This window comes from Haliotis rubra, unplaced genomic scaffold (genome assembly GCF_003918875.1).
Source record: "Haliotis rubra isolate DU_JTF1 unplaced genomic scaffold, ASM391887v1 Scf95, whole genome shotgun sequence".
Taxonomy (NCBI): Eukaryota; Metazoa; Mollusca; class Gastropoda; order Lepetellida; family Haliotidae; genus Haliotis; species Haliotis rubra.
Window position 1 is genome coordinate 586,833 of NW_025767690.1, and position 144,179 is coordinate 731,011.

Consider the following 144,179-nt stretch of genomic DNA (forward strand, 5'->3'; position numbering starts at 1 on the left):
TCACTCACTCACTCAATATCCACCATTGATATCTTATCACTGTCAACTACAGGCTTCCCAATGAAGGCGTAAGACTATACTTCAAAACTTCGAGATCCTCATATTACGAAAGTTTATGTCCATACATTTTCACCAAAAATACAAGTTGAAGCGCAGTAACATTCTCTCATATTCTTCATCCTTAACTTCATCCAAACCGGGGCGGTGGGGTAGCCTAGTGGTTAAAGCGTTGGCTCGTCACGCCGAAAACCCGGGTTCGAATCCCCACATGGGTACAATGTGTGAAGCCCATTTCTGGTATCCCCCCGCCGTGATGTAGCTGGAATATTGCTAAAAGCGGCGTAAAACCAAACTCAGTCAGTCAGTCAGTCATCCAAACCACAAGAGGACAAGCGTCATGTCACAAGCAGTGTTAATCTGTCTCACAGTCCCTGAACCATATTATTTTCCCCACAGCTTAGCCCTCCCTGCAATGCTAAAACCCTCAATGAAGCTAGTCTAGATTTTTCCAGGTTCATCTATGGTCTCCCTGGGGTTCCTTCTCATTCAAAATGGGTTTATTTGTTACAATCAAAATTATATATACTCAGAGAGTAAGCGTTAGTCAAAAGCAGTGTGTAATGGGACACCTACCAAAGAGAGAGCGACCTCTGTCATTAGAGCTAAGAGTTCAATACCTCATGATGTTGACTTTTAGTTCCTGATTGAACTGGGGTAGTTTGACGTGGCTATTTATGTGACATACGAATGTTATTTTTGTATCAAATCTGGGTTGTATCCATCTCCTTGTTGCATCAGGAGGATGGTGGCCCCACGTTACCCACGTGTGAAAGACATTTCGTACAATACGCAGCATCCTGACTGTGAAATGGTAGAATTATGTTTTTGAAATGAGGTTCGGCGAAAAGAAGGTTAGGCTCTGTAGATAGGCATTGTTTCCCGATGAGTGCAGCTTACGTCGATAGTGTCTTTACATGGTGAGGGCAATTTGGAACCCTTAATCTGGTCATGAACAATTTTTAATAGATTTCCAAAGGAAAGAGTAATGTTTCAGAGTACATTTACTGAGCAGTATGTCTTTTTGCCACCTTGATCTGGCCATTCAAAGAATGTGTTGCTTTTGAAGGTCAAGTTGATTCATTTGCAGAAATAACAATGATACATATTATACAGAGACGATGTCATGACCGTGAAAGTTGTGGTGTGTGGTCTTGTGCATAGAGTTCAGGTCACAAATCAGCAACGTTAGGCGCGGAGAGTCCTTGGATGGGTGACTGTGTTTGGCAGCTTGACTTATGAAAGTTTCTAGCACGTCAGTCCTGCCCCACAACGAAGCACATGTGGAACATGTGGTCTCGGCCTAGGCAAGTGAGTTTTTTCGACATTGCCTCTGTTCACCCAGCAGAAAATGGGTCATGCAACTATTAACCTTCCGGGTTGTCCGGGGTAATGATAACCCTGTGCTATCAGCATGCTCTCGGTGTTGATTTAGAGCAATATAAATGGACTAACTGTTATTTGTTATTATTAAGAGTCATGGAAGAATTGCTCTTCAGAAGCACGCATGTCTAACGAGGCTTTAATCTGATCGATTGGTTATCGGAACTGGTGCACTTACAATCATTCAGACTGCATCGTCTTGATGACGTCATGTAGCAAGATAATTCATTGAGTGGAAATAAACCTACCTATCCATCCGTAAACCTTACATACCTTACATATGGGGCGCGTCCAGCTGGCTAAGGCGTCAGGCAAGTGATCCAGCGAGGTTGAGGTGTCAGGATCGAACCCACCTGTGACCGGGTGTAAAAGCCTTGGAGTCATCTTTGTGTGCAGACTCTTTCAGTGTTGTCACAACCCCTAGTGTACAGTACACAACCCTGTGCGCTTAAAAGAACCCACGAATCCGTTGGTATTTGACCATATGGTTCAATATATGAATATGAATACGTGCAAACACCTAGTTGCAGGTACAGCAGCGTGCAGTAAACTTGGACAAAGTACTCTGCTTATGTGTCCCAGTCCACCCAGCTGTTAATGGGTACCTCGTTAGGATGAGAAAGCCAAAATAACTCAGTTCTCCAGGGAGTTAAGATTGATAACACGTTGTGTCGTTGAGATTGACATCCAATGATCGAAGGAAAAATACCAGCGCCTTGAGCAAGCACTAGTTGCCTGGATATGTGCGCTATAGAAATATCGTATAATAATACCTTTTAATCTTGATAATGTCTATTTCGTAGATAACAATAATTTCTTGGGGATTTTTGACATCATTAGCATACCTTATTCTGTGCCATAAATACGCGATGGCAGCGCTATAGAAAAACTAAGCAATGTATATTTTTGAAGTAACACGTAGCCTTCTCACAGTACTCACAGCGTCGACAACCAATAACACAGAGAGAGAGAGAGAGAGAGAGAGAGAGAGAGAGAGAGACTGTAGCCTTCACAGAGCGTCGACAGACCAATAACACACAGAGAGAGAGAGAGAGAGAGAGAGAGAGCGAGAGAGAGAGAGACAGAGAGAGAGAGAGACAGAGAGAGAGAGAGAGAGAGAGAGAGGGGGGGAGAATTACGGTTTATTCGAGTGTGGACACGGATAACGGGTTTGAACTGACCGTCAATACCTAATCGAACAGCATTTCGGTTCATCAATTCACACATTGGCAATTCTCATACCTAAAGCTATTTTGCACAAAATGCCATTCGGTTAATTTGAAGAAGTTTCATGAATAGCCCACATCTCGATTCGTTCAATTCCTCAGACAGGTAGATTTTTCGTGGTTTCAGTTCTGTTCAGTTTTCTTACGGTTCTTTTCATTTTCATTTTCTAGCGGAATATTGGCAATGTCTGAATTTTCTACATGATCGAATTTTTTATATTCTTGGAGATGTCTTGATCAAGAGCACACTGAGGCACGCCTTTGGACCCAGGCGGTGCCAGTGTGACCGTCTCCGGTACATCCTCATTCTCTTTCGTAGTAATTTTATTTCTTTAAAAAAATTACACCGCAAGCATGAGATGTATTTAAAGGTTGAAAAATGAATTAGATTTACTTGCCTTCCAAACTACAGTTCACTTGCACCAAATCTTTTACGTCCGATGCCAGAATTGGCAAAGGCGCCATCTTTGTTTACAAATGCAATGTAATTCTTGCGGATGATAATCAGACTACCAATTGTCCAGAGAGAAACGTTTCCATCACAACATTCCTCCAGAGGTCGGGTGCTTCCGCAAAAGTGATTTCCGACTAACAAGATTTCGAGAATGAAATTTAATGGTCATATTGCAAGGCACATTCTGAGGAAAAGATGCTCTGTGAGAAACGTTATCAGCATTAGCTTACTGTTGTCTCGAGGTGAAAGATTCATTTGTTCCTGTGTATTATTCATTCTTTAGTCTTCATTTTGCGTTTGTGTCACATCGCGGATAACTGCAAGTATTTATTTACGTCTCTTCGACGTTGGCACAACGGTATTTGACTGTATTGAGTGAGTGAGTGAGTTTAGTTTTACGCCACACTCAGCTATATTCCAGCTATATTGCAGAGGTCTGTAAGTAATCGAGTCTGGACGGGTTAATCTAGCGATCTTAAGAATTTGTTCTTCTGTAGCCCATGCTTGTCGTTAAAGGCGACTAACGGGATCGGGTGGTCCGGCTGGCTGACTTGGTTGACACATGTCATCGTATCCAAGTTGCGTAGAGACCGCCTCCGTGGTGTAGTGGTTAGAGCGTCCGCCCGGAGAGCGGAAGGTCGCGGCTTCGATCCCCGACCGCGTCATACCAAAAGACGTTAAAATATGGTACTTGTTGGTCCCTGCCTGGCGCTCGGCATTAATGGGTACAACAAGGACTGGTCGGCTCGGAATCAGTATAATGTGTCTGAGTGGGGTATTCATGCTTAACTGCGGCATGGTATCTCAGTGGGCTAGCACTATAAAACCAGCTTAAGTCTGGGCTAGTACAAGCAGCCGCACATACACATACACACGCATGCACGTCTTCATATGAGCGAAATATTCTCAAGCACGACGTTAAACCCAATTTCACCTCACCTCACCCCAGTTGCGTAGATCGATGCTCATGATGTTGATCACTGGATTGTTTGGTCCAGACTCGATTATATACAGATCGCCCCTATATAGCTGGAATATTGCTGAGTGCGGCGTTAAACAACAAACACGCAATGATGCTGATTAAAGACAGACTTTAGACAGGCCATATGCGACAAAGGGTGATCTGGCGACAGCATTGTTTGATGCATTTGGTCTACTTTACACAACTGTAAAATAAAAACAATTGAAAATAGATCCCAGACATGAACAGTGACTATAACTGGTGGTTTATATGGCTATTTCAATAGTGACGATAGAGCGACACAAAATTATGGTATTGGCGCCTGTTAGCGGAGAATGAATGTTCAATAGAACTGAAACAAAAAATCAGTCCTTCAACAAAACAGTAGAACGCGACATTGATGTCTTTGTGGGGATCATGTGTTTCCACGGCACACCTGCAGAGGAAATGGACTCTTCAATCACTGATCGTGAAACTCGATATCAGAATTTTTCGTGAAGCGAGTTTATGGTTTTAGAACTACCGCCATTACGTGGGAAAAACGTTTGTTATTTCCCAAGGTATGATACACGCTCGGAAAGCAGATATTTCTTGTCCTTGGAAATAACACAGTATGGAATTTATAAGCAATTATTATGACTGGGAAAACAGAAGCCTTGAGTCATATGCGAATATAGAAAGTTTTGAGAACAGAAAAGTACTGCTTTGGAAAAAATATCTTGGTCTGGGTGTAGATGGAGAGTGAGTGAGAGAGCTTAGTTTTACGCCGCACTCAGCGGTATTCTATATGGCGGCAGTTTGTAAGTAATCGAGTCTGGACCAGACAATCCAGTGATCAACAGCAAGAGCATCGATCTACGCAATTGGTATACGATGACACGTGTTAACCAAGTCAGCCAGCCTGACCTGAAGATCGTTTGGTTAAGAGCCCAAATCGGGTTTCAATCGACTTGCAGAAATAACAATAAGGAATTGGTAGGTGTCATGAGTGGTTTTCGATAGGCCAATCATCATCCATGATCATGTTTACATTAAGTTTTCATCGACTGCATGCAATGGTATCGTAGCGATCGGCAAAACAGGTGGGTGGAGTGCACCGAAGTGTCCGGCCTTGTCATGATGTATTGTACTGTGAAGTCGGGGGTCATCTCAAATTTATATATATTTTATACAAATCTTAATCCTCGCAAAGGCACGAGGGCCTGTGGTTTAACCTACCCCCGTAACAAAAAGTAAACTGTGTCAATATTTTAATGATAGGTTGTTAAACAACGTTTTATTTTTAGGACATAAATACTGCACAAAACTCACAGAGTTGGTCTGGTGTTTTGTTTATGATCAGCGTTTCATTGAGTATTATGTGTATTTGTTTTCGAGTTAGATTGCAATTCATGGGTCCGCTTTTGAACTAAACAGACTGTCCTGTCACAACAGCTTCCGTCAACTCAGTGAATATTGTACAACGAAATGATTCTCAGCATGCACCCTTCAGACATCTAAGTGCATCTCAGCATGCACCATTCAGACATCTAAGTGCATCTCAGCATGCACCCTTCAGACATCTAAGTGCATCCCAGCATGCACCCTTCAGACATCTAAATGCATCTCAGCATGCACCCTTCAGACATCTAAGTGCATCTCAGCATGCACCATTCAGACATCTAAGTGCATCTCAGCATGCACCATTGAGACATCTAAGTGCATTTCAGCATGCACCCTTCAGACATCTAAGTGCATCTCAGCATGCACCATTCAGACATCTAAGTGCATCTCAGCATGCACCCTTCAGACATCTAAGTGCATCTCAGCATGCACCCTTCAGACATATATGTGCATCTCAGCATGCACCCTTCAGACATCTAAGTGCATCTCAGCATGCACCCTTCAGACATCTAAGTGCATCTCAACATGCACCCTTCAGACATTCACGAGAACCCTTCCAACTACAGAGGTTCTGCACGTTTCAGTAACTGATGAAAGCATTTGTAATAGAAACCTAAGTGGTGTCAGAAGTCAACGGGAAAGCCATTTAACTGAGTTAGTTTTAGTTGTTGTGATACTTGGTATTTGCCTGTGATAGTAATCGGTCTAGGAAAGACTGGATGTAGGTTTGGCATATGTTCAAGAATTTAAAAAGAAACATACTCCATGCATGCTACGCAATCATGTTAACCAAAATGATAAAGCACTTTGGGCAAAATTAATAAGAAACATACTCCATGCATGCTACGCAATCATGTTTACCCAAATGATAAAGCACTTTGAACAAAATTAATAAGAAACATACTCCATGCATGCTACGCATTCATGTTAACCCAAATGATAAAGCACTTTGAACAAAATTTATAAACATACTCCAAGCATGCTACGCATTCATGTTAACCCAAATGATAAAGCACTTTGCACAAAACTAATAAACATACTCCATGCATGCAACACATTCACGTTAACCCAAATGATAAAGCAATTGGAACAAATATTCAATGCCAGTATTGATATCAGCCTCAAAAGATGAATGCCCCTTATCTGGAATTGTCAAATATTAGATCAGTTATGGTGTTCTCGTAATCTCGTATATGTACATACCATGTGGGGTTCTTAATAGATGGTATTTTCATTTTTATACAAGATTCCAAATGATGGAGTTGTGCTTATAGTTCTGTTTTAGCAGAAACCACTTTGCATATTACTTTCGGTTCCTGTGTACCAGCCTCGTCGATTCCCTACCGGGCGTTCCGGGGTTTTCTTGTGTCGTGTACACTACGTATCATTACCATCTGATAGTAATTCATAAACACGTTTTTGATACAGTCGGGTTGACGTTCGTACAATGGATTATGCTTCCAGAAGATAATGATGGAAACGACCAGTGTCGCTGTCAGCTACAAACAAAGGTAGTTAGTGTTAAACGGTTAAGTTAAGTGGATCAGTGGGATTCCAGCCAGGCTTTTCAGTAAGAAAAACTGTCAAATCACGAAGGAGGAATATTTGCAAGATGATGAAGCTATCAGGTATTGTCAACGCGTATATGTCGACGGAGAACTAGCTCAGAATGATGACGAAATAATACGCTGATTTGAAACTTCTTCAGTTGGCTGCACAATTTATGATAAACAAAGACAGCAATGAGCCAAGTTTTCGGTTCAGACATAAATAAGGCTAGAGGAGTTCCAGCTCAACCGGCACATCCTGCTCGCAGTAGGATCACAGGACTGTCTGACAGTATAGATGAACCATATAAACGGCAACAATGAACAGACAATGCAGAGTCAAATTTTAAGTTTGACATATAAGTTGTCATGATAGATTTGTAAGATTACATTCCATAAGTTGTGAATTGTAGGATGTAGTTGAAACGTCTCAGCATTTATTCTAATACTGATTAAGGTTTTTTTAGCCATGGCAAACAGGCATAAGTTCCAATGAAAAGCTTTGTCACAAGTTAACCTTGAAACCTGGGGTGTTAAATACTTTAAAATCCATATAATATCCGCACAATTGTTTGAAAAGTTTGCAAATTGAGTTGTTGAGGTTTCAGGTGTGGGGGAAATTATCGCTTCTCAGATGTAAGATCGCCATTGACACACAAAGTCGCATTAATGGCTGGAATCTGAATATGGAAGGGCAAAACTTGAAGATCTCCCTATCGTAAAATGTGTTTGAAGCTTAATCAACTATTTTTAATATTTTATTGATATTTAAAACTACTAGATGGACAGCAGAACGGAGAATGTAGTTAGACTGAATCTGGGTTTTGAAACATCGGATTCTGTCAAGACTAAAGATGAGTGAGTGGGTGGGTTGCGTTTTACTACGCTTTTAGCAATATTCCAGCAGTAGCAAGGCGGGAGACACCAGAAATGGGCTTCACAGACTGTACCCATGTGGTGAATCGAACCCGGATCTTCAGCGTGACTAGCGAACGCTTGAACCACTGGGCTACCCCACCGCACCACGAGAAATGTAAGTTTGGTGGAGCTATACCAGCTCTTGGAAATGCTTCTCCTTACGGCATGTGCTTCTTCTATTTGATGACCTTTAGTGAGCCATTTTTGTTCAAGTTAACATAATCAACCCGTGTTTAAAAATTTAGAGAAAATTGAAACATAATCCGTATTTCGTAACTGTATGTAGAAAGATATATCAAAGCGAAGATTGGTAAGTGTAATCAGTTTTCTTTATAGGAAAACGTTTCGTAAATAGTATATATTTTTTAATCATACCAGACAACATTAATTACATTGAAAATAATATCACATTTGTCCTGCATTACAGTTTTAACACAGGTAAAAATCCAGGTTCAAACTAGTGAGTGAGCGAGTGAGTTTAGTTTTACGCCGCTTTTAGCAGAAATGGGCTTCACACATTGTAACCATGTGGGGAATGGATCCCGGGTGACGAGAGAACACGAGGCTATCCCACCCAAGAAACAACCCACGCCATCGAGTAATATTTCATCACATGAATATAGGCGTTTAGTTAATCAGAAAGCAGCTATCTCGAGCTTTGCGGCATGAGTTTCAAAATGGTGGCCTCAGCTCAAGACCAGGGACATTATCTTGACAAAGTCCTCTATTCAATTTTTGAAAAATGAACAGCCTCAAATATGTGTTCATAACTTGTTTCTATTGTCATAACAAATCACATGCTATGTCAGCCTATGATTAATATATAAAAAGCTAACACTTACAGAAATGGTATCCAAATGAATATTTGTCCTCTAAGCATCTACCCAATCAGAAAACCGAACATGCTGTACACCCATGGAATATTTTCATAAATCTATTAAACACCAAGGTTATTTGAAAATATTGGCATCCGATGAGCTTCTACAATTCTGTTTATTCATTTAGTTAGGTTACATGAATGATAAATACACTCTGCTATTAACATTCTCCACAGATCACATATAACCAGCAAGTGTTCAAACATGCGTATGAATGTTGCCTCAAAGTTTACATTTCTCTGTCCTCGCAGACATCCTAAGCTGTAGCGGGAAGAAACTCAAAGGTAAGTGCTGTTTCTCTTTATAAACACTTGACAATAACAGTTTACCCGTGAGTGCGTCAACCCAGGCGGATATTCACCACTAGCTGATAGTAGCATGTCAGTTGTACACAGCTACACGATCGAAATACGCCTGGAACCCTATCCACAAAGCATTCGTTACGTTACAGACAGACAGACAGACGGATTTATTTAAGAATAAAGCCATTGGCCAAAAATACATGTACATTTATTCACATGAAATAGATAAATTCTGATTTTTTGGTAATAAGGCGTGTAACTTTAGAAGAAAATAACACAAATTCTGCAAAGTAGTTTTTCCAGTTGATTGTAGCAGAGCTTTTAGTATGTTCATAGTTGGATTTCGTAAATAGAATGGTTTTTGATCTGTCTCCCTCAGTTCACTGTATGATGGGCACTTTAATAGCACATGGAGCTCGTCTTCGATGACATGAATGTTATTTTCCTTGCATCTCTTGCATAATCCTTCTTCCCTCGGGATATTGTTATGTTGGCCTAGTTCGGTTTTTTTAAGTTGGAACATCGGAATTTAGCTAATATTCTGCGTAGTTGAAGGGGCAGGTCAAGTATCAGATATGCTTCAACCTTTAGCATGGATTTGAAATGTCTGTAGTTTGAACACTTATTGCTTGAATATAAGGAGGAGTGCCAGTCTTGAGCTAAAGTATCGTTTAATCGTTCTTTAAAACTGATATGAAGATGTCAGTATTTCCTATTTCCTGCTGGATCCAGACCAGAATGTTAGCATTCGTAAGGTTGCGATCTGTCGTAAATCTACAGTTTGATACAGGCTTACGCATGTCACACTTTCGGCTCCAGATCCTTCTTTGTCTCGGCCGCTACTCTGTGGAACTCTCTACCCGAATCACTGAGGTTGATTCCATCTCTAGAATCTTTTAAATCCAGTCTTAAAACCCACCTTTTCAAGCACTATACCTAAAAGAATCCCCACACAGCTCGTACCATTGTGTAGAACTCAACTGCCTCTGTTTCCATCGTTTGAGGCAATGCGCTTTGAGCATACCTTCATGGCGTGGATATAGCGCAATATAAGTGCCATTAGTAGTAGTGGTAGTAATTTCCTGCTGGATCCAGACCAGAATGTCAGCATTCGTAACGTTACGACCTGTCGTAAGTCAACAGTTTGCTATAACCTTACGTATGTCATAGTGACATGCGTAAGCCTATGGTAAACTGTACAGTTACGACAGGTCGTAACGTTACGAATGCTTTGTAGATCGGTACCTTGATCTCTCACATACATCTACATAAACCATAAAATCACGATGTTTATCGTTCCAATCAAAATGGTTAAGGATGAGATCTAACCATGCTCTAAAATTGTAAACTTTCTTTCACACACACGTCTATGACCAACACGCATTCTGTAGTTAATTGTCCAGCTTTGTCAGTGGTGATGAATATTTCAAGTAAACCTAAGATTCATATCCTAATGTCAATCAATGCTATCCTACAGGTACTTGTCCCGTAGGGGTACCGGGTAATAAAATCGATCTTCAGCAACTTGTCGTAAGAGGCGTTGGTTTCATGTATGTTAGTTGTTTCGCCAAGTCCATCATATTATAAAGTGACTGTGCATCTCCATTGCGCTCGAAGAACGACAGCAGAGCTTCTGCATGCCCGAGATATTCGGCGTCTGTCCTGTCAGGATTACACCAGCATAAGTCCCCTTCACTTGCAGATTAGATGCTCAGGATGTCAATCACTGGATTGTCTCGGTGGTTTAGCTGGAATGTTGTTGAATATGGCGCTAAACAACCAACCGACCAACAACACCTGTCAAATCTAATGCCAACGATACCGCCATATTGTGATTATGAGTGCGTGCGTGACCATGATTGAATGAGTGAGTCACTGAAAGTTTTCGCACCTTTAAGTAATGTTTCAGTACTGTAACGAAAGACAGAACAATGCTGCACTTCCTACAACATCTTCGGAGACTTATCGTAGCACTGTAGTAAGCATGCCGACAGTATCGACCGGAGAATATTCTGCTTGTTCGAAATAGCATACCACAGTCTCCTCTGAATCACACAAAGCATTTGTTTCTCTATTGAAACTTTCAAACACGGGGAATCATGTTTAGTAACCTACTCAGACCAAATTCCGTTTCCTTAAATGTCACAGATTATTCGAAGTTTATCTCCCGTCAACTGTAAGAACCTTGTCGAACATGTTATAGCAATCATAATGGCACACCTTGGCTTATTTATTTCTCTTTATTTCTTCTCTCACCATAAACTCTCTCGCCATTTAATCAGGCGACTACACTGTTGTCGACAGTAACAACCGTCCTCACTTGTTCATATATGGTTTGGTTTGATTGTTGTTTAACGCCGTACTTAGCAATATTCCAGCTATATGGCGGCGGTCTGTAACTATTCGAGTCTGGACCAGACAATCCAATGATCAACAACATGAGCATCCATCTACACAATTGGGATACGATGACATGTGTCAACCAAGTCAGCGAGCCTGACCACCCGATCCCGTTAGTCGCTTCTTACGACAAGCATGGGTTGCTGAAGATCAATATTCTAACCCGGATCTTCACGGTTGTGTTGGAGCAAAAGCAGCCTCGTTGCAACTGGGATTCCATTTTTCAAAATCTTTATTGTATGAGGATATGAATTTGGTGAATGTCTTTCTTAGTGTGTTCAGTTGTTGTTTTGGTATTGGTAGATTTCCCAAACAGAATTGAAATAACTTAATTCCGTTCCAGTCTCCACACATAACCCTTAGCTGTACAGACAGATTGTTCAATCTAAAGAGAAGAAAGATACTATTACATTAAGCATTGCTTATAAAAATCAAACAATCTAGTACACGTGGCATATTAAATGATACGATATATAACGACAGTTTGCCAGCAAATGTCAGATATCTCGCAAACCTACGTACCGTTACTAGCAAATACATTTGATTCCTACAAAAGGAAATTGTTACAATAATCCATGTGTCGACTTTCAAATTTATCCCAGAATAAGCAAAAAAGTCAGTGCGAAACCAACACACAACAAAAGAGATGAGACAAAATATGATGTTTTGTATAGGTTTTCAAATCAATAAATTAACTTTACAGGAGACCGCCTCCGTGGTGTAGTGGTTAGAGCGTCCGCCCGGAGATCGGAGGGTCGCGGGTTCGATCCCCGACCGCGTCATACCAAAAGACGTTAAAATATGGCATTAATGGGTACAACAAGGACTGGTCGGTATAATGTGTCTGAGTGGGGTATTCATGCTTCACTGCGGCATGGTATCTCAGTGGGCTAGCACTATAAAACAAGCTTCAGTCTGGGCTAGTACAAGCAGCCGCACATACACATACACACGCATGCACGTCGTCATATGAGCGAAATATTCTCAAGCACGACGTTAAACCCAATTTCACCTCACCTCACCTCACCTCACTTTACAGGACTTGCCCCTAACACAGATATGCCACCCCACACGTTAAATTTCGGATTGTACTTTGGGCGCTGATACAAAGGTTTTTCAGTTTGTTTGGTCCAGAATTTCCAGTGTATTAGGAAACAGCCACACAGAACTTTCATCTGAGAAAATTACATTGTCCCAGTTAAAATTTCTATGCTGTAAACACCAGTTCAACCTTCTCTCCTTTTGTTCAGGTTTCATGATCTGTGATGGAATTCCTCGACTTTTCTGCCAACCCATTGTATGCAGCTCAGTTCTAATTGTCTCCTTACAGACAGCCACAGTTCCTCGATCAATCATATCCAGCCTTAAGTTTTCTAAACTCCTTCGTTTGTTTTTAGAAACAAGAACACCAAGCCACCTCCTGTCACCGAAAGTCAATTTTCTGGGCCTACCTGCGCCCCCCTGGTGCTCAATGCCATATCCATTTGCAATATTTTCAAAACACGATAAACAGTGGACAAAGGGATGCCTGTTCTACTTGAAATCACTTTAGCTGATCTGATGTCCTTGTTATAATACTCTAAAATCAACTTCCCCTTCTCTAAATCATCCATACTGAGGATCACTGAAAATGTCGTCTGCTGGCAAGTAAACGAAGGGGGATAACTCTTCACAAACTAATGAAAAAGGATTAACAGAGTTGTCTCTCTTGAATGAAACCAAGCACTTGATAGCTGGTCAAGGTTGTTTATACTAGAAATCCAATTAAACATATTCCTAAAATTCTCAATAATCTCTGGTCATACTATATGTTCCACTGGCTGTAGTCTGTCAACGACTTGTCTGTACTATGTCTGAGGGGCAAGTGGGGGTTAAAAAGCATGCAAGCTAAAAGGAACACTCAATCAGACACAAAGGAAGTGATGGGGTAGTGACTGACCCAAGCATAATAACCAAGTTAAAATCTGTAAGGTGTGGTTTTATATCAACATTAAAATCCTTCACACCCATATAGCAAACTAATATCAAATGCTGATACTAATACTACTGCGAATACTAATAACTAATAATAATACTTATAACTGATGCTTACATTGATACTAATGCTATACAGTGCACCCTGGTTATAATGCAGCCCTGGATATAATGCCATGCATTTGCCAGAACAGATTCCCAGCCCTTATTATAAACTGGCTATAATGCCAAACTGGCTATAATGCCATTTGCCAATGGTTTAAGGAACAAGTCATTTCCCCCCTGACTGCATGTAGTATACATACCTTAATTGGTAATTGACATGACTCAGATTAATTTACCAAACTTATCAATGCTTTAAATACTAACACTATGTACTACTAATATATAATATATTTAATATATACTAATAACTAAGATCTAATATTACTACTGACACTAATAGATATTACTAATATTACCACTAATTACAATGTATAGTTTATGGTTTTCTTGACACTCACGTAATATCTGTGACTGCCACATAAATGCAGTCAGTAATATTAATATTTATCTAGCAGAGGTAGTGGTCAAGCACCCACACAAGGCCTAGTGTGGATCTTCACACACCCAATGGACCTGGTCTCATGTGAGATGACAGAGGCATTCGCCCGTCCCCTTTAGAAGTCTTGAATCTTTCCAGAAATTTCCCACACCAATCTGGATAGGTCTTTTCTATTTTAGAACTTCATTCCTGACTGCAAAAGCATCTACCACCGATATCAACTTCCACGCTGCTATCCTCTGATGAATCTCAAGCAGCGCACATGTATTATAATTACAACACTTTTTACAGGGCATTACACTGTCAAAAACATTACATTACCCGGTCCAACAAATGCACGACCAGAGCCCCCTCTCAAAAGATAAACAATAATCCTCGATTTCTAGGGACAGACTTTCTTGATATTTACAAAACGTGCTTGGGGCAACTGGAATTGATCACGTTGTTCCGAAAAGCTCCAAAGATTATGCTTGCAGTCACAGAAAAGTACAAAGTGCAAGTTTCTCAAACCATTTGATTTCTCAACTCCGTGCACCGCTATACCCCAACCACTAATCTGGGCTAAACCTGGTCCGTATGACATTTAATAATGAGAATATCTATAGCGCGCCTTTTCCAGGCTAGATATCCTGCTCCAAGCGTACAATCTGATCATTATTACCCACGACAACCCAAGCTGCCTGTTAGGCGCTAGAAAGTTAATAGTCTTATGACATATTTCACCGGGTATCCATTTTCTGCTGGCTGAACAGAGGCAATAATCAACACATTCACTTGCCTAAGGTGAGCCCACGTGTATCACGTGTGCTCCGCTGTGAGGCAAGACTTAAAGAACAAATAAACTTTTGTTTTATTGTACTCTTTTAACCATTACATATGAAAGACGTGTGGTTAGTCTTAAGCGGAACACCAAATTCGTTCTTAAAAACTTGTGGTTAATTAATACCGAGCGATTAAAAGTTGCCAAAAAGTCGCCTGCTTCACTCTCGCCCGCCAACGAAATCACAGAGAGGTTACGTAACTCTGTCGCCAGAGCACTGCAGTGAACAGGAAGTGACGTCATGTGAGGAAGGATTTTTCAGTAAGCTGTTATATAAAATGTGTAACAAGCTCGTCATTTTGCTGATTTCTAGTCAAGCTGCCAAACACGGTCACCCATCCAAGAACTCTCCGCGCTATAGCGACGCTTAACTTCAACTGTTTGTGACCTGAGTTCTATTCACAGGACCACACACCACCAAACAGTTATCACTACGCGTGAAGGTCATAGTTATAGTATGTCAACAGTAGCTGAGTGAGGAAGCGGTATAAGAAAGGCTGTCATTGATAACATCTTTGTGACATTTAGGGACTTACATTTAGTCAAGAGTGGCCATCCGACTAGCCTCCTTGATGATTTGACCGCCTCCGTGGTGTAGTGGGTAGATTGTCCGCCCGCGTCATATCAAAAGATTTAAAATATGGTACTTGTTGGTCCCTGCCTGGCGCTCGGCATTAATGGGTACACCAAGGACTGGTCGGTTCGAGTCAGTATAATGTGTCTGAGTGGAGTATTCATGCGAACGCTTTACCCACTAGGCTACACCACCGCCCCATAGGCACAATTAAGCATGTCCTTTTCACAGAAGATCTTGCTCAGAAGTTGTCTTATTCCAGGCCGCAGTCACCTTTCTGAAACTTTTATGGTGGACTTGTTGACATTTCCAAATTTGACACATAAATTACCTAAATGACGTAAAATGCATTTACCTGTTTTGACTTTACAGTTGACCTGCCTCTGCATGTGTTTTTGACAAGCTCACGAATTCACGAACATCCGCTATCGCCACCAGTGAACAGTCGGATTCGTTCTGTAAAGTCCAAACCGAAACACGAGTCTCATTAACCTATTCTGACAATGACCTACTTTTCAGCCGATCTGAATTTTCTCGAGTGAAAGTGAAAATAGACATCACAAACAACTATGGTTACACTGAATTCCAATTACTTGTTTCATAAGAAAATGGTATTTACAAATGAATTTTAATTTAAAAATTTAATAACATCGTATTTCTATATATCATGGCGAGGTTTAGGCAGCATGACCTTAACTAAGACGTAACAGACTGCCCCTGTTTGATGAGGTCGTAAAATGATTCACAATTCATCTGGCTCACTGGTTACACCTGTTATGTGTTTCTTTTGCGCTTATTCAGTGTGGTTTTGTAATGCACAATGTGATTGATATAATATCAAGTCCGTACCAGACCGCCAAACTTTTCTAGCGACAGAACTTCGTTTTGAGATTTCCACGATATTCAGGTTTCTGCACGACATGTTTGCAAGGATTATAGTGTTGCAAGGAGCATAGTGTTGCAATATACAAGTGCTTAGATGTATAAAATAATACTGATCAATATTTATGTATCTAGTTAAATGAATTGGTCTAAAAAGTCTGGACTGGTTATTGTACAAAGTTGCGCAATAGGACGGAACCCAGTCAACAGGAGACGAGACTGTTGTGTAATCAATGTTTTGACTTGGTACTCTTACCCCAAACTTCGTGTGTCTGTTGATATGGTTTTCATGCGTGTATCCTTTCAACAAAAGGTTTGTTTAACTTGGCGATCCTTGTTTTGGAATTTCATATATTTGTATCAAATGACACGACGTGAATATATAACAATAGAAACACAAAATATCAGAACACATATCGTTACGAGACATGATCGATTAAAATTTGAAATGTGTATATTTGGAATAAAATATCAAACATTCAAACAGAATCAGAACACAAATAGTCACATGACAGAGCAGACTTCGTGATCGAATTCCAGTTATCGCAGCTTTCACCAATATTCCAGCGATATCACGGCGTTGGACACCAGAAACTGACTCCATTTGGGGAAGCGACAAAACCCCTTTCCATATCTAGAAGAAATCTCTTCTAAGAGCAGAGTCGATTGTACAACTGTGACAATATCATGAGCATATGTTTGTTTCAGTAGTATGTATTGCAGCTGTATGGTTTGAGCAGAGACACCTGCACATTGTAATTGTTCTTTTAAAAATCAGGGGCAGTTGTTTTTATAATGATTCTGAATCGAAGAGTCTTTGTCAACCTCTACTAAAATGGAAGCGGGCGTTTTGAAAAAGGCTTTTGCAACATTCCTTCTTTAAAGATGTAGGTCGTACATATTAAATTCTCCATACTACAGTTATTGCCTTTAAGGAAGTCTACAGCTCATTGTATGCATTTGATGAAATTATGACACTCAGACATATTTATAATGGAACAATACAGTTGCCTATACGCATAGATTTCTTCTAGGCATACAGTGATTACACTTAGATTACTTAGTCACAAGTAGTTCCACTGACTGGTCTGGGTCTGCTCGAATCAATACAAAACCCTACCGTAAGAAATGTTGATCATATATACTTGAAAAATACTGAGCTTTCAAATGTCATCAGTAAGAGGGAGAGACAGAAGAGAGAGAGGGAGAGAGAGAGAGACAGAGAGAGAGAGAGAGAGAGAAGGGGGTTAAATATTTACGTCCAGTCTTTTTCTTACATAATGACGCCAGTATTGTATCCCAAAGAAATCAACGGCAGCGAATTGTCCAAACATGTGTCGTAAAACAATGGAGATCAATTTGTTGGATAATCGATGATGCTCCTAAACAAGACATGCTGGACTTGAGCAACATTAGTTCCTCTACCGCTATCTTTGACAGAATGGGTTTTGCATAATTACAGTACGCCCAGTTCAGTTGGTTTGAATCATTTATTTGCATCAGATGGGAATGGTTGAATTGAGACACCGGCACTTTCCTCCTTCCACGAGTGACCAATTGCATAAAATCATTGTAGTGTGATTGATCGCAAATCAGAAGGGTCTCTCTTTTTATATTGATTTCACTCATAATAGCCACATTTCTCTGTATGTAAATTGGTGTGAATGGTGATTACATTGTGCATTGGAAGATAAGTAACTGAAATCTTTTCGTATGACCGCCTTCTATGATACACATGCAGCAACACCATTTAGTAAAAATCAGTTTTCTGCACCTAAGTGTCCATGGGCTGTTAGAAAAGGCACAATTTCACACATATTGGTGACAGTACCTTGGCCTATATGATAGATATTGGGCCATATGCACTCACTTTAGCTTCCTAATGATGCCATAAAAGACTTAATATCCATTACGACTTGCCTGACATCGATAATTAAAACTTCGAGGCGAACAGCTTCCAAACAGAAGAGAACACTTGCCATATATGGTATGTAAACAATTGATCCGTACATTGAAAACTGTCTCACGCGGTGTTGTTGGTGTCTGCCGAACTGGTTTCAATCAGTAGTTGCGCGTATGTTTTTGACTAGGACTGAGTTCTGTCACCAAAGGAGCTATAGGATATTCATAAAGAGCGCTCCAAGGGATATAACTCTATGGGGCTCGCTTGAAATCACGTTCGGAAGAGGTCGCGAGAGCTGATTAATGCAACGTTGTCATTAATTCGTTCGAACTTTTTAACTTAATATTGTAATCTAAATACGTAAATTCTTTTGAATAAATTATATGGTAGCTTATTGAGAGAAATGCATTTAATTTTAGAGAATAGTGGTGTGAAATAGTGCCGTTAACGCCGCACTCAGGAATATTCAAACTATATATATGTATCTTTAATTAAAGTGTCACGCCGAAAACCCGGGTTCAAATCCCCACATGGGTACAATGTGTGAAGCCCATTTCTGGTGCTCCCCGTCGTGATGTTGCTTGAATATTGCTATATATAATATAAGCGGCGTAAAACCAAACTCAGTCAGTCAGACAGTTTAATTAAAGTGGCCGATATCATGAGCATCGGCCTACGATACAGGATACGATGACATGTGTCAACTAATTCAGCAACCCTGTTCAATTCTCATCCTGTTGGTCGCCCATTATCACACTCAAGGATTGCTGAAGACCAACTCTAGCCAGGATCTTTCCGGGTCCGTCGCTGGTCGGTAACGAAATACAATAGAGGACTGCATATTTTGTAAAATTCGAACTAATAACGAATATGCCAATTCAAATGATTGTTCAGTGAAGTGTGTGTGCTCCAAGGGTGATCGTAATTATCCCTTTCTGAAGGAGTCACATCCAATGCCGAATCTGAACCCAGCTTGAAATAACACAGAAACCAATCTCGGTGAGAATAAGATGCAGTTTCTCAGCTGAGCGAGTTTGATGAGACAATCCAGGAGACGGGGAGGGTTGCTGCAGGGGGCAGACATCCGCTGAGAAAAATACTCCCAAAAAACAACTCCGGGAGTAATCACTTTGAATTCCTGTCAATGACTTGATTTTTTTTGCGTCGCTGGTCCAGAAGCATCCCTTTCGTTTTTTTCGGCACGGGAATACGCCATAGCCAATGACAGCTAGAAGTAAGTGAGCCATTGTTTTCCTTTTAGTGAGGTTAACAAACACGAATCCGGAGGGGGATATAGAGTTTTTATACCACACAATTATTGTAGGCGATCGGGAATAGAGTTATACCTATTACAACATTACAACAAGTCCATTTTGTTCAATTTTGTCCACACTACAAAGCTAAAGTTCTTCCGTCATTTCGTCTTTCATTTGCTAAAAAACCTATTCAAATAAGAGAAATAAATTTAAATTTACACAATGACGTCAGGTCACGATCTCATACGAGTTGGAAAATTGACAAAATTAATCATTGTGCCTATCTCTTCTCGAAGGCATATATATGTATTAATTTACTAATAGAGATTCTTCATGAAACTGGGGTGGTGGGGTAGCCTAGTGGTTAAATCATTCGCTAGCCACGCCGAAGCCCCGGGTTCGATTCCCCACTCGGGTACAATGTGTGAATCCCATTTCTGGTGTCCCCCGCCGTGATATTGCCAGAATATTGCTAAAAGCGGCGTAAAACTCACTCGCTAACTTCATGAAACTCGGTTTCAGTATCAAGTGCTGATCAAAGTCGATTTCGAAACCTGCCCTGTGTTTGTGAGTTTTATACACGTCTATACCTTCATAACGCTGCCCTCCCCTCCAAAGCCAAGTCGACACGACGTCTCACAAGGCTTTGGTATTTTTTTCTGTTTACCATCTCCCGCCATTATGTTTTTTTTATCTCCAGTTTCCTTATCTTAAATTTCCGCCGCTGTGGGCATGTAAGCCCTGATGTGATAAAACAGCTCTTACCATGCAGACTCATAAAAACAGTCTGAGCTTAATTCTTATGCATTTCCGTTTATTAAAAACATCTTTCCGAAGCAAAGGGACTGATCGACATCAGGAATTAATATTACGACACGAAGGAAAAGTATTTCAAAAAAAAAATATAACATAAATGTGCCATCCGACGCCCACAAGACCAACGTTTGAATTATAGGTATCATTTGGTCGCAAAATGTGTCGTAAAAATGGTCGCATCGTGACTCGCTCTGGAAAATATGAACACATTACTCCTATACTGTACACCCTCCACTGTCTTTCAGTCGAGTTCCGGATCAAGTTTAAACTCTTATGCCTTGTTTTCCGCTGTCTCACTGGAACTGCGCCTTCCTATCTATCCAACCTTCTAACCGTATACACGCCTTCCCGATCTCTTCGTTTACAGGATAAGAACTTGCTTGTTGTACCCAAAGTAAAGACAGTGCAGTATGGAAACAGGTCCTTTGTCTACGCAGGATCAATTGCCTGGAACAGTCTGCCACAGAGTCTCAGAGACTGTTCTGACTTTCATACTTTAAATCCAATCTGTTCAAGATAGCCTAACTGTAGCTCTTTGCCATACTTGCATTTTTATTTGTGCGCTTTGAGCATGCATAAGCATGGATATATGCGCGTTGGTTATATGCTATTTAATTTATTTTGCAGGGTCCCATTTTCACTTAAGGGTTCCGATTCACAAAGCACTCGTAACTTTACGTCGTAACTCTTCAGTTTACCATAGGCTTACGAATGACATTGAAAGCAATCATCACGTTACGACCTGTCGTAACTTTATAGTTTATCATGGGCTTACGAATGATATGCAAAGCAATCTTAATGTAACGACCTGTCAAAGGCTTATGAATGTCGTAGCGCTACGAACGTTTTGCGGATGGGGTACCCTGATCATTTAATAATGGAGTATTTCGGTACTATGTACACATATGACTTAGGTGTAAATATTACTATCGCTTTCATATATATATTGAACCACAAAAGAAACGTCGCTTTGCAAATGTAAAATTTTGTTCTTCCAAGGTGGTGTTTTTATTATGTTTGTACCGTTTTCTTAACTTGTTTTTGAATCCAAATTGAAAGTTATTACCAACGTCAGTGTGTTTTCTGATGAAAATGCACATCGACCAAACGCACCGAAAAAGGCAGACATGGTAAAAGGTTCCGTATGACATTCGTGAAAATGAAAATGCACGTGCATGTCGTGACAACCCTACCAATGAAAGCGGGTCCCAAGCTCGCCTGAAATCATTTTTTGTTTTGACACAACCACCATGCCACGTCTTACGAAAGATCAGAGGAACCAAGACGTGGGACGACTGCAAGCTGTCCAGACGGCACGGAGGGTAGCCAATCATTTTAATGTTCATGTTAGGACAGCAGGAGTGGTATCAGGTCACTAAGAGCATTCAAGACCCTCAACGCAGTGGGCGACCTTCAGTAACATCACAACGTCAAGAATGACAGGCTGTGCGCAACCATCTGCAGGATCTCTTCCCCAGAGCGACGGAAACAACACGCCAGACCATTTCTGACTCAAAACAGACCCATCAGTGCCGATACAGTGCGTCGACGTTTATGCGGAAGAGACCTCTGCTGTCACAGATCATATCGTAGTCCTGTCCTCACCGCTCATCACCGCCAAAACCGACCAAAATGGGCAACTCAGCATCGAAATTGAGGTTATCGACAATGGAGAACTGTGCTGTTATCTCATGAAAGCCAATATTGTGTTTCGACAGTCGATGGCAGAGTGAGAGTATGGCGAGGGCGTGGTGAAATGTTTTCCAATGAGCGTATTGTTGAAAGAGACTCGTAGGGTGGTCCAAGCATCATAGTGTGGGGTGCAATCGGTCTGAACAGTTAGTTGACACCGTGGTGTTCCAGAATCTTGGTCCAGGATGAAGAAATGACATGACAGCTGCTCGCTATATTGATTAAATCAAAAGACCCCACGTTGTACCACATTTTGGACGTTACAGAAATGACATCTTCCAGCAAGACAACTCTCGTGCCAACACTGCCAGAGCAACATTGCACTTCCTAAGACTACATGGCATCCAAACCCTACAATGGCCTGCACTCAGTCCGAATTTAAGTTCAGTAGAACACCTTTGGGACCAGATACAAAGAAGACTTAATGGCCTCCAAGGCCGACAACTGCGGCTGGACTCGATCAGGCATTTTGCAGAGTATGGATCCAAGTACCTATGTCCTTCATCGACCGGCTAACTCATTCCATGTACAGATGATGCAACGATTTCATGAATGCTCATAGCGGCCACAGACGATACTGACTTTGGGGTATCTTAATGGTACCATTGTTGGTGATTTGCATTTGTTTGTGTGAACTCTAAGTGTGATTCCCGAAAATATGTTAACCATAAATGTCAAGTTTGAACTCAGTCCTCCTATTTGATTGTTAATTAGAGTTAATTAGAGTGCGTGCTTTAAGAAACCCTATCAGTGCGACATTTCTTTTGTGGTTCAGTATATTTATAAATACATTAGTATTAGATAATTGTAAATGTTGTTCATTGGCACAGGTTTAGATGTTTTGACCTAGGTTTACATGTATCCTCAAATTCACACTCTCCAAAATGCTTGGCCATTGTTAAATTGATTGATGCCAAAACTGAAGAATTTTATGGATGTCAACTTATGTATTTGGGGAACACGGCGTTACTTAGTATGTTCTTACTAATTCATCATATGGCGGGTTTTGATATATTTTGTCGCGCGCTCTCTGTTGGCTGGACTCGTGAAGATCTGGGTTAGAATTGGTCTTCAGCCACCCATGCTTGTCGTAAGAGGCGACTAACGATCCCGTTGCATGGGTTGAAGACCAATTCTAACTCGGACATTCACAGGTGGGATGAGTAGAGGATGAAATAAGTAAATGTGGGGATGTTCAACGGGACCACTAGTTATAATTCGTTAGGAATCGGGGCGGTGGGGTAGCCTATTGGGTACCACATAGGTACAATGTGTGAAGCTCATTTCTGGTGTCCCTCGCCGTGATATAGCTGGAATATTGCTAAAAGCGGCGTAAAACTAAACTCACTCACTCACTCTTTAGGAATCGTTAGTAGTTAACGTAATGGTTACACACTTGCCATTGTCATACAGCTAGAATATTGCTTAGTGCGGCATAAATCAAGGCAAAACTTCAAATGTCATGGTTACGCAGCTCAGTACAAACTCGCTTGACACAGCCACAGATCAATTTTGATGCCGATACTACGCTCGTTCAAGTTCATCATAAGGAACCGGCTTTTTCTGTCCGTTTGCTATTTTTTACACATTGAGGATATGTTTCTACAATACCACTTATATCTCATATCTCATCGAGTAAAAACTACGTCACTCGTGAAAATATCGACCTTATCAAATTACGATAAAAGATAAATGCTTTTTGGGGAAAAGTACATTTTCTGTTCATTGTATCGTTGCTTTAGTTCAATGAAGCGTCCGAAAACAAGCAACTTAACTTGTGAGTTTAGTTTTACGCCTCTTTCAGCAGTATTCTAGCTATATGGCGGCGGTCTGTATATAATCGAGTCTAGAGCAGTTAATCCAGTGATCAACCGCATTAACATCGACCTCGCAATTGGAATACGATGACATGTGCCAACCAAGTCAGCGAGCCTGACCGCTTGATCCCGTTAGTCGCCTCTCATGGGTTGCTGAAGACCAAGTTACGCTGCGGACAAAGTGCACATCAACACAACTGGTTGATTTTCTTGATCCTCGCTAACTTCACTGGCAATGGGATCATTAATTTCTTTGAGTGGCATTTAGGGGATCATTAATATCGCTATCGGGCATGAGCCTGTTAACTTCTCAAATGCTACTAACTGTAAATGAAATTTCTGTTGACAGTGTAACTCCACAGATGATTATTACGCATCTTGTTCACTATTCAAGTGTAATGTGCCTCTAATATCAGACAGACCTATGCGTAAGATTAAGAATGGCCACATATAAGTCGGTTTGATTAAACTGACAATATGCTCCACAGTACCAATTTGCACAGTAGGTCACCTTTCAAACACTTTCTCCGGCCAAATATCAATATTACCATCACAGCAGAAGACTGGCAATTGCTATCGAGATATTATACCAGATTGGTTCATGATGTATTCAAATGCATCTAAATGCTAGACATACACAAAGGTGGATATCCGAATCCAGGTGCACTGGTCGGTCTTCAAATGTCGAGTGATATTAATCCGCAAATTAATTCCACCATGTTACGATGTATTGTGACATTTTGACAGTAATTGTCACTCTAGGACTGAATCTTATTCCTTTAGTTTTACTTCATTTTACGTGGCATGTATTGAATTAGGACATTAATGAGTATTCAGAAATATGTAGAAGATCACATGAAGATCAGCAGATCATATGAAGAGTGATACAAAATTGAACATCTCACTTTCAATGATCAGTCAGAATGAATGTACAATTTAGAAAGAGGTCAAATGTAACACATGTTATATTCTGAATAACACTTTCTCAGTAAAGGACAGATTCTAAAGTACTTTTGTTGGGTTGAGCCCCATTCGGCATCCGAACCCACTTTCAGAGTCAGGCACCTAATCGCCAGCAGATAAAGTCAGCTATCTAACCCACTCAGCCATCGCATCTTCCCGTGTGTGAATCACGAGTCAAAACATTGATAACACAACAGTCTCGTTTCCTGCTGACTGGGTTCCGTCCTATTGCGCACGTTAGTAAAATAACCAGTCCAAAATTTGAAACCAACTCATTCAACTGGATGTATACATATTAATCGGTTTTATTTGATACATCTAATCACTTGTATATTGCAACACTACGCTTCTTCTAATCCTTTGAAACGCGGTGTGCAGCGTGTTCTGTCGTACAGTGTGCTCTGACAAACGGAAATCTGGAAATCGTGGAAATCTCAAATCGAGGCTCGGCCGCTAGAAATGTTTGGCGGTCTGGTACGTACTTGATATTGTATCAATCACATTGTACGTTACACAAATACTCCGAATGAGCGCAAAGAACACATAACAGGTGTAACCACTGAGCCAGATGAAATGTGAATCATTTTACGACCTCATCAAATAGGGGCGGTGGGGTAGCCTAATGGTTAAAGCGTTGGCTCGTCACGCCGAAGACCCGGGTTCGATTCCCCACATGGGTACAATGTGTGAAGCCCATTTCTGGTGTCCCCCGCCGTGATGTTGCTGGAATATTGCTAAAAGCGGCGTAAAACCAAACTCAGTCAGTCAGTCAGTTAACCTCACCATAAAATACAGAAATACGAGTTTTCAAAGTTCAAAATTAAAATTCATTTGTAAATACCATTTTCTTATGAAACAAGGAATTGGAATTTGGTGTAACCATAGCTGTTTGTACTGTCTTTTTTCACTTTCACACTGAAAAGTAGGTCATTGTCTGACTTGGTTAATGTGACTCATGTTTCGGTTTGCCCAACAAAAGTACTAGAATCTGTAATTTACTGAGAATGTGTAACTCCAAATAGATCGTGTGTTACATCAGCCACAGTTTTTGAACAACTCCTGGTAAATTAAGCCTTATGGGTCCATTGACAGTGAACACTTCTGTGCTGCACGACGAAGGCCGCCTCCGTGGTGTAGTAGTTAGAGCGGAAGGTCGCGGGTATGATTCCCGGCCGCATCTTACTAAAAGACGTTAAAATATGGTACTTGTTGGTCCCTGCCTGGCGCTCGGGATTAATGGGTACAACGAGGACTGGTTGGCTCGGAGTCAGTATAATGTGTCTGAGTGGGGTATTCATGCTTAACTGCGGCATGGTATCTCAGTGGGCTAGCACTATAAAACCAGCTTAAGTCTGGGCTAGTACAAGGAGCCGCACATACAGACGCGTGCACGTTGTCATATGAGCGAAATATACTCAAGTACAACTGTACAACAAAGAAGATATTTATTTTCAATGTGAGTTTGAAAGGTATGCAAAGGTATACGGATAACAAGGTTTTTTTAGTCAAAGAAGTTGTTATCGACTGTGTTATCCGTTCTAGGAAGACATCATGGGAAGATCCGGGTTAGAACTGGTCTTCAGTAACCGATGCTTGTCGTTAAAGGCGACTAACAGGATCGGGTGGTCAGGCTCGCTGACTTGGTTGACACATGTCATCGTATCCCAATTACGTAGATCGATGTTCATGCTGTTGATCTCTGGATTGTCTGGTCCAGGCTCTATTATTTACAGACCGCCGCCATATAGCTGGAATATTGCTGAGCGCGACGTTAAACAACAAACCAGCCAAACCATTCCAAAAACAGCCCAACAATCAATGCATTGTGAAATATAATATTCATGATGTCTAAGGTCAGACGGTCGAGGTATACAGTTAACTAAATGAGTGAGTGAGTTTAGTTTTACGCCGCACTCAGCAATATTCCAGCTATATGGCGGCGGTCTGTAAATAATCGAGTATAATATACTATTCCAAAAAAGACACGCAGAAATCTGTTGCGAAAATGTTGTATTTTCAAACATGTATAACTCGTCCACAAATAGACTTTAGTACATGAGAAGAAGAAGGTAGTATCTATACAACCAAGTGGTTAAATGTAGATAACGGAGACGTTGAGCGCGATGGTGACGTGGTAGCATGGTCCCGACACCGGGTTTCCTGGCTCTCAGTCCAATCTCTCTCAACCTGTTCCGTACAGTTTGACCGGATATCCTCCGAAGTCCAGGCACCCTGGCTGCTGTGCTCTCACACGTGGCAGTACGATCACGCAAATGTAGTACCCGGATGTACCGATCTTGGGCTGAAGAGGTGACTCGAGGTCTGCCTGTACGTGGACGGTCATTTGTTATACCTGTTTGGTTGTAACGAGCTGCAAGCAGTGATATCGTGGTCAGACTTACATTAAGACGCTTGGCAACAGAAAATTGGCAATCACCAGCGTGCATTCTTTCAATGGCGATGTTCCGTGACTTGGCGTAGTGATGTGACCTTGAAACTTTCTCAAAACGGATTTTTATAGCCAGACAGTGCATTTCTTTGCTGCACAACTGCTGCGTTGTGGCGATGACTTTTTAATTCTTGTAAGTAATCTCATCAAAATCAACATTTTCAGGCAAAGTCGACTTTTCACTTGTGCAATTATGTAAAATCATGTTATCAGCGCTTTTGTTACATATTTTCATGATTGTTTGAACACAATAGGCAATTAACAGATTTTTAAAAATACAAAACGCCAGTGCGTTTCTTTTTGGGGATAGTATATTTTAACTCGGACCTTTACGGGTTCTGCAACTAAACATATGATCATGAGTCATAATAGTATAGAAATCAGTCCCTTTGTACCATGATTTCTTTAAGCAAATACCATAAACGCATATCACTATCAAAGACTCACCTTCAAATGAAGATACATATTTTCTTTCAGTAATGGTTAGATCAGTAAGCGAAATGAAAAGCGAATGCGAATTGGAATCAAGATATTCGGTTCTCGTCAGCTGTAACCCAAGACCTGCCCTTCAAGAAGATTTTGCAGTTTTTCTTTCTGAGATGTACGTTCAGTGAGTGAGTTTAGTTTTATGCCGCACTCAGCAATATTCCAGCTTTATGGCAGTCTGTAATTAATGCAGTCTGGATCAAACAATCCAGTGATCAACAGCATGAGCATCGGTCTACGCAATGTGGATACGATGACATGTCATGTGTCAGCGAGCCTGACCACCTGATCATCTGAGTCGCCTCTTACGACAAGCATGGGTTGCTGAAGATCAATTCTAACCCGGATCTTCACGGGTAGATGTACGTGCAGAACAACCAGACCAGTGTCTGTCTGAGGCAATCTGATCAATATATTCGGCGTTCATCACAATTATCATATCAACTGGCAAGCAATGTCTGCGAGCCATGCCATGCCTGACTGCTTGATCGTTTTAGCATTCTCTGACGTTGGGTTGTTTTCTTAACGCGGTGTGGCGGCGGTCTGTACATAATCGAGTCTGGACCAGACAATCCAGTGATCAACATCATGAGCATCGGTCTACGCAATTGGGATACGATGACACGTCATGTGTCAACCAAGTCAGCAAGCCTGACCACCGGAACCCGTTAACTCCTTTCACGATGGCATGGGTTACTGAGGACCAAGTTTAAGATCTGGGCTAAAATTTTCAACCTTATATCATGCAGTATTTCCGTTAACTCCTCTTACGATGGCATGGGTTACTGAGGACCAAGTTTAACCCGGATCTTCACGGGTCTCTCCTCTTACGACAGGCATGGGTTGTTGAAAACCATCACAACTCGGATCAGCTTCTCGGAGGTTGTAGCTCGCGACGTCGTTGTTCTACATTTCTATAAACTACGCTCTGGGAGTTGAAATTTTCAACCTTATATCATGCAGTATTTCAGATAAGAAATGTTATCAAGCGTTCCACAGCAAAATCAGAGAGTGAGAGTAATTGAACATATTGGCTTACTCCCACAAACTGTTTGAAAAATGCCAATACCGATAAGGCGTTCATCACGATGGCGGTGTCGTATTTCCAATCACAAACACTGTATGGAAGCAAGCATAAAGAGACTGCATTTTATGGTGGATACTAAAAATCACTAATGAGTCTGGTTAGATGACATTTTACAGAAGTCTCAGACTCAAGAATTACATGCAGAACCCACGTCTTCCGAATCTTATCATAACATTTGTACAGTCAAAAAAAAGTTTTGCCAAACTCGTCAGGATCTGCAAAAAAGTTAGTTTTCTGTGATCGACACAAAAAACAAAATTAATTTCCAAAATAATGAGAGGTTATTATATTTTTTTGTTTGACGCCGCTTTTAGTAATATTACAGCAAAATCAGGGCGGGGGAGACCAGAAATGGACTTCAAACATTGTGCCCATGATGGGAATCGAACCCGCCTAAATGACAAGGCTACCCACCACCCAAATTTAAAAAGGGTGAGTGAGTGAGTTTACTTTTACGCCGCACTCAGCAATATTCAAGCTATATGGCGGCGGTCTGTAAATAATCGAGTATGAACCAGACAATCCAGTGATCAACAACATGAGCATCGATCTACGCCATTGGGATACGATGACATGTGTCCACCAAGTCAGCGAGCCTCTTACGACAAGCATGGGTTATTGAAGATCAATATTCTAAACCGGACCTTCACGGGTCAATTAAAAAGGAGTTCCAGGGAGTTGGGAACCTGAGGAGATCTAGACTTGCATCATTTTGGGCTTTAGCATTGAGGACACGGCTGAGTGGAAGGGAAATAATGTGGTTCAGGGACTGTGAGACAGACAAGAACCAAGCCTTTACCTCGACACAACCGTAAGTTCACAACGGGGTTATTGGTCGTTATATTCATTCGTTCGTACACCTTTAACATGATCCCTTGTAATGGCGTCGGGCAAATATTTACCGACAGAATCATGTAACATAAACACACACGAGTAATCCGCCCTTGACTAAACACGTCAAATGGGTCATTTCACCTTATCATTGACGACGATGTTGTCCTATAGTGTTTTGGTGGCCGTAATCTTCTTTTCCTTAACTGCGCACCACACAGGTAGGTATTGTCAAACCAAATACACTGATTCAGTAATCTACAGAACAAACAGGTCTGAGTAATGTCCAAAATATTATTTGGAAAGACGTCGGCTTCAGATGCATGTCTTTTCTTCAGCAGTTTACCATATGTCGTTTACTTAGGCCTATCCCATGTATTCTGAGCAGGAGAGGCCACACCGGCATATAGGTCAGCGTCAGTAGCGACAGGGCCTGCCTTGTTATTCTTTCAGCTTCTACTACAACGTGGCGTTTACTGCTATGTAACCTCATCAGTCCGAACCCCTTCTATTCTGGACACTCTTTTTTCCAGAGATTAACTTCAGGCACAGTTATTTGTAACACTATGTACCTGATATTCGTTCCCCGGATTAGTGACCGATTAATAATTGGTCTAATTAAACTATGTTCTTCAACAAGGGGCGGTTGTTGGGATGCATGAATGTTGTCGTATCCCTATCGTGATGCTGGGAGGTGGGCTAGCCCAGTGGTTAAAGCGTTGGCTCATCACGCTGAAGACCCGGGTTCGATTCCCCACATTTGTACTATGTGTTAAGCCCATTCCTGGTGTCCCCCGCCGTGATATTGCTGGAATTTTGCTAAAAGTGGCGTAAACCATATTCACTCACTCACTCACTCACTGTCTTGATGCTCATGACGTCAACCACTGGGTTGTCCAGCCCCAATTATGTTCAGCCAACCGTAACAAGATCGCAATGGTGTTAATTGCGGCGTTAAACAACAAACAAATATCATTGTCCGGACATACTACTGGCGACTGACCAGGACCGGTGAACGATATTTCACTGAATACAAAACATTGATGACTGATAAGGCACTCAATATAGCCAAATGGTTAGTCCAAGATTAAATCTCAACTGCTTGGTAACATGATACTTGATCATTCCCATTGCAAAGGAATATAATACTGACCTTTTACGAACAAGAAAACGATATACATAAATGTAGTAACGTGTTCTTTGTTACTGAAACCTGGAATATTACATCGGGCATTGTTGGTAATCTAGATTTATGACTTAGGTTTTTTAAACTAAATATGGTTCCAATTCTAGCGAGACTCCAGATCAACGTTCCTTCTGTGAGTGAGTGAGTTTAGTTTTACGCCGCTTTGATCAATATTCCCGCAATATAACGGCGGGGGAAACCAGAAATGTGCTTCAGACATTGTACCCATTAAGGGAATCGAACCCGGGTCATCGGCGTGTTGTGTGAACGCTTTAACCACTAGGCTACCCCACCACCCTTCTGTGTGGGGTTTGACGCTTCATTGATACAACAAAAGCTGGCTGCAGTTGGATCCTTGTTTAACGCCATTCTCAGCAATATTCCAACTGTTTCACAGCATTATCTAAATAACTACGTGTGGCAGAAACAATCCGGTGATCGATACCACGAACACTATCCCACGGCACAGAAACAGCCATGTCAAGGAAAGTAGAACTCTCGATCCATCCGATAAAAGAAAACAAGTGATATTTCTGTTTTGCATATTCACCTTCGGTTACTTCTTTGATGGGCATTTTAGAAGTTGAAGTGATGAAGAATGATGATCACTTCTTTGACAGCGACATTATAATCTATGTCGAAACATCGCCTCTCTCAGAATAACGAAGTTGGTTTAAACATATTTGTTCATGGAAATATAAATGGACTGGCCAACAAGATCCGTGGAGTTTATTTGAAGGTCGCTCCCATAAGTCTTATTTTTCAGCAATCAAGATAAAAATAATGCATGAACATCGATTCGTTTGTTTGTTTGAAGAAAGAAGTTATAAAAATTATCATCATTCTTCATCTTTGGTTAGATTCAAATTTATTGTTTTCTTTGGATTTTAGCTCGAAAATAACAACGAATATTGGAATGAAATTTAATTATTTATTTCTTAATTTTCAGAGGGTCTGTCATCTGAAGAAACTACAACAGAGAAGGTGTATAGCTGTTTCTTATTCTAGTTTAATGTAAAACATACTAAAGTCACTGTGATAAATGTCTGATACTTGCATCAGTTGGTGCGTTCTTCCCACATTAAGCCGAAACACCGTGTTATGAATGGAACACTGTTAAAACTCACTCACTCACTCAAGCACTCACTCTCACATGTAAAGCATTATCAGTCGCCAAGCTAGAGCATTATCAGTCTCAGAGCTAGAGCATTATCAGTCTCCAAGCTAGAGCATTATCAGTCTCAAAGCCAGAACATTACCACTCTCCAACCTAGCGCATTATCAGTCTCCAAGCCTGAACATTATCAGTCTCCAAGGTAGAGCATTATCAGTATCTAAGCTGGAGCATTATTAGTCTCTAAGCTACAGCATTATCAATCTCCAAGCTAGAGCATTATCAGTCTCCAAGCTAGAGCATTATTAGTCTCTTAGCTAGAGCATTATCACTCTCCAAGCTAGAGCATTAACGGTCTCCAAGCTAGAGCATTAACAGTCTCCAAGCTAGTGCATTATCAGTCTCCAGCTAGAGCATTATCAGTCTTAAAGCTAGAGAATTATCACTCTCCAAGCTAGAGCATTATCAGTCTCCAAGCCAGAACATTACCACTCTCCAACCTAGCGCATTATCAGTCTCCAAGCTAGAGCATTATCAGTCTCAAAGCTGGAGAATAATCAGTCTGAAAGCTATAACATTATCAGTCTCCAAGCTAGAGCATTATCAGTCTCCAATCTAGAGCATTATCAGTCTCCAAGCTGGAGCATTATCACTCTCCAAACTGGAGCATTATCAGTCTCCATTAATTTTAAGACATCATGTAGATTCACTGATTCATTTAAATCGACATACAGGTTGCTGCCTACTCGGGTTTCCTGGGGTAATCATTAGTTTAGATTCTTACAATGATAGTGTAACATGGTCAGGACCTGCTTGCCCTTTCGGAACACTTCATGTCATCGTTGATTTTAATGATCTATTTACGTAACTTTCCCTATTTCGCCCAAAGGCAACTGTTTCGGTGGGCACTTGATTATTCTCTGACGTTAACATCTCATATTAAACTGCTATCACTGCAGAATTTTAATACCATCGATGGGGAGAAGAAAAAACAAAGTGACACAGGTCATATACGTTCGTCACTTGGCGAACAAACGAGACCTAAGCATTATAACCGGCGTGACATCGCAGGCCTTCGTGTCTTTGCGAGGTTTAAAGATTACACACATGCACGCACACACACACACACATACACACACACACATTCCCCCACCAAAAATAAATAAATAAATAGATAACTAACTAACTAACTAACTAACTAACTAACTAACTAACTGGCTAACTAACTAACTAACTAACTAACTAACTAACTAACTAACTAACTAACTAACTAACTAAATAAATAAATAAATAAATAAATAAATAAATAAATAAATAAATAAATAAATAAATAAATAAATAAATAAATAAATAAATCATCTGATCCTCACAAATTTAAAGTACTCAACTCTGCTTAACGAACAGCAATGTCACAAACCACTTTGCCATCATCGACCCAAACAGTCGGCTTCCTGCCATCCTATTATGTCTCGTCGTTTCATGTCTTCACGATATCGAAATATAAATGTCAACGTGTTCTTTATCCGAAAACACTAGCACGGGTTATCTTGCAGGATGTCCAGGATGGGAAATGCCCCCATCTCCCCTGCCCACTTCCTGGCAACTGCACCCACAAGGTGTGGAGTCATTTCTGGTACCACGGGAAACTGTGCAAGGGATGTCAGTACTGTGTCAACGTCACCAGCAGAAAGATGGGTCCGGATGAGGTGAGTTCCTCTTGAACGTCTGTACCCTTGTGGAGGTAACGTACCATGTCATTATTAAGAGTGAGTGAGTGAGTGAGTTTAGTTTGCACTCAGCAATATTCCAGCTATATTGTGGCGGTCTGTAAATAATCGAATCTGGACCAGACAGTCAACAACATGAGCATCGATCTACGCAATTGGGATACGATGACAACCAAGGCAACCGAGTCTGACCACCCGATCCCGTCAATCGCCTCTTACGACAAGCATGGGTTACTGAAGATCAATTTTAACCCGGATCTTCAAGGGTCCATTCCTAAGAAGGACCTTGGGCTATATTTCTTAACAGTTGTGGTACTCAAAACAAAAGTGTACATGCCGTGCTGTAGGTTCAAGGAGTGCGACTGACCCATGGGGTCATTCTCCATCGGCTTCTGTCCAATTCCACCCTGGTTAAAACGCAACTTTGAAAAAAACGCTTCAGGACAATAGGTTGATATCTGTTTCAGGCAAACGTTGCTCACTGTAAATAGATCAACATAGAGATCCAGATGATCTTTAGTATTGTATAGGAATTGTGAATCTAAACAAATAATCAAGTCCCTATATTACAGAACTTTACTTGCTTGTCTTAAACAATAACCCCACCCCTCACTGTCTCATCCTGAAATACAATAGCTGCTTCCTTATGGGAATTAATTTTGAATGCAATTTGACTGTTGAATTTGTAATGATTTGCATCTTTGTCTTTTACCGACGCCATATGCCAGCTTTATAATTGCGGCATGTCAGTCAATCTGTTCAATTGAAACCAATTCTTGACCTGGACAGGAGAACGCCTTTAGGTATGACATGGTTTATAAGTAAATGTAGCTAAATTTGAACAATGATGCCATGACATTAGGCCTTGGATTTATCACACTTTCCACACTGATAAACCAAAGGGATCAGGGTTAGACAAGGTCTCCAGAACATAACTGCTTGTCTTTATAAAGGACAACCCAGTTGGATCGGATTGCTCTTCTTTAATCACTTGTGTGCCTGGTCCAGACTAGGTTTATTTACTAAATGACTTCCTAGATTGAGGTGGGAAAAATGCGCTACAGAGGCGGCTGGTATTTAGGAAGAAATGCATGCCCACAACGTGGAAAATGTGCAGCCTCTATTCGATAACAATGCATACACTAGACGATTAACCACACAGACAGATATAAGTGGTCCAGTGATGCTTCTCAAAGGCTTCAACTGTACCTCTGAATGTATATGTATAACAGGATGTGAAGTGTCCGCGGCTTCCCTGTCCCCCCTCCACCTCGCACCAACTGTACCCGCACAGCTTGGAGCTTCTTCTGGTACAAGGGGAAGCTTTGCAAGGGGTGTCAGTACTGTGTCATCGATCAGGCGTCAGATTCCAGAGACACCTTGGCAGAGGTACATTTATGTTGCGTACGGCCTGACTCTAGTTGATATATATATGTATAGAGCGAGAGAGCTCAAGGTCGCTGGTCGAGTTAAAGGCTTTAAAATATGGCACTTGTTCCCTGCCTTGCGCTTGGCATTGATGGGTAAAACAAGGACTGGTCGACTCGGAGTCAGTATGATGTGTCTGAGTAGGGTACTTATGCTTCACTGCAGCATGGTATCTCGGTGAGCTAGCACTATAAAACCAGCTTAAGTCTGGGCTAGTACAAGCGCGGCCACACATACACACGCATGCACGTCGTCATATGAGCGAAATATTCTTAAGTACAACGTTAAACTCCATTACACTTCACAAATATTAAATACTGATTATTCATTAGTGGTATGAATCACATGACATTTACGATACCTTAACACAGATGGATAATGAACTCTACACACATGCTTGTCTATCTGTGCATCTCAAATATATAGGACGTGAAGTGTCCCCAATTAACTTGCCCACTGCCCGTCAACTGTTCCCGCAAAGGTTGGAGTTTCTTCTTGTACAAACCCGTGAAGGTCTGGGTTAGAATGAACCTTCAGTAACCCATTCTTGTCGTAAGAGGCGACTAACAGGATCGGGTGGTCAGGCTCGCTGGCTTGGTTGAAACATGTCAATGGTTCCCAATTGCGCAGATCGATGCTCATGCTGTTGATCACGGGATTGTCTGGTCCAGACCTTAGTAATTACAACTTATGAGCTGCAATATTGCTGAGGGCGGCGTTATACAACAAAGAAACACACTTGTTATAGGGATGATGTTTTTGTAATTCCAACATATTCCCTCTGTAAAAGTAGTGTTTAAAAATATTCCCATGGACCAGACAATCCCGTGATTCATATTTCGAGCATTGTTGAGTGCAATTGAAATACGGCGGCATGTGTACTTTTAAGTCCCCGATGCATTATTAGATTCAATGTTATTTTAGTGATAGTGTTCGATTATGTCAGCTGGTAATCAAACGGTATGTGCCGGCAATATTAGCAGATTTGATAAGCCTCTCTATATATCACAGGTAATCAACCTTGTGATGTGAGGGTCACTAAAGATTGAACTGATCTCGTAGCAAAGAAAAACACTACCAGTGAAGATCCGGGTTAGAATTGGTCTTCAGTAACCCATGCTCGTCGTAAGAAGCGACTAACGGGATCGGGTGGTCAGACTCACTGACTTGGTTTACACACGTCATCGTATCCCAATTGCGTAGATCGATGTTCATGGTGATGATCACTGGATTGTCTGGTCCAGACCTTAGTAATTACAACTTATGAGCTGCAATATTGCTGAGGGCGGCGTTATCCAACAAAGAAACACACTTGTTATAGGGATGATGTTTTTGTAATTCCAACATGATATATTTGTATATTTAGTCACTGACAGGTGCCTATGGTGACGTGCAAAAGGTACAATAAAACTATAAGCCCTTTGTTCTTTAAGGCCAATCCTCTTTGTGACAGGCTAAACGGGCAACCCAAGCACAATTTAAAGCTCATAATAGAATCTGAATAGGGCCATGCTTGTGCAAACGTGCGAAAATAACTAATATGTTAGTTCACATAGTTTAGTTAAGTTCCATGTTGCGAATACCGTGATAATCGAAATTTCAATGAATTCAGTATGGTTTTTTTGCATAAGAATATCGAAAAATATAATCCTCAACAGCATGTTCAACACCGTTTCATGTCCACACAATATCTAAACATAGAATATCAAAGTCTCTATTATCCAAATATACCATCTCTTGATCCTACAGGGTGTCCAGGATGTGAAATGTCCGCATCTTCCCTGCCCGTTTCCTGGCAACTGCACCCACAAGGTGTGGAGTCATTTCTGGTACCACGGGAAACTGTGCAAGGGATGTCAGTACTGTGTCAACGTCACCGGCACGGCATCAGACGATGCTGCCACTGATGTAAGTATTGTATTAGTGCGAACAGACACGCACTCGAACGCAAGTGGGCTGTATTAGTTAGGTATTCCTTTACGCAACGTAAAACCCCTTTTCATTTCATCTCAGTTGGGATGCCTGGTAGTTAAGGCGTTCGCTCGTCACGAAGACGACAAAGGTTTGATTCCCCACATGGGTACAATGTGTGATGCCCATTTCTGTGGTCCCCGCCGTAATATTGCTGGCATATTGCTAAAAGCAGCGTAAAACCCATCCTCGATAATCTCCAGGGTATACATTACGATCACTCTCCACTATACCCTGGATGCATCCTCGGCTTGGCCCGATGATTTTATTACCTCCCTTGGCTTGCTTTTTGTCCAATCAGGTGTCTACGCTGGGAAGTTGAGCGAACCAATCACAACTCACTTACGCTTCTTAAATTATCTAGCCGTTTAAACTTGTCAACATAATAATATATTGTTGCAGATGTACTCTGAAAGTGGTAGGAGGAGTTCTTTCATATATTTTTTGAAAGTTTCAGATCTGTCAGTTTGTCTGTATTATTTCCCAAAATATCTGAGTGGTACTGCGAACAAACCTTCGCGACTGCGACCGCTATCTTTGTTGCCACTGGCAAGCTCAGTTGTAACGGCGGCTTAGCTGACTGGCTACTGTGAGAATGCGGAACCAGCAAAGGGAGGTAATATAATTATCGGGCCAAGCCGTGGATGCATCCAGGGTATAGTGGAGAGTGATCGTTACGTATACCCTGGAGATTATCGAGGATGCGTAAAACCATACTTTCACTATCTCAGGTGTAAAAAAACATTTCAAACAATAATGAATCCTAACATGAATTTCTATGATCTTCAAATTTCCAAAGATTTAACCTTTAGTACGCTTTGATTGTAATATTTCTAAGATTTCGTTTTTCTCTCACACTGATAATAAGCCACACGCAATATGAATGTTTAAAAGGACTAACTAACTAAACATTTCGTTTACTCAGAAAATATCGCAGACCCACCGTCGGAAACAATTACTGTTACACCGTAAGCGATCAGATCAATTCCTTAAAAGGGAGGTTGGCTATCATTGACGAAATAATAACCCTCTGAGGCAGGATATCGTCATTCCAAGACATCAAAAATAGGGAACGGTTTGATGTGAAAATTGTTGTCAACCCTAAACTAGTCTGTTGACATCAAAGTCAAGCCAGAGGACAGGCAAACTCCATTAGGATGCCGGTGTTCCGGTTGCTGAAGCTAAAACTAAACTGAAATGTGAAAAATGGGTTTTGAGTCCATATCAAAACAAACAAAATTGTAAGAAACCTTATCTGTTTCTCTGGAATCTTTATTTCCCTGCCAGAGGCAGAGGGTTGGTGAAATTGGAATCGGGAATCCGTTTGTGTTTGTGTCCAAGTTCTGAAATTTCCCATGTATACATGCAGACAAAAACACACGGAGATACATGCACAGACAGACACACACAGCTGCATTCACTCACAGAAACGCAGATACACGTAGGTGCAGACGCGCAAAAACATGCACACACAGATGCAAACAGATGCATGGACACGCAAACATACACACACAGACACATGCATTCACAGACACGCAGATGCATGCATACACATACACATGCAGATACATGCACACACAAACACATGCACACACAGACAGAAACACATACAGACAGACATACAGATCCATACATACAGAGACACATGCACACACAAACACATGCACACACAAGCACATGCATTCACAGACACAGAAGCATGCACACACAGACACATGCATTCACAGACATACAGATGCATTGCATTCTAAGACATACAGATGCATGCACACATACATATGCATTCACAGACACGCAGATACATGCGGACATAGACACATGCAAATGCACGCACACACAGACACACGTAGATACACACAAACACATGCATTCACAGACATGCAGATGCATGCACAATGTAAGCATTTAAACGTTCAGCTAATTAATTTCAAAGAGCTTTACAAAGCAAAACTGCATAGTTAGATAAAACTAAGGTTGAAACAATACCACAGTAAATGCTGTAAAAACAACAGAACATACCAAACTAAACACAAAACCATTTTAATAACAGTGTTTAAAAACATGTCCGTTCTGTGGCTAAACTAGACGTTTCAATATTGCTGATGTGGTGGCCATGTTGAAATCAGGATAACAAATCGTCAACATCATTGGTGAAAATAATGATACGAAGTTTCAGTCGTCCGATGGTGTCTGAGGACATGATGTTTCAACCAGGAGGCAGTTAATGAGAATTTATGGTCAAAGGTTAAATAGTAATGGACATGAATATTTCTTCAATATAGCTGAACCACTTGACCAAATTGGGTTGTCAGTCATCATTGATGGGAATATTTGTGATGATTTTCAATCCCTTTGGTTCAGTGGTTTTGTAGATATTTTTACATCAGACGAAGGGTAAACATGCGTTGACAAGATGTCTCGCACAATGGAACGTCCCTGTAAATTTTGTCCAGTTTGATTCCCACGTTTTGTGAAACATACTCTGTTATCCATACAATAAAATGAACGAAAACTGACATTGCCTGGAAGAACGAGTTCAGTTTTGTCCTGTTATTTTTCATGGTGGAAAAATTATAGCAACAGTCCTTCCCCTCACTTTTGTCAAGAATGCACCCGGAAAAATATTTATTTTTCTTTTATGGAAGCTCAATATTTTCAGACGAGTCCAACTTGTCCGCACCTACCCTGCCCACCCCCTTTCCCGAACTGTGCCCGGTTTGAGTGGACTCACTTCAAGTATGAGGGCAAGGTGTGCCAAGGGTGTCAGGTGTGCGTCTATTGGAACATATCCAAGCCGGCTGTCAGGCAGGTAGGACATGGAATAACCGTGGGTACCATAAACAACTAAACCTCGTTAATCCGGGGGGCGGTGGGGTAGTCTAGTGGATAAAGCGTTCTCTCGTCACGCCGAAGTCGGGTTCGATTCCCCAAATGGGTACTGTGTGTGAAGCCCATTGCTGGTGTCGCCCCGCCGTGATATTGCTGGAAAATTGCTAAAAGCGGCTTAAAACCACTCTCTCACTCGTTAATCCGGACTGTATCAGTAGAAGTATCTAGCTATATCACGGCACGTCATCTTAATGTCCCGAGTGATGCCGGTCTCAGTTATTTACCACTGATCAAGAAACACTACCTGAATGAGCCTGGATTCACAACCACAATCACAGGTTCCTGCTGTGGTCAAGGGAGATAAATCTTTTATCAGGTAATCTTAAACAACAGGGCTGCCTGTGCTCACCAGCCTGAACGAGAGCGAAGTAACGTCGGATTTGGTATAAATACCTGGAGGAAAGCACCATGCTCTTACTTAGTAAGTGCGTTTAGTTTTACGCCGCACTCAGCAGTATTCCACCTATATGGCGGCGGTCTGTAAATAATCGAGTCTAGACCAAACAATCCAATGATCAACAGCATGAGTATCGATCAGCGCAATTGGGAACCGATGACATGTGTCAACCAAGTCAGCGAGCTTGACCACCCGATCCCTTTAGTCGCCTCTTACGACAACCATGGGTTGCTGTAGAACAATATTCTAACCCGGACCTTCACGGGTAGCACAACTTACTAAATATGCTTGTCGTAAGAGGCGACTGACGGGATCGGGTGGTCAGGCTCGCAGAATTGGTAGATGCATTTCATCGTATCGACATTCACTGGGCTATCTGGTCCAGGCGCATTACCCTACACACCGCCGTCATATAGTTGGAATCCTGCGGCGTTATACCACACTTACCTTCCCATATACACCAGCTGTTGAAAAGATTTATGTCCTGTTTTTCCTGTTCTCGTGACCAGAAACATATGTGTATAACGCAATGGTTTTAATGACTTTTTTTAACTGTTCAGTTATATTAGTAATGTCTGTTATTTCTCTGTTTACATCTTGAAACATGACCATCAAGCACATGTTGTTTGTTGTTTAATGCAACAATCTTCCAACCATATGCTCATAGCATGTGTCTAGTTCAGACTCGTCTGTGTACGTCCCTCTGGCATATAGGACATTAGTTCGGCTTCAGACAACAGACAAGCAGATGTTCTGTGATTGTGAGGATTGTGAAACATACGGCTACTTGAGTTGCCGTTAAATCGTAGTATCGTGGATGAGATGACCCAAACGAAACTTTTCGATTAACGATTTGCCAACTTTTGAAGATGATTACATTATTTAACTTTGGCAACTCTGTCAATTATGTGCTTTGGCCCCACTATGTAATCGATATAGTGATAAAACCGATCAGTGCGGAACCCAAAAATCGAACCTGTTGCTGTGGCGAGATAGTTACAACATGATGAGGTAGCCTAGTGGTTGATGTGTTCGCTCGTCTCGCAGAAATTCCTGTTTCATTCCCCAAAAAGCGTTACATTTATGGTATCATCCGCCGTGATATTGTTAAAAGTGTAGTAAATTTTTACTCACTCACTCACTCATTCACAGTATCGTGATATTTTATAAACAATATTTTCCAGGTAATATTCTGCTCGTGAAAATCCGGATAAGAATTGGTCTTTAGCAACCCATGATGCGACTAACGAATTCGGGTGGTCAGGCTCTCTGACTTGGCTGACATCGTATCCCAATTTTGTCACTGGATTGTCTGGTCCATTGATGAGTGCTGCGTTAAACAACAAGCAAACAAACAAACAAAACAATGTAATATTCATGAATGGTTTGACCATTTGTTCTGTCCTCAGGTCCAGCACCAGTGCCCCATGTTCAAGTGTCCAGCCCCCGGCCCGTGTGACACGCCCTACTCCATCCACGAAGTGACCATCCCCGGAGTACCACACAGATGCCCAGGATGCCCGTACTGTCCATCAGAGTCCAGTAAAGTCAGACGCTTAGTAAGTCCCCGGAACCACTCACAATCTTATAGTTTAAGGGGCGGTGAGGTAGCCTTGTGGTTAAAGGGTTCGCCCGTCACGTTGAAGACCCGGGTTCGATTCCCCACATGGGTACAATGTGTGAAGCCCAACTGTAGCATCCCTCGCCGTGATATATCTGGAATATTGCTAAAGGCATAGCCACTCACTCATTCACAGTTCTTCTAGACCCGCATTAGAATAATAACTGGTTTATAGCAACCTATGTCCTTCACGAGGTGACCAAACTGATCTGATCGTCAGCCTCAGTTATTTAATAGTTGATAGCTTTCAGATTCTCTCAACCGCCTCCATGGTGTAGTGGTTAGAACGTCTGCCCGGAGAGCGGAAGGTCGCGGGTTTCGATCCCCGTCATACCCAAAGATGTTAAAATATGGTACTCGTTGGTCCCTGCCTGACCATGTACAACATAGTCGGCTCAGAGTCAGTATAATGTGTCTGAGTGGGGTATTTTTGCTTCACTGCGGCATGGTATCTCAGTGAGCTAGCACTATAAAACCAGCTTAAGTCTGGGCTAGTACAAGTAGCCACGCATACACATACAGACGCATGCATGTCGTCATATGAGCGAAATATTCTTAAGTACGACCTTAAACCCCATTTCACCTCACCTCAGATTGTCTCTGACGACGGGGCGGCGGGGTAGCCTTGTGGTTAAAGCGTCCGCTCGTCACGCCGAGGACCCGGGTTCAATTCCCCACATAGGCACAATGTGTGAAGCCCATTTCCGCTGTCCCCCGCCATGATATTGCTGGAATGTTGCTAAAAGCGCCGTAAAACTATACTCACTCACTATCTCTGACGGCACGGTCGTTGGGCGCTGGCGATTTTATGACACTTCCCTTAGGCAACACTAAACATCAGTAATGAACTGGCAGTGTAGCATCGTTGGTATTGGAAACACAACCGCCGACATATTGCTAAACATTGGTGAATGAGGTGACATACCATTAAACAATAAGAGACCGTTTATGGCTAGGGTGATAATGACTTTAATAGGGGAAGGTTTCCATCATATTGTTCTGGGAAGGTAGAGGGTGTCATCAATTTTGTACACACGTTCTATGGGTGCATCTGTTTTGTACATGAATATACATGTATTCAAAACAATATGCGTAAACGTTATGGGGACAGGGGTGGGGATATTGTACATGGCATAAAGGGGTATCAGGTACTTTGTACATAAATCTTAGGGGTTCATTCACATTGTACATGCTTCTCCATAAAAGCCATCACCCCACCCCCACCCCGAGCCATAAATTAAACTGAAGAAAATTAAAGGTGTAGAATATTCCTTGGTCAGAGGCAAAGTTTGACATCGTCCTTCTAAGAGATTGTTTCTACAATAAGAAGGCGCCTTAAAAACAACCGGATGACGTTATTAGATATCTATAATGGAGGCTTGGGAATGTAGGGGTGGTGGATAATATGATATGCACAGGAGGGGAGGGTCGAACAGATGGCGATACTTAATCTTTTCCTGTTCTGTTTAACCAGCTTGCATCGTGCCCTGACGTGAGCTGTGTTGAACCTGGTCCGTGCAGCCTGCCCTTGAAGACGCAGACACTCCGGGTTGACGGTCGTAACTGTCCCGGGTGTGCTTACTGTCCGCAGTAGGGCTGGACTGAAATAAAGTGAATGAAGCATTAACAGTACTCGTATGTTTACCCAATTGTACACTGACACGTGGGACACGTGAGTGTTGTAGTGAGTGAGTGAGTGAGTGAGTGAGTGAGTGAGTGAGTGAGTGAGTGGGTGGGTGGGTGGGTGGGTGAGTTAGTGACTGAGTGAGTGAGTGAGTGAGTGAGTGGGTGGGCGGTTGGGTGAGTGAGTGAGTGAGCGAGTGAGTGAGTGAGTGGGTGGGTGGGTGGGTCAAATTTAACGTTGCATCGGAAATAACTCCGCCATAAAGCGACGTGAACACTTATGACAAGGACACCAAATGATTCCCTGTTTACGCAGCTCTGAGCAATGTTTAAGAACCTCTGGGTGTTTTGTTTAACACCGCACTCAGCAATGTTATGTGTATAATCCAGTCTGCGCCAGACAATCCAGTGACTAATATCATGAGCATCGACCTATGGAATACGATGAAATGTATCAACAAGTTAGTGAGCCTAACCACCTGGGTACCGTTATACAAAGCAATCTTATCACTACCATACCGTCACCCCATACCTTAATATACACTAAAGTTAGTCCTAGCGCTAAGGTTGTTTTGTACAACGGCACCCCTGATCCTGTTTGTCAGGTACTTTACTTAGTATGTACTGTAGAAGGTGCTTAGTATTATTTCACTTTACCAACAACCACAGGATATTCATTTGCGCCGTGAAGGAGTTCTGATGCCATCCTCGTGTGTTACGAACCATTTGTTACTCCATTACAGTCAGTGAGTGAGTTTGTTTTACGCCGCACTCAGCAATATTCTAGCTATATGGCGGTGGTCTGTAAATAATCGAGGCTGGACCAGACAATCCAGTGATCAACCACATGAGGATCGATCTACGCAACTGGGAACCGATTACATTTGTTACTATATAGATTACAAGAGTGTCTGTCGCCTGTCTTCCTAACTGACCATACTCACTCGTGAAAATTCAACCACACACACATATCTGTTTGTATATCATTATATCACTGTGCACTATACTTATAGTGTTTCATTACATCTACGCATCTGGAGTATCTCAGGCCTTTAGTTTTATCATTGAATTTACAAAATTTCTGCTACAAATTGTTCTATGGTGACAATAGAAATTGCTGATTAAATGACACATGTGCTCAGTGGTATGTGACACTAACCAAATGTCATCTCCTGGTCGTCATTTCAGTGTCAACATTTTAGGGGCTCTATTGAAAATATGTGAACTTAGCCTTCAGAATACTCTAGTTGTAAGTAATAATAAAATTATGTTGCTTATCCCAGTCTCTCATAATTCTATAAATAATGGCTGGAGTACATTTACTATTGTTATGTTATATAATGTGTACCCTTGGTGAATGTCTGCCTGTCCGTCCGTCCGTCTGTCTTCTGTCTGTCTTCTGTCTGCCTGCCTGTTTGTCTGCGACATGTTGCCAGTGCCAAACCATGCCTATGAATTGCATGTGAGGAGCATACTGAATGAATATTCAACATTTTGCAGTTCAGATTAGTAATACTTTGCTTTGTACAACATATGTCGCTTCTTGGAAAAACTTGATTTGTTTCCGATCTAGTAAGCTTTTCTTGTACGTAAACAACCCAGAAATACTCAGGAATGAAGAGAATATATCATGTTTTCTCCTACTTGACCCAGTGAACCCATAAACGTGAATATAACAAGGCGCGGTCTTAAGTAGGTTAAAGACGCTCGAAAAGAAATGTCCTTTAGCATAACACATGATGGAACATATCAGTGATCAAGACCACACTGTATCGTCATATGAGCGAAATATTCTCAAGCACGACGTTAAACCCAATTTCACCTCACCTCACCACACTGTAACAATGGAATCCAAAAGGGGACACCCTCTCTTATTCCTTTAGCAACAAAACTATATTTCGAAATGCGTCAATGGGACAACAGAGCGATTTGAAATATCGTATTATTTCGCGATAAGGTGCAAGTGTGAAGTGTGCATGTGCGCGTCCGTGTGTTGAGGGTGACAACCCTCTAGATGTCCCGACCGGGATTCCATAGATTGCTGATAGTTGACCGATCACTGAATTTGGATGGGCACGTGGATAATAATAGATTTTACGGCACATCAGCGTTACTACGCACTTCGAGTGATTTGTTTATTTTTAGTACACGACATCTAGGACGGGCTGACCCACGAGGCTGACGCACTTATCCCTTATCCCAAACTAGTTGTGACATGAACCTTGGAACGCGCACCTCCTATTATATAACCTGTTCAACCTGTTTATAGATTATGATATGATTTGCTTCCTGTTGATGGTAAACGTACGTATAGTAGGCTGTATCGATTTTCTGGATTGGTTAGTGATTAAATAATGATCTGAACACCAGTCATCTAAGTAGAAGAGTTCACCGGACAAACAGAGCATTGAATACCGGTTTTCACTGCATCAGTGTCAGAGGAAAGGCTGTTTGTGTTCTGAGGTATGTTTGTATGCTTACGTGTAATAACTGCAAACATGAACAAATATATACTCCAGGGAAAACGCACATGTATCGCCCATAAAGATCTGAGTGTTCTGCAACCCATGTTTGTCGTAAGAGGCGACTAACGGGATCAGGTGGTCAGGATCGCTGACTTGATTGACACGTATCATCGTATCCTGATTGCGTAGATCGATACTTATGATGTCAATCGCTATGTTGAGCCATACTTAAACAGCACATATATAGTAAATACTATCACACGAGCATATCCCCACTACAACATCACCACATGGGCACTATAACACAGAGGATCTATACTATAACACAGAGGATCTATACTATAACACAGAGGATCTATACTATAACACAGAGGATCTATACTATAACACAGAGGATCTATACTATAACACAGAGGATCTATACTATAACACAGAGGATCTATACTATAACACAGAGGATCTATACTATTACACAGAGGATCTATACCATAACACAGAGGATCTATACTATAACACAGAGGATCTATACTATAACACAGAGGATCTATACTATAACACAGAGGATCTATACTATAACACAGAGGATCTATACTATAACACAGAGGATCTATACTATAACACAGAGGATCTATACTATAACACAGAGGATCTATACTATAACACAGAGGATCTATACTATAAACACAGAGGATCTATACCATAACACAGAGGATCTATACTATAACACAGAGGATCTATACTATAACACAGAGGATCTATACTATAACACAGAGGATCTATACTATAACACAGAGGATCTATACTATAACACAGAGGATCTATACTATAACACAGAGGATCTATACTATAACACAGAGGATCTATACTATAACACAGAGGATCTATCCTATAACACAGAGGATCTATGCTATAACACAGAGGATCTATACTATAACACAGAGGATCTATACTATAACACAGAGGATCTATACCATAACACAGAGGATCTATACTATAACACAGAGGATCTATACCATAACACAGATGATCTATACTATAACACAGAGGATCTATACCATAACACAGAGGATCTATGCTATAACACAGAGGATCTATACTATAACACAGAGGATCTATACTATAACACAGAGGATCTATACTATAACACAGAGGATCTATACTATAACACAGAGGATCTATACTATAACACAGAGGATCTATACTATCACACAGAGAATCTATACTATAACACAGAGGATCTATACTATAACACAGAGGATCTGTACTATAACACAGAGGATCTATACTATAACACAGAGGATCTATACTATAACACAGAGGATCTATACTATAACACAGAGGATCTATACTATAACACAGAGGATCTATACTATAACACAGAGGATCTATACTATAACACAGAGGATCTATACCATAACACAGAGGATCTATACTATAACACAGAGGATCTATACTATAACACAGAGGATCTATACTATAACACAGAGGATCTATACTATAACACAGATGATCTATACCATAACACAGAGGATCTATACTATAACACAGAGGATCTATACTATAACACAGAGGATCTATACTATAACACAGAGGATCTATACCATAACACAGAGGATCTATACTATAGCACAGAGGATCTATACTATAACACAGAGGATCTATACTATAACACAGAGGATCTATACCATAACACAGAGGATCTATACTATAACACAGAGGATCTATACCATAACACAGAGGATCTATACTATAACACAGAGGATCTATACTATAACACAGAGGATCTATACCATAACACAGAGGATCTATACCATAACACAGAGGATCTATACTATAACACAGAGGATCTATACTATAACACAGAGGATCTATACCATAACACAGAGGATCTATACCATAACACCAGCTCATTCACATTTAAACATCACCATATCAAAATCAACACTTGATACCAGTGCATCCACACCACACCGCACCGCATCGCCAAACACCACACCCACACCACTCCACTCCACTCCACGCCACTCCACACACCACACCATCCACCACACCACCACACCACACCACACCACACACCACACCACACCCACACCACACCACAACACTACACCACACTGCACTGCACCGCACCGCACCACACGAATCCACACCACACCACCACCGCACCGCACCACATTACACCACTCCACTCCACTCCACAGCACACCACACCTCACCACACCACACCACACCACTCCACACCACCACACCACACCACACCACCACATCACACCACACCACACCGCACCGCACCGCACCAATCCACACACCACACCACAACACACCACCACACCACACCGCGACGCACCGCACCGCACCACTCCCACACCACACCACACCACACCACACCACACCACACCACACCACACCACACCACACCACACCACACCACACCACACCACTCCGCTCCACACACCACACCACACACCACGCCCCGTCCCGACCGCCACGCCCCGCCACGCCACAAACACCACACCACCACCATATCTCAACCACCATATCTCAACCACAACACCAACATATCCACATTACAATCACCAACATATTCACGCCACTATATAATCCCCTTAACACATTCCGAGTACCTCAGCTATGTCCGCTTTTAACCTTCGACAATACCGGTCCAAAACAACCGAAAATGTATGTCAACTCTTCTTATCAACATTAAGTTATTTGATAGTCCTCGGATATGACATACGACTGTCAGCTGACATCCCACTGCCCGTTATCAGTACGATGGTTTCCACGTTGTATCCTTCCCTGACTGAGTGACAGAACAAATACCGTTGCGCAATCGGAATCCTGAACACAAGGGCAGATCAACCTGTGCTTTGTACGGGATCCAGATAGGTATAGACAAAGTCCGGGTGTGTTGAGGCAGTTATCAGCTTACAACGTGACGCCCCTGACAATGACTTGCTATTACTGTGTGTGACTGGCTGTGAAGGTAGGTCAGGACATTTTGGCTCGATATACATCTCAATGGAAATCTAATGATTCAATATTTATATATCTTCAATCTGACCATTAACTTTTCTAATATCCTCAAAGAATAGGTTGTTATGTGTCTGTTAACTGATACATAAGCATGCTAATTAAGCATACGTAATTGTCGTTTATCACACTGTGAGATAAGAACTAAAGTACTGTCGGAAATAGAAAAAAACTTATATGTAGTTGATGTGTGCAAGTGTGAAATATCTGTTTAACTAAGTTCGGCCTAACTACAGTCTCAGTGGTAGGGACATAGGAAACGTAGAAAAAGGACTTTACTCAGGAGAGATTAGTGCGGTAATGAGCAAGGCGGGTTTTGTTCTAAGTCCAAAACGATTTATTTGGAACAGACCATGGCTTTATGCAAATTAGTGTGCGACGATATTGTATTACAAAGGACACTTTTTAAATGCCCAATTTGAAATTAGACGTAGCTTCATTATAAACGATATTTGGCGTAAAAAATAATAACTTTCATGCTGAAACTATTAAGGATGTAGCTACCATGGAGTCTCACTGTCACTATAAAAAGAAACAGATAGGAGGGTTCGTTTCAAAAGCAAAACCTGGACGGGTGTCGCAGACGATCGTTGGGGTCGGGCTAGGGGATAGAGATATCAGCTAAGATAAGAAAATCCTTTAGACAATTATACTGGGGAAGTACACGGCATGTCATAACAATTTACAATTAATATCCAGTCCTGTCGATCTTCGCGATCGGGTGGTCATGCCACCTATATATTTAATTTATTGACATTTAATACGATGCGTTTCTATGGTTATCAGGTATCATACTCTTTTACATATCTCAACATAAACTTCATGAAAGAAAGACACGTAAGATGTTAATCAATAGATGAAGTCAGTCAATACACTTAAAAAAGCACAAAATATCTTTGAGATGACCAATTGTGCTTGTAGGCAGCACGTGCATTTCATGCCAGGTGAGTCGACGGTCCGTCATCAGACCTGTCCGAGCGACCTAATTGCCATCTATAGTCTGATCTATTGTTTTCAGCAGCTATGCGTATTTTTTCTAAGTTTTGCCCGATTTTACGAGTAAACATGCATTTCTGGATATCCTATTACGCATCTCACTGAATGCCCAGTTAGGCCGAAGTGGGTTATTTCGACATATGCTATTTGCAGTTGTGTAAATTTTAGGGATACAGAGTAACAGCCTAAAAACAGTTTTTTTCTATTTCCGACAGTACTTTACCTATGTCACCATGACATACAGACAACCTATGTAATTGGGTGATTAGACAACATGCGTTATAGTGAGTGAGTTTAGTTTTACGCGCACTCAGCAATGTTTCAGAGATATGGCAGCGGTCTCGAAATAATCGAGTCTGGACCAGACAATCAAGTGATTAACCGCATGAGCATCTGTCTTTGCAATTGGGAACCGATGACATGTGTCAACCATGGCAGCGAGCGAGACCACCTGAACCCGTTAGTCGTCTCTTACGACTAGCATGGGTTACTGAAGGTCAACTCTAACCCGGATCATCACGGGTCGTGTTATAGCGAGATAAAGACAATATTCGTCATAGTGTGATATAAACAATATACGATCATAGTGGGATAAAGACAACATACGTCATACTGAGATGAAGAGATCATACGTCATAGTGAGATACAGACAACAGACGTCATAGTGAGATAAAGAAAACATACGCCACAGTGAGATGAGACAGCATATGTCATAGTGAGATGAGACAACATACGTCATAGTAAGATGAAGACAACATACGTCATAGTGAGATGAGGACAACATACGTCATAGTGAGATAAGGACAACATACGTCATAGTGAGATACAGACAACATACGCTATAGAGAGATAAAGAAAACATACGCCACAGTGAGATGAGACAGCATATGTCATAGTGAGATACAGACAACAGACGTCATAGTGAGATAAAGAAAACATACGCCACAGTGAGATGAGACAGCATATGTCATAGTGAGATGAGACAACATACGTTATAGTAAGATGAAGACAACATACGTCATAGTAAGATGAAGACAACATACGTTATAGTAAGATGAAGACAACATACGTCATAGTAAGATGAAGACAACATACGTCATAGTAAGATGAAGACAACATACGTCATAGTGAGATGAAGACAACATACGTCATAGTAAGATGAAGACAACATACGTCATAGTGAAATGAAGACAACATACGTTATAGTAAGATGAGACACTATACGTCATAGTGAGATGAAGACAACATACGTCATAGTAAGATGAGACACTATACGTCATAGTAAGATGAAGACAACATACGTTATAGTGAGATAAAGAAAACATACGCCACAGTGAGATGAGAGACAACATACGTCATAGTGACATGAGACAACATACGTTATAGTAAGATGAAGACAACATACGTCATAGTAAGATGAAGACAACATACGTCATAGTAAGATGAAGACAACATACGTCATAGTGAGATGAAGACAACATACGTCATAGTAAGATGAAGACAACATACGCCATAGTAAGATGAAGACAACATACGTCATAGTAAGATGAAGACAACATACGTCATAGTAAGATGAAGACAACATACGTCATAGTGAGATAAAGAAAACATACGCCACAGTGAGATGAGACAACATACGTCATAGTGAGATGAGACAACATACGCCATAGTAAGATGAAGACAACATACGTCATAGTGAGATGAGACAACATACGTCATAGTAAGATGAAGACAACATACGTCATAGTGAAATGAAGACAACATACGTCATAGTGAGATGAGACACTATACGTCATAGTAAGATGAAGACAACATACGTCATAGTAAGATGAGACACTATACGTCATAGTAAGATGAAGACAACAGACGTCATAGTGAGATAAAGAACAACATACGCCATAGTGAGATGAGACAACATATGTCATAGTGACATGAGACAACATACGTCATAGTAAGATGAAGACAACATACGTCATAGTTAGATGAGACAACATACGTTATAGTAAGATGATGAGACAACATACGTCATAGTGAGATGAAGACAACATACGTCATAGTGAGATGAGACAACATACATCATAGTGAGGATGAGACAACATACATCATAGTGAGATGAAGACAACATACGCCATAGAGAGATGAAGACAACATGGTTTATTGTGAGCTATCGACAACGTCATTGTGAGATTTCGACAACATATGTCCCATTGAGACAGACATAGCATGTCCACACGACTTTAAAGCAAAGTATGTCATAAGGCCCTACAGGTAACACATTCACATGCAGGATGGTGATGGTGTCTCCTCGCTCCATCTTTGCCGCAATAAATTCCTCCTGTAAGATGAGATTACATGAACTGCTGGACAAAAGAAAGTTTCCATTTGAACAAATCCATTCACCCAAAGTTTGCATTGAGTGGGTATATGTTCATGATATTAGTCACTGGTTTGCTATTTCCTGACACACATTTTCACACTGCTATATCATGTATCCGGAATACTTGTTGGAATTGGTCTCTACATGTAGCTTCCTTGTCCCAAGAGGCGATTAACAGAATCGTGTAGTCAGGCTCGATGACTTGGTTGATACATGTCATCATATCCCAGTTGTGTAGATTGATGCTCATAATCTTAACACTGGATTGTTGGGTTCAGGCTCGATTATATATGCACCGCATACGTATAGCTGGAATATTGCTGAGAGCGGCGTTAAACAACAACCAAACAAATCATATAGCTGGAGTGTTGTTCACTTTTCGCATAGAATATGAACATATCTTCATATTTAACCACTCCTTTTCCCTCATTCTCTTTCATTTATTGATCTATTTTCAGAATATACACACCTTCTACAGTAGCCATGGAAAATCCTTCCTTTGACATAGTACTCGATGTGACCGCGCCTAGATACAAACACGTTGTTTCTGTCGTTGAACGCCCCCTACACAGACATGCAAAGATGGGCAACCTATCAGCCCTGCAGAGGCTATTAGCTCAAGGTGCTGATGTCAATGAAACGGACGAACATGGCGATACAGCGCTCATGATTGCAGCAAGGAGTGGACACTGTGAAATATTGAAATGGCTAATGGACAAAGAGTCCATTAAAGTCTGTCATATCAATAACGAAGAAGAAGATGTGTTCCAGATTGCTGTTACAACTTCAGATCAAATCACTGTTTTAGAAACACTCCTCCATGCAACGAAGAACGTTTCAGCAGAGGACCAAACAAACCCAATGGTAAAAGCCATTGCATCTGCTTTAGCCAAAGCAGTTACCCTGGGTTTGATTGACAAAATTGAAATCATCTTAAAATCCAAACCAAGCTTAAATGTTTGCGACGAAGCTGGAAATACAATGCTCCACTATGCAGCAAAGGCAGACAAGGAAGAGGTCATAGTGAAGTTCGGTCAACATTTAGACATCAATGTGAAGAACAGGGAAGGTGATACTCCCCTTCATGTGGCTTGCAGGGATGGGCATCATGAATCAATTACCGCCTTGTTAAACGAGAGAGCAGATCCCCGTCTTCAGAACAGTGTAGGGGATTCAGTGTTGCATTGTTTCATAAGGGCAACAGCTGTCATCCAGGGACAGGACGAGAAATATGGGCAAGTGTTTGATATATTGGTTGACAAATGGACCAAATGGTACATGATGGGAACTACCCACCATGACCCTGAAGATCACAAGAGACAAGCAGTGTACAGTCTGATCAGGGAGACAAAAAATGAGAATCAAGAAAGTTCCATGTCTCTTGCGTTTGAGATGGGAGCTGTTGAAATAATTAAGAAGCTTCTATTCATCCAGGGAACGACTTATATGAGACATCCTTCGCAAGAACAGTATGACGTCACTGACATCACTCCCATAACTAAAGGATCAGATAAATCCAGAGGGTCATGTCTCGAGCTTCTACTCGAACACAACTCCCATGAAACCATTGCTCAGGTTCTTGACATTGAACCCATGAAGAAGATTGAGAAAGTTTACACTTCAACTACGACTTTTATTTATTTTATAATCATTTTCCTCCATACTGTGTACATGTCTGTGTTCAGTTATTCCAGCTCAGTCCTCATGGACAAGCTGAGGACGTCACCTAATGACCATTCCATGGACACAACTACCATCATCTTCTACAGTGTAACACCAATCGAGCCTGTATGCTTCATCTTAGTGTTGGTACATAGGTTCCATTGCTCAAAGCACCCTTGGTCTGGGTCCAGATTTCAAGCGCCGGGGACATTTATGCTTGAGTGTTTCTCCATAATACACCATGTCATATATTCTCTGTTGGTTACTGCAATGCTTTATCAATACTATACTCAGGAACTGTACAGTATGCGTAACACACTGTCCATAACATTGCTCATTGGATGGCTGACAACTCTCAGTTTCACTCAAGGACTTAAGCCTATCAGGTTCTTCTGGAGGATGATCCTACATATGATAATGGTGGATGTCTACAAGATCTTGTTCGTGTATGCCTTTGTGCTTCTGAGTTTCTCATTTGCCTTACATGTGCTTTTTCAGATCTCGACAGCAATCATTCAGATCTATCCAACCCCATTTCATACAATGTTCCTCGTGTTTAGACTTATGTTTGGAATGACTGAGCTTTTGATGACAACTTTGAGATCAACATAAAGAAAGCTGGTGGCTCCCTAGCTCTGCCAATCATCCTTTTCGTGACATATATCGTTCTTGCTTCTATCATCCTGCTGAACCTTCTCATTGCAATGATGAATACATCCTATTCGGACATTCTTACAAATCTGCAGCTTTCCCGAAGGATTGAAACCTTCAAACGTTCGATTCAACTTGAAAGAGCTGTCCCTTTTTTGACAAAGCTATTCAACAAAGCTCTTATCAGATGTGGCGAATTTGATAATCAGAAGAAACGGTTTGTAGAACAGCGAGACGGGCAATTGTGGTATTTGCAGGTTCCACGAAGAATAGTGAAGAAACCGAGGTTAACACATAAAGCCGACCTGACCCTTGAACAGATGCTGACACAGAGAATCGATGCCCTGGATGATGACTTTAAAGAACATTTACAACAGATACACAAAACTTTAGAGAACATTCAAAAGGAACTCGTTTCTAGACGAACGCATGAATGATGAGTTGTTAGTCGTTTACACCACAGGCAACAATAGTGAGCTTATCAAGGCAGAGTCGATAACACAGTCTGTATCAGGCAAGGTTCTGGCAACATGAGCATCCACTTAACCAGGGAGGCCACGACAGCTTGTGCAAGTTCTATCGATCGTTCGTCGGTAGACGATGGTCTTTGTTGGCAGTTTGGTGCAAGTGTCTTTAAAGTTCCATCATTTCGTGTCATCTGACCAAAAAATGTTCCTGAATGTAAATGTATTGACCTAAATAATTTAGCCATTTTGGAGTGCTTAAAAATTGATTTCTCTATTTCGACATTGGTTTGCATATATTTCTGTACTGAAAAGGACATGAAACATGTACAAAGGACATATGTAGATATTTAGAATTGTCATCATTTACGTGAAAAGTATGGTTTTCAAAGCAACTTTGGATATATATTTCTGCAACGCATAAGAGACATGGCGCAGTTATCTGTGAGATCAAGTTACGGCCATCAAGGACGCTGAAGTATGTGCACAAACGTGTATGCACTACCTCACATAAAGTGTCCTGAAGGTTTATTGTACCCAACCAAGGCTACTTTTGAAAACAACCCCAGTAAAATGTGATTAATACAGAAATCTACGAGGATACACGTTGTACCAATAGAACAACAGAAAACAGGCCAGGCTAGGCTCTGTGATACGAGAGAGTAGTTTGGTGAGAAAGCGCAAATCTGAAGGGTTGTTCTTCGGTTTTTCAACGTTCCTCTTGTTAATTTGGTTTGTCATACGGTGGTTAAAATCTGCATGTTTCAGTCACTGAAATGTGGGTAATAGGCTCTGATTTTATTTTTTATTGTTGTCTACTTTTCAAGTTAAATCATTAAAACCCATGAGAATAAAAATGCAACAATGTTTTAGATTATGTTTATAAGCATGAATACACTCTCAATCTCTAAAGTGGAAGCATATTTTGTATTTACTCGTTTTATGTTGCAGTATATTTTTTTCTTCTGGTGATTGTAAGTGGCAGCAAATTGATTAAAGCGCTAAGAAAATACCGGGTGGAGTAGCAGTGACGTAAACAGCGAGTAATTTAGAGTTAACGCCTTTAGTTGTGATATTTTACAGCTATAGATTCACCTGGAATCAGACTTTTCGAGACTTCCTATGAGACGGCAGTTTCAAGAAAGATGGTTGCAGATTTATTAGTGCAGGATAGGGCCTTCAGCGATTTCACTTCAACTTATCTGTTTGTCCAGTGCAGGCGGGATTTCAATTGGATACCTACTGCTCTCAACATTGTTTCATCTTTTTAAACAAGCATGGGCTGATGAATACCAAATTTAATCCGTATCTTCATGGGTTCACCCAACTTATGACCAAGGTTCAATAGCCGGTATTGCCTGTAACTTCTTATTTCTTAGTCCTTATAATGAACGGTCTACTTAAAGCCCACCTGTGTTGATGACTCATTAATTGTGTTGTTTATCGCGGGGATATGATTTGATATGTTGAATACTAGTACTTATGTTTTTCAACCGGTCAAGATATGTCGTGTATTTGAACTGGCAGGTCGTGACCATGTTCATTTTGAGAATTTATTCAGTGTTTCAATTGCCACATTGAGGCTTGTTTCAGAACTATCTAGATATAGATGTGTATCATCAGCATATTGTCCAAGTTTCTGTTCTATATCATTTAGTGTTATTGCCATTTATGTCAGGGTTTGACCTTATCTTAATGCCTCATATTTCAACTGCAAGGATCAATAAATAAGGTGAGACCGGATCTCCTTGTCTGCTTCCCCGTACCTGATGGAAAAAGGAAGATATGTTCCCATTTTGTATCACAGCTGCTGTATTATTACCAGTCAGAATTTGAATCCATTTGATAATATTGGGCCCAAATCCAAACGCTTTCATTACCTGTATTATAAATATTTTGGATTTAATATCAAAGGCCTTTTCAAAACCTATTAGTACTAATAGTCCGGGTTTATTTCATTTTCTGGTTTCAAAGACAATATCATAGAGAAGTCTTATATTTTCACTGATACATCTCCCAGGTATAACCTGTTTGATTCTCATGTACAACTGTATCTAATGTTGATTTAGTCCTGTTTGCTATGCATGTGCTATTATTTTGTAAAGGGAGTTTAGTAATGAAATAGGTCGCCAGTTTTTTAGACATTTTCCGTCTCTATTTGGTTTAGGCAAACAAGTAATAATTCCCCTGTTCATTGTAATAATTAATTCATTATTTGCAAAGGTTTCATTTATATATCTATAACCCCATGGGCCTAAATCTCTCCAAAAGAACTTGAAGAATTCAATGGGGTAGCCATCAATTCCTGGGCTTTTATCATTCTTCATGGAAAAAACAGCTTTATTAATTTCTCCTAAGCTTGGAATGTTAATAGTACTAAAATCTATATAATTTTCTTCCTCCTGTGGGTGCATCTCTCTATACAGATTACTGTAAAATGGTTTCAGTTCATCCAAAATACCACTACCATCTGTAATCAGATCGCCGTTATCTTTCATAACACTACTTATAAGGCTACTAACAAAACTCCTGTTTTCTAGGTGACAAAAATAGCTGGTCGGATTTTCACCTTCTTCATACCATTTGTTTATTTTTAGAAATTGAGTTCTTCTTACAGCTTCCTTATTAATTTGTTCTCCCAAAAAATTCTTAGTACCTAATTGGCCTATATATTTTTCACTTAGATTGTTAAAGTCGCTTCTTATATTTTGAACTAAAGCTTGTATTGTTTCTTCGTGATCTTTTCTGCTTTTTGTCTCTCTCTATGTTTTTAACGTAAGTGGAAAATGAAATTGTTTTACCTCTCGAATTAATTATGAAACTTTCAATTAATAAAGAGTCACATATTTTCAATTCCTGCATTCCATCTTTTATAGGGTTGTTTATTCGTCTTCATTGGCTATATGTTGTAAGGGGGAGGGGGTGGGGTAACCTACGAAAAGGATTGGGTGAGTTACTTGACACATGTCGTAGCTCCTATTTGCGTATTTGGATAGCGACGTACTGTAAATGACGCTCGAATCGGCTGTAACTCAAAACAATGCAGGAGCTTGCACCTAGCTGCGAAGGAATATGAACTTACATTTAGAGTACCACGTCGCTATCCAATATCCAAATATTTGTATGGTCGGTTGGTGTTTAACGCCGCACTCAGTAATCCAACTACATTACGGCGATCTTTATATGATACACTCTGGACATAGTGGAGCAGATAACTGTAACAATCGTTCACCAAAATTGGCACACATACTCCTGGGGGATTGCTCTTTTGATAAAACCCGTTAGCCACCTAAAAATTCAAGATGGCCATTGAATATAAAGAAATATTGCAGTTTGCAATAAAATTGCAGAGACCTGTCCGATTTGAACGATCTTGGTGTCAAATCATACATTTTTGACTATGTAGAATCCGAATTTTGAACCTTGGACTCATTCACTGGCTTCCCTGTACCATATATCGGTCCCAAAATCCTAATATTCAGCAAAATAAGAGGTTCACGATACGTCTGACTCTGCTAAAGTGCATGGTAATGCATATCGCAGTTGTGTTTGAGGTTTTGTATGTTTAGCATCTTTCTGTGCAAGGCTTCCAAACTGAACATGACACGAAGTGGGTGGGTGTGGGTGGGGTGCGGGGCGTTGAGAGACTTGCAGGGGAAGGTGTAGAGTAGTAGCTCAACAGAGCGGACGTCAACGCGGGTGTGCCAGCGCGGGAGAGCCGAACCAATGTACGGGTCTGTACATTGCTTTGCAAGTAGTTACCTGGATGGTGTACAGATCGCACGGGACTTAAATGACACTGGATGAACGATCGAGCTTGGTGTAGGTCATATATTTTTTAGCCCCGAGCCTCGTATCCTATACCATATTGTGCGTGATTGTGATCAAGGGGGCAAAAGGATAACCCCTCGGCCTTGATTCACTAAATACAGATAATTCTTATATTGTGATACCCGGATAACTATTCACCAAGATGGCAAATACAGATATAGGACCGTCTAAATTCCGGACTGACTGGAGCAAGTGTTGTCTTTGCCAGAAGAAGAATACCGAAGAACTCAAGTCACCACGTGTTCAACAACCACAAGAACATGACAGCTACACTATGATTGCGACTAACATTCCCTTCGTTCACGCAATTAATGAGATACCGACTGTTCAGGATCCAGCCAGACTTGATGAAACTTTTAGGAGGAACAATACGCAATATCACCAAAGTTGTCGCCTTGTGTTCAATAATACAAAACTTGAGAGAGACAGAAATGACACTGTAATGACTATGTCTGCTATATAATTCTACATTGTGAACAATATATGTACAACAGGAATCAGTTCTTTTCCACACTTTTAGATCTTTTTCATGTCATTGTGTCTGTACAAATGTTACTGCCAGAAGGTGAAATGCTGTCTCTCTTTTCTGGAGGTGAAATACCGGTTACTGAGCACGTAGATGAAATGTAATGCAGATGTATGATTGTCCTATTTTGTAAATACCTGTATTATTTGGTATTCTCACTCAAGAGTGCATTTAAGATCTTTCCTTGCCTTTTGCTCTGTACATGTGTGTACCCGCCTTGCGAAATAAAGATATTCATTCATTCATTCATTCATTCATTCATTCATTCATTCATTCATTCATTCATTCATTCATTCAAGACACACAAACATCAGTATCAACAAGAACTGGGATACACAGTCCACAATTTCGTTAAATCCCATTTACTGCGATACACATGCTCCCGGTTAATGTGTAAACGTAAGGCGATCCTTGTGCGGAATTTGATTTAGTATACATTTTTTGAAGGGAAACAATGAACATGATAATCATCTTCTATGAAGCCTCCAGCATTAGTACCAAAGCCTAATGCTGCCACTTTTGTAGCATAAAACAATTGTTACAGGGAATGTTCTCGTTGTTTCAATTGATTTTTCGTTACCTCGATTACTTTTTCGTTGCTTTTCTGTAAAACTTGAAATTTCGAGCATTTACTCGTTACTTCAAGTTTCTGTCAAAAACTTGAAATTTCGAGTATTTACTCTTTACTTCCAGTGTTTTCTCGTTACTTCAATTATACTTTCATTACTTCGGTTATTTTCTCGTGGCTTCGAATATTTTCTCGTTGTTTCTATTATTTTCTCGTTGCATCACATTTTTGTCACATTGTACCCATCGAACCCAGGTCTTCACGGTACCCAGCAACACTAGGCTACCTCACCACCCGGATCATGTCGATAGCTGCGTGGGGAAACGAGAAATGACGAGAAAAAGACTCAGCTCAGGTGAAGTATAGGCAATGATTTATCGCCAGAACTCACTGACCATTCCTACATTAGATATAAATTCAGATGCAAAATAATCAGTTATTCAAAATATTCGGCATGGCTTTGTATCACCGAAAAAAAGATATGAAGTTATTTTTACGGTACATTGCTGAAGTACTGATATTATAATGTAAAAAATAAGACGAAAACAATGGAACGATTTTGGCAGAACTGAGGAGTATGAAATTCGTTGCTACCATGTTGTCACGTCTACGAGAACAAATAGCGGAAGACAACTGCACACATCCACGCATTGAGAAATGGATATATTCATAATGGAGTCAAATATGTCAGTATTAGCTGCAATCTATCGGAACGTCAGGAAACAGCATACTGAAAGGGCGAGTGAATATGAAACCTTTGAATCAGAACGTAACCTACAGGAAATGGACGTACCCCATTATCTCAAATTGAAATCTTTTTAATAAAACAACAACAGTATTTCTGTGAAAGTATTTGTTCATGCCGAAAACCCCACATGGGTACAATGTGTGAAACCCATTTTTGGTGTACCCCACCGTGATATTGCTTGAATATTGCTAAAATGCGGCGTGAAACTAAACTCACTCTCTCATGCCGAAAAATATAATAGAAAAGATATTTTTGAAATGTGGAATTGGTTAATTCCGTTAAACCATAAAGCTGTACAAGTGTGGTAAAGGAATGAGTGAGTGAGTTGAGTTTTACGCCACATTTAGCAATATTCCAGCAATATCACGGCAGGGGATACCAGAAATGAGCAGTAGCAGTAGCAAGTCAATGTGGAAGTTGGTCCTGTGGCTTGTTCGTTAAAAACCATGCAGAGCCAGCCAATTGTTAAACCTAATGAAATCTTTTGTTTGGTAAACTGAATGATTAACAAGCTCCAAGTGACATTAAGTACAACCCGTGAAGAGCCGAGTTAGAATTGGTCTTCAGTAACCCTGCTTGTCATAAGAGGCGACTAACGGGATCGGGTGGTCAGGCTTCATGACTTGGTTGACACGTGCCATCGTTTCCCAATTGCGTTGATCGATGCTCATGCTGTTAATCTGGATTGTCTGGTCCAAACTCGATTATTTACAGGCCGCCGCCATATAGCTGCAATATTGGTTAAACAAACCAACCAACATTAAAATACACTATACCGTGCAGTGAATTCATGAACTCTTATAATTTGTAATTCGAGTTGACAGCAGCACCGTTTATGCATTTTGTATATAGTCTAGTATATGATGTGAATAAAATATTAAAACATTCCGGTCTTTTTTGTTTTGTTCTGAAACCAATGGTGTGAATATTATAACATGAAGGCTACTCCAAAACCTGGCACTTAGTCCAATAGGAATTGAAAGCAAGAATACAATAGTACATATTTCTTACTTAAATGCATACACGTATGTGACGTAAGTAAAGAATTGAACTATACCCTGAAACTCACGTGCTCTTACAACATTCAAGGCCTCAGTAAAGCTTTAGAAATGTGTCATGGCAGACACGTGTAAGAGTAAGTGAGCGATTCGGGCTACTTGGCTACACCACCGCTGCAGATATATGTCCAAGCAATATAGCCAAGCCAACGTACAGCAGTAGTAAACACTGAAAACATAAACAACACTTTGATAATGTATTGACCAAATCGTTAGTAGCGCTACGACATTCGTAAGCCTATGATAACCTATAGAGTAACGACAGGTCTTAACATTACGAACGCTTTGTGGATCGGCTCCCAGATACATAGTTGGTCCCTAAAATAAGTCTCTTGGATAATCAAATAGACGCCAAACGTATAAATAACAAGTGTGTTAAAATTTAAAGTCACATCGGCAGTATTTCAGTCATATCGTGACCCAAATAACTAACTAGTATTACAGACACTTTGACTTGACAAAGAAGATCTAAGTTTATCAACATTTTCTAAGCAGTAATTATACTCACAAATGTTATGAAAGTTACTAGGTCAAAATAGTAACTCTCAGCAAATAGTTACTTAATAATCCAGCCAATCACCGGAAGGTTGGTTATCTGAGGGGTTTTTTTTAAAGAGACGGAATGTAATAGACTCCAGTAGAAAGTTCAACTCAATGCCACCAGAGTAAATACAGAGTGCCAGCGCAGAGGAATGCCAAGTCTTGGAGATGGGAGGGATATTTTACAAAACTTCATTATGCATGCACAATTTAAGTTGTATCCATATATCTACAAAACGAAATTTCGGTCGTGCCTGTTTCATATTTTGGACAGTTTGAAATTCCGTCTGTGTGGAAGGTGCGTACAGCAGTTAGAATACACCGCACGTTTTATACCTAATTAATAGTCCCACTTCGACGTCCATTCCTCTTCCCAACCCCGTAAACACAGATATAAACAACACACAATTTGGCTTCTCTCAAGCCCACAATCACGTGAGCATAATGTATGCTGTAAAAACCTGTAACGTTAGGGTGTATACTTTCACATCTTTGTACTAAATATAACAAATAAAGAGCAGAGTGCATTGGTGGAATAGGCAACATAACAGGTAACCCGTAGGACTCTGCCCAATCTTAAAAACGTTTAAAACCCAAATTGTACTCTTGCACCGTGTTAGCCGACCTGGCCTCGTTTAACACCGAGATCTGTCACTTCGAACTTAAGGCTATCAGGCAGGGTCCTGATAACGCCATCATATAAAGTAAATAAGATATCTGAAACACAAATCTCGTGTTAAAGGCCATGAGCCAGACAATTTTTTGGTACAAATCTGAGGGACCAAACACTTTTATGTTTTTTGAAGTGGTTATGGTCTCTACATATCAAATATGTATGATGGCCATGACGGTTTGGTAGCTCAGACTCAGAACGAGGCTAAATCCAAGATGGCCGCCAAAAAACCCTAAATTTTCCCAAAATGTCAATTCCAAGCTTTAATCATGAGTAAAGTTCAGCAAATAGGTTGGAAATAAAAAAAGGGAGGAAAATCGGTGCTAACATGATTAAAAAGATTTAATTAATATCAAGTTGTCCTACTTGATACCTTTTAAATCATATTTTTTCCTGCTTTTGTAAGAGTCAAAATTGTAAGTTCAAAGAACGTTTTCAAAAACTTATTCTGAAATTATTCTGAAGACAGATCTTTAATTTCAAAGAGTGAGAGCACCTTCAAGTTCCTTATTTTGTGTAGTGATAGTCACTGTTCCGCATCATAAACATCAGATTCATCAGTGTCACTCTTCGGCATGTTATGGTCCATTGTTAAGGCACTGACAACTTGGCAGTTTACAGACTGTTGTGCACTTGCATGAAATGAACTCAAGAACAGCATCTGGAGCAAGAGGTCCTGTCATATAGCAAATCTTTATGTGACCATTTTCTTCCACCTATCCATGACCATCTGTTGCACCTGCAGTTGTATATTCAGCTTTTCCAGACATTTGCTGCATATTGAAGCTTGATAGTTTGCTCTCGGGACATACATAGATAGACAATCAAAGCAGGGTGGCAATTGTTCTTATTCAGTTGTCCCTTTTCCCACTTCAAATAAATGGTAGCACAATTGATTGACATCCCTTATGGAAGAACCCGAGGCATACAGGCGGATTGTGAAGGATTGAAGTGAGTCGATCAAACCTGGTAGCACAGTCCACTCATTCCCAAGTTGTTGGAAAGCCTCTTGATCTTGATATTCTTCGCTGTTGACAAGAAGTTTCAATGCATTGACCTTCCTTCTGCCTCCATAAGAACTGACACTATCACATACAGTGTATGCGTGTAGTCCAGGAACGGCCTTGCAAACTCTTTGAACAAACGTCATGCAACTTTCTTGATATAAATGAATCTTTGGCGATATTTTGTACCAGCTTTGATGTAAATATTGGTTGCAATGTCACTGTTCTTTGCTAAGGACAAGACAAAGACATCTGTGTCATCTGAGGAAATGGCAACTGATTTTGCAGGATCCCTAAGATGCATGTTTAGCATGCAACAGCATCTGTGTGTCTGTGTCTTCTTGCGTAGTTGACAAGGATTCAACTTCAGCTGCAGATTCAGAGGTTACTCTGTAGCCCTTCCTTCCACATGTCACACACACTATTCTGTCTTCAAGTTTGACCCTGGAATGAGGAAGCTGCCAGTCTTGAACAATGAAGTGGAATATTGAGCACACTCCAAACATGAAAGTGAATTTTGTAAATGTGACATTACACTGGAGGTGGGTATTTAGTAATTGTTCTACATGAAATAATTCATGTACTAAACTCTATTTGTGGATGAGTTATACATGTTTGAAAATACAACATTTTCGCAACAGATTTCTGGGTTAGGCGTTTCTTTTTTGGAATAGTATATATGTGTATGTACTACTCTGAAAAAGTGAAGGGACACGTGATTCTTCATATCAGGGACTAATATACCACATGTTGAGGTACAATATTGAGCAAACCTTATGGATAACAACGTTTATTTAGTGAGCGCGACTTTTCGATACACCTGTGTCCTTTACATTCCTGCTTGACAATCATACAAGAATCTCTATCGAAACATCGCACGCACAAAATAGAAAAAGTTGTTATCCGTGGAGTTTGTTCAATATTGTACGTCCTAATTTCTAAGAAGACACGTGTGGAGGTGCTTTAAAACAGGTCATCATGATCTGTTAAGACTGTATATTATTGAGGGAGGGTTGGACTGGATTTTGATCATTGGATTTTGTCATGCCCCTCAAAAAAGTTTGGTATTGAAAAATTCTCATTGCATACTCCTTGAATATTAGTAGTTGTTAAAGTTAACATATTATACATAAAACACATGACGGAAAACATGCCCAACAGCCACCAAATTACCTAGATTTCACATTTTATCAAATGACAAACGTTTAGACCAATGTAATGGACAATAGTTATTAAAATTGTCTTGGTGTCATCTCAGGCGTAAATCATAATCTCAAACTATTTATAAAGTAAAATATTTACAATGTAAAATACAACATGAACACCGTTCAACTGATTATATATAAAGAAATGAAAAAGTTACAAAAAATAGTAGAACTCTAAATTGGTCCCTCTCTGTCGGAAACATTTCAGTTAAGGCAAAGAAAGCTTTAATATCTATATACAAAATGCCTCTGTAGTCTTAAAGATTTGTCATATGATATCTACTTCAAAATATTCGACTGTAAGATACACTTATATTTTTATATGGGTCAGAATTATGGGACTTTCATACACAAAATTGCTTGGAAAGGATATTACTTTATGCATGTAAAAGATTCCTTGGTTTGCGAATGTCTACACCAAATACAATTGTCCTTGGAAAGATTGGTAGATACCCATGCGTACACACTTAAACGCTGTATTGCTTTCTGGTTAAAGCTCCTCTCCATGCCCTCTTCTCGCTACCCATCAAAAGCTTACAAAATGTTACCTAATTTAGATTTAAACGCAAGCACCGAGCGTTTAATTGGGCTTCACATGTGAAAACAGTTCTATTCAGATTTGGGCTTGGCTATGCGTGGATATGGCAGGGAGTTGGAAATAAACAGTATTTCTTAAATTTACTTACTAAGGAGAGGCAAATATTGCTTTATACAGGAGTGGCATGCAAAACTCCATAAAAGTCCCTGTACGTTTACATATTCCCTGTTTAAAGACATTTCCATGTGTGTGAATCATATGTACGCTGTCTCAGTAATAAGAACGTAAGAATAGCCTAATCACAGTTTCGTTCAGTTTATTATGATTTAAGGTGATATAAGGGAAACTTTCATAACAAACCTCCTGTGTGCAAATACTGTAAATTAAATGTCCTTGGAGACGAACACCATGTCCTGCTATGATAATTATAGTAGCATTAGAAGCAAATATATACCCAGTTATTTTACAAAACAACCATCAAAACTCATATTTGTCCAGCTATTATCAACTGCTAATCGTATATTAATTGAACATATTGCTTTGTTTATCAATCATGCGATTTTGAAGAGATATTCACTCTGCTGTTGAAGTTTGCATATATTTGTACTATGGGCCTGTGGCCATCAGTTCTGAATATAAGTTGATTGATGTGCAAAATGTGGAAATAATTGTGGCTCTATGAATCACAATTAGGTTTAGTAATATGCGTATGTACAGTTACATATGAGCAACACGATTGACCAATCTACATGCAGTAGAGAACGTGATGAAGGTTTGAATTCAGTGTTCCTGGGGGATAAGCTCAATATTTGTCTGGTGTATTCTGGCGGATCGAGAATGAGGTATGTATGTAGAATATCCAGTTGTCTTTTACGTTAATATTTAGAACCTTATAAAACAACTCTCAAAGTTTGTGATGTTTACGATTCTGGTGAGCTCCAATTGGTCCCCTCCATTTCAGCGCTTGGGTTGCAGAAATGTGGACTGGTGAACTTCTACAAACTACTTCAAGCACTGTCGTTTTAGAAACTTGCGTCATTTGTATTTTATTCATGTACATACATCTATAATATAATCATTTTATGTCTCCCGTAACTCTATTAAGAGTGGCTCATTACATAAACTCTGTCAAAAAAGAAACGCAACCCCTGTATTTTAGAGATTTTGATCTGAAGTTTTAGGACGACACGGCATTTTTATTATTTAAGACAGAAGTCTGAAATTTGGCAGAATAATAACCCAGATGGGCATGTTTAAAATTGTCATTTCAAAAGTCATCTCACAGACACCAGTTTGTCACCAGGGGGGCGTCTTTCTCAGTATCTCGTACGAGCACCACGCGCTGCAATCACTGCACGGCATCTCCTTGGACAAGAACGGATAAGACGCCGGATTCTTTCCTGGGAATGGCTCTCCACTCCTCCTGCAGTGCAACGGCGAGCTGTTGCAGCGTCTGTGGCGGCGGCTGACGTTGACGTACGCGTCGATCCAGAGTATCCCACAGGTGTTCAATAGGGTTGAGGTCTGGTGATTTAGAGGGTCATGGCAAGACATTGACGTTGGAATTCTGCAGAAAGTTCATTGTTGCACGTGCAGTATGAGGCCGGGCGTTGTCCCGTTGAAAAATCTGTGTCTGTTGGTCAATAATCGGGAGAAGGTGAAGCTCTAACACGTGGTTGATGTAACGTTGGGCTGTCAGGTTCCCTGGAACGATCACCAAGTCTGATTTCTGGTTGTATGAGATGGTTCCCCAAACCATGACGCTTTCTCCGCCAAATCTGTCCACCTGTCGGACGCAGATGGGCGCAAAACGTTTATGACGTCTCCTATACAGACGCTGTCTTCCGTCGTGACGTTGCAAAAGAAAACGTGATTCATCAGAAAACCAGATTCGCCTCCAGTTTTGTCAAGTCCGTATCCTTACGTTGTTGCACCACCTGAGTCGTCAGCGTCGATGTAGGGGGCGTAGTACAGGTCCAACAACTGGTCTACAGGCACGTAAACCCGCTTCTTTCAGACGGTTCCTAATCGTTTGAGCTGACACTCTCCTCAAACCTGGTATTTGTGTGGCACTCACGGTTGGTAGGGCATGCCGATTACGCAGGTGATGGACCCGGATGTACCGATCTTGAAGGGGGGTCGTGATTCTTGGCCTTCCAGTTCTCGGGCGATCGTTGGTCAAATTGAAGTTGTTGAAGCGGTTCCAAAGTCGGGATATCGTTGTTTTGTGAACATTTAGGTGCCGTGCAACAGTTCCAAAACTTTCTCCGGCTTGAACACGACCAATGGCGATATTTCGGTCGGCAGCACTCAATCGTGGCATTTTTTAACACAGCTTTTCGGCGACAAATGAATGAATATAATACGGAAGCACATGGGCTTTTATACACCCCTACATTAACTGCCATTTTCATGATTTGCATGTGTTTTTTTTTTTTGTGCGAAGTCACCATTAGGGTCATTTCATGCGTTGTGACGGAATAAGCAATAAAATACACTTATGCGTACAAATGCAGTTGTTTGGATGGTAATCTTCATTAATTACGTGTATCATTTCAATACATTCGAATAAAATTTAGTTTGGAAGCAATAACTTCATTCAAACGAATTTTTCATATCTGAGGACAGGGGTTGCGTTTCTTTTTTGACAGAGTTTATTTTATTGTCATTGTTTTGTGTGCATATACTTCTAATTATGTAATGAGGTGAGACTTTAATAAACTATCTGACTGCGTTTCGAAGTATTCCTTCTGTAGTCAAAAATCTCAATATCAGTGCGATCATTTCAGTCTCTTTCAGACCACGGATTATTCCAAGTATTAGCCTTGATCTCTTCAAAGTCGATATGAGTGTTTGATTATTTGTCGTGCAGGTCTTCTTTCTGCTTAAAGCTATTTTAAACTGCTTTGATAAATACTTTTGAGATGGTGTCACCCCACTCACTTATCTAAGAGGTTATAATTTTGTAGGTCAACACAACCATCTTGTGTTAGACAACATGAAAATGTTGCCCTTCAAAATATGTCTTCGTGTACAGCCATCAGCTAGTTTCGTTGCAACCCAAGCCTTGCTTGTATGGTTCAAACTGAACTATTTACATGTCTTCATGCACAGATGGCAGGTGGCCAAGCAAGGATGACTACTTGATAATAAAGGATAACGGCATGTGTAAAAGTGCCATGTCAGCTGATATAATCTGTAGATGTATTACAGACTGCCGTTGAGTCAACATTGTTGTCTCATGGCCAGATGTAGCGTCTCTGACGAAGGATTTTCAATATCAATTGATTGTCATTACAGGGTATGCATGAAGATCCGGATTAGAATTGGTCTTTAGCAACTCATGCTTGTCGTAACTAACGGGATCGGGTGATCAGGCTCGCTGTCTTGGTTGACACATGTCGATGCTCATGCTTTTGATCATTGAATAGTCTGGTCCAGACTCAATGATTTACAGACCGCCGCCATATCGATGGAATATTTCTGAGTGCAACGTTAACAAAAACTAACCAACCATATGTAAATGTATTGTGAACTGACGTTGAGTCAACCACAGGCAAACTGTAGCGCAAACAATCTTCCTATGTGCGAGCGAAGTGAGCAATGGATGGCAACTTCCTTCCCTCGCTTCGGTTCGAACAATAGTTTTAATGTCAAAATAAAATATGGCCACCATCAAAGGTAGACACCCATTTCCTCATAGGGTTGTGCTCACACATTTCCAACCTCATATTCAATTATTACTGACGTAATATTTAAATCAACAATTTAAGCGCCACTCGTGGCATGTCAAACCATTCTTCGCCTATTATCTATACCAAAAAGGAATTGTTAAAAATGAAGCTTTTTGTTGTGAAACTAAGAAGTTTTGGAATGATCTTCAAATTTGGATTAACTCCCATTTGATACAAAAAGTTAATTTGACAAAGAATTTGGTGTATTTTGGTTCCTTAAGTAAAAACCCATTACTTAATCATATAATCATTTCAGCAAAAAGACATATTTATGTCTCTTCTTTGACAAACAACTACCAAAATGCAAGAACCTTTTAAAGACTTTAATAGATATTTTTCTGTTGAAAGCTTCATTGCCAAAAGAAAGAATGAAATGAAGAAATTTGAAAATAAATGGCATCCATTATTCCCAGTATTCAAACCTGACCTGTGTATGCAGCAACCGCTTTTGTAAAATCTTGATCTGTTTCTCCTTTTGAAAAATATCTTTGTTTTAGCTATGTATTGATTTATTAGTTAACATACAGTTATTAGAATTTAAGATTGTAATTTTTTTTATTTTGTTCACTCATTACTCACGTATTAAATGTGAATATAAGTAGAACATAACTCCAGATTCAAAGACAGGTGAACAGTTAGTAGTTTGTCAAGTCACCATGGGCAGCAATGCAGGCTTCAATGAGGCGGGGCATACTACTGATCAAAGAGGTTAGAAAGTCGTGATCCATGCTGTCCTAATATCGGACCACCTCTTCTTTCATTTCAGCAATATTTGTCAGATGTTTCTTATTGACACTTTCCTTCATAAGTTCCCAAACATTTTTTATTGGATTTAGGTCAGGGCTATAGCTTGGCCAATCTAATAATGTCATATTTTGGGGCCGAAACCAGGCCTGTGAATGCTTTTAATGATGTTTTGGGTCGTTGTCTTGCTGGAAAATCCCAAAATTCCCATAGAACACGTGAGCATATGGAAGTAAATGTCCCTCGAGAATATCTGTGTACCGCTCACTGTTCATATTCCCTTCAAATACACAGAGGGGCGTTGCCCCTAACACAGATATGCCACCCCACACGTTAAATTTCGGACTGTACTTTGGGCGCTGATACAAAGATTTTCAGTTTGTTTGGTCCAAAATTTCAGTGTATTAGGAAACAGCCACACAGAACTTTCATCTGAGAAAATCACATTGTCCCAGTTAAAATTTCTCTGCTGTAAGCACCAGTTCAACCTTCGCTCCTTTTGTTCAGGTTTCATGATCGGTTATGGAATTCCTCGACCTTTCTGCCAACCCCATTGCATGCAGTTCAGTTCTAATTGTCTCCTTACAGACAGCCACAGTTCCTCTATCAAACATATCCAGCCTTAAGTTTTCTAAACTCCTTCGTTTGTTTTAGAAACAAGAATACCAAGCCGCCTCCTGTCACCGACAGTCAATTTTCTGGGCCTACCTGCGCCTCCCTGGTGCTCAATGCCATATCCATTTGCAATATTTTTCAAAACACGATAAACAGTGGACAAAGGGATGCCTGTTCTACTTGAAATCACTTTAGCTGATGTGATGTCCTTGTTATAATACTCTAAAATCAACTTACACTTCTCTAAATCATCCATACTGAGGATCACTGAAAATGTCGTCTGCTAGCAAGTAAACAAAGGGGGATAACTCTTCACAAACCAATGAAAAGGGATTAACGAAGTTGTCGCTCTTGAATGAAACCAAGCACTTGATAGCTGGTCAAGGTTGTTTATACTAGAAATCCAATTAAACATATTCCTAAAATTCTCAATAATTTCTGGTCATACTATATGTGTAGGTGCACTGATGTAACATTGGGAACATATATTATAGGGCGGATATATGACGCAACATACAACACAATAAGTCGGATAAGTCGCAATACACAATACACACTGGATGTGACACAAGACACACCATGATGTGTCAGATGTGGCACTATATACAACATATGTTAGATAAGACCTATATACAATATATGTCAGATAAGACAACTATGTACAACACAATAGGTCGGACGTGACTCTATATACAACGTGGTATGTCGGGTGTTGCACTATATACAGCATGATATGTTAGATGTAGCTCTATGTACAACATGCATATGGTATGTTGGATATGGCGCTATATAAAACATAATATGTCAGAGGAGTATGCATTATACAAAATGATAGATCAGATGTGATGCAATATACAATGAGATAGAAGGGATGTGATGCAATATACAGCATGATATGTCAGATTTGGTGCTTTAAACAATATGACATGTCGTATGTGATGCTATATACAGCGTGACATGTCGGATATGACGCTATATGTAGCATGATATTGCGGATGTTGCGCTATGTACAACATATGTCGGATGTGACTCCATATACAATACGTCTGATATGGCGCTATATACAACATTGTATGCTTGCTACTGCGCTATATACAGCATGATATGTCGGAGGTGCCGCAATATACAATACGATATGTTGGATGTGACGCAATATACAGCAAGAAAGATCAGATGTGGCCCTATATACAATATGTCGGATATGGTGCTATATACAATATACAGGTCGTATGATATGCTATGTACATTACGATATTTCGGATATGACACTATATACAACTTATGTTAGATGTTGCGCAATGTACAGCGTATATTGGAAGTGACCCCATATACAATATGCTATGTCTGATATGACGCCATATACAGCACTGTATGCTGCATGTTGCGCTATGTAAAACATGATATGTTGGATGTGGCATTGCATGCAACACCATATACAGGCTCATATTTCACTGATCTAATTATGTTACATCCTGGTATGTTGGATATCTGATTATGTTTCATGTATTTGTATATGTCATTATGTAAGGACCTTTTTTGATGGAAGACTTGGGTTTCATGAAAAATAATAAATTAAAAAAAAAGATAACAAAAAAAAAATATATATATATGGTAACCTTAGGCCATATGATATTTCTTTTTAATTTCTGCTTATTCGTGTCCCTTCACTCCGTTGAACCGGAAGCTGGCAGGGGTAATGGAGTCGAAGAATGATTTGATATGCCAATCTGGTTTGAAAAGACTCTCCGACCAAACTGTCAGGAATCGATTGCGTGAATAGGTGATGTTGAGAATATTGGCCTAATACAGATGCGACAAAAACAACAATACAAATATACTATTTCTTTCCAAAACGTCATCTTTGTGTGATTTTAAACAACTTTAACGCCAAAACGCAATTTTAAGTTTTCTCTTGCTTAAGAAACGCTTGAAGAAATATTCTCCAAAACGTCACCAAGAAAACATGCAAAGCAAAATGCACGCGCAAGTAAGCAGAAAAGCACGCGGTATCGATCACTATGAATAGGCAGCATTTGTGTCTAATTTTGTCATTCCCCTTTGGAAAAGAGGAAATCATCAATAAACTTAGATGGGTCGGTCGGGCGATGACAAACACAAAAATTAAAAATGCTGCCCTTACCACCCAAGCCCAGGACCGCTACATCCGGGTTGCTTACTTGCGTCATCGTCTTGCCAGAGCCGTTGAGACTGCACAACGCATCCCTGGTTTGAAAAGAATTTCCGTCCAAACAGTCAGGAATCGATTGTGTGAAGTAGGGATTCGACCAAGAAGGCCAGCTGTCGCCCCTGTTTTGAGAGACTTACATCGTCGCAATCGCTTGCGGTAATGTTGTTGAGTCCGGAACTGGAACCTTAGAGACTGGAGGCGAGTCTGGTTCTGTGATGAATCACGATTTCTTCTTCACTGGCAAGACGAGACAGCGTGTTTACCGTCGTAGAAATGAACGTTTTTCCCCTCATTGTAGTCGACAGGTCGAAACTTTGGTGGAGACAGTGTCATGGTGTGGGGTTTGATATCTAGCACACTTGAAACTTGACAATAAATCGGTACATCAACGAAGTCTTTGCACGCCACATGCTCCCGATATATGGGCCGACAGGGGGAGTTGTTCCGGCACTACAACGCTACTTAACATACAGCACGCGTAACGGTACGCTACCTTGTCAGTTCTAACGCCAATGTCTTGCCATGACCTCCCGATCACCAGAACTAAACCCGATAGAACACCAATGGGATGAATTCGATTGACGTGTACGTCAGACACTTCCACAACTGGCCATCGCATTGAAGCTAGACTGTGGAAGAATTCCGCAAGAGCGACTTCGTCGAGTTATCCAGTCAGTGCCGAGACGGTGCCGAGCTGTAATTGCTGCTAATAGTGGCTATACAAAGTTACGTTGACGCCACCCTGCGGACTGCTGTTGTGTTGGCCAACTCTTTGTCTATAGAAGTGTGTATTTCTACATTTTTACCTTTGAAATTACATGAAATAATTGCTCTTCCTCATTCTTCTAAAAAAATGGCTTAGGCGTTTCTGTTTTTGAAGAGAGTATATAAAACCTGTGTTAACGGGAGGTACGTGACTTAATTTTGAGCAATGAACCACATCAAACGTAAGATACGTGGTCTACGTATATATTTGCTGCCGTCTCACTTGAAACTTTTTGCACATGTGCTGTAAACTGATTGTCTGGTTTGTTAACGACACAGCAGGAATAACGGTGTGTGACGTATGCAGTCTGTGTAATGGTGGATGCTACCCATACAACATACTATGCATATCCTTTACTTTACATATGCTTTGCTGAATTTTGGTCATTAAGTCATACGGTTTAAACCGTAAATTTTCTCTTTAAGCTCAGTGGGATCTGTTTTTGTTGAGACGGTGGGGTAGCCTAAAAGCTCATTATGCTGAAGACCAGGGCCCAGATTTTCTAATCTCTCTTAGCGCAAAGATAGTCGTAAGTGCCATACATGAATATTAACTTACGACTATCTTAGCACTAAGAGAGCTTCGAAAATCAAGGCCCAGGGTTCGATATCCCACGTGGGAATAATGTGTGAAGCCCATTTCTGGTGTCCCCCGCCGTGATATTGCTGAAAGCGGCGAAAACCATGCATGTACTCACTCTCTGACTGTTTTTCTAGTATATCAAGGAATATATTCAGTACTTTGGCCACATGTCCTATTGTACAACTACACGTCAGAGTACAATTTGGTCACGTGTAGGACCTGGTATTAAATACATTTTTGAGATATAATGCAACAGATTTAGTCACGTTCATATTGGTACTATTTAATAAATTTATCATACTTTGAGTAGCAATGACAGAATTGAATGTACACCTTAGTGATGAATACTTACTACAAACAAATAAAACTTGAAGCTCGTCTTCCTTACCACAATAACAATGAGAACAAATTGTATCTAAGTGATTAACATCATTCTCTTATTTATAGCAAAAATCGTGGAGTGGTATTCTTATTTTAGAGACAGCTCTTCTGAGTTCTCTATCCTGTTGCGGGAGCAGGACAAAAGCCACCTGGTCAAAAGCCACCTGGACAAAAGCCACCTGGACAAAAGCCACCTGGATAAATGCCACCTGGACAAAAGCCACCTGGACAAATGCCACCTGGACAAAAGCCACCTGGATAAATGCCACCTTGGACAAATGCCACCTGGACAAATGCCACCCGGACAAATGCCACCCGGACAAATGCCACCGGACAAATGCCACCCGGACAAATGCCACCCGGACGAAAGCCACCTGGACAAATGCCACCCGGACAAATGCCACCTAGGACAAATGCCACCCGGAGAAATGCCACCTCGGACAAATGCCACCTAGGACAAAAGCCACCCAGGTTTTTTTACCTATACAGAGAGGACCACTCTTATTGACTTTAATGTTGATTTTGATTTGTACAATTAAATAGACTTTGATTAATAATTTGGCTTGTTTTAAAAACTGTTCACGTTGATAAAAATGTTGATTTTGATGTAAAATTTGGATTTCATAGTAATGTTGACTTTATAAAAATGTTAATGTAAATGGATGTAGATCAATCAAAATGTCATAGACCACAGAAGGAAGTGCCACGGAGGTACTAAACCGTGAAATTTGTATTAAAGTGAGATGCATTGATATTGTAGTACTTGAATTTCTTTTCATTTTTCACATGTTCTTGTCTGTTTGAACATATTTTATTCAGTATTGAAAGGGATTGGGCACAAATTATTCACTCATTAAAGCAGTTTTCTGTTACAGCAGTTACATGATGTGAACACTCTGTATTGTCCGAAAAGATAACACCAAGATGTTTATGTTGATGTACACGCTCCAAATATTCACTATTGAAGATAAAGTTTTCTGCTTATTTATTCAATTGGGCTAAATCACAGTTGAGAGTTGCTTCTGTCGATTTTACATATTTTCCGATTTCCGATTGATGTGTCATCGGCAAACATTCTTGTGATATTTAAAATAAATAAATCAGATAAAGCATTGATATATACAAGGAACAAAAATGGACCAAAGACAGATCCTTGAGGAAGCACTGCAGTACTTCTTTTGATAATGTTCAATTAACAAAGACACACTGTGATCAGAGTTCAGTATATTATGCTAACTTTATGTCGATGAAAGGATTTGATGATCAGTGATATTGAAACTATGTTGACTTTGAATGAAAAATGAAAACAAGATGATAATGAAAGCAATAATGAAAGTTTGAACATGAATTATCATGCAAATACATCTGGGAAACACGATATTGTGTTTGTAGGGTTTTTTTATGGGAGGGTGGCATTTGTCCTAGGTGGCTTTTGTCCGGGTGGCTTTTGTCCGGGTGGCATTTGTCCGGGTGGCTTTTGTCCTAGCCCACTGTTACGATGTTATATATATTTCTGGTTGTATATCTTGTTTATAGTGTTCAAGAAAAGATGAATTATTGATTGAGTAATGCCTGTCTTGTAAGTATGTATCAGTTAGGCGCTGCTTGAAAATGTAAAGAAACTGTTTCGGATCACAAATATCTTGAGCCAGCCACACAAAGGAATATCCAGTTACAAACAATAAGCTTCGTACATTAGACGCCCAGTTAAGTATACTTGTTGAATCACATGTCCGCAAAAATAACTAGCGGAGTTACCTCTCTTGCTTTCAGGTATGTCCAGGTATGTCTTCCATCGTCCAGTTGTTTCAACATTAAATAACAGTTGTGTGGATATCTCCGTGTGTCTTGTCTCAGAAGACGAAGCCAATATTTAATTAAACTGGTGTCCAAATGAAACGTTGCATGACGTGTGAAGGTCAACCACTTACAAAATATCACAGTTTATGAAAATGATATGACAATAACAATATCTTATAGTATTACAACAACATTTGGCCGCTGGACGCTTAGTAGCTTAAGAGGAAATACAGAAAACAAACAAGTGTGGAGCAAATGTACTGGGCCCCGTTCCTCAATGCGATCGTAACCCTAAGATGATCGTAACTCCCATACTTTAACATAGACTTACGGCAGTCGTAGCACTACGATCGCTTTGAGGAACAGGGCCCTGGACAGAACGGTTTCACGAGTATACGATGTTGGCATAGTTGTGTTGGGATATTTTATCATGTCATACAAACGAATGATTTTGACTGACTTTTATAGCAGAACTGCACGATCATTTTTGCTAAACTTGCACGAATCATTGAAACACATTTGAACTCTATATGGCCTCAAGGCGTATTATTTTCACGCATGTTCTCGCCGATACTGAGAGCAGTGTGTGGGGAATGCTATTTTAGGAGTTGAAACGTTTCTTTTGGCCACCAGCTGCAGTATACTTTACAATGACCACAAATATGCGTGGTGTAACGCCAGTGTATGAAATAAGCCAAAACCCTAGTCAGACATCAGAGCTGGTAACTTCAAAATGTTACCAGTCCAAAATGGATTTAACCAGACCAGACACCAAACTATTTTACTCAGATGTATATAACATCTAAATATTTCCCAGACCATCGGGCTGGCTAGCAGTAAATCTAGACCGTCCGTCTGAAATCTAACCCGTCTCAGGCTGTGGGACGGGCCTTATTTCATACACTGGTTACAAACGCCCAGTTTATTGTTTTTGTAGATAGTTGAGACTGTTTATTCTCTGGCTTTGAATTTTAATATGTTTTTGCATATTTATGTTCAGAAATGGCTCGTGATCGCTGGCTTCATCATCTGGACTACTTGATAACGCTAGTCGGTTACAGCGTTGGTGGCGGGACCATTCAGAAGTTCCCGTACCTGTGTATGCGAAATGGTGGGGGTAAGTACAGGTACCTATCGATATCTTGGTTCGATAACATCTCCACTGAGACCATGGTTAAATGACATTCACCACTTAGAAGACTACCCATTTCAGACCTTGGTTAGATGCTATCCCCACTAAGACCCGGGTTAGATGACGTCCCCAGTAATACCCGAGTTAGATGAAGTCACCAGTGAGACCTGGGTTAGATGACGACCTCATTGACACCCAGGTAAGATGACGCTTCCACTGAGACACAGGTTAGATGACACCCTCAATGAGACCATAGTTAGATGACGTCCCCAATTGAGACCTGGGTTAGATGACATCAGAATTAAAACCCGGATTAGATGATGTACCTATTGAGATCCGGGTTAGATGAAATCCCCATTGAAGCCCGAGTTAGATGACGTCCCCACTGAGACATTGGTTAAATGACGTCCCCACTGAGACCCGGGATAGATGACGTCTCCACTGAGACCTGGGTAAGATGACGACCTCATTGACACCCAGGTAAGATGACATCCCCACTGAGGCACGTACTGTTAGATGACGTCCCCATTGAGACCTGGGTAAGATGATGACCTCATTGACACCCAGGTAAGATGACGCTCCCACTGAGACACGGGTAAGATGACACCCGCACTGAGACCCGAGTTAGATGACGTCCCCAACTGAGACCTGGGTTAGATGACATCAGAATCAAAACACGGATTAGATGATATCCCCATTGAGACCCGGAATAGATGACGTCCTCATTGAGACCCGGGTTAGATGACGTCCCCACTGTGATGACGTCCCCATGGAGATGACGTCCCCATTGAGACCTGGATTACATGACGTCCCCATTGCGACCAGGATAAGATGACGTCCCCAATGAGATGACGTCTCCATTGACATGACGTCCCCATTGAGACCCAAGTTAGATGACGCCCCCACTGAGATGACGTCCCCATTGAGACTCGAGTTACATGAAGTCCCCATTGAAGCCCGAGTTAGATGACGTCCCAATTGTGACCCGGATAAGATGACGTCCTCACTGAGATGACGTCCCCATTGAGACCCAGGTAAGATGACGTACCAACTGAGACATGGGTTAGATGACGTCCCCATTGCGACGTAGGTAAGATAACGTCCCCACTGAGATGACATCCCCATTGAAACCCGGGTTAGATGACATCCCATTGAGACCAGGAATGGATGACATACCCATTGTCAGCCGGTTAAGATGACGTCCCAACTGAGATGACGTCCCCATTGCGACCCAGGTAAGATGACGTCCCCACTGAGGCACGGGTTAGATGAAGTCCCCACTGAGACCTGGGTAAGATGACGACCTCATTGACACCCAGGTAAGATGACATCCCCACTGAGGCACGTACTGTTAGATGACGTCCCCATTGAGACCTGGGTAAGATGATGACCTCATTGACACCCAGGTAAGATGACGCTCCCACTGAGACACGGGTAAGATGACACCCGCACTGAGACCCGAGTTAGATGACGTCCCAAATTGAGACCTGGGTTAGATGACATCAGAATCAAAACACGGATTAGATGATATCCCCATTGAGACCCGGGATAGATGACGTCCTCATTGAGACCCGGGTTAGATGACGTCCCCACTGTGATGACGTCCCCATGGAGATGACGTCCCCATTGAGACCTGGATTACATGACGTCCCCATTGCGACCAGGGTAAGATGACGTCCCCGATGAGATGACGTCTCCATTGACATGACGTCCCCATTGAGACCCAAGTTAGATGACGCCCCAACTGAGATGACGTCCCCATTGAGACTCGAGTTACATGAAGTCCCCATTGAAGCCCGAGTTAGATGACGTCCCCATTGCGACCAGGGTAAGATGACGTCCCCAATGAGATAACGTCTCCATTGAGATGACGTCCCCATTGAAGCCCGAGTTAGATGACGTCCCAATTTTGACCCGGATAAGATGACGTCCCCACTGAGATGACGTCCCCATCGAGACCCAGGTAAGATGACGTACCAACTGAGACATGGGTTAGATGACGCCCCCATTGCGACCTAGGTAAGATAACGTCCCCACTGAGACGTCCCCACTGAGATGACATCCCCATTGAAACCCGGGTTAGATGACATCCCATTGAGACCCAGAATGGATGACATACCCATTGTCAGCCGGTTAAGATGACGTCCCAACTGAGATGACGTCCCCATTGCGACCCAGGTAAGATGACGTCCCCACTGAGGCACGGGTTAGATGAAGTCCCCATTGAGACGTCCCCACGTAGATGACGTCCCCACTGAGATGACGTCCCCATTGAGATGACGTCCCCATTGAGACCCAGGTAAGATGGCGTCCCAACTGAGACACAGGTTAGAATACGTCCCCATTGCGTCCCAGGTAAGATTGCGTCCCCACTATGGCATGGGTTAGATAAAGTCCCCATTGACACGTCCACACTGAGATGACGTCCCCACTGAGATGACGTCCCCATTGAGGTGACGTCCCCATTGAGACCTGGGTTAGATGACGTCCCCATTGAGATGACGTCCCCATTGAGACCCGGGTTAGATGACGTCCCTATTGAGACCCGGATTAGATGACTTACCCATTGTGACCCAGATGAGATGACGTCCCCACTTAGATGACGTCCCCATTGAGATGATGTCCCCATTGAGACCCGGGTTAGATGACGTAACCATTGAGAAGACGTCCCCATTCAGACCCGGGTGAGATGACGTCCCCACTGAGACACGGGTTAGATGACGTCCCCATTGCGACCCAGGTAAGATGACGTACCCATTGAAATCCGGGTTAGATGATGTCTCAATTGAGATCAGGGTTAGATGACGACCCAATTGGCATCTGGGTTAGGTGACGTCAACACTGAGACACGGGTTAGATAACATCCAAATTGGAGGCAAGAGTCAACAAAATTTACCAAGTCGTCGGTGAGACGTTTTCCGGGTGCTTTTTGTTTGTTTGTTGTTTAACGACGCACTCTAGCTGTATGTCAGCTGTTTATAATCTTGTATGGGCCAGAAAATCCATGTATTTATGACGCTTTTTGGAATTATATACCACATGATAATAATTCATGCCCGGTCGTCTTATGAGGGCCGTGGGGTGGCCTCGTAGGGTAGCCTGGTAGTTAAAGCGTTCAGTCGTCACGTCGAAGATCCAGGTTATTATTGTTATAATAGGATATATATATAGCGCACATATCCTCGCAACTAGTACATGCTGCTCAAGGCGCTGTTGTTTTTTCCTCGATCATAGGATGCCAATTTCAACGGCACATCGTATTAAAGTACTGTCGGAAATAGGAAAAAAATGTATTTTCTCATTTATCTCTACAATTTATGTAGTTGATATGTGCAAGTGTGAAATATCTGTGGTATAGTGGTAGGGACATAGGAAACGTAGAAAAGGGACTTTACTGGGGAGAGATTAGTGCAGAAATGAGCAAGGTGGGTTTTTCCTAAGTCCAAAACGATTTATTTGGAACAGACAATGGCTTTATGCAAATTAGTGTGCGACGATATTGCATTACAAAGGACACTTTTTAAATGCCCAATTTGAAATTAGACGTAGTTTCATTGTAAACGATAGCTGGTGTAAAACAATAATAACTTTCATGCTGGAACTAGTAAGGATGTAGCTACCATGGAGTCTCACTGTCTCACTATAGAACGAAACAGATAGGAGGGTTCGTCTCAAAAGCAAAACCTGGACAGGTGTCGCAGACGATCGTTGGGGTCGGGCTGGGGAATAGAGATAGCTAAGATAAGATAATCCTTTAGGGCAATTATACTGGGGAATTACACGGCATGTCGTAACAAATGACAAATAATATCCAGTTATGTCGATCTTCGCGATCGGGTGGTCACGCTACCTATATATTTTGAGACATTTAATACGATGCGTTTCTATGGTTATCAGGTATCATACTCTTTTACATATCTCAACATAAACTTCATGAAAGAAAGACACGTAAGATCTTAATCAATAGATGAGGCATAGTCAACACACATAAAAAATCACAAAATATCTTTGAGATGATCCCTTGTGCCTGTAGGCAGCACATGCATTTCATGCCAGGTGAGTCGACGGTCCGTCGTCATACCTGGCTGAGCGACCTAATTGCCATCTATAGTCTGATCTATTGTTTTCAGCGGCTATTCGTATTTTTTCTAAGTTTTGCCCGATTTTACGAGTAAACATGCTTTTCTGGATATCTTATTACGCATCCCACTGAACGCGCAGGTAGGCCGATGTGGGTTATTTCGACATATGCTATTTGCAGTTGTATAAATATTAGGGATACAGAGAAACAGCCTAAAAAAGGTTTTTTTTTCTATTTCCAACAGTACTTTGGCAATCTCAACTCCCTGTGGACCATAGATCTCTTGCAGCCACTAGGCGCACTATGTTATTGCGGCTTTTCTATCCATGCAAAGTACCTATATTCACAGCTGGGTGGACTGGGACCAATAGTCACGGTACTTTGCCAAAGTTCACTAAACGTTGCTGTACCCGCAACTAGGTGTTTGCACGTATTCATGTGGCCACCATCTAGTCATTTACCAACGGCTTCGTGGGTTCGTTTAAGTGCACAGGGTTGTGTACTGAACACTAGGGGTTGTGACCACACTGAAAGAGTCTGCACACAAAGATGACTCCAAGGTTTCTACACCCGGTCACAGGTGGGCTCGACCCCGGCAACTCGAGCTCGCTGTATCACTAGCCTAGCGCCTTAAACAGCTCGCCCACTATTCAGATTAGTCTGTACACGTGGGAGCGGTGTATGTAGACTTGTATGTAGATTAATAATTATGATTATCACTATCGTGTACTCTCTGTTTCAACAGGTGCTTTCCTCATAGTCTTCATGCTGTTTACGGTGATCGGCGCCATTCCCTGTGTGTTTGTGGAGATGGTGATTGGCCAGTTCTCTCAGAGTGGTCCTGTCACAGTGTGGAACATGTGTCCTCCGTTTAAAGGTAAGCTGTTTATGTACTTGGTTTTGTTTGTATGACAAACATTTTATTTCTGTGTTTCTTTTAACGCCGCACACAACAATTTTCCAGCTGAGGTGTGTGTGTGTGTGTGTGTGTGTGTGTGTGTGTGTGTGTGTGTGTGTGTGTGTGTGTGTGTGTGTGTGTGTGTGTGTGTGTGTGTGTGTGTGTGTGTGTGTGTGTGTGTGTGTGTGTGTGTGTGTGTGTGTGTGTGTGTACTGAGTTCATTTACACCTGTTTTGACGAGAGATTCAGTGGTCATTGAACCCCACCCTGGATCCGCCTATGGACTGTCCCTTACAGAACTGGGACGCCTCAGCCGGTGATTCGTGGCTTCGTTCAAACTAACCTGGTTGTAAGTAACAGAGTCTGGACCAAATGCTCCGGTGATCAACAGCATGAGCATCGATCTTCGCAATTCGGATACGATGAAACTAGTCAGAAAGCCTGCGCAACCGATCCCGATCTTTTGGGCTTGAGTTTGCTTTGATTTTGTTTGCCTGCGTGTGTGCGTGCGTGCGTGAGTGTGTAGAAAGCTACATGATTGTGGTTTTACAGGAATAGGGCTGGGGACAGTGGCCATCACGTGGACACTCTCTACCTACAACTTGGCTATATTTTCCTGGTACCTGTACTACTTCTTCAATTCCTTCTCGACATACCTCCCATGGACGCTTTGCAGCAATGACTGGAACACGGTCACCTGTGTAACCCATGACACACACGTCAACAACACCATCTCAACAAACATCACCATCGGGGGAATGACAGCCGCAGAGGAATATTGGAGGTAGGTGACAGTCTTGAACGCCGCACTCAGCAATATTCCAGCTTAGCAAGTCTGACCACCAGATCCCGTTAGTCGCCTCTCACAACAAGGATGGGTTGCTGAAGACAAGTATCAGTCGTGAGGAGAGAGGGGAATATTTCACAAAATCCCATTGGGAAGGCACAATGGTTTACATTACCTTGAATATTCAATATTCCCTCTTGAAAACACAAAATCATATCTGGGAGAGCTATTAATCAGCTCAAAGTAGTCAGTAAATCCTTTGGAATTCCATCAATTGCTAAATTCAATTCAGTTTATCTTGTAATTTCAACATATAATCTTGAATTTAAAACTTAATAGTCAACAGTATTTCAATTTTCAAAACAGTTTTCAAGATGTGTGTACAAGGTACATGCCATATATTAGTCTTAGCAACGATGACCGTCATTATATTGGTGACAGTGTGTGGAAGGTGGACGACTGGGAATGTATTGTCACCTTATGCATGTGACCTTTTTCGAAAACCTTTGGTAACCCAGCAGTGTGTGGGTACCAGGTAGGATGTGTCGTTGGCCTTCTGTACCTCACAGTAATTTAGATTGTATACTCCCCATGGAGATGAGAATTGACAGTGACAATATATAAGTACCAAAAACGAGAGTTCATTGTAAAAGGTATTTGGCGCATAGGAAAATTGATCATCCTATTCAGGTTCAAGGTACTGGACATAACCGAAGGTTTAGAGAATCTTGCTGGGATGAGATGGCCGTTGGTCGGTTGTTTGGCTGTCACAATGTGCGTGGTCTTGCTGTGTCTGATATGGGGAATCAGAGTTTCAGGAAAGGTAATGTAATATTATTTGTATCAATGTAACGTCAAAACAGCTTTCCATTGTCAAGGAGGCTTTTTACGTGAAGCTTTTGAATGCCATATCGTATCTGATAATTTCGATCCTAAAATTAAGAGTCTTGCTGTATGAACATAATCAACACCCACGCTTTGAACCAACACAGTGAACAAGAAAAGATTCTACAGCAATCTCACATGTATGTGTTCGCCATATCTTAATAATCATCTCGGAATCGCAGACCAGTTAACTGACAGCATGTCAGCCTTCTAACGTCCAAGACTTGAAGTAAATGTATTACTACACAGTGTCACTTTGGCAGTCATGGGGTAGTCCTGTGAACAGATTTCTTATCCAATGACTTTATTATTTTGGTATATTTGTTACAAAGGTTTTCAAAGGTTCCACATCTCTTATTCGGAGGAACTATCTTTTCAGAGATGCAACTGGTTATTGTGGTCTGGTAGTGTCGAAACGACGTCACACATTGTAAATGTAATTCTGTCTACATCCTTGGGTTGTCCGTATGGTTTTTTTCTGTTTCTTATTTCAAGTCCACCGTTATGCTTCGTACCGACGCAAACTATACAAGATTTTCACCTCAATTTTCAAATTTCAAATTATGCCCCAGTGTGAATAAGAATATACGTATACCCTTGCACACACATAAAACCCCAGATCACTTCAATCTTTCTTCATTTACATTCATAAAAAAATGTTTTCGAAGCAAAGCGATTCGATCTACCTTACATAAATTAACGACTGCTAACAAATCACCATCAAAATAAGTTTGTCTTTCATTTATTTATAATTTCCGTTGGCCCGTCAACTCTCATCCTTGTTCAAGTTGTGATGAGAAACCTATTAAAATACTGATGGCTTTTGGTACAAATTAGGGATATATAATATGTGAATTGATATTGACAAGCTCCGACCTGCATGCAGACCTCTGTACTCTTGAAAGTTTACGCTTACACAAAGAGAAAGCCATTTCTTACAAAAATACTTTTCATGATGAATTACATATTGTTTCATCTGATTTGATGAGCTGTGTCACTGCGTGTCCTCGTACCCTGATGGCAGGGGAAATTGTTTATATACTGATCAAAATAAGACACTTCACACTTGGAGAAATGAATTATATTGCTACTGCTAAGATCTGAGGGCATCACATACTAGAAACCGGCAATGGGATCTCTTTTGTTCTAATGTAGCGTTAACTAAGATCTTATTCATGATCAGTTATGACGATCATACACAGTCAACGAATTACTTTGTGCGGCACTGAACAACATTCACACACACACACACGCACACACACACCCCTCGTCTGAGTCAATAACATATACACTTGGAACATAATTAAGCACCACCGATTTTGTTCATAGTGCCATAAAACTGAGCATCTAGTACCATTAGTATGTATACTGGAAAGCTTAAACGCCGTTGTTTCCTGAAAGTTGATATTTTGGACTAATAATGACAACAAAATCATGAAAATTTGCAATATTTCAATTTACAAAATGACATGCTTCAGGACGCCATTTGTATTGAAAGGCTGACGTCTCACAAGGCTTGCTAAATCCCGATCCTCAACTTGAAACGTCTTTCGGGGTTGACCTGGCCTTGGTCAGTCCTTATCCTTGTTGGTTTGACGGTGTTTTTGAACAAGTCGACTCATGACGGTGTGGTGAATGTCAAGCTGTAGCACAAGAGCCCTGCACGACATCCCGGTGTCATGCATTCCAATAATTTGCCATGTTGTAGCTTCTGGTAGTCACCTTCGTGCCATTGTAATAGATACTGGTAAAATCGTTTAAAGGTTTTGGCGTTTTACAGTTAGCCGCATTGAGTTAACAGTGCTTTTTGAGACAATCGTGGGTAGTTTGATTCAACTGCATATTGGGATGTGTTTTGGCGATTGATTTAGCAAAACCTTTAAACAATATTGAAAGGGAATACAGTTCAAATAATAGTCATCGTTACAATTCAAGATTTATCATTAGGTAAGTCAGTAACTTGAAATATGTTAGGGTGTCTTAATTAAGTTCCATGTGTTTTTTTTGTGGTTGAACAGCCAGGACAACCACGATCTTCTTTTAGTTGACTTAACACAATACATTCATTATAAAATGCAATTCAATATTAGGGGCAGAGGTGGGTAGCCTAGTGGTTACAGCGTTCGCTCGTCACGCCAAAGACCGGGTTCGATTCCCCACGAATACAATTTGCGAAGCCTATTTCTGGTGTCCCCCGCCGTGATAATGCTGGAATATTGTGAAAAGCGGTTTAAACTAAACTCACTCACTCACAATTCAATGTTCATGTGTATAGATATGTCTTTTTCAAATAGATTGTGTACGTCACCGTGGGTATCCCATACTTGCTGAACACGATCTTCCTGATCCGAGGCTGCCTGCTACCAGGATCTGCTGAAGGAATATACTATTATATATACCCTGATTTTGAGATGCTTCGGGATCCAAATGTATGTTTGATAATGTCAAATAAAGTATATAAATTTAGACCGATAATCTTTTGCTATTTTTGATTGTATAATGCTTTTAATACATCAATACCGTAGGTTGAAGAAAATGTTTTATATAAGTTCATGATCTAATCTTTGTGTTAATTTTAATATCAGATTAAAAATCTGTTTTGAATATCTACACACCTGTGTTACTTGAGCGAGGGGCGGTGGGGTAGCCTAGTGGTTAAAGCTTTCGCTCGTCACGTTGAAGACCCGGGTTCGATTCCCCACATGGGTACAATGTGTGAAGCCCAATTCTGGTTTCCCCGGTCGTGATATTGCTGGAATATTCCTAAAAGCGGCGTAAAATTCACCTCACTCATTCCTTGAACGAAGCTCGGCTGAGCAGATATAACCTGGCAGTATATGCGTAATGTAAAAGCCTACTAAATGTATCGGGTGAACTGCATATCATGTTACTCCAATGTCTTGGATAGATGCTCATGATGTCAATCACTTGGTTGCCACGTCTAAGGAATTATTGGTGGATCGGGACCAAGGTTCAAATATATACAGACCATTGCATTGAATTCTTTTATTGTTACTTCCAGGTGTGGATGGAGGCATGTGCTTACTCATTCTTCTCCATGGGGATCGGCATGGGCTGCATAATCACACTGTCTGGACACAACAACCTCAAGAACAACTGTTTCAGGTACATCTTCTACTGGATGTAACCTCGTGTGTTCTAGAAATGAGCTTATTACAGACGAAACTCATACATTATGTACGTAGCAGTTAATACATGAATAACCCGTGAAGGTCCGGGATAGAATTGGTCTTCAGCAACCCATGCTTGTCGTAAGAGGTGGCTAACTAAACGGGGATATCATACTCTGAATCATCAAGGACGACCACTTGATGATCAAGGATAACGACATGTGTAAAAGTGTCATGTCAGCAAATATAATTTGTGAATGGATTACAGACTGCCGCTGAGTCAGTATTGTTGTCATGGCCAGATGGATCGTCACTGACGATGGATGTCCAATATCTATTGATAGTCATTACGGGGTACCGCGAACACCCGGGTTAAAATTGATCTTCAGCAACCCATGCTGGTCGTAAGAGGCGACTAACGGGGTCGGGTGATCAGGCTGCAGAATGACTTGACCTAATGGTTTCATTTAATTTTTCACAACAGAATCTCGCCAAAGACTAGCCATGACTGACTAGCCATAACGATCGGGGTCAGAATTTGTCTTCAGCAACCCATATTTGTCGCTAGAGGCGACTAACGGGATCGGGTGGACATGCTCACTGACTTCGTTAACACATGTCATCGTATCCCAATTGCTTAGATTGATGCTCATGATGCTGATTACTGGATTGTCCGATCCAGATTAGATTATATACAGACCGCCGCCATATCGCTGGAATATTGCTTAGTGCGGCGTTAAACAACAAACCAACCAACCAGCAGATTCTCGTGCTTTCTTCGGTTGAGTAGTGAGGACCCACAGAGAGTGTGTGTTCGAATCCCGGATGTGACTAGAATCTGTACTAATAATACCAGATATAACGTTGATTTTCTATCAGTTGCATATGCTTTAAATAGAATTGCGGAGCTATAATCCAGATTGCTGTTATAGTAAAACGGGTTTTACTTCGCGAAGTCATTTGAATGTCTTCTTTAAAAACATGAAAAGAAAATATTTGTTAACGCCCAATTGATCAAATGTTCTGCAAATCCAGACAGAAATCTTAGTGACAGTCACCATGTTGTTAATGAGTCAGTTGTCGACCTCGTTCTTTCATGGGACTATGAACGACCATTGCTATAAATTTGTGAATGTGAGGGAATGTAGGTAACATCATTATAGACTTCAAACACTGAGGCCGTTGAATCTTTATTCACAGGGACTCTATAGCAATGTGTCTTACGGACGCTCTCACTACCATCTTCGTGGGGTTTTCTGTCTTCAGTATCATTGGTCACGTAGCCTATATACGTGGACTTGATGTGGAAGCTTTCCAGTCATCAGGTGAATATGTCCTTCACGTAAATTAGTAAAATTACACAATATCAAAATTACGACAAACCATATTTACCAAAATTACAAAGGCATATATTTACTTTATGTATATTAAACTAAACATAGATTTATGTAATTGACAAACCATTGAGGCTTGAATATGTCCACCACATCTCAGCCTTATGACAAAAGGCCATTATGCCATAGACGTAAGCGTGCATCCCGTCAAGATCCGTGTTAGAATTGGTCTTCAGCAACCCATGTTTGTTGTAAGAGGCAATGGAACTAACGGGATCGAGTGGTCAGGCTCGCTGTCTTGGTTGACACATGTCATCGTATCTCAACTGCGTAGATCGATGCTCATGCTGTTGATGACTGGATTATCTGGTCCAGACTCGATTATTTACAGACCACCGTCATACAGCTGGAATATTGCTGAGTGCGATATTAAACAACAAACAAAGTGTGTATCTGTTTGGTGATGTTTATTTCCAATTAGATGCACATAGTAAAAGGTTTCATCATTCGTCCAGTGTGATCGTCACTATGTTCAATTTGTTTCCGGAGATAAAACGAACTAAGACGACTGCATGTTTTGTCTGTTAATAATTATCGTTTTTTAAAGTAATGTTTATTACTTTCGAACTGTTCAAAATATATTCATAATTTGCGGGAACATATTAATTACACATGCATCTGAAAAGTGGTTATTGATAAAACAGTATTTCTCTTACTGGGTTGTCTCAACATTAATCTGAATGGCTTCATTTCAGGGTTCAACCTAGCCTTCATCGTCTATCCCCAGGCTGTGTCAGCACTCCCATGGCCACAATTGTGGTCGGCCTTGACCTTTCTCATGTTGATGTCCTTGATGATTGACTCCATGGTAACAGCACGTCTCTACTTGAAAATGAGAATAATTGATGAAATAATCATATAGTGTTTTAGTTGGGTTTTTTATCTGTTCCCATACATTTACACACTGTTTTTCATTTCATTCCCCAGCCAAATAGCTGGAATATTGTTGAATGAGACGTTAAACAAAACCCAAAAAAGATTATTTCGCGCAGGGCCCCGTTCTGCAAAGCAAACACAGAATGTGTTCACCCTAGCGCTGAGATCGCTTAGTGGAACACAACCCTGGACGAAAGCAAGTGAAACATTGGTCTTGTGTTCAGTTTGTGCCAGCATCAATGCGATGAATAGCTTCTCTTTTTACAACAGCATACGGAAATCCATGTGGTTTGTGTCTTTGTCGTCTACAAAACAAGAAAGGATCAGAAAGTCTCGGCTGAGGCCAGCTTCCGTGTGAAGCTACAAAAACTGATGAAGAGGAGACTTAATTGGAATAAACCCAGTCTGTCCCAGCCAGCTGTCATCCAAAGACTCGTTGCTCTGCATGAAAAGTATGTAGTTATTCCCACTGAAAAGGCCTCAGATAACATAATCCTTATATGTAAATTATCATTACATAAATTGTTTGATGAAAGAGCTTGGTATACGTGACATATCAAATAATGCCACATGTAAGGCCAGTATGTTAACTGAGGAAGCAATCGGCCTAAACCATTCAACGGTGCCATCAACGTTTGGCTAAACTCTAAACCCTGAAGACATGGTCATTCCTCTTTTGTACTCACAAACAGTCTGGATTTCAAAACTTCATAAAATCCGTACAGGGAGAAATTTATTGCTGGTTCCAACAAATGTACCACCAAACCCTTGTCTCAGAGATTGACCATAATCCTTGACACTATCAAAGAAGATATTTGAGGCAAGCGGAATTAATACCATGTGGATTCTAAAAAACACAAAGGATTTGCTTACATTTGTTCAATCTCAGAAGCGGACCGCTTCAAAAGATTTGATTTTCAACATTGTATACCACAACCCCACATAACAAACTTAAGGAAAAACTTCATTTCCTGATTCATGGGGCTTTTGTAAACAAACGTACATATCTATCGTCAGAGGTTCAGAACAATTTGTTAAAAAATGAAAGCATATGTCATTTGAAGTTTACCGAGAAAACAATATGTGAAATGCTGGACTTTTGCATTGACAACATCTTTGTGAAATTTGGAGGTAAAACACTTAACCAAAAAGTAGGCATCCCCATAAGCACCAGCTCCCGTCCTTGCGGATATGTTTCCTTATGCATATGAGTCAGAATTTCTGCTTGGGTTGGCAAAATCAAAACAAGGTCAACTGGCCAAGAAGTTGAACTTAAGCATCCGATACATCGATGATTTAATATCATTCAATTACCAAGTCACCAATTTATCCACCTGAACTTGAAATTAAGGAGACAAGTGAGACTGCCTCAACTTTTTCATATTTGTCCGAGTGACAAAAATTTCTCCACAAGGCTGTATGACAAAAGGGATGATTTCAACTTTCCAATAGTCAACTTCCCCTTCATGTCGAGCAATATTCCAACAGCTTCAGCCTTTGGTGTTTACATTTCACAACTTTTGAGGTTCAATCTTTTAATCAGGATTTTAATGAGCGTCATGTCACTCTTGCTCAGAAGTTGTTTGATCAAGGTTACAACATTCAAGGCCTCAGCAAAGCTTTCAAGAAATTTTATGGTAGACATGTGGAGGAAAATCCAAATGATGTCCGATGCAATTCCCTATGTTGACTTATACCATACGTTCCCGAATTATTTCATCTCTTCGCTAAAATGGCTTTGTGCAAGTTGGTCCAGAACTACAGAAAGACAGATTTCTTAATACTGTTATATTTATTGAATTGTATGCAAAGTTATATGCAGGAAAATACTATTGGGCAGAGAGAACAGTATATTGATCTGAAAAAAGTTGGTATTTGACATACGACCATCACATACAGAAGTGGCTGCAATCATGTTGAAACGTGTATAGTCTCTTAAAATATAACCATTAGGTGTTTATTCCCCGGGGTACGTCATACCAAACAAATGTTACTTGTTACACTGCCTGGTGCATGGTATTTAAGTAATAAAATAATAACTGGTAGGATCATAGTCTGTATTCTGTGTCGGAGTGGGGATCCATGTTAAACTGCAGCCGACCCAGTAGGAACCGTCCACTGGCATCAGTTTACAACAAATTGTTCTTATTATGAAGATAAGTTGTTTTTCGCTTTATGCTTCCAATAGGGCAATGTTTGCTCTGTATAACGATACACCTTATGTGGTGTGGTGTGATGTGGTGTATTTGAATGGTTGTTCTTAATATTTAAAACATTTTTCAGTGTGATTATACTACTTTATAGTTTTCCCAGAAATTATTGAGAAATATTTGTTTTCTAATACTGGTAATGGAATGTTAACATAGGTGTTACATTATGAAGCAAGATAATCAATATTGGCGGCAACTCGTGTAGGCTTAAGAATGAACCTTACTACATCAAGAGTTATCTCCCCTGGTGAAGCAGACGGCTTCCTTTGTTGAAGTGGCAGATTTGACAGCGGAAGAAAAATGAAAGCTCGTTCTAGATGATTTTGAAAGGGGCGCGACGAGTTAGCTGGTAGACATGACATTCGTCTGTCTACAGTATACAGACCTTTGAAGAATATTCAATCAGGAGTTGGGATTGAGAACAAGACAGAGGCAGGGAGGCCAAGGAAGTTCAGTACTACGTATGAATTGGGGAAAGCTGGAAATCATAGAGAATATCAGAAATGAGACGATTAATAGAGGAAGTTCTCAGGTATGTAATGAAACCCAAAAATTACAAAGACTTAACTGGGTGAAGCGCGGAATTCCCTAACCATAGACGAAAGATGCACAAAAAAACAACCTTTAACTGGTGTAGGGCTCACAAAAATCAAGATTGGGATAATGTTTTCGTTTCTGATGAAAGTTCTGTCTGTTTTTTTCCGAACTGTGAGAAAATATGGACAAAAGATACCGTTAAACCTATCTACCAACGCCCAAAACATTTCACTTGTGGGGCGAGATATCACCACGTGGAGTGACGCTGTTGTGTATTGTCACTGGAAATGTGAAGAAGGAACGCTATGTTGACATCATAAATGGTTACCTCCTTCCAACGGCCGGAACACTGTACGAAGATTGCATTCTCCAGCATGACAACGACCCAAAACACACTGGGATACACAAAACATGCAGCGGTTGTCGGACGAAAATGTTCAAATTTTAGAATGGCCAGCCCAGATCTTAACCCTACTGAGAATGTGTGGGGACTAATGAATAGACAGATTAAACCGAAATGGGCTTAGAAATATTGAAGATATGAAGGAAGAAGTGGTCGAATATTGGGATACGCTATCAAATGATTTCCTACAAACTTTGACTGGCAGTGTACCTAGGCGCATTCAGTCGTTTATTGCAGGGCAAGGAGGTCTCAATAAGTACTGAGAAGACACTTAGGCTGTAAGAGAATCATAGCTGAACATATTCATTTAAGTAAAACTTCTGTAGTTTATATACATGTATTAGATATTTTCCGAAACAGTTTTCTCAATAATTTCTGGGAATACTATATATTCAGATACCCAGCTTTGAAATTGTCGTGACGGCTTTGACGGATCAGCTCCAGGTTTGGCAAACCACAGATGTCTCACTGTGTGTTCAGTGCTGCTGTCTTCATCGTTGATTGCTCTTCTGTTCATGACTCGGGTAGGGATTTATAGAAATATATATTCTCGTTATAAATTGGTTACATTTTAAACCACACAAATCCTAATAAGAGCATTCCACGAAAAGACGACGTGAAATTCATTCTGACCATCGGTTTTTGGACCAATTTATTCTTGAAAAGCTCAAAGCATATTTGGACATTGAATTTTATTACTGGCGTTTTTCCGTCCGACATCTTCGTACTTGCAGTGTCATGCGAAAAGCAGCATATGTTTTATTCCAATAATCTGTTTTGCAAATGTGTTCGTAGTTTTTTAAAGCTATGGGGCTGTGGGGTAGCCTAGTGGTTGAAGCGTTCGCTCGTCACGCCAAAGACCCGGGTTCGATTCCCAACATGGGTACAATGTGTGAAGCCCATTCTGGTGTCCCCGGACGTGATATTACTGGAATATTGTTAAAAGTGACGTAAAACTAAACTCACTCACTCACTATTAAAGCTATGTTATTCAAACTTTTATTGCTGTTCCAACACCTTCACAAACATTTGAACAGAATTTGTATGACAAAAATCAAACTTTCAATCATCCTGGTATCTATAAACAAATGAGCTTTTTGCTTCAAACATCGGAACAAATAATACTATACTCAAATAATACTAACAATTTAAGGAAACTATAGGATATTTTGTTCTACTTTCAGGGTGGGATATACGTCCTAACGTTGGTGGACTGGTACGCTACTTTCCCCTCCCTCGTTTTCTTCGCAACAATGGAATGCATCGCGGTCAATTTCTGTTATGGTATGGTTTTCCTCCTCCTAGTTTTTCTTCTTTCTCTCCTTGTTTTCTTTTCCTCTTCCTCATTGTTTTCCTTCTTCCTCCCTTGTTTTCTTCTTCCTCTTCTTCCTTGTTTCTTCTTCCCGTCCTCGTTTTTTCTTTTTCTTCTCCTTCCTCCTCCTTTTTTTTCTTCTTCCGTCATGTTTTCCTCTTATGCCCCATTGTTTTCTCTTCCTCATTGTATTTTTCTTCCTCCTGCTTGCTTTCTCCTTCCTCGTTTTTCTTCTAACTTCTTGTTTTGCTTCTTCTTCCTTGGCTTTTTCATTGTATTTTTCCCTCCTTGCTTCTCTTCCCCTCCTTGCTTTTCTTCTTTCCCTCCTTGTATGTCTTCTTCCCTCCTTGTTTTTCCTGTTCCTCCTAATTGTTTTTCTCCTTCCTCCTTGTTTTTCGTCTTCTTCCTGCTTGTTTTTCTTCTACCTCCTTGTTTTTCCTCTTCCTAATTTGTTTTCTTCGTCTCCTTGATTTTCTTCTCCCTTCTCCTTGTTTCTTCTTCCCGTCCTCGTTTTTCTTCTTCTTCTTCCTTTCCTTTTCTTCAGAATTGAAACAGTAAGGCTGCGTCCTGTAAATTAACGAAATCTTGACACTGATATGTGTTATCAGTGATGATCCACGCAAACGATGTAAAGTTGCATGAATTCAACGAAACCCTCACCAAAAGATCGCACTTTTAAGCAACGCTTCCGTGTAAGAATAAGAAACTATCAATCAATCCTCAGTAAAAAAGATCGTTATGATACGGAAGCGTAGTAGGGCCACGGTGAAAGATTTTTTTGGTCTTACTATCTCCTACGTAGTACTTAATATCTCCTACGTAGGACTTAGTATCTCCTACGTAGGAGTTAGTATCTCCTAAGTGGGTATCTCCTACGTAGGACGTAGTATCTCCTACGTAGGAGTTAGTCTCTCCTACGTAGGACTTAGTATCTCCTACGTAGGAGTTAGTATCTACTAAGTGGGTATCTCCTACGTAGGACGTAGTATCTCCTACGTAGGAGTTAGTCTCTCCTACGTAGGACTTAATATATCTCCTACGTAGGACTTCATATCTCCCACGTAGGACTTAGTATCTCCTACGTGGGACATAGTATCTCCTACGTGGGACTTAGTATATCCTACGTAGGACTTAGTATCTCCTACGTGGGACATAGTATCTCCTACGTAGTACTTAATATTTCCTGTAGGAGATGATCGATATACGTTTATATGGATTAATCTGGAACGGTCGACTTAAAGCCCCAGCCACGCACAGAATCTCCTGTTTCACTGTTTCAGTCACTGTAAGAGTCTACAGTCATTCGTTTCATTCATTATTAGTGTCTACAGTTATGTGTTTCATTTACTGTTAGAGTCTACTATCATGTGTTTCAATTTACTATTAGAGTCTACTGTTTCCTTCACTATTAGAGTCATGTGTTCAACTAATTGTTGCACATTAGTACTGTGTTGGACCGACTGTTATACTTTACTGCCTTGCGTTCAGTTTGCTCTACTATTACGCGTTGCAGTTAGTTCACTGCTATATGTTGCACTTTGTTACACTTTACTATTATGCATTGGATATTTCAGAGGTCGTTGCACATGAATCATGATCTGCGTGTACAGACGTGTCTTAGACTATAGGTGGCAATCTATGTGCACTAATCTCCTTATATTTATACATATTACTATAATGACATTTCTTTGCCTTTTGAATTTCGTATTGTTTTACGCCGCACTCAACACTTGTCCACCCCAGTCAAGTCAACCTGTAAACAATTACGAATAAAACCGCAAACGAGCGTTGCATCCGATCCAACCTAGCCCTATAAAGACAAGCAACAACTTGCGGAGGTCGTGTTATAACCCGAGTTTCATATCACAACCTCACCCCAACCATCCCACCCACCTGTGTGTGTGTGTGTGTGTGTGTGTGTGTGTGTGTGTGTGTGTGTGTTTGTGTGTGTGAATAGATGTATGTATGATAGATTAAACATAACCATACCCAAACCTCCATAACTGCAATTAGAACAGGGTCCACGTCACCCTAACGTAATACACACACAATAACACTGTACAGTAACACTGCGTTAGTGTCATGAATATTCACTGACTCACATTTCGACTATCTAACGTCCTGCATAGCCAAACATTTCTCAACTTAATAACCATCCTTAAAAAGGATATATTAAGTCCTACGTAGGAGATACTAAGTCCTACGTAGGAGATAGTAAGTCCTACGTAGGAGATAGTAAGTCCTACGTAGGAGATGCTAAGTCCTACGTAGGAGATATTAAGTCCTACGTAGGAGATACTAAGTCCCTACGTAGGAGATATTAAGTCCTACGTAGGAGATGCTAGAGTCCTACGTAGGAGATAGTAAGTCCTACGTAGGAGATTGTGACTTAAAATATTTTTCACCGTGGCCCTACTACGCTTCCGTATTATGATGCTATTTCTAAGTGTCAGAAATATTTGATTTAAGTATGATTTTGGCTATGCATAGATCAGTCAGGATGTTGGCAATGTTAATTATTTCATATCCTTGTTTAAGCAGAGACTTTCGGATATAATTCTAACGAATGTTTTACTCCTCCCAATTTAAGACACTTTTAAATGTTGGCAGATATTTAAATTCTGATGTTCCTTTGAGTCTCAGATCTGCACTGTCCAAATTTAGATGTGTTAATTCTAATTTAGCAGTTGAAACTGGAAGACACAATAAAGTTAATTACAATGAGAGATTATGTTTATTTTGTAAATTGAATGACAAAAATGTTATTGAAGATGAATTTCATGTACTCCTTAAGTGTGAACGTTTTCCTGATTTAAGGTTATGATATATTTAGAAATATTTGACTGATTTTGATCCAAATGCCAATTTTATCAACATTATGAAATCACTTTTAATGTATCATTAAAGATGTTAGAATTTGTTTGTTTCATGTACTTTAGCGCATTAGAAATGTTCCTCTTACATAGCATGTGCACTGAATCATCAATAATACTGTAGAATGGGCCTGTGGCCTTTTACTGAGTAAACTTCTGTCGGTCTGTCGGTCTATTTCTAAGTGACGTTTAGTACTTCTCACTCAATCCCCGACAGAAGACTTCACTATCTACAATCCCATCCATGTGAAGGTCGGACCTTTCGTTCAACCCTCAACAGAAGATTTCTATATTATTGCGCAATTCTCTGTGAGGCTTAATCAATCAACCTCTTTATGTGATACACATGTTGTAATGTTTGTACAGGAACACAACAGCTTCAACAAGACATACGAACAATGTGGGGCAAGACCGCACCTCGATGGATCAGCTTCTGCATGCGCATCGTGTGCCCATTGCTCCTGTTGGTATGTACACCTGTTTGTCAGGGTTTTGTCGCTAATATTTACAGATCTGCTACATGAACCTGCCTTCATCGCATGGGAGTGTATACGATGTGTTGGACTAGCAATTATGTTTGAAAGGACGGGTCTGCTCTGTTTGAAATACATGTGTCAAGAATGATTAGTTCCCAATGGAATTAGTTCCGCCAGGAACATATATTATTCGCGCAAATCTATCCCTCCCAGTCAAATTGAGGATACGTAAGTGGAACAATTTTGCTTTGATTAAGAAAAATCAGTTTGTATATTTTAGGACCAGATTACATTTAGATAACAGTGTTAGGGTTAGGGTTTAAGTTATGGTTAGGGTTAGATTTACGGTTGAAAGAATTAGGGTTACTTTAAGAGAAACTCTTCACTTGGAAATATATTTTGGACCACAAAACACTGTGTTATGGGGGCAAATACGCCAGATAATTCAGTACAAAGGAAATGTTCCTTACTGGACCAGAAACTGTATGGTACTCGGCTGTGTAATTTCAGCATCTTCCTTAAATGATTGCGATCATGCTGTGTATTGTCCTTACCTGTGAGGAGCGGTGGGGTGGCTAAGTGGTTAATTATTCTTTCATACCGCCGAAGCCACGGGTTCAATTCGTGACATGGATACAATGCGTGAAGCTTTTGTCTTTCGTCCCCGACGTGATATTGCTGGAGGCGGTGTAAAACCATACTAACTCTCCATAACTCAGCTATATGGTGGCGGTATGTAAATAATAGAGTTTGAACCAGACAATCCAGTGATCAACAGCATAAGCCTCGATCTACACAAGTGGGATACGATGGCGTGTGTCAACCATGTCAGCAAGACTGACCACCCGATCCCGTTAGTCGCCTGAAGATCAATTCTAACCGGATCTTCACGGGTCACTCCCCATAAGGTGATCGAGACTCCTTTATAAGGTCCAAAAGTAACTATGGTATTTCGAATGTGAAAATACACTGTCTAGTGTTATCTCGTTAGAAGTGGGGATAATGCTGCTAAAACGTCTTGGTCCAAACTTTGAACATCAACTTTGAAAACCATCTTGAATGCCGATATGGAGCTTTTCATTATTAATCACGCGATCATGCGTGAAGCCCATTTCTGGCGTCCCCTTCGTGATATTGCTGGAATATTGCAAAAAACGGCGTGAAACCATACTCACTCCTCCCTCAGCAGTGACTAAATAACAGGATATTATCTTTTTGTTCCAGGTTATCTTCACCTTCTCTCTCTACTCGTACCGACCTCCTCAGTACGCTGAGTACGTCTACCCCACCTGGGCCACCGTCGTGGGCTGGATGATCTCCATGGCTTCCATCCTTCCCTTCCCCGTCTTCTTTGTTTGGACAGTGTACCACACAAGCGGAACCACGGTCGTAGAGGTCAGACCCTAACGCTTTGATATTCTGGGGATGGGGGTGACTGGTGACTCGTGGGTGGGACGTTAGGACATATATTCCACCCTGAAACACCTGAATTGTTATCACAATGTGAAACAATACTGAATCTTACTTTTGCGCAAAGGAAGGTGTCGTAAGAGGCGACAAACGGCGATCGGGTGGTCAGGCTCGCTGATTTGGTTGACACGTCATCGTATCACCACTACGGAGATCGATGTTCATACTGTTGGTCACTGGATTGTCTAGTCCAGACTCGATTATTTACAGACAGCTACCATATAGCTGGAATACTTGTAAGTATTTAAAAAAAACAGCCAGCGTAAGGAAGGACAAAGTTATCCTTTTCGCAAACACTTGCTGTTATCACAATTTGAAGCAATACTGAGTCCTTGTTTTGCGTGAGGAAGGACATAATTTCATTTTCGCAAACATTTTGTCTTCACAAAGTTGTTATATAGATGATATTATATGAGTGTCCATGGCATGCTATGTTTATGATACGGGTGCCTAAATGTTGGTATTTCTCGAGCGAGAGCGAGGTGAAAATATTCCGATATTTAGGCACGAGTGTTGTAAACATAGTATGGTAAAGGCACGAATATAATATTCTATTACCGAAGTTGCCAAATTGAGCAAAATACACCCAAATCTACTTTCAAACATAGGTTGGCTACCTGCCCCCGTTGCATGTAGAACGCAACGTCATAGAAGAAAGCGTGACGTCATAGCATTGTTCATGACGTCACGTCATCATGACAAAGTGATATATGGCCCATGGGCATCGTATGAAAAATATGAACCCCGATATTTTCGCCCTCGTAGGTAATAAAAATATGTATCTACCACCTTTGATTGAAATACCCATATGTTCCACATGTTGTACACGCAAGGTCAGGGGAAGGCTAATCACGTTTTGGTGTATATTTCATTCAACACACGTATGTGTAAATGTATGTATAAAGGCCAAACTTAATGTCAATTTTCCATAGAGACAGGTGCGCGTTAAATGCAAATATGAGGAAATACGTGAAATGGATAAATGACAGATTAAATATACGGTGAAATATATTCCTGAGTAATTGGAATTACTGAGACATTAGAGTGATGCGATAGTTAAATGTTTCACATCCATTTTATCACCCTATATGTGAGGGCGAGTAGATTGAATTTTTAAAATATATCGTATTTATATCCTACAACACATCACAATTTAATTCTGGACACCCAAAGTCCAGAAACTCTCTGCACTGTGGCCACTTGCTGCCAAAGGATTTTACAAAATTAAACATGTAGTTGTCTTGAATATATGATAAGAATGAAAACACCTTTTTGTTTTCAAAAACTCTAAATTTAAACTCGCTCGCCCATGGACGAGAATATTTACTGTTGCTCAAAATACATGTTTTTTTCGGAGGTTATAAATGAATGAAAGTATGTTTTAAATTAAATTGTGACGTGCTCTACATTATCCCTCTTTAAATACAGTGCGAGCCTGCTGTTACAGAGTTGTGTAGCCGACGCCACATTACTAATTATTAATGCTGTTAATGCTTATTTTTTTCAGAAACTTGAAAAAGCGATCCGACCAAACAAAAATAAGGGTGGCCGAATACATACTGATAACGAGAATCAGGACGTCAGCTTTCCTACCATGCTGCAGGAGAGTTTGTGTGACAATACAGATCTGGGGGTAGAAGAAGTAGAAAATGCTCGCAGTGTTGAAACCAATATTATCAACTTATGACCTCCTTATTGTCCCTCTCAACAAGTTTTTGATTATCATATCACATTGCTTCACTTTCCGCAATCCCCATATGAGGAAGCAAGAGGGTTTACAAAATGGTAAACCCTCACTAACAACTGTAACGTTGCAGTGATGAAAAAAAAGAAACCAAACAACCCTCAGAGAGAATTTATTGCCATGGTTTCAATTAATATTGAAGGTGAGAGTCATAGACCGGCCTTCCTTTCACAATCTTTCCGAGCAGAGCATTTTACTTCTTGGTTGTTTGCATTCTTTTCAGGTGTTTCAATCTAACATTATTCCTCCACTTTCCTGGATTTAGCACAAACAAAGTCTCTCACAGGTGCTCTCTGATTAATATAGACAAACAGCTTCACTTCTATGACCTGAAATACATTTGATGAAATATGGACAGTGTTCCTCTGTTTGCTTGTTTATACTATGCAAACTGTCATTTACATTATTACTATTACTAAATGTAGTTTGAAATGTACACTGATGTTTGATATAAATTACCTGTCTGTACGCATATAGTCTGCTCATCAACATTGCTTTGGTACAATCGATGTGGCTGTAGTTGCCTTCAGAGAATGGTTGCTGATGCCAACTGCTCTCCAGTGAGTGAGTGAGTTTAGTTTTCGCCGCACTCTCAGCAATATCCCAGCTATATGGCGGCAGTCTGTAAGTAATCGAGTCTGGACCAGACAATCCAGGGATCAACAGTATGAACATCGATCTCCGCAATTGGGATACGATGACATGTGTCAACCCAGTTACCGAGCCTGACCAGCCGATCCCGTTAGTCACCGACAAGCATGGGTTACTGAAGATCAATTCTAACCCGGGTCTTCACGGGTCACTGCTCTACAAATGCGCCTGACGGCATCTTGGATCAAGTTATGACCAAACGGAATCCCGTGAAACCATTCTTTTTCTTTGTTTTGTTTCAGTGGAGTAGATAGAACGCACCCTTCCTACCTAGGCTTTTGGGGCTGAAAACAAACATGTGGCAATATATACTGGCAACATAAAGAAACTGTGCACACTGAAAATATAAATATAGGCACACAGCGTCTTTATACATAAATACAAGTGTGAACACAGCAAGTGTTGGAGACAATCAAACGCTCATGAACGTGCCAGGCGACGTGACGTCATTGATGGTGGCCTATGGACTTGCAATGTGTTACTGCACGTGCAGCACGTGCAGTCGCTCACAACATGTGAAACTCAGAAATTGCAGTCACTGTCGAAAGCTTGATCGTTGGTCATTCAAACGTTCACAAATTCACATGAGAAGTCACATGCACATCATGCCAAGATTAACATCTGCTCAATGTCAAGAAGCTATTGGAATGGTTCGAGCAGGAATGAGCCCACAACAGGTGGCATCACATCTCAATGCCATCGTAACTCGATGTCTGCATTGACCAGGCGTTATGGAAACAGTAATGACGTCACCGACCACCCACGTTCTGGGCGTCCCCGACGTAACGACGCCAAGACAGGGCAGATAAATTCGGGTGGCTCATCTCAGACACAGGTTGCAGACGGCAGTGACCACGTCCCAAACCATTCCCCAAGCCTTCAATGCTCATTTGGTAGCCTCTGGGCGTCGTCGATGCACTGCTGTGCTTCACGCACATGGCGGTCATACCCGTTATTGACTTTGTGACTTCGTCATGTGACCACCTACTCGATTTTGAACTTCTGACGTCATCGTTGCGGAGTTTGTTCATGTTCTTTTGACATGTTGTTGAGGTCCGATACTTCAGCTTATAAAGTGTCTCTATCATTTCGTCTTTTTTGTGTTGTATTCTAATTCAGAAGGAATTTTCTGTGTGCGCACTTTCTTTATGTAGCTAGTATATAATAACACACTTGCTAAAAAATATAATTGCAAAATATGTTCTGGTCAAAACGTTACTGAAACTCACAACAGAGATTTGTACTTCTCGTACATGCGGACATACCATCAAGCTGGTTCGTCAGTATTCTCATGGGCCCGTACTTCTTCCCCTTAATTTCCTCTGGTTCAGTCCAACGGGTTGGTCTTCGACACGTCTTCAAAGAGGAGAAAACGTCTACCGTTACCGTCAGTATGGGGCTGGTAATCTGAGGGCTGCTTACTATTCGCAGACTCATATGTTCTTTTCCACCCCTCAGAGCAAAATGTAGTCCTGTGAAATATTAAAATTATTACATTTAAGGTGAACTCTAATTTCGATGAAACCCATATAAAATGTTTTATGCGATGTTATGATGAATTAAGAAAGTTGGGTTTTTTCAATACCAATAATTAGGAAATTTTGTTGGGAACTAATTACTTAAAACTAACAAAATGGTCACGAATTAGGTACAAACCAAATACGAGTATGCTGCGACTGATATATTATTGGGTGTTTGAGAACTGTGGATAAATTGTCAATTCAATACCAGTAAACATGTAGTCACCTGTAAGGTATTGTACCATACCGAGAAGCTTCTGGGGAGTGTAATCACTGAGAATATTTAGGTCCAAAAAGAAAGATGTGTTCCTCTACGAAGGAGATAACTTCTGTTGATTTGTCCCTAGACTCTGTCCCATATTGGAACAATGACTGCTATATTTTAAGACATCTTGTTCACACGATGACAATTTACAAACACATATTCAACAGCCTTCGACTTTAAGTCTTTCTTTTGTTTGCCGACACTAATATCAATCAACAACCATGTTCAAGACAAGCTTTCAACAGGAATGTAAGAATATTTGATTTTACTTGGGGTGAAGAAGAGAACGACCCATACTACTATTCCGTCAAAATCTAGCCTGAATTAATAGAACATTTGAAAACGGAAGTCGAATCAAAACGGGCCATCAAATGGGAACTTTGTACCCAGTTCAAATTCAGTAAAAAAGATAGGTCGGGTCAACAGTCTTATGTTGAACACTTCTTTTACAAACCAAAATGTCCCAACTGCCTATTAACCATTGAAAACATGGTTGATGACATGTGTTTTGTGAACTGCGTGTTAAAAGCTCATTTGTTCCCTGTTCAATCCCATCTGGTCAGAGAACAAGTGAATCAGACCACACGAGTTAGACTTTAACGGTTGTGCATTCCCCATGAGTCTCAAACATATTTCTAAATTTGAAAAAGCAAACGATCTCAGTATCAATATGTATGGCATTGATGAAGATGATAATCAGCACCATGTTGTCTTTCCTTTACGAGGCAGTTCCAATATGAACCATTTACCCACAGAACGTCAGATTTATCCCCTGTTAACTACAGAAGTAGATGAGGAAGAGTCAGACTAACCTCCTATATCTCAGTATGTTCGGAACACCAGTTTGCCAGTTTTGGTCAGAAAAGCAAATATATCTGTCGAAAATGTTTGTGGACTTTCACGTCCAAAGACAGATTAATACAACATACCTCTTACTGTTATGACAAAGCGCAATGGGGCGGTGGGGTAGCCTAGTGGTTAAGGCGTTCGCTCATCACGCCGAAGACCCGGGTTCGATTCCCCACATGGTTGCAATGTGTTAAGCCCATTTCTGGTGTCCCCCGCCGTGATATTGCTGGAATATTGCTAAAAGCGGCGTAAAACCAAACTCACTCGCTCACTCACTAATGTATTATAATGCCTGAACCAGATAAAGCCTTTCGAACATTTAGGTCACTATGGTAAAATGGTTAAAGCCCACTTTGTAATCTACCGTGATTTTGAATCCGTGCTGGCACCTTTAGAACACAAAGAGATATAAGAGCACCGTCCCTGTGGTTACAGGTATCAAATCGTATATTGGGAATGTAACTTGTACTCTTTTCCATTGAAAGCCTATAACGAGGAACAGACTGCTCAAAATTTCATGAAACAACCTTTGGAGCATTACCATCAAATCATGGAAATTTTAAACCATCCCTTTGACAAATGAGGAAAAGTTAGCTTTAAATTTGGAAACCCATTGCTATCTCAGTGGACAGGAAGCACAGTAGGACGAGAGATGTATCGATCACGATCATTTGACGGTCGAGTCAGGAGTCTGTGTCACAATTTTTGCAATGTTAACTCCATCAAATCCATATTTGGAATGTCATTTGTCTTAATGCTTCATGCTATGACAACCATTTCATTCTTCAAGCTGCATAATTATTTGCTGACCGAAAATTGACGTGCATAGGTAAAAATTCTGAACACTTCATGTTTCAAATTAGTCATCTTCGTATTTGGACAGTTACACATTTTTTATTACCAGTTTGCAAACTTTGGCTGACAATTTAAGAAGCAAAGGTCAAGAATAATTTAAATATTTGGCAAAGAACTATCCTGAACATGTGGATTTGTTGACTCGAAAATTGACCTATTTTGGTGAATACGTGGACTATTTAAAAAAATTGATCGGAACAGACTTCCCAAGGCAGGGAGATTTTTATTCTTCCTTAACAGAAGAAACCATTAAATATCAAGACTATGTTTTTGCTCAACACATTTGGGATACTTTCAAAATTACATCGGTGAGAGAATTTATGGAATTATATGTTGCTGTTGACATATTGATTATGAAGGTTTTCGTGTCATGTGTCTATGCTGTCATAAGTTAGAACAGTGTTAGTACTTCACTCTCCCTGGAATGGCCATGGATGCATGTCTGATGACAGGGGTGATTCTGGATCTCATGACTGATCCCAACATGTACGGCTTTGTCTTCAAAATGGTGAGAGGAGGTGTGGCTGGAATCAATCATCGTCATGCCGAAGCCAACCACAACACATGACCCGTCCAAATCTTACTTGTTCTATTTTGACATAAATAATCTGTATGGTGCAGCCATGACTTGCCCTGGGAGTACTGCACTTTACCGGGCGCACTTTTTCAGATTAATTAGCGTTGCTGGGGTTCCCTAACCCTAACCCTAACCCCTAATCCTAAGGATCGTAAAGGGTGCCTAACCCTAAGGATCGTAAAGGGTGGCATACCCTTACCCTAAACCCTAAACCTAAGGATCGTAAAGGATGGCATACCCTAACCTTAAACCCTAACCGTAAGGATCGTAAAGGGAGCAGAGAGGGCTGCGCCCGGTCAAGTGCATTCTGCCGACCCCGAAGGTGACATGGATTACATTTTAGATTGTGATTTGGAATATCCTCGTCATCTTCACTCCGTCCATCAATCGTTGCCCCCTTGCTGCCACCAAAGAAAGCATTCCTTACGAAGACTTGTCATCATCAGCAATTGCTTAAAGAGCTTGGTATCAAAAGGAAGAAGCCCACGGGAACCAAACTTATCTCGACACTGAAAGACAAACGAAATTACATGTATTTTGCACTTTGCAGCAATATTTACATTTGTTTTGAAACTGAAAAAGTTCTCAAAGTTTTGAAATTAACTCAGTCTCCATGGATGAAATCTTACATTGAGTTTAATACTCAAAAACGAAAAGAAGCCACTGACGACTTTTCAAAAGAATTGTTTTGTTGCTTTCTAATGCCGTTTATGGGAAACGAAATGTCAGAAATTACAAGCAAAGTGACTAAATCATGACGGAGGAAAGTAGGCACAGATATACGGCGAAGCTCGTGCCTGTGGGCTTCTCCTTGTTGGAACATGCTGAAAGCTTATTCTACGATTTTCATTACAATGTCTGGTTAAAGAATATCCTAGCGAGCACATACACGTCCTCATGACTGACACAGATAGTTTGTTTTATCAAATCTGGTCACCCGTGGGCTCTTCTCTCAACAATCCTTAAGAGACTTTATGCTAGCTCACCTTCACCTCTGTGATACCTCAAACTCTCCCGAAGACAACTCACTTCATTCGATGGAAAGTAACAAAGCCATTGGTCTGATGAAAGATGAAGTGGGTGGTCAAAGTATCCGATTGTTTATAGGACTTCGATCCAAAAACTATATCTTTATATTTGTAAAAACAAAATTTTAGCTTCTTTCCCGGTCAATCCAAGTCCTTTCACGAAATCATTAGAGGATGCTATAAAAGGAAGGAAATATGGATATTTCTTGATCGATGATTCCCCTTATGTCGATGAACACTATGCAGGCTTATGCACAGGCATAGTTCCTGAAAAAGTGTGAACCGCATACTTACCTAAAGAGCTATATAAATAAAATAGGAATGGACTTTGGTCTGACAAGAGAGGATGATTGCGATAAGTAGGGGAAAGACAAGGAATATTGGCGGATCATAGCATCTCGCTCCCTTGTGGATCATGAAGCCAACACCCTATAAAAGTCGTCGGCTGAACAGGGATGCGTTCATTTGCCATTGAAGTGAGGGAATGATAAGGCATCATCATTTACGACCTATTACAATAACATGTGTCTTTCCTATACATGTTGGAACAAGTCAACGCGCAGCGGAGGAAAGCATTGCTGATGCATCTGTCACTCGAACAATCCAAGGCTATTATTACCATGATTTATAACATTCTGAGAGAAAACATGCCCCTGTCCGACTCTGACAAACTCGACTACGACGATATAAATATCTCATTAGGACACCAACCAGCAAGGCTGTGAGAAGTCGGTAGAAACGGGAGCTGTTCATCTCTCATCGTTTGATTTTCTGCATTTGCATAAGAGCATTGGTCACTTCTAGTCCCCTTTGAAAAAAACAATGAGCACGGCAATGATTCTGCTGACTGACCAAGAAGAACAGAAGCACAAGAACAAGACACCAATTCAGAATGCTCAGGCAGTGCTGACTGAAGATCAGACACCGCCTCAGAAGACAGTGAATGAAAGAAACGAGGACACTTTGACAGAAGGAGTTCAGGGTGAAAACCAACCTCGCCATGTCAGTGATCTCATGCTGCTACGAGTTCCCAATCTGCTTCTCAAAAACGTTTCTGCAGCGACTTGTTGATGTACAAAGTTGGCATGATCATATTTCTTTTTTCTATCTTTCTTTTACATCATGCTTCTATCAAAACTCACTTTGAACCCGAAGGTTGTTTGACAGTCAAATATGCCAATCATAAAGTGACTTATGTAAAATTAAAATTTCCCACCACCTCTTGGATTTACAAGAATTAAGAAATAAGCATGAATCTGATTACTCTAAAATTGTATGCAAAAGTTGTGATAGTAATTATATACTGAAAACGAATACCATGTAATATTTAAATGCAATGCATTTACTAATCTCAGAGGGGCGGTGGGGTAGCCTAATGGTTAAAGCGTTGTCTCGTCACGCTGAAGATCCGGGTTCGAATCCCCACATGGGCACAATGTGTGAAGCCCATTTCTGGTGTCCCCCGCGGTGATATTGCTGGAATATTGCTAAAAGCGGCGTAAAACCAAACTCAGTCAGTCAGTACTAATCTCAGAAATAAATATTTGTCTCCGCTGAATCAAGATATAATGCAGATCAAAATGATCACGACATGGCTAGCTTACTAGACTCAAACAATGTACAAACTCTCCATGCAGTTGCATCATTAATAAATCTAATATATTTTCTTACATCTGTAAAACTAAAATCTAAATCAAAGTGGCAAAAAAATTAAATTGTTGCATATCATTTTTTACACGGGGTTGCAAGGCCAACATATTGAATAAAACGTCTATCTGTTATTTAGAAATAATGTTTTAGTACTTTATTACACAGTTTACCTCTAATTTTCAGTTTTGTACAGATAAAATCTGCAGTTAACGCAGCTGCATCGATCGGAGTTGCCTCTCTTAGACCATCTCGCATTGTAAAATGTATGACGACAAGGTGAAGCGTTGTAAAATATCACAACCTAACCTCCTTCAAGTGTCAAGCTGTGTGATATTAAGCATGAAATATGTACACACAAATTCATACCTACGTACTTAAAAAAAACCCAAACCCCAAATCGATTAAATCAAAGAATGTGTGGGAGTCGATATTTCAGGAGGAAAACAATTTCCTAACACTTGAGCAAAGAGAAAAGAGCAAACTGGTTTCTTACATGGGTCATACACGTTGGGTACCGCCGTTTAAGTGTCGCTGGGACGTTGAATATACACAACCCATGTGGTATGGTGTAGAAATCAGTGAGTGAAACATGACGCTAGATTAGGGAGGAGTGAAATGTAAGTGAAATGTATGTTATGGAGTGAGTGAGTGAGATAATTGTAATAATGAACAAATAGAAATATTAGAAACCTACACTTAGATACTCAATATGTGGATCAGTAGGAGGAACCAGTCATGAAACACTTTACAGGGAAACGGGGTTTTGCTCACTGTCTGACTGACGACCATAAATTTTGTAAATTCCGTATAATGAATAATGGCCTAACTCCTAAATACCTGTCCTTATGGGTCCCATACAATATATTCAGCATATAACCTTCGTAACTAACGACTTTCAGACAAATGCAGGGTGCTTATACCAGTATTATCGATCTTTTCAGCCATCTGTTATTCAAGCTTGGAATGCACTAGATATTAATGCTAGAGATGTAGGTTTCTTATTTAGGTTTAAGCAATTGAATTCCAGAGCAATTAAGCTTTCTTAAAATTTTACATCCGGCGCCAATGCCAAGTGATTCTATCTAGGATTAGGCTCGGTTGTAGTGATTTAAAATCACATTTATTTAACAGATGTGTGATTGATGATCCCATCTGTGGCCTTAACAGAGAAGATGCTTTCCACTACTTTCTATGCTGTCCCCACTATGCCCAGTTCAGAATTGATAAATACTTTGTTGTTAACCACCTTAGCATATGTACTACACTCCACGGCAATGGTGATTCTTCTCCTTCAGCCAATGAAAACATTATACAATCAGTTAAAAATTACATCACTGAAACCTACCGCTTTACGGAATTTAAGTAACAACTTAAGAATATTAAATACACTTGGTATCTTGCTTTTTATCTTGATTTTGAAGTTTTTGAAGTCATTCATTGATGTCCGTTTCATAGAATCTATTAAAATTCTATACTGTTGACTTACAGCCATAGAGTTACTTCCCTTTGCAAACACTGTGTCCATCCTTGAACTTTGTATTTCAAAAGATTCTTGTACAACTGTTCATGCTCATGACTGTACCTGCCTGCTTCTTTGCTGGAATATAAAAACGTCAGCGAGCCTGACCACCTGACCCCGTTATTCGTCTTTTACGACAAGCATTGGTTGCTGAAGACCAGTTCATTCGAGGAATAAGATCCCTAGCATATCTTTTTCAAGGCATGACCTCTTTTGGGATGAGACGAAGGACCTGAGCATCAGGATTCAGACAAGTCTACAAAACAACACTTAAAACACTTAAATATCAGTACATAGTATAACCACTGAGACAAATTACATGAGGCTTGGAGGAAATATACAGAACCCGAAAACGTGTCTGATACAGAGCTAAAGCGATCTTGGTATTTTTTAAATGCTTCTTACAGAATCAATATTTCCAGTTGGATTGTGTTTGTGTTTACAAGTTAAACCGCAACCATCCCCCTTGCTCCCCGTCAGTGCGCAGGTGCTTGGTCACAAGAGTTCATTAAAATGATAACATCCAATTCAATTGAACAAGGCCTGTCTCAAGGCCTCTCTGTCACATTTCTTTCCTATCCTACAATAAAACTGACACGTAACACGTCGGATTGATGGCAACTAGACAATACGAAGGCTTTATTCAGTGTTTAAACTGACAACCACGGTTTACCGCCAGGCGTATCACATCACGGGATGGATACACACGTGATTTGAATTTGTACACTCTTCACAAAAAGAAACGCATAGGCAGTTTTTAGAAGAATTTATTGCCTTAGTTTAAGAGCAATTATGTCATGTAATTTCAATGGTTTAGAGGTGAAAATTCACACGTAGATAGACAAAGAGTTCGCCAACACAACAACCTGTTGCAAGACGAAGCAGACTGCGACTCCCCAGCTTCAAGGCGGCCTATGGCGATGTTTCAATTGGCGGCACTCAGACGTGGCATGATGATTTCCTCTTTTCCAGGCAAAAATGAATGACAATATTAAACACAACGTTTGCCTTTTTTATACTGATCGATACCGCATATGTTTTTTTCCGCTTACGTGCACGTGCATTTGGCTTTGCATGTTTTCTTGGTGACGTTTTGGCGAATATTTCTCCAAACGTTTCTAAAACAAGGAAAAAGTTAAAATTGCTGCATTCTGGCGCTGAAGCTGTTTACAATTACACAAAGATGACGTTTTGGAAAGAAATAGTATATTTGTATTGTTTTTGCCGCAACTCCACTAGTCCAATATTCTCAAAATCACATATGCGTTTCTTTTTTTTTTAAGAGTGTATTTTTAACTGGTGGTTACTCCTTACTAGCAATACAATTTGCACATTTAAATGATACAACAGGTTGTAAATCAATAACGTTTGTGGGGCAAGTAATATAAGACGACAGAACATGTATCTTGTGTGCATTGGTGTTTGATGTTCAATGCAATATACTGTCGTAATTACCCTCATGTTCAAATGTTTATTGAATTGATGAGAACAAGCGATAAGAACAGACTCTGAAGACTTTGAATCATTCCTTAAAAAAAGTGTTTGAACTTCGAACGAAACAAAAGATCTCTGTGAACACATAATCGTATCAATTGAAATAAGATCTACATTCTCAGTGTGGAGCATATACATGTCTTTACCTTACTGTTTTACACATGTTGTACTCTTGGCCTCATGGCCATATACACGTAATAAAGGATGATGATGATGCAATATTCCAGCTTTGTGTCAACTCGATAAAACGTTGTGACGTGATGGTGTCGTCGTGTCATGAAACAACAATAACCAAGTCCAAACATTGATTACACAACAGTCTCGTTTCCTGCTGACTGCGTTCCGTCCTATATTGCGCAACTTAGTACAATAACCAGTCTAGAATTTTGAGACCTATTCATTCAACCGGATACATAAATATTAATCAGTATTATTTGATACATCTAACCACTTGTATGTTGCAACACTACACTCCTTCTAATCCTTGCAAACTCGTCGTGCAGCGTGCTCGGTCGTACAACGTGCTCTGACAAACGGAAATCTGGAACTCGTGAAAATCCCAAAACGAGGCTTTGCCGCTAGAAGGGTTTGGCGGTCTGGTACGGACTTGATATTATATCAGTCACATTTTACGTTACAACACTACACTGAATAAGCGCAAAGAACACATAACAGGTGTTACCAGTGAGCCAGATGAATTGTGAATGATTTTACGACCTCATCAAACAGGGGCAGTCTGTGACGTCTCAGTTAAGGTCATGCTGTCAACACTTAGCTATGAAATATAGAAATACGATGTTATTAAGGTTTAAAATTAAAATTATACCGTATGTACCATTTTCTTATGAAACATGGAATTGGAATTCGGTGTAACCATAGTTGTTTGTGGTGTCTCTTTTCACTTTCACACGAGAAAATTCGGATCAGCTGAAAAGTAGGTCATTGTCTGAATAGGTTAATGAGACTCATGTTTTGGTTTGTAATGACTGAAACGCGTGGCATCGGCTCACAGTTCGATCAGCTAAATGCATACAACGAGCAATGGAGGTAATGAGTAAAGAACTTATGCTACCTTTAAAGATGAATATCATCCTGAGTTTTATTTATTTAGCCATATGCCTCGCTCTTATAGACGTGCTTTAGCACTTTTTAGATGTGGTGTTGCTCCTCTAAGTGTTGAAACTGGACGTTATAATTGTACTCCTCTAAAGGAAAGAACATGTTTTTACTGTAAAGATTTTATTGAAGATGAGTGTCATGTTTTACTGCACTGTCCACTGTATTCTTTTGAAAGAGATGTCCTTTATAGTAAATGTGAGCAGCTTATTGTTAGTATTATGTCTTTTAGTGACATAAGATCAGATTTTTACCGTCCAATCTACAAGTGTCTTTTAATACAGCAAAAACCTGCTTTCTTATCTTACGCCGGCGATATGACCTTTTGTACTCTTAACTTGGTACTGTTCTAAATAAGTATTATATATCCTATATTCTTTTAGTTTTCTATTGTATGTGATATAGTCTCTCATAAGTAGGTAAAGACATCCTCAATTTATTATTATCCCCTTCAATATACATATGTATGATGTTGAGGTGAGACTCAAATAAATTATCTGTCTGTCTGTATTAAGACAATATAAACAACATCCAGTTGACCTTGACAGAGATCATTGATTAAAGGTCACATAAACCCTAGGGGGTAAAAATACATAAATCACTAACTGGCATCCTTATAAATGAAACCCCGTCATTAAAACTACTCATTTCGACCTTTAATTGACTTAAATCGACCTTTTTTGACAACAGTGTACAATTCTCACCCGCGAACGAAATTTCAACCAATCAGAGCGGCGCGACTCTGTGACGTCATATGAGGAATAGCTTTGAGGGCCGATGCAGAATTCATCTACATTTTAGGGGGTAAATTATCTTGTTTACAGGCTTGTATAAACCTGAAATCGTGACAATTGTTGATGAAAATGAAAGCTATATGTTCTCACAATCTACTGGCATTTACTTTTGTCTCCTGCTTTGCCTAGTTTCCGAGTTACAACTTGTTTTCATAGACGCTTCTGTCACAATTGATTGGTGTCGTGAGGCCCTATTTGTATAATGACTGATCCAAATTGATCCCATTTCTGTGTTTTTTTACCTCGATATTTAATCATGTCATGTAAAAATCTGTTTGTATTCTCAAAACAGTGTCGGCTCATAAGTTTTCACATGCAATACAGCAATTAATACTCCCTTGTTGTAACCCGTGTTAGGTGGTATAAACCTACACATGTTATTTGTCATCATTCACTTGATGGTCAGTTAATGACTTTATAACAGGTGTAATTAGTGGTAACACACTTAGATTACCCGACAAAGGTTCCCATTTGGCATTTCTTGTGTCTGGAGTAAATATTCAACATTATAAAGATCGATCAAAGGATTAACCGATAACACGCTGATTGATTAATTACTTTTATCTTACACAGCGGATTTGTCAAAAGGTAGTGTTTATGTATGTAGATCTACTAATCTATACTGAATACACTCTGCCGTGTCGGTGTCTGCGTAAAACCAACGTCCTTCTTTCAAAGGATTAACCGGCAATACATTGATTGATTGCCCATTATTGGCTAACTAAATTACTCTTTTTAATGAAAGGCGGACATTATGCAATTAGTTGCCAGGTGTGCTATCTTGGGTGACCAATGAGACTATACCCCAATACCTGAAAAGATTTATCACTTTTTCGTATATTAAACTGTTAAAAGACACATCATTTGGAACAGTTTTGTGGATATTGATGGATACATTCCTCAAACAAGGTAATGGCCTGATATTGTTCCTATAACTTTAATCTGTTTTAGTTTTAATATTTGCATTTTGTTTTTTATTCATTTGTCGTAGCATTCAACAGAATCATTGTTTTCGCCGTGAAGTGTAATGAGACAGACAACATACACTAGGGTATGTGTGCGAATTATGATTCACATTGGCAAACTATAAAATGTCTAGATATTACAGTTCTGTTATAAATTCACTATAAGTATCAGCAGATCGTCTGCTTTTTATTTAGTTTCAAAATGCATACAAGTATGATAATAAACTAATTAGGATTATAAGACCAAATATAAAGACGCACATTGACTAGTATCAACATACTGGTGAGTGGACATTAACCATGTGAATGTGGCAAGAAATTTATCGCGCAGTATTGTGACTTCGACCCCCACCTCGCTTCCGTGGAAGAAATCGTTATGTTATAAGTTGTGTCATGCAAAATCCTTTTGGTTATGATTCCAATACATATTTAACTACGAGTAGAAAGTAGTTTTGATTTTCTAACTTGATGAAAACAAACTATAATCTCATTAATTCTAACAGACTTTACGATTTTCAAAAATGGCGGCGCCCTATCGGGAACATCCGCCAGTCTGTGGATAAATGCTATTTAGGTTTGTTTTCACCGAGTTCTAAAATCAAAACTACTTTCTACTGGTAGTAAAATATGTATTTTATTGATGGCCAATAGGATTTTGCATGACATAGCGTATAACATAACAATTTCTTTCCTGGCATCGAGGTGGGTGTCAATATAATACTACTTACAATATTATTGTTACTTCGACCACAACCTCACTTCCGAGGAACAAATCGTTATCTTACAAGTTGTGTTATGGAAAATCTTTATGGTCATCAATCATATACATATTTTACTATAACTAGTAAGTAGTTTTGATTCTTTAACTTCCGTGAAGCGATCTGAACACAAGTAAGATATCGTTTCAGGCTTCCACAACGCTCGCTTCGCACTCACAAACATAACCCATTTAGCACGAACTGCGGGGTCCTGTGGAAATCTGTGCATGGTGACACCATCACCCGACCCCTAGGAGCAATTGACGACAAAGCAACGATTCGGCATGTCGTCGTTCATGTCGAGAAATCATCAAAATGATGAGCGTGCTACACTCTTTCTATACAACTAACTGAAAATCGTTCCTCATATGACGTCACTGCAGTGCTCTGGCGACAGAGTTACGTAACCTGTCTGTGGTTTCGTTGGCGGGCGAGGGGGAAGCAGGCGACTTTTTGGCCACTTTTAATCGCTCGGTATTAATTAACCACAAGTTTTTAAAGAATAAATTTGGTGTTCCGCATAAGGCTAACCACAAATCTTTCATATGTAATGGTTAAAAGAGTAACAAAAAACAAAGTTTAGTGGTTCTTTAAGCAAATCAAGATATAGATGTATGTACTCGCAATTTAGCCATGCGAATGTATACACTAGTGTTTGTAGCGCTACGACATTCGTAAGCCTATGATAAACTATAGAGTTACGCCAGGTCGTAATGTTACGAACTCTTTGTGGATCGACTCCCAGATACGTAGAATGACATCTCAAGTAACCATAGAGGTCGGCGACAAACGCCGAACGGTGTCCGTAATTAAGAGAGAGGGGCCAACCCATTCGTAACTACTCGCCTCTTTCCGTGACCAACAAGACGACCCGTACCTGTATGGTACGCCTTTATTGCCAAGAATCGTTCCAAACCAATCAAATCGAGCGGAGTAAAACGCATTTAAAAGCATGAAAATGGCGACAGCGTCGAACTTTGAAACTTCGCTAAACTATGCAAAGCACAATTTAAACATTATGAAAGGATCAGCAACTTCCAACACTGAAACATCTTTACGAAGGGAATGACTGTATAGCTGTTTTCCCCATATTGGATATTCTAGGAGTAACCATGTTTGGAAATTCAGAGTTATCTTTCCTTGGAAATAGTACTAGACTATTTTCATCTCCGTGCGCGTTTGCGCTTAGACAAGGCCCAGTCGTGAACATTGCCACGAGAGGGGTACGAGACACCACCCGGCTTGCCGGAATGACATGAGTTGTTACGAATGGGGAGAACCGCGTTCAGACCGAGTCAGGAGTATATTTTACGACCCTGCGACTATGTGAGGTTTCTGTCATGACCGTTTCACATTTGAACTCGTTGTCATTCCGTATACGAAAAGGGCGTACAGCAGTTATAATACACCGCACGTTCTATTCCTAATTGATAGTCCCACTTCGAGGTACATTAAATATCCCTTGACATGACGCAATATACATGGCACGCTTGGCTTACTTTAGCTGACCTAGTGGATGTGGTGGCAAGTCGCGGTGACTTCGTGTCATTGTACCACGGTTCCATCACGAATAGTGCAGCCTAGTGGTTAAAGCGTTCGCTCGTCACGACGAGGACATGGGTTCGATTCCCCACATGGGTACAATGTGTGAAGCCCACTTCTGGTGTCCCCCGCCGTGATACTGCTGGAATATTGCTAAAAGCGGCATAAAACTAAACTCACTAACCCACTCACTCAATTGATTCCAGGTGAATCTACAACAGTAAAATGTCACAACTAAAGGAGTTAACACTAAAATACTCACCGTTTACGTCACCGCCAAAACTCGGTATTTTATTCACTCACTCACTCACCCACTCCATCACGAAAGAAAGACAAAGTCAAAGTATCCTCCGCAATGGTAAACTACTCTTCCTGTAAATGTCAACTAGTTATGGGAAATACTGTCATCATGTACTCATAAATCCAGATTTGTAATGTAAGACAATATAAACATTGTTCTTCACATTGATCTAACGAAAACATGCAGATGTAAACTATTTTTATCTTACCTCACACATAAATGTCGTTTTCTGATTGGCTAAGCGCTCTTCTAGTATTTTCAATGTACCCCGCTTACAAGCTAGTAACATTTCAATGTACCCCGCTGTCAAAATGGCAACTCATTTGGTTCTTCGTGGTAGTAATTCTTTATCTCGAATAACGTGTGATGTACGGAAGTTACCGATGTTTTGCGAATGCAAATCGATGGAAGGGAGATAACTCTAAATCTGTTTTTCTTGTCAGCAAAATCTAGCGATGGCTACAAAAAGATTTGTGCCCGTCCTTCAAACAGTTTAAAATTAACATTGAGGTGTTCGGTAAGATAAATACGTTGTTCACTGGTCCCTCGGGGCCCACGGGTTGATGTACCCTGGATGTTTGTTTATGTTCCCCTCGCCCTTCGGGATCAGGGAACATAAACAAACATCGAGGGTACATCAACCCATGTCCCCCTCGTGACCAGTGAACAACTTATAATATACTAGCATACTTGTATCAACAACAGGCCGCCTGGGTGCTTGGAGGTACCTCAGTAATGTTGATACTGGAAATAGACTGATTTTGCTGATTTATGTCATTAGGTTCCTGGATACTCACAAAGTGGAAGGAGAGTATTGAAAGGGTTTAAAATTCTGCTCAAGAAAGGAGCACTATCACCAATTTCAGTCAAACTAAAACTTGCTGCCATGGAAATGCAAAAAAAAAAAAAATATTCAGAAATCTAAAACTATCAAAAAACAAAACAAAAACAGTTCACCACCAGACCATGTTTGGTGAAAAAACATTTAATCCCTCTCACTCACTCGTTAAAAATATGGTACTTGTTGGTCCCTGCCTGGCGCTCGGCCTTAATGGGTACAACAAGGACTGGTCGACTCGAAGTCAGTATAAAGTGTCTGAGCGGGGTATTCATGCTTAACTGCGGCATGGTATCTCAGTGGGCTAGCAGTATAAACCCAGCTAGTAAAGTCTGCTAGTAGCTAGTAAAGTCTGGGCTAGTACAAGCAGCCGCACATACACATACACACGCATGCACATACACATACACACGCATGCACGTCGTCATATGAGCGACATATTCTCAAGCACGACGTTAAACCCAATTTCACCTCACCTCTACTCACATGTAGCAGCTGAGAAACTTTTCAAAAACTAATCTTTAATTTTTAAAGTCTTGTTTAAATCGGAGCTGCTAACCAGATTTAAATTTATTATTAGCAACGGTCTCACGCACTTTATGTATGCTTTATTCATTATTTATACGCGCCACGTAAAACGAATCTTTTCAATATTGATAAATTCGTTACAAAATTCAAATTTAAGAATTAATACCACATTTCTATGATGCAGCATGATGTCGATATCACTGAACATGCGTTCTAATTTTTCGTCTGTATGCGAAGTAGAGTACAGTCAGGCTAGCGGATAAAGTCTTTGTTCGTCTTTGCATTGTATGAGCTTTGCGTACTTTTGTATCAAAAAGGGCTGAAAAGTGAATGGATTGGCTTGGAAAGAATAAAGACGAACAGTGAGTGTTTTGGTCGAACTGTACAGTATATATGGAACTGCGCCATCTGCTTCATAGTCGTTGAAGTTTTAGATCTGGAGTATTTGTTCCTGTCAGTCTTTTATCGGGTTATAAAATAAACATTCGCGAGCCCTCACACATCGGATTCGTTCCGCGCTCTGTTCCCCAAACAGGACGTTTATATCCCGATAAAGTACTAGCATTTGTCTTCTGTTATTCAAAGTTTGCATCATCGTTTCTTCTTTGTCGTCGGCTAAATTGTTAAAATATTTGCTCATTCGTATTCACTTAAATTCATTTTCATTTAAATATACAACATACAACACCACTAACTCAAGACAAAAACCACTAAAGCCTATTGGTTGTAAGGGTCTTTCATTTCGTCGGTTGGTGTTTCCATTTGGGTTTAGACGGATTAGTAGGAAACCAGTTTCAGAGATCATGTGTCCAGGATCCAAACTTGTAAAACCATATGTTATATTAGTGGGGGCTTTTCTTGCGGCTTTGTTGCAGCTGCTTCCAACATTGTGCGACTTTCAGTTCTGCAGTTTTCATCCTTTTCATTCACCACCTTAAAAACAGCATCCCTTGCCGACATCAGTATCCACGGCACTCCTCTGATTCTCTTTGGCTACAGAATTGGTGGGGTAGCCTAGTTGTTAAAGTGTTTGCTCGTCACGCCAGAGACGGGTTGGATTCCCATGGGTACAGTGTGTGTCCCCCAGATATTGGTGGAATATTGCTAACAGCGGCGGAAACCCCAACTCACTCACTCTTTGGCTGTAACCTTAAGCGTAATGCGGCTACTGCAGTCCCAGCTGGCTCTTCAATAAACAACTGATATCATAACTTCTTTGAGAGGCATTTAGAAGTTGGAGCAGTAAGGATAGATAACAATATATGGATAAATAGAGGATACTAAACGACCTTCCGTTTAATGTCATTTTTATTAAACGAGTTAATGATTTGGTAACAACGAGCGGAAGCGATTCCCCTGAATTTCCAAACTCACTGGGGCTCATTTTCAATTTAGTTGGGTATACAGTACAACCAGAAATTATTGAGAATTTAAGATTGTAACTTATTTTATTTTTTTCACTCATTACTCACGTATTAAATGTGAATATTAGCAGAACATAACTCCAGATTCAAATACAGGTGAACAGTTAGTATTTTGTCAAATCACCATGGGCAGCAATGCAGGCTTCAATGCGGCGGGGCATACCACTGATCAAAGAAGTTAGAAAGTCGTGGTCCATGCTGTCCCAATATCGGACCACCTCTTCTTTCATTTCAGCAATATTTGTCAGATTTTTCTTATTGACACTTTCCTTCATAAGTCCCCAAACATTTTTATTGGATTTAGGTGAGGGCTATAGCTTGGCCAATCTAATAATGTCATATTTTGGGTCCGAAATCAGGCCTGTGAATGCTTTGAACGATGTTTTGGGTCGTTGTCCTGCTGGAAAATCCAAAACTTTCCATAGAACAAGGTGAGCAGATGGAAGTAAATGTCCCTCGAGAATATCTGTGTACCGCTCACTGTTCATATTCCCTTCAAATACACAGAGGGGCGTTGCCCCTAACACAGATATGCCACATCACAGGTTAAATTTCGGACTGTACTTTGGGCGCTGATACAAAGGTTTTTCCGTTTGTTTGGTCCAGAATTTCAGTGTATTAGGAAACAGCCACACAGAACTTTCATCTGAGAAAATCACATTGTCCCAGTTAAAATGTCAATGCTGTAAGCACCAGTTCAACCTTCGCTCCTTTTGTTCAGGTTTCATGATCGGTGATGGAATTCCTCGACTTTTCTGCCAACCAATTGCATGCAGCTCAGTTCTAATTGTCACCTTACAGACAGCCACAGTTCCTCTATCAATCATATCCAGCCTTAAGTTTTCTACACTCCTTCGTTTGTTTTTAGAAACAAGAATACCAAGTCGCCTCCTGTCACCGACAGTCAATTTTCTGGGCCTACCTGCGCCTCCCTGGTGCTCAATGCCATATCCATTTGCAATATTTTTTAAAACACGATAAACAGTGGACAAAGGGATGCCTGTTCTACTTGAAATCACTTTAGCTGATCTGATGTCCTTGTTATAATACTCTAAAATTAACTTCCTCTTCTCTAAATCATCCATACTGAGGATCAGTGAAAATGTCGTCTGCTAGCAAGTAAACAAAGGTGGATAACTCTTCACAAACTAATGAAAAAGGATAAACGGAGTTGTCTCTCTTGAATGAAACCAAGCACTTGATAGCTGGTCAAGGTTGTTTATACTAGAAATCCAATTAAACATATTCCTAAAATTCTCAATAATTTCTGGTCATACTATATATGTTACAATAAAACTTATATATACTCGGCGTCATTAACGAAGGGTCAAGCTATTGGTAACACTATTTCTTAAAAGTTATCTTCGTTTCTGTTTGAAATATATTCAACTGAATGCTTTGCAAACTTTCCTAACAATATTGCAAAGCACATCAGGCCGCTAAAACGTCATTATTACGTACTTTAACGTCCGATACATTTTTTATTTAAATTGTCAATATGGAAATCCACCTGCCACTTAATGTCAATAATTTATACGTGCAAGTCGCTCTATCCATGGAACGAGAAGGACAATACGCATGCATTGATTCTTTTTCAGTGTCTTTCACTGTTCAGGTACCTGTTTGAAATCGCAGCTTTAAGTGAGACGTTTTTTGACACTTGCTGAGATACGATTACAGAGCATGTGTTTATTAATCACTATGAAATAGTGAAGACACCAGGTGTTTGCGAAAATATTAGAGCATCCTGCCCCAACGGTGACACCATGACCGGTCATAATGATATGCAAAGTTTTGTCAATTGTTCACCGGAAATAATTCGGGAACGCGTGGTACAAGTCAGAGTAGGGAATTGCATCTGACATATTTGTCTCTGATGCATCAAATTTCGAAATGTCTTCCACTTGACTACCATTAAACATACTACTCACACTTTGCTCAGGATCACAAAATTATACATCTTTACTTAAACGTAGATTTATAATTTGAAATTGTATCCATTTAAAATTGGATAAATAATAATATGAAATGGTAACCCTCTTTAGGCAAACAGGCACTTTAATCTAACCGCATGTACTTGATAGAGTAACCATAAAAATGGTTTTCATGGCACCAATCAACCATTTTGCAAATCATGGAACGAGTCATTGACAAGTACACAACACCTGTCAATAGCAGGTATAGGTTCCACAAGATGAAATGACATAGTGAAACCCAGGATCCATGCTTATAATAGGCTTAGACATTTAAACCAAATTTGACTCCACAACATAGTTTCCTGTTGAATCAATGTTTTGACTTAGCAAAGTGTTAATAGTATACTACCCACATGTTTAAGCTCGGGTTTCAAACACTCCTACAAATAGGTTGATAAAGGTGGGGGAAAAAAACAACCATCATTTTTCCAAGTTTTACAAACACACCCACCCCCCGTCCTCTTTTGTGGTTTCACGGCATTAAAAAATTCCCCGCACCCAGACTACAATAAACCAATTTAAAATCTTTTCAAGCTTTAAGTATAGCTGTAACATTAATTTTGATCATTTTAGAGCTACTGAAACAAGAATACCCTCTTAAAACAATTGCCAACTAGAAAGTGTAGAAAAAACAGCTATAAAGTTATATTTTTCGCTTAGAGGGTCACCTATATCACCCCTTGGACTAAAAGTACCAGGAACCGGCTATGTATATGGAATATATGGTCTTGGGTTGAGTTGACTTTTACGTCGCATTGGCATTATTTCAGTCACATAGCCACGAGACTAAGTCTGCATACATAAACATTTTAAGTCCTAAGCTGAAATGAGTTGGGATTTTAAAACCCATAACAAGCCCTTGTTCGAGCTCTTGTTACATCTAGGCTTGACTACTTCAACAGCATCCTTTCAGGCCTCAGTTCTAAACTCCTTGATAAGCTTCAGAAGATCCAAGGGAAGTCTGTCTTCCACATGCACTAGGCTGTTGTGTTTGGGCGTTTGAATCAAACATCGTGTTGGTGTGTTTTAGCAACCTTGTTTTTTGCTGTTTTTGACAATGTTTCATTTCTCTCAAACTCAATGAATATTGAATCAGTTGCTTCACTGCATGTTCCAACATGTCGTTTAAAGTGCCCATTAAGTACACAAAAAGTTGCATTTACCTTAGAGTATAAATGACCTCACCACGTTTCAGTTTATATAATGACTATCAAATTTTAGGGTGTTCCCATACTTTGTGTTTTTAGTATATTTTCTTTACATTATTATTTACAAACAGAAAAGGTCATAGCAGCAAATTTGAAAGCAAGCAATCCGCCATTCACAATACATAGTTACAATATATGGTACGGGTCAACTTCCCTCGTGATATATGGTCATGAATACACAATTCAACTGGTGATTTACAAGCACGACCAACTAGAGATTGAGACATCGCTAAAATATAGTATGTCAACCAAAATTAAATGCAAGATTATCTAAGGCCGCCAACACGATCTATTGGATAGTGTACTGGTATGCACATTTCACATACTGGTATGCGAAATGCGGAAATAATTGCGGCGCCGCGCATCGCAATGTTGTTTAGTAACATGCACACGTACGTTACGTGTAAGCAACACCATCGACCAATCTGCATGCAGTAGAGAGTGTGATGAAGGTTTAAATTGAGTGTTCCTGGAGGATCAACGCTCTTTTTGTGCGGCATAGACAGGCGCAGAGACGCTCAGGTATGTGTGTAGAATATGCATCTGTCCCTTACGTTAATATTTACACTTTGTAGAAAACAATTGATTCCTCAAAGTGTGTGCAAGTTTGCGTCCGGTGAGCACCGTTTCAGCTCTAGCGTTGTAGATAGTGGTGAGCTTCTACAAACTACTTGAAGCACTGTCCTGTCGAAGTATTCCTTCTTTAGTCATAAATCTCTATATTTGTGCGATCATGTGAGTCTCGTTCAGACCTCGGATTACTCAAAGACGTATCGTTGGTTCCTTCAACGTTCATATGGGTGTTTGACTGTATGTGATGCAGGGCTTCTTTCTGCTTAAGGAGACGGTGGGGTAGCCTAGTGGTTAAAGCGTTCGCTCGTCATGCCGAAGGCCCGGGTTCGATTCCCCACATGTGTAGAGTGTGTGAAGCCAATGTTTGTGTCTCCCGCTGTGATATTGCTGGAATATTGCTAAAAGCGGCGTAAAACCATACTCACTCACTACTACTTACTCTTTCTGTTTAAAGCTATTTTAAACTGTTGTGATAAATACTTTTGAGAGGGTGTCAACCCACTCACTTATTTATGAGATTGTTAGTCAACACAATCATCTAATGTTCAGACAACATGAAAATGTTGCCTTTCAAATCATGTCTTCGTGTACAGCCATCAGCTAGTTTTGTTGCAACCCAAGCCTTCCTAGTGTGGCTCAAACTTAACTATTTACATGTCTTCATGCACGGATGAATGGTGGCCTAACAACAATTCCAATTGCTACTTTGACAATAATTCTCAAATAACTCACACCTTTGATACTTTAAGTATTAAATGGGGATAGCAGACTCTTAGTCGTCAAGATGACTACCTGATGGTCAAGGGCAAGGACATGACAGCTGATATAATCTGTAGATGTATTACACACTGTCGTTGAGTCAACATTGTTGCCTTATGGCCAGGTGTAACGAAAGCATATCCAATATCTACTGATTGTCATTACGGGGTAACCGTGAAAACCCGAACAAGAAAAGGTCTGCAGCAACCCATGCCGGTCGACTAACGGGATCGGGTGATCAGCTACAGAATGACTTGACCCAATGGTTTTCATTGAATTTTTCCCAACATTGAATTTTTACCAACATAATCCCATGAAACATTAATACCTTTAGCTTACGATGTTGGGGTAAATTTATCAAAGTTATTCCGTTGACTATAGCCATAACGATCAGGGTTAGAATTGATCTTCAGTAGCCCATACGTGTCGTAAGAGGCGACTAACGGATCGGCTGTTCAGGCTGTCTGACTTGGTTGACACATGTCATCGTATCACAAATGCGTAGATCGATGTTCATGCTGTTGATCACCGGATTGCCCAGACTCGATTATTTACAGATCAATATAGAATATATTCCATCTTTGCTATCTGGTTATGTTTTTACATTAAAGTGTTTTTTGTGAAAAAATACACCGTTTAAGTCGACCAGTCACTAAAATTCGTGCGATTTGTTTGGTATCTAACACAATGGGATGTTATTAACCCATTAACCCCCAGACTTATTTTCAGACTTATCCTGAAAAAAATACTCACAGGTACTTTTTGACATTTTATAGCTGAGCCGCTAGAGAGATAGTAGTATGGAGGGATGGAGTAGTTGTTTGGAGTTAGTCCACCTAAGTCGGTGTGAAGAGATTTGGACATGTGTAAAAAAACAAAATGGCGGCGGGTTTGAGACCTTCGGCAAAGTCAGTGTTACATTTTCAAGATTATCTAGATTGTCTAAATTTTCCATATAAATAATCTCTTCTGTGTAATTTACTTCCTTAAGTGGCATTTAGAAGCTGGTATGATGAAGTGGAACACTTTTTATGGATATTTGCTTGATAACGGTGTTAGGATCTGCCGCGATCTAAAAACGAGTCCTGTGATTATTCATGGCAACCGGAATGCTCGAAGATACAGGTATGAAGTTTGCGACGACCAGCTGTGTTGCCATTTATCCAACAACAATCACGCCTCATACCACATGACTGACAAACGACCTTCTGCATAACGCCAACATCGTTATTTTGGCGTGGCCAGCACATGTTCTCTTGACATGAATCCGATAGAATACTTATGGGATACTACCTGGATGGACAAATCAGAAGGCTACCAGCGCCACATATCACCGCACAACAACTTTAACAATGTTTCTTTAAATGAATGCCAACGGCTCCAGGTCTAACGTCATTCGTCGTCTTAGGCCATCAATGCCTCGACGTGTTTTGGCGTGTATTGAAGCCAATGGTCGCCACACTCACTACCGACTCACCATTTGACGACATTTTGCAGAACAAAACGCCTTGTTGATTTGTGTCAAAGTTCAGACTCATGATACCATGTGTCTTTCAGTGTCAGTCAAACGGTACTTTCGACCGTGTGTGAAATGAAATTGTCTAACGTCTAACGTCATTCGTTATCAATGCGTCGACGTGTACGTGTGTATTGAAGCTACTGGTCATTACACTCGACCATTGAATCAACAGACCGATGACATTTTACAGAACGCCTTGTTGATTGTGTACAAGTTCAGACCATGACTGTCAGTGTCAGTCAAACGGTCACTGAAATTGTGTACATTTGCTGTAGAATTGATTACTCTATCGAAATTAAACTGATGTTCATTTAAATATGCCTTCGTTTTCAAGTTTGGTAGCACACTGTATCAGTTCTTTTAACACTAGTTCAAATAACTTGAACACAGTATTATCATGAAACACCATGAGTGGTTGAGTTTCGTTTTACGCCGCACTCAGCAATTGTCCAGCTATATGGCGGCGGTCTGTTAATAATCGAGTCCGACCAGACAATCCAGTGATCAACAGCATGGGCATCGATCTGCGCAATTGGGGCGATGACATGTGTCAACCAAGTCAGAGAGCCTTGCCACCCAATCCCGTTAGTCGCCTCTTACGACAAGCATGAGGTTACTACATCCTAACCCGGACCTTCACGGGTCGAAACACCATGACTAATGTGTGTAAACGTTGTAGAATGTATAATGTATAAAATCATTGAGTAGGAGGTGCCGATGCTTCTATATTTATCACTCCATCTAATAATGGCGATGACGATGACACTGGTGCGGATAATGGATAAACATATTAACAAAATGACTGTTGATTTTTTAGCTTAAATGAATTTATAAAATTACCACGTCCTGGCTAAAATTGTATAAATCTTAATAGAGGGAATTGGTATCAATTTACAAGGAAAAATGTCACTTTTGTTAAAGATCTTTCGTTGGCCCCCACTATTAGGTGCAGGAACACATTTTGCAATTTCTAAAACGATATACAAATAAACTGAAAGCAACACTCAATTATGCTTATTGTAACGCCAAATGGCATTGCAATGTTTGAAATAGCAATATTTAAAAGAGATTAATGGGTTAACGTCCGAAGATTTGATCATACTACACCTGTCCCTGAAAAATTTGGGAATTCTGTCTGTGAGGTATTTAATGTTCCTATATGTACTAGCTTTCGTTCTGTATTGTAATTTTGTGTAATTATCTGCACTGGTCACGCATTGTGATTTCATTCTAAATGAATAAAACATTCGTCCTGAAATGCGCTTACTTTCACTGCTAGACTGAATTAGAATTGCTGCTTGCACATTGTAGCCTTCTGATTCATGCCACAATAAACAGCGTATTACTAGTGAAAAATATAATATGTCAAAGCAGTATAAACAATGGGGTACAGGACCAGCCTATATAAGGCAAGGAATCAATAAGCATCTATTCCTAACTCATATTAATTTATAAATCCATAACACAACCATTTCATCTTCCTCTGTAAGAGTAGCCACAGTCTTTCTAGTAAGACTATGTGGTACGGACCAGCCAATATAAGGCAATGAATCAATAAGTATAATATTCCTAACTAATATTTACCTTCATCTCCCTTGTAGACCATAGTCTTAACTCGAAAGAGTAAGACTATGGTGTATGGGGTCACTCATATATATGTCACAATCAATTGCATATATTCCTTAATTTGTAAACCCAAAGATCACATCAATTTAAAATAATTGACTTCAGCAAACAATTTAACGTGTATCTTCTATGATGTTTTGGTTTTGTAATACATGCTTGTTGGGCTTGTTGTATCCCTTGGTTTATATATTATTTTTTCTCGTTCTCGCCGATAGCATGAACTTTTTGATAAAAACTTTGATCGAATCTCTTCTTTCATTTTTTATATTTTCGAGTGCACATAGGATCAAACGAAACTCGGAGACTTTTATTATCATTTGGCAATGTATTCCCTGGGCCGTCGGCGATATAAAGAAGTCCCTATTTCGTTAAATGTGCCCAAACTTTGGGTTTTGAATGTAAGCATTATTTATGATGACTGGTACGTTGTTGGAAGACTTTTTTGCGTGACGTTTCGCGTGTTCTGCCTGGAGTTGAGGGTCAGTTTGTTTGGCACTCTTTTTCTTTCATTTGGGGCACGTCTCAAACAGTTTTTTTCCCTTTTAGCTCCCATACGTTTTATCCACATGGATAATGTTGAACAGATGTTTTGATCAGTAAATTTTATGGCGCTCTTCAAAGTTTGAAAGCCGTAGCGCTTGCAGGGTCTTTTGACATAGGACCAAGAACAGAAAATGTTCAACAACCAAAGGCAACTTCAGAACAAGCGTTTAAAGTGTTGTATGTGGTAAGTTTCGTTTGGCACAAAATAGCAAAGTAGCCCGTGAAAGTTTTTGAAGACAACTTTTGCCCAAAAGTAGCGTCCAATATGGCGGCCATCATATAAACATAGGCACATTTGACGATGCTACTGTGTAGAAACATGCATAGACACAAAGTATGCAACGTTTGAAAGCCGTAGCCCTTGTAGTTTTAGTGCAGCACATTTTGGGAGGTATGCAGTCAGGATTTTGCTGAAAAAACATCAACAAAAACTTCAATCCCAAATAGCGTCCAAACGGTGCATTTTAGCGACTTGAGCCATCCAGGCGAAATTGTAGGCATTTTGATTGCGCATCTGCTCAAGAACTTTGGCACACATTGGAGCATTAGTTTTGGAGATATTTGCATTTGAAATTGAAATTTTTGAATTAATTTTGAATTATCTGCCCTTTGCTATTGGGCCTACAGCCTAGAGATTTTAAAGCGCGATATCTACACCTCGGTGGGCATCTGGGTGATTTTTGTCAAGGCATTCTGTCCAGCGGTGCTCTCTGTAGCTCTGGTACAAAATACGGCGGAAGAATAAATAATAATAATAATAATAATAATAAAAACACGAACGATTACAATAGGTCTCCTGCCTAAAGGCAAAGGAGCCCTAAAAATACTCACAGGTACTTTTTGACATTTTATAGCTGAGCCGCTAGAGAGATAGTAGTATGGAGGGATGGAGTAGTTGTTTGGAGTTAGTCCACCTAAGTCGGTGTGAAGAGATTTGGACATGTGTAAAAAAACAAAATGGCGGCGGGTTTGAGACCTTCAGCAAAGTCAGTGTTACATTTTCAAGATTATCTAGATTGTCTAAATTTTCCATATAAATAATCTCTTCTGTGTAATTTACTTCCTTAAGTGGCATTTAGAAGCTGGTATGATGAAGTGGAACACTTTTTATGGATATTTGCTTGATAACGGTGTTAGGATCTGCCGCGATCTAAAAACGAGTCCTGTGATTATTCATGGCAACCGGAATGCTCGAAGATACAGGTATGAAGTTTGCGACCAGCTGTGTTGCCATTTATCCAACAACAATCACGCCTCATACCACATGACTGACAAACGACCTTCTGCATAACGCCAACATCGTTGTTTTGGCGTGGCCAGCACATGTTCTCTTGCCATGAATCCGATAGAATACTTATGGGACTACCTGGATGGACAAATCAGAAGGCTACCAGCGCCACATATCACCGCACAACAACTTTAACAATGTTTCTTAAATGAATGCCAACGGCTCAGGTCTAACGTCGTTCGTCGTCTTAGGCCATCAATGCCTCGACGTGTTTTGGCGTGTATTGAAGCCAATGGTCGCCACACTCACTACCGACTCACCATTTGACGACATTTTGCAGAACAAAACGCCTTGTTGATTTGTGTAAAAGTTCAGACTATGATACCATGTGTCTTTCAGTGTCAGTCAAACGGTACTTTCGACCGTGTGTGAAATGAAATTGTCTAACGTCTAACGTCATTCGTTATCAATGCGTCGACGTGTTTTGGTGTGTATTGAAGCTACTGGTCATTACACTCACTATTGAATCAAAATTCGATGACATTTTACAGAACGCCTTGTTGATTTGTGTACAAGTTCAGACCATGTGACTGTCAGTGTCAGTCAAACGGTGAAATGAAATTGTGTACATTTGCTGTAGAATTGATTACTCTATCGAAATTAAACTGATGTTCATTTAAATATGCCTTCGTTTTCTTTTCAAGTTTGGTCAAGCACACTGTATGCGTTCTTTTTAACACTAGTTCAAATAACTTGAACACAGTATTATCATGAAACACCATGAGTGGTTGAGTTTCGTTTTACGCCGCACTCAGCAATTGTCCAGCTATATGGCGGCGGTCTGTAAATAATCGAGTCCGGACCAGACAATCCAGTGATGTGTCAACCAAGTCAGCGAGCCTGACCACCCAATCCCGTTAGTCGCCTCTTACGACAAGCATGGGTTACTGAAAGCACATCCTAACCCGGACCTTCACGGGTCGAAACACCATGACTAATGTGTAAACGTTGTAGAATGTATAATGTATAAAATCATTGAGTAGGAGTGTGCTGATGCTTCTATATTTATCACTCCATCTAATAATGGCGATGACGATGACACTGGTGCGGATAATGGATAAACTATATTAACAAAATGACTGTTGATTTTTTATGCTTAAATGAATTTATAAAATCTACCACGTCCTGGCTAAAATTGTATAAATCTTAATAGAGGGAATTGGTATGAATTTACAAGGAAAATGTCACTTTTGTTAAAGACCTTCGCCCCCATGCACCCTATTAGGGTGCAGGAACATATTTTGCAATTTCTAAAACGATATACAAATAAACTGAAAGCAACACTCAATTATGTTTATTGTAACCCAATGGCAAAGCTATGTTTGAAGATAAGCAATATTTAAAAAGTTGGAGATTAATGGGTTAACGTCCGAAGATTTGATCATACTGTACCTGTCCCTGAAAATTTGGGAATTCTGTCTGTGAGGTATCTAATGTCCCCATATGTACTATTTTCGTTCTGTCCATTGTAACTCATGCATTAATTATCTGAACTGGTCACGTATTATTGATTTCATTTCTAAATGAATGTAAAACATTGCGCCGCTCCTGGAAATGCGCACTACTTTCACTGCTACGGACTGCGCGAATTGATACTGCTTGCACATTGTATTTTCGATTCATGCCACAATAAACAGCGTAATACTAGTGAAAAAATAATATATGTCAAAGCAGTATAAACAATGGGGGTACAGGACCAGCCTATATAAGGCAAGGAATCAATAAGTATCTATTCCTAACTCATATTAATTTATAAATCCATAACACAACTACTTTTCATCTCCTCTGTAAAAAAGTAGCCACAGTCTTTCTAGTAAGACTATGTGGTACGGGACCAGCCCATATAAGGCAAGGAATCAATAAGTATACATTCCTAACTAATATTTATTTACAAACCCATAACACAACTACTTTTTATCTCCCTGTAAAGTAACCATAGTCTTACTCGAAAGAGTAAGACTATGGTGTATGGGGTCACCATATATATGTCAAGCAATCAATAAGTATATATTCCTCAATTTGTAAACCCATAAGATCACATCAATTTAAAATATTGACTTCAGCAAAACAATTTAACGTGTATCTTCTATGATGTTTTTGGTTTTTGTAATACATGCTTGTTGGGCTTGTTGTATCCCTTGGTTTATATATTATTTTTTTCTCGTTCTCGCCGATAGCAGAACTTTTTTGATAAAACTTTGATCGAATCTCTTCTTTCATTTTTTTATATTTTTCGAGTGCACATAGGATCAAACGAAACTCTTCATCTGAGATTTTATTATCATTGAGTGCGGTGGAAATATGGTCTGCTATCGTGTTTAACTTTGCTTCAGCAAGAATTCTAATTTCATCGTGTTTCTTAGCTTTACGATTCAATTTGCGAGAGACAAATTTAAACACTGACCCAGCTATTCCTGTCACTACAGCTGTTATTTCAAGGCCTAACACCACTGGTGCGGCTACGATGGTGGTCAACAATCCAACTCCTACTGCTCCTAATCCCATGCTAGTTGTCATAAGAGTGGTATCAGCCCCATCCATGTAGTTTTAAGCTCTATTGTATTTTTTGTGTAGCGATGCCCGAATATCACGGTCTTGTTCTAGCTGACATTTTTTATTTCACATATCTGTTTAAGTCGAAACCCTTCTATACTTCCCTTTATATTTCCTTCTTCATCTATGGCTGGGTATAGCCCCATTTTATGTGTTTATAATATATTTTATAAATTATTTTTTAATTATATGTCATTTAATTTTTGATTTATATATTTGAGGCTTAAAAGGTTTAGATTATTGTACAGGTAAATGGGTGAGACATTAATAGGCATGTTTTGGTCTAAAATACTAACCCCATCTAGTCTTATTAATGGTTTATAACCTTGTCTTATTATGATTCGGCAACGTTTATTCTCGTGTCTTTTAAACCAAATTATTCTCAGGCCGTCTAAAAGTATTCTTGGACGGGACATCTCTGCGCGATATACGTCTATAACTAGCGTGGTGTGTGATTTCATACCATAATTTGAATCTGAAAAAAAATCACGTTGGTAATCGTAAATGCTGCGAATGAATAAACTGGCATTCAAGCCGACTGGAGCTAACATGTTACCAGTGTGCCCTGGTATTCGTAATACTTGAACAGTATTTTCTTTGAAGGGATTAAAGGACGTGAGAAGAATCCCGTTGTTTGTAATTTTGAAAACGAAATCATTTTGATTAAATAAGATGTAAGGTGAGGTTAGTGTTATTTTAATTAACCATTCAAGCTCTGTAAAATCTGCTAGTGCCATTCGTTCGTATACGTCGTCTTTATAGTATAGCAGGTACGGGGTGTCTTCCTCACCAGGTAAATTGAACCGCGTTGTGTCTCCTAGATCACCGAGTGTTACATTGGGGTGATGACTTACCATTGTTTATATAACTGTTATAAAATAGTTTCCAATTGTTTTTCTGATAATTTCTCAGGCGTGCACTTCAATTCCATAAAATGTATGTTCTCGAATAGAAAAATACTGTTTAGAGATATAGTGTCTTCCACGTTAACGATAACACCCTCAAGACTGGTGTGTGAATCGCCTCCCACCCACACGTAAATAGTGCAAACGTGATACTCGTGTCTTTTTTCCCACAGGATTTTGATTCCCTTCACGATCTCAATTATAGTCATCTTTGTTTTGCCTAGGTAGACTTGAATGGCCAGCGTGGAATTCTCCGGTAGATTTTGCAAGATGTTTAGCACGCCGTCGAATTCAGACACCAACTTCAATACCGCGTTTTTCTCCCCTGGTTTAACCGATAGCATGTGGGCTGACATAGCCGAGACTTGGCTGATGATTACACTGCGTCTCTCTGATGGGACGTAAGCCACGATTAGGGTTCCGTTGTTAACGACTTTGTTTAGTAAGTGGTCTTTGTTTTCCGTGAATACGTATGGGGAACTTAGTGTGATGTTGAGAAACCAGTTGATTCGAGATGGTAACATCATCCACTTGTTATTGTTAGTGAGCATTAGATAGCACGGTTTGTTTTGATCAACGTTCGTTTTGTCAAAGTCTTCTAAATCGAACAATTTACCACCGAACGATGGGTATATTCTCCATTCATCCTCGTCGTTGCGAACTATATCGTATCGAGTGTTGCTGACAGATCTTGATGTATCTAGGTTTAAAGTACTACCAGATCCACCGACGACGGGAACTTCAACTCGTTTGTAAATGCTGTTTACAAGCTTTAAAGTGTAAATTTTACCATCTATTCCTGAGTCATCAAACCCCCTAGTATCACCTAGGTCTGATAATCCTACATTACTACATCTTTTTACTCGCATTCCTGGGCCTTGATTGCTAGCCATTATTGTATATGTAGTGTTATGCTGAGGTATCCTATATTTTTTATATTTTTTTTGTATCTAAAATTGATATTTTTAATTCAGAAATATTACCATTTATCAAATTTTTATACTGTCGCGAAGAAAACGACCTGGTGCGTCCGCCATTGTATTTTTCTGTTTTAACCGGGACAGCCCTCAAAAACGTGGAAGGACATTCACTTTGTACATTATCTGTTGTGCTAAGCAAATCAAGATGAACGCATAGCTCGCGGTATGGAACTAGCTCTGGTAACTTCGTACCAGTAACGGTAATCTTAGGGTTTATTTCTTCTGGTGGCAGCCCTAGTATCTTCGACAACGGTCTACCGAGTCTCAATTTGTTTGGACTGTTGTTAATCAACACCACTGTTCCGTTTGAGTCATTTATTTTGAGTTCAGATCCTAAGGGTTTGAAAACTTCATCATTGAGAGAACACACGCTGTAGTATCCATCTGTTATTTTACGTAGGAATCCACCAAAGAACACCTTATTATTATTGCTGTTGATGTTTGTCCATCGCGGGTAGTAGGTTATATCGCATAGTGCTATTTCGAGTTGACCAGACGTGTTATCAATAGCCTGCATAAGTTGAACGGCCTCACCGCTCGTTACACCCGGAAGCGTAATGTACATATTTATATATATTTATATATTATATAATAATATGTATAAACCCGAAGTACGTTACCCAAAAACGACAACATAAAGGCTTATGACTTCACACACATGAAAATAGTGGTTGACACGGCTGGTTCGTACTTCAAAACCCAGTTTATAGACGTGTTTAAAAATTATAGGTTTTTGGTCACTAATGTTAAAACGGTTAACGATTGGTTTCACAACCCTATACAGTTCTGGCAGAATCAATTCAATTTTGCCGTGTGGTGTGCTACAACTGGATGTGGTTTGACATTGACAGACACTAGGCGTAAGTAAATCCGTTTTCACTTTTCCCGTGTATTACCAGGTAAGGCGTATCCTCAAAGAAATCAGCGCCCCGGTCCCCCAGGACAAGGCATGGGATGCAGTGAACAATCCGTACGATCGACGTGCGTATGAACGGATTTGTAATGAATTCGAACTAGACCCGAAGACGGATTGGCGTTTGACGGGCCCTAACCATGGGTTGGGTATCCCTATCGTTCACAACATGCCCCTCGTGGAGGCCAGCAAAAAGCTAAAAGAATGGGGTGGTAAAACATATGCGAATGCTTACGTCACGAGTAACGAGTGGAGAGATGATCTCATGTCTTTCGACGACAGCAAGGATTACCGAGTATGGAGGTTCGAGCAGGGTCCGGATTACTGGAAAATATTTATGCTGGACACGTCAAGGGGTTTTACTCGTGCTGGTGTAATCAGATTGAACGATTCGATTCGAACGTACGTGTGGGCTATTCTAGGGTCTCAATCACAGACGCGTTCTAATATTATAGGTAAGGGAACGGCTTACGATTCTCAAAAACAGTTCGTGGCTAATATTTAGGACTCTATCGCATCGTAGATTTACCTAGTGCTATAAAACGATATCAGGATACGTTGCAATACGCCAGGTCAAAAGTCGACTACGTGTTCGGTGTTGGATTGTACATGGCTCCGAGTGATATGCGTCTGAGAATCAATAAAATAACAGGCTATAACAATGAAATAATCATCGCCACAGCCGACCAAAAATTGGGTGTTAACGCCGACGTCAACGTCTCCCATGTACCACCACCCACGCATACTGGTGAAACGGGTATAGTGGCATCACCCCTAGAGTCTAGGGTTCAGTCCACACCACCACAACCCCAACAACCACCCGTGCAGGTGTCTAATCAGCAGCACATCGACCGTAAAACAGCGCTGGTGGTTGTTGGGATCGCGGTTGGCTTGGGTTTCATCTGGTTAAAAATTCCTTAGCGGCCACGTACACCAACCCGGCAACGGCGACGATGAACGCCCACAGGTTTTGACTGAGCCACGTGACTGTTTTCGAGAGAGTGCTAAGCAACCACGAGACGATGCTACCCAGGATACCTGGCAGGGCTTCGGCGGCTTTACCGGCGAGTTTAGCCAGGGCTTCCCCTAGTGATTTCAGATGGTTTTTTATCCAGTCTCTGACGTCGCCACCACTCGGTGGTTTTGGTGGTGTTGGTGTTCCTCCACCACCCGTCAGCGATACGACCAGGGTCGATATGATTAAGCCCAATGCTGTCATAACGCTGGCAATGGTGATGCCTTGCTCTTGGAACAATATTCGGATCCTTTCAGCCAACGTGGTATCCTCGTTGAGTACTCGATCGATGGTTTCCCGCACGCGGCTGATCTGAGATTGAAGCTGTTCTCGATTCGAGGAAGCGGATTCCAATCGGGTCTGTCTCTCATCTTGTAAAGTACATAGTCGTTCTGTGATGCGACGCTTCATATCATCGTCTTCGAGTTTGGTTTTTTCACTTGCGATGTGCTCGTCGAGTTCGTTCAGTTTACCCGTGTTGTTCACGAGTTCTCCACGTACATGTTTCAAGGCTTCATCTAAGCCGTACAGTTCCCTCATTGGAAATTTAAAACCAGGTAATGGTTTGTCCCAGTACGTGCCCAACAGTTTTTCGATGCTGTCCGACGCTTCTGTAGCACGCTGTGTCATGTCACCACCACTACTGAGTTCGGACCTGGTAGCTTGCAGATCTTGAACTACCTTCGGAGGAATCTTAGGTTTTGCACCACCATAATCCTGCATGTTTAGTTTATTACGGATAAATTCGGTACCATGGCGTCTGACTAGCGTTGACAAGGCAAATGGTTTTCTAGTGCGCGTGTTCATGATATCAACCTCCGGGTTATCCTTAAGGCGTAGAATGCCCTTATCATCTATGGTAAACTTCGAATAGTCTTTGTACTGAGGCTCGACGTAGTTTCTATCGTTTTTTAATCCATCGTAATAATCGTCTACTGTTGTTTTCAGTAGTTGGCTGCTCAATGATGAGTTAGTAAACGAAATGTCTTCATCGTAATCAACATCAGCAGAGGCCATAGATCCAAAATCATCCATCGGAATATCGTCCATATTTTTGAAATTATATTATATTAATATTAATATATAACAATGTCATATGGTAGAAAACTAAATCCTTTTCGAAGATTAAGAGAACCACTAGGCTTCAAAGCCGTGCGTCAGTCGGTGACTATTACAAACAACCCCAGCAAGATAGACCAGAACCAAGTACTGTTGGTTAGATTCCCCAACTTGGGGGAGAACGACGTCATAGTACCAGGTACGGTACGATTGGCATTTAAGATCACATTGAAATCAGACAATGACAAACGTGAGCTAGTGAATAATGTGCGCCGTGCTATAGTCAAGAGGACCTCCATACAAATTAGTGGTAACGAGGTGCTTAGCATAGACGACAGCGATGTATATTACTGTTACATAGACCTATGGAAAAGTGAGGGAGAACGCGCCAGCGACGAGTACCAGGGAATCAGTAAATCGACTAGGTTACGTATCGAGTACGCCTTCACACAAGACGAGACAGCCAAACTATCGAATAGTGAAAAAGCCATCGCCGAAGCGTATGGAAACAGGTTCTGTATCCCGCTAGACTTTGAGTTGCTAACGGGGCACGCACCATTTTACCAAGCCGCATTAGGTGACAAGTTGGAATATGAATTCACATTCAATGATTACAGCAAAGTCGTGTATACGCCAAACGGTGAAGAGGGTAGTTACGAGATTGATAACATCTCGTTGGAGTTCAGCATGGTGACTAGTCCTGATCTCGCCCAGCAGATTCGAAATCTGTACTCTGGGAAAATGACCATCCTGTACGATAGGATACTGCGACATAGAATGATATTACATGACAAGAGCGACACGGTATGGAATATCAACATGAACGTGCCGACGCGATCGATGAAAGGTATATTAATCATACCCGTGGAGGAATACGATCCATTCGAAAGAGAGAGCGAGAAATTTTTCAACCCAGGGATCACCAAAGTGGAAGTGACCATAGAGGGAGTGCCTAATCAGCTATTTAGCCATGGAATGAAGGCATATCAGCAGTGGGATGAAATAATGAAGCTACCGGCTATCAAACGAAACTCAATAGTCAACTACGTAGTAAATGACCTGGATCTATCCTCCGTGCATATCGGGGATTACCTAACCACAAAGTACGCGTTATGGTTGGATATGAGATCAACAGATGACGCCACTCTTCACGGTAGTGGTCGTCGCATCGACAACGGAAGCGAGGGTATAACCATTCAAATAATGAAGAAGGCTCAACCAACTGGTAAATTAAAATTATATTTATATGTAATTATGGACGCGCAACTTAATATAGAGAATGGGAGATTTGTACAAGCCATCTATTAATTTACCACGAGATCCGTGCGCAATAATATGTGGGTTGTGGCAAGACAGTTTTCGTACTGGATTTGTTGGAGGGGTACTATAAAGACGTATTTGACAATATCATTATCTTATGTCCTACTATAAATATGAACAAGACTTACACGGATAGATCTTGGGTGATGACGGATCCCGATGTATATAAAATCGATCCGGGAACACACCTGCAGGACTATTTGAAAGTTTATCACAACAAATTTAAAGGGAAGCCGACGCTGTTCATCCTGGATGACTGCAGCGCTAATAGAGAGATAACGAAAAAAGAGATATGCTGTCCTACCTAGCGTTTTCAGGTCGACACGCAAAACATAGCGTCTGGGTGCTGACACAAAAATTCAACTCTGTGTTAAAGGATTTACGTGAACAGACGCGATGGGTAGCTCTATTTCACTGCAAGGACAGGGATTCGTTTGAGGAATGCTTGAGAGAGAACGATGTGATGAGTAAACTAGACCGGGAACGGGTTAAGAAACAGCTCACCAAAACTAAACATGCCAAGCTCGTGTTGAAAACCGACCAATTAGTGGATTACCAAGTAATAGTTTAGTAATTTTAGTAAATTTTAGTAATGTTTTAGTAATTTTAGTAAATTTTAGTAATGTTTTAGTAATTTTAGTATGTTTAAGTATAAATGTCGGTTTTTGAAGTTATAGTCGTGTGTAACCTAACCTTTATCTCTGTATTTAGTGTGGGTTGGTTATTATTTTTTAAAACTTAAAACTAGATTACTATATTATAAAATGGATTGTGATGAATTACTAGAACAGATGTTAGTTTCAGATGAACAAAAGGACGACAAGCAGCGAGACAGACTGGTAACACTAGTTGTGGGTGGTAAGGCAAAACAATATTTAGGAGATAATATAACTACTGATAAAATTCAGAAAATGTCAGATGAGGAAATAAATAAATTATACGCCAGGTATGAGTCACAACTCGGGGCTGAGATGACAAAAGTTATAGGTTCTACTATTACCCAGATTTACACAGGTATAGCGTCATTACTTTTACCCATCCCACCGGAACGTCGACTCTATTTGTGGAAGGACCTAGAGAAAGACCCTTTTATTGAACACGCCTTGAGCTCTATCAGCTGCGTGCTGTACCACAAATACGGGATGTTTTTAGCCCCGGTGACGGCGGCGATTATCACAGCAAAGCATTGTCAATTTAAAGAGGACAAAAATAATAATAATAATATACAAGATGGATCAAGAAGTGACTCTGACCCCGATAGGGGGGAACCCCCTACTAGAGGAAACCCCAATGGGGAATCCTCCGGAGGAGAATCCTACAGTCACCAGGAAGAAGAACCCTAAGAGAGTCGCCGCCGGTAGAAAAGGTGGTTTAACCAAGCATCACAAGAGTAACTACCCTCCACTCCTGTCGATTGCAGGCGCAACTGCTGCCATGGCTCTCTCATTATTGTTATATAATAAACAACCGCCCCGGGAGGGTATCCCTCCCCCACAATTAGAGGTCAACCCACATATCATGTTATAAATATATATTTTTATATCATATACATAATGTCTGAGGGGAAAACGTTTGTCAACGATGCATACCACGCCACTGTGGTCGCCAGTCTAGCCGTAGGGTACGCTCGGTTGACCAAAATGGTGCTTAAACAACCGACTATCAAGCTAGATTTCAACCTGCAGGATATGGGCATGCTTATAATGAAACTGGGTATGGCGATGGCCACCAAGGACATCCTCGTAAAACAAGGGATCCTACCGGAAAATATTTTGAAGTAAATGTAACTATATATAGGATGGCTACGATTGTTATGATGGTTGTAAAACAATTAGACTAAGTACTCATATGAGTATACCAAAGATGAGACCTGCCCCGTACCCATGTCAGTACATACTTAGGGGGAAGACCGAGACCTGTGGTAGGAAATGTAGGATGGAGGGGTATTGTTGTTTTCATAGAAAATGTTTTGTGAACTACACGTGTTCCGTGTGCGGTATTGGAGTGAAATGTCACTACTGTTTATGTAAAGCCCATGGGGCAAACGTAGTCAGGCACCAGCTAATCTACGAGAAGAAAAAAGAGTACATAAACGAATGTATGCGCCTCCTTAGCATGGAGGTGTAGTGGCCCAATTAGAGCCTGTGTACACCTAGGTATAATGATGTTCGTGGAAGTTGAGCCCAGGGAAAGTCGTTGCCTGAGAAGCTGGCAGATGGATATAGGTAGAAGTATAGATATCAGTGTCCTCAGACCTATTATTGTTGGTGAACTCTATAAGGTACTGGAGGAGGAGGGCTTCGCAGTTTCAATCATGGTGAAAGCAGGCACTTGTAATTACTTTGATGGTGGGAAAGGAGATGTGTATCAACACGGGGATATAAAGGAGTTTGTTGACACCTCGTTGGATATACAAAACACCCGCGCATGTTCCGGGGAGGGTATAATAGATGAGGTCTATCTAGATATTTACTAAAGGATTTTATGGGCGCCTTATTATTTTTTGAGGGTTGGAGGAGTTACCTCCGTTGCCGGTGGCCCAATTAGAGATTGTATACGCTTTGGTATAACAATGTCTACTACTCGAGAGCTCAAGCAGATTGCGAGAAAGCGAGGTGTAGTTGGTTACTCTCGAATGAGGAAACCAGAGTTGTTGAGATTACTCAACCTACAAGCCCCTCCCACGGTAAAACAACTAAAACTCCGAGCGAAAGAGCTTGGGTTGACGGGTTGTTCCCGCCTGTGTAAAGCCGGGTTAGTCGCATTATTACAAGACCCCGTAGGGCTGAACAGTCGCGTTCAGCTCCCCACTGAAACAACTCAAACAGGAAGCCCGCGAGATGGGGTTAGTAGGTTATTCCCATATGAGGAAGCCACAGCTAGTCGAACTATTACGTCAGAACAAAGCTATTGACCTAGAGTTCATGCGCACTGAGCGCGCTGTAGGTAACTATTTGAGAGGCTGGCGCATGCATGTTGATAGGAACATAGACATCGCTGATATCAAGCCTCTAATCGCTGATAAAGTCAATTAGGAACTAAACGATTTGGGAAGTATAAAGTTTCAAATCACAGTGAAAATGTCACTCGATAAACAGCAGGGGGGAACCCCCAATGTACGTTCAGCCTTACTTCCAAGGTAAACAAGAAGACGTGACTCATACCCAGACTATAGACGAGTCAATCGATATCAGTTTTCAGCAGATACGAGATTACCTAGAACGCTACACGCACATGGGTTCCGGGTGGGTTGTGGATAAAATCGATAATGTCTATCTAGACATAGCTAACTACATGCCATTCAGAGGCGGGTCGTACCTAGACTTGCCCCCCTACTACAAAGCAAAACAAGCCATGGTCAACATCAAGAATAGAGGAGACGATTCCCTGAGGGTAGCTACCAGGTCAGCCTTGTTTCCAGCTGACACTCATTCGGACAGGCTTTCCAGCTATCCCCAAGATGATGGGCTCAACTGGGATGGTATAGATGAACCCACCCCCATATCCCAGATCACTAAAGTAGAAAAACAGAATAATATAGCTTATAACGTCTTAGGACACGAAGGCAACAAAACGATCGTGCACAGGATCAGCCCAGTCGGGGGCAGGAGGGCCGCCGCGTGATCAATATATTCATGATCCAGCGAGGTGATAAGTATCACTACACGTGGATAAAACACCTCACCAGGCTGTTGCACGACCAGTCGAAACATGTTGGGAAAAAACACTTTTGTGTACGATGTCTGCACGGTTTCAGCCGACCCACCCTGCTGGAATCCCATCGGGAGGATTGCCAAGGTGTGGGGCAGACGCCCATACGAGTAGACATGCCTAAGGAAGGCGACAATATCTTAAAATTCGACAACCACAAGAATCAGATGTCCGTGCCTTACGTCATCTATGCCGACTTCGAAGCCTTGGTCAAACCCATTGATGCTGGGGGGTACCCCCAACACACAAAAAACACAGGAGCACGAGGCCTGTGTGTTTGGATACGTGGTTGTCCGATGTGATCGGGAAACGAAAGCTCTCCTAGTGTACAGGGGTCCCGACGCGTGTTTGAAGGAGGAAGAGAAAACTATCAGGAATGCGCTGTATACAGTGGCTCCCATGCGTATGACTCAAGCCGACCGGCTAGCTCACGGCTGCAGCACTCACTGTCATGTATGTAATAGCCCACTGAACGGTGATTCGGTGAGAGATCACTGCCATGTCACCGGTAAGTATAGAGGCGCCGCTCACAGCGTGTGTAACCTCAAGCTCAGAATCAACCCCCAAAACAATAAACATCCCCGTGGTCTTTCACAACTTGAGAGGGTACAACTCTCACTTGATCATGCAGGCCATCGCGAAAGTCGACGGCAACCTGATGTGCATCCCCAACAACATGGAGAGATACATCTCCTTCAGCTTGAATGGCTTGAGGTTCATCGACTCGGTTCAGTTCCTCCTATCGTCACTCGACTGTCTGGTCAAGGCCAACGATACCTTCCCCATCACCGACCGATACACCGATGCCGAGACTCGACCCCTGCTGATGAGGAAGGGTGTGTACCCCTATGAATACATGGATGGCTGGGCCAAGTTCGCCCCCATCCACCGATTTTAAAGAAACCTTACCGACTCGACAATCACCAAAGACGATTACGCGCACGATTAACGTATGGAATAAACTGGGCTGTAAGAATCTGGGTGACTACCACGACCTGTACTTGAGGACAGATGTACTGCTGCTAGCCGACGTGTTTGAGACATTTAGGAGGACGTGTTTTAAGCAGTATCAACTCGACCCCGCATGGTACTACACCAGCCCAGGTCTGTCGTGGGATGCATTGCTGAAAAAGACCGGAGTTAAGTTGGAATTGCTCACCGATTACGACATGCACCTATTCATTGAGAAAGGCTTGCGAGGTGGAATTTCCATGGCTACCAAACGATACGCAAAAGCCAATAATCAATACGTGAAGGAATACGACCCGAGCAAGCCAACAACTCACAACCTTTACCTCGATGCCAACAACCTGTACGGGGGGGCCCATGAGCCAGTATCTACCCACAGGGGGATTCGAATGGGCATCGCCCGAGATCGATGTTATGAGCATCGCGCCGGATTCGAACAAAGGCTAAGTGGACTTGGAGTGGACTTGGAATACCCCAATGCATTGCACACATCACACAACAGCTGGCCCCTGAACGTATGAAGGTTAACCGAGACTGGATGTCTGAGTACCAACATAACTTGCTGGGTGGGCGGGTGGCAGACGTTGAAAAACTCGAGCCCAACTTAATGAATAAGACCAAGTACATCGTTCACTATCGCAACCTACAGCTGTACCTGTCGTTTGGTATGAGGCTGACCAAAATACACAGGGTGCTCGTGTTCGACCAGAGCCCCTGGATGGAGCCCTACATCAGAATGAACAAGGACCTGCAAAAGCTGGCCACCAGTGACTTTGAGAAAAACCTCTACAAGCTCATGAACAACTCGGTGTTTGGTAAGACTATGGAGAACCTGAGGAAACGAGTGACCGTGAAGCTGGTTCGGTCGAAAGAGGAAGACAAGCTCAGGAGACTGATAGCCAGCCCGGCATTCAACCGGAGCAAGATATTCACCGACGACCTGGTGGCCCTACACATGAAGAAAAGCCACATCAAATTCAACCGGCCTGTTTACGTGGGGATGAGCATCCTCGATTTATCCAAACACCTGATGTACGACTTTTACTACAACGAGCTCAAGAAACAGTATGGCGACAGGTGCGAAGTGCTTTACACATACACCGATTCCCTGCTGATGGAGATTCGAACCGAGGACGTGTACGAGGACATGAAGAAACGCCTCGATTTGTATGACACCAGCGACTTTTGTTAGTTTTGTTAGTTCTTTCACAGTAGGTGTTTTTTGATACTTTAAACCTAATAAATCTAGTAATTCATGTTTTCTCATACGAGAATAACCTCGAAGTCCACGGTCTCGTGCTTGCTTTTTCAATTCATGTACTGTAAACATATCATAAAGTTACAAACACAGTGTTGATATTATATGTGAAAACAATTCTCTAAATAGACAAACATCCTTCATGTTAAACATAAGATGATGTAATAGATATAGGATTGTGTAATCTAACTCGTAACATACACCTTTCATACATCGAGGGACTTGATACCATTTGGCTTCATGAAATGTGACACTCTCATGGTGAGAGAAAAAAAACATAAACACAGTCTTCCTCGGGAGACTATTTTACATGGGAGATAAAAGTTATATGTTTACAAATAGTATTATATATAATGATAGTCCGAGATCAAGTCCAACAAAAGCTTCACAAATAAAGCTTTTGTCAGGCCCTT

The 144,179-nt window shown here is 40.6% G+C and overlaps 3 protein-coding genes across 5 annotated transcripts; all 3 read left to right on the forward strand.

The window, feature by feature from the left end:
- The first annotated feature begins 29,728 nt into the window (after positions 1-29,728).
- On the forward strand, positions 29,729-43,563 carry LOC124264897 (kielin/chordin-like protein). 3 transcript variants are annotated; one of them, XM_046699676.1, is made up of 7 exons: positions 29,729-29,824; positions 31,739-31,773; positions 33,457-33,609; positions 36,808-36,966; positions 39,689-39,838; positions 41,725-41,874; positions 43,411-43,563. In XM_046699676.1, exons 1-7 carry the CDS (start codon positions 29,734-29,736, stop codon positions 43,528-43,530), a joined length of 858 nt encoding a protein of 285 aa, XP_046555632.1. In that variant the 5' UTR covers positions 29,729-29,733; the 3' UTR covers positions 43,531-43,563. The 3 variants fall into 3 exon arrangements, with proteins under 3 accessions (XP_046555632.1, XP_046555633.1, XP_046555634.1); XM_046699677.1 differs by lacking the exon at positions 39,689-39,838 and having other exon boundaries at positions 29,732-29,824; XM_046699678.1 differs by lacking the exon at positions 33,457-33,609 and having other exon boundaries at positions 29,732-29,824.
- A 2,223-nt stretch (positions 43,564-45,786) lies between these two features.
- Positions 45,787-57,916, forward strand: LOC124264892 (transient receptor potential cation channel subfamily V member 3-like). The gene is given in 3 exon segments (XM_046699670.1): positions 45,787-46,022; positions 52,889-54,672; positions 54,675-57,916. Coding segments are annotated over 2 exon segments (2,265 nt in total). The 5' UTR covers positions 45,787-46,022; positions 52,889-52,913; the 3' UTR covers positions 55,181-57,916.
- Positions 57,917-77,710: 19,794 nt separating this feature from the next.
- Positions 77,711-100,860, forward strand: LOC124264902 (sodium- and chloride-dependent GABA transporter 3-like). The gene is made up of 12 exons (XM_046699684.1): positions 77,711-77,825; positions 82,667-82,798; positions 83,372-83,603; positions 84,297-84,357; positions 86,786-86,920; positions 87,514-87,617; positions 88,823-88,947; positions 89,712-89,824; positions 94,227-94,326; positions 97,594-97,694; positions 98,928-99,098; positions 100,681-100,860. The coding sequence occupies exons 1-12, from the start codon at positions 77,711-77,713 to the stop codon at positions 100,858-100,860; spliced, it is 1,569 nt and encodes a 522-aa protein (XP_046555640.1).
- The last annotated feature ends 43,319 nt before the right edge of the window (positions 100,861-144,179 follow it).

Bases quoted from the DNA above. Each gene is read 5' to 3' on its own strand.
- LOC124264902 (XM_046699684.1), top strand. From the start codon at position 77,711: ATGGCTCGTGATCGCTGGCTTCATCATCTGGACTACTTGATAACGCTA. The intron at 82,799-83,371 runs GTAAGCTGTTTA...GTGGTTTTACAG, and splicing joins CATGTGTCCTCCGTTTAAAG to GAATAGGGCTGGGGACAGTG. The intron at 83,604-84,296 runs GTAGGTGACAGT...CATCCTATTCAG, and splicing joins GCCGCAGAGGAATATTGGAG to GTTCAAGGTACTGGACATAA.
- LOC124264897 (XM_046699676.1), top strand. From the start codon at position 29,734: ATGGGTCATTTCACCTTATCATTGACGACGATGTTGTCCTATAGTGTT. The intron at 29,825-31,738 runs GTAGGTATTGTC...CTTAATTTTCAG, and splicing joins CTTAACTGCGCACCACACAG to AGGGTCTGTCATCTGAAGAA. The intron at 39,839-41,724 runs GTAGGACATGGA...TTCTGTCCTCAG, and splicing joins CCAAGCCGGCTGTCAGGCAG to GTCCAGCACCAGTGCCCCAT.